A 121,896-nucleotide genomic window follows, 5' to 3' on the forward strand; every position below is an offset into this window, starting at 1 on the left:
AAATATTAAGAGAGTATTACCGAGATTAGTCCCACTACAGCCTATGATTTTAGAGGCATGAATTCATAGTCTGGAAGTTAAATCCATTACGGCATACACAAACTACACAGGTTTGACATCGGGTTGAGTTATGTGATGCTGAATGTTGAAATGAACATGTCTGCTAATGGAACATTTAATCAGTCATCACAATCAATTATGAACTATTACATGTGTGGCTGTGTGTGTGTCCGTCCAGATTTTTTGTACAACGACTTAGACCGTCCAGGTGAAAGCTATGATCCCTTATTGATGTCACCTGTTAAATCTACTTCAATCAGTGTAGATGAAGGGGAGGAGACGGGTTAAAGAATGATTTTTTTTAGGCTGTTCTGAGGGCAAAAGGGGGTGCAACTCAACATTAGGAAGGTGTTCCTAATGTTTTGTCCACTCAGTTTAGATCTGTGTTGTGTTGATTGTTTGATAATGTGTTGTTTATTCTGTATCTCTCCTGCACATCCTTGTGACAAGGCGTGTGTGTGCTTGTGTGTTCTTGCATGTGTGTGTTCTGGAATGGCTTCGACCTTGCTTTCCTCAGATAAAAGAGCCACTGAATGTCTCCCCAAGCCTCTTTGAACAAGGGAGGAGAGAGAGAAGGAGAGATTATAAATGACCCTCCCTATGATAAATGTGCTTTGTTAACAGCGCAATACAAATAAAATGTTGTTGATTAATTGATTGATACGATAAATCATTTATCAACTGTAGTAATACGATAGTATAAGGGAAGACTCTTGTCTCATCTCATCACTCCAACATTATTGGTCAAAGGTTTTATCAGTTCTGATGCACTAACTTATCCTTTTCATCTTTGCACCGTTAAAATGTCAAGAAAAAAATGAAGGCACAATGAAATAACATGTCTATTTATAAGCCTCAGGGGAAAAGAGGTGAACATTTCACACAGAAATCAACACAAACTTACACAGAAGATGTTCAGTCAAAAGATGATCAGTCCGTTTAAGTTTACAGTGAGGGAAAAAGGTATTTGATCCCCTGCTGATTTTGTACGTTTGCCCACTGACAAAGACATGATCAGTCTATAATTTTAATGGTAGGTTTATTTGAACAGTGAGAGACAGAATAAGAACAAAAAAATCCAGAAAAACGCATGTCAAAAATGTTATCAATTGATTTGCATTTTAATGAGGGAAATTTGTGGGATCTTGTTTCATTTACTGTTTGGCTTGTTGTATGTGTAGCCTCTTGAACTTCACGTTCTGTTGGATTTTGTTATTTTGTCGGTGTTTATATAATAAATGACTATGTACGCATACCACGCTGCACCTTGGTCCAATCCTTTACTCAACGAACGTGACAACTGCCACAGGAATGGAAGACCCAGAGTTACCTCTGCTGCAGAGGATAAGTTCATTAGAGTTACCAGCCTCAGAAATTGCAGCCCAAATAAATGCTTCACAGAGTTCAAGTCACAGACACATCTCAACATCAACTCTTCAGAGGGGACTGTGTGAATCAGGCCTTCATGGTCGAATTGCTGCAAAGAAACCACTACTAAAGGACACCAATAAGAAGAAGAGGCCTGCTTGGGCCAAGAAACATGAGCAATGGACATTAGACCGGTGGAAATGTGTCCTTTGGTCTGGAGTCCAAATTTGAGATTTTTGGTTCCAACCGCCTTGCCTTTGTGAGACATGGAGTGGGTGAACGGATGATCTCTGCATGTGTAGTTCCCACCGTAAAGCATGGAGGAGGAGGTGTTATGGTGATGGGGTGCTTTGCTGGTGACACTGTCTGTGATTTATTTAGAATTCAATGCACACTTAACCAGCATGGCTACCACAGCATTCTGCAGCGATACGCCATCCCATCTGGTTTGGGCTTAGTGGGACTATCATTTGTTTTTCAACAGGACAATGACACACCTCCAGGCTTTGTAAGGGTTATTTTAGCAAGAAGGAGAGTGATGGAGTGCTGCATCAGATGACCTGGCCTCCACAATCCCCCGACCTCAACCCAATTGAGATGGTTTAAGATGAGTCGGACGGCAGAGTGAAGGAAAAGCAGCCAACAAGTGCTCAGCATATGTGGGAACTCCTTCAAGACTGTTGGAAAAGCATTCCAGGTGAAGCTGGTTGAGAGAATGCCAAGAGTGGGCGGCTATTTGAAGAATCTCAAATATAAAATATATTCTGATTTGTTTAACACTTTTTTGGCTACTACATGATTCCATATGTGTTATTTCATAGTTTTGTCTTCACTATTATTCTACAATGTAGAAAATAGTAAAAATAAAGAAAAACCCTTGAATGAGTAGGTGTGTCCAAACATTTGACTGGTACTGTACATGTAGGCCAGAATGTATTTTATTTTTGACATCTGACCTGCCTAATTCTCACTTGAAACATTGTTTTTGTGTTTAATAAGCTAAATGACACATTCTGTTAACATCTGACTCCAGAGTGATATGTTGCAATTTTGTCGTTTATGACATTTCAGATTTAGATATGATAATTTTCCTAAGTATTTTGGATGTATTGAACTACTTTTTCAAAGTAACTTTAGTGAAGTAATCTATATTTTTCTTAAGGGTAGCTTTGGTGTAGCTTAACTTCGTTCAGTGTGAAGTAATTGGTAGCTTGGTAAACTATGTTTTCAGAGTAGTTTCCCCACCACTGCCAACAGGGGTCGGGTCCCACACATAGCCTACCTATGATCATGCTAGTAGAAGGGCCAGAACTCACCAAAGTCAATTGAACATTTAACAGTACACACAGTTATTGTAATGGAAACATCAACATTTTTATAAGTAGTTGATAACAGTGTGTGTCTTTCTCATGGGCCAATTGATCTAGAGCCACAGGATGTTAGTTTACGATTTTGTGCTAACTTCACTATAGCTTTATCTCTTGATTACACAATAAAGAGGGAGAGTATTACGGCTGGGTCATGTTGACCTTGTCGGCAATTGGTTTATCAGTGTGGCATTCATTATTGCAGGTTGACCCCACTCCACTCAACTGTGATCAAAGTCTGAGAGAATGCTGAGTGAGGCATGAGGCATACTCAGCCCTGGGGGAATGGTAACCCATTCCTTCCTTTACTTTTCTTTCCCTTTTTTCTTTCCATCCCTCCCTTCAAAATGGTGTATGTTCTGTGAAGCAGCCGAAGAGACCTGCCTTGAGTAAATTTTAATGATTTGCATTGAATGAACTGTATGTGTCTGTTACGAACAAGTATAGTTTGCACACATACCGTATTTCCAGGTGCACACAGAACATTACATGTTTTGTGGATAATCTAAGATCACCAGTGTGTTGGGGTTTATTCCGTTTTAATGTAACTACCCAAAACATTTTATCTCAAAGAGTGAGACAAAACATAAAACGTGAGTGACAGAATAGAATACATTTCAGCAGAGAGAGTTTTGAGCTAAGAGTGTCAACTTGGTGTTGTGTCTCAGTTGGCCACCATGTGAGCCTTCGTTCCTGGGTGAGCATCATCATCATCATCAGACATGTAACATTCCAACATTCCCTAATCTCCCAGGGATGGGACAGCTCTTTTCTCAGTACGAGTGTGTCCCAAATGGCACCGTATTCCCTATATAGTGCCTAGGGGCCCTGGTCAAAAGTAGTGCACTACATAGGGAATAGGGTGCCATTTGGGACAGAACCTACACAGTTGTCATGTGATTCGACTTCGAGGAAGGGGCTGTGGGAAGTGTTGTGGGGGGAGGGGAGGGGAGGGGCAGGGGCAGGGCATTATGGTATAATCCAGTTTAATGGGGCAGTTATTTTCTCTCTAATCCTTTGGTGTTGACCCTCCTATATGAAGTCGTTTCCCACAAGGCCTATATCCCTACATATCTTTCACTCTATATCCCCCTTGCCTTGATCATTCCCAATACAGACTATTCTTACTATCTTGACAATATCCCTGATATTCTCTAGGGCACTCTCAATGGTTCCTCCTCATTCCCCTTCAAACTGGCTGAATCATCACTCCAAGTCAGGCTGGCTGCAGACAATCATTTCTCCCAAATCCCGAACCACCCATTCACCCCGACGCAGGAGTGTCATACACCAAGCGTTCACACAGTGGACATTATTATTACAAATGTAGAGAGTCATTCATTACTAACAGTTAGACTTTGGTTTAATCTATTTACAGGAAATGAAGTCTTTATTTATTCATCTGTGTGATCTGATGGGCCTTGAAAAAACTTCTGATTCAGAACCATCTTTCAATGACCTCAACACAGTAGTTTCAGTTCCGTTCTTATTTTGTTTTTCTGTGGAGAAAACAGACATGAAACTGGCCAGTCAGCAGTGTACTATGTAACCACTTAACCATCTCTTCCCCTTAAAGCCTGAGTGTGCCAAGCCTATTGAACCAAACTGTAGAGGTCATCTGTACTCTGTGGGAGGGAGAGTTAGGGTTTAGGGGACAGCGATGACAGCTAGCTCTCTGGAACAACAATGGAGTCCCGCTGCACAGACTAACCACTGGGCTCTATCTCACAGGGCCTCACTGACTGACCACTGGGCTCTGCCTCACAGGGCCTCACTGACTGACCACTGGGCTCTATCTCACAGGGCCTCACTGACTGACCACTGGGCTCTGCCTCACAGGGCCTCACAGTGCCTCACTGACTGACCACTGGGCTCTGCCTTACAGGGCCTCACTGACTGACCACTGGGCTCTATCTCACAGGGCCTCACTGACTGACCACTGGGCTCTATCTCACAGGGCCTCACTGACTGACCACTGGGCTCTATCTCACAGGGCCTCACTGACTGACCACTGGGCTCTATCTCACAGGGCCTCGCTGGAGCAAATGGGTTGCTCCACCCAGCGGTCTATGGGGGCAGGATGTTAGGACTGGTCATTATGTCCATGGAGGACCAGACAATCTGTCTCACTGGATTACAGCCAGGTTGCGTGATGGGTGGGTGGAGTGAGGGTTGTTGGAAAAGGGGGTTTGTGGAGGGTTGGGGGGGGCACAGGAGGAGTCATCCAGGGCCTAATTGGATGCTCTCTAAAAAAGGCTAGAGCAGGTGGACCAAAGCTCACAGGGGTTAGAAAGGTCAAGCTGAAGCTAAAATGATTCCTCCTAGCCAGCACAACATTTGTAAGCACAGGCTACATCGTCAATGTACACAACAAAAGCTGAACAAATAGGTAGTCAATAGGTAACTATAGCTGTCTGGACAGGTTAAACCAGCAAGTCATCAGCACTAATGTTAGGTAAGCTTTCACCTATACTTGATGGTCAGAGTGAACATACAATCATAGAAATAGTATCTATAGAACAGGCATCCCCATTCAAGTTAATGTTCCAACAATGGGTTCTGTCAAATTGCCGCTTGAGCAGCTTTATTCTTTCTAGAGATTATATTTCAATGCATACAAAAGCCAGTTCTAAAAGGTGTAACAGAAAAAAATACTTTGAATAAACCCAGACAATAGAGACCTACCACATGCCAACCCCACCTCCCTGAACCATTTGGCTACATTTTCCATCTCTATGGGTAGTAGCCTGGGACTCAAATGTAAAATAAAGTGAAACAATGGTGAGCGCAGCGTTCAGTCTGGTTTAACCAGGCTACGTAAATGAGGGCAAAGAGGAGAGTGAGGCAGCAGGACGCTGAAATGCTGTATACACTACTAGAGCCGTGTGGCTTTGTGGACTGCTCCCCCAGGGCCGCTTACATAAGGCCATCTGGCTCAGGGCTCTTCACGGGGCTACAGAGCTAGGCCAGGGGCTACAGAGCTAGACCAGGGGATACAGAGCTAGGCCAGGGGCTACAGAGCTAGACCAGGGGATACAGAGCTAGGCCAGGGGCTACAGAGCTAGACCAGGGGCTACAGAGCTAGGCCAGGGGCTACAGAGCTAGACCAGGGGATACAGAGCTAGGCCAGGGGCTACAGAGCTAGACCAGGGGCTACAGAGCTAGGCCAGGGGCTACAGAGCTAGACCAGGGGATACATAGCTAGACCAGGGGCTACAGAGCTAGACCAGGGGATACAGAGCTAGGCCAGGGGCTACAGAGCTAGACCAGGGGCTACAGAGCTAGACCAGGGGATACAGAGCTAGGCCAGGGGCTACAGAGCTAGGCCAGGGGATACAGAGCTAGGCCAGGGGCTACAGAGCTAGACCAGGGGATACAGAGCTAGACCAGGGGATACAGAGCTAGGCCAGGGGCTAATATGGCATACTGCCCTGCCTGGATCTGTACGCTAACTGACGGCATTTGTTCCCTTTCAAAAGTAGATTCCCTTTCAAATGTACTGTAGATTCACTTTCAATGTAGATTTATTGTAGAAGATGGCATTTGAAATGGCTAAGAAGCAGTATGGTTAAATGTATTTTCTAAGGCCATCAAGTGGCTTTAATAGTCATAGTGAAATATTTCACATTGACATGTACTTCTAGACCAGTCTGATGGATCAGTATCATTGCAGATGTTCACTGAGTTTGTATGGATGAAGTGTAGACCTAATGTCCAAAGAAACTGTATGTAAAAAGACTAACACAGAACAGCTTAACAACTGTACCAAACAGGCATGTTTAATTTTCACAATGACACATTTCAACAGGTACTGTAATATATCAAATACACATCATATATCTAAAATCCAAAAAACAACAACTCAATTTGCACATAGAGCTCGAGGCTCAAAGACACAGAATAATAGTAACCAGACATTTTCAAAACAAAAGGAACGTGTCAAAATACATTTCCCAATACAATGCTTCTATACTGCATACACATTTACTTAGAGTGGAAATCTGAAATGCATCCTTGAATCATCATATAAATGATATCTTTGTGATGTTGATCATAATAAATGATGCTGGATGAGGAATGATCAGATTTCCTTGCATTAAAAAGGCCACTAAGATTACTGTAAATCGGCACATGAAGCCTAACAAACCCATTCACTACAAAGGAAGGAAAAGCTTAGGCCTAAGTGACATTTCAATAAAGTTATTCTCGCTATCTGAGAAAACAAGGAAGTAGGCTACTGTTTTGCAGCTCTGTGATTCAAATAACACACTTCATTTTGGTCATGCAAAGTTGCAGCAGGAGGACTCTGGAAACTAAAAACGTTCAGCATGGATTTTGACTAGGTCTCTTCCTCAACACTTTATGAGGAATAGTAGTATGAATTTCAACAACCCATCTGAATGCCCTCCAGCATAGATTTAAAACAATATTGTTGTCGACATTTTGTAGTACACATTTTATTTCAGTGATAGACCCCCTGGCTTGCAAGGCCGATTTGTTGTTGTTGAATGAATGTTTGTCGGAGTTTGCCAATACAAGATAGGCTAACCTACAGTACTTACTTGAACTGTACTCAGTGCCATTTCAAATCAGTTTGAAATAAAGGTGAGGTGTGAGGGTTTTTACACAGCATCTGCATTCAACTAACAACAGCCATTAAAACAGAGTCAGGCCAGAAAAAAGTCTGAGAAATAAATCATTAAAAGTAAAATGCACAATTTCAAAAACAAGTCTACAGCATAGATGGTTTGTCAAATATTCAAGTGACAGAACAATTGCAAAAAATGTAATCCATCATCCAAAGTAAATATTATAAAAGCATTTAAAGAGAGAAATAATAGATCATTACTAAACTTAAATATATAAATATTTTTGTTGTTGTAATTTAATCATTTTCCATTGGGTGCCCGAGGCTAAGAAAATAGAGATGTTCAAAGCCTATCCAAAAAAACGTAATAATACATCAATGAAAGGTCCAGAGATCGACAAAAAAACCTGCGGAGTAGAAAGGTGTGCTTGCCTTGCATATGTCGTATTTGCTCTTTGTCCTTGTTGGAGTCTCCCCTTGTCCCTTCTGTCCTGCATTGAAAAGCTTTGGCACAGAGACACCATGGAGGGAGGGGATGTCACACATCACAACATGGTGCTAACGAGGGGTAGGGCACATATGCAGCAGGCCAGACCAGGCCGAGCCCCCAGCCTGGGTGAGAGGTGAAGTCACGCATCATCACTGTGCTGCTCTCTCTGACGCTCAGAGAGTAGATCAGGGGTGAGGGGTCAGATGTGAGGAGGTAAAGGTAGCGAGGTGTAGACCGTAGAAGGGGGTAGGCAGTGGGAGGGTTAGGGGCTCAGAACAGAGGGTGTCTTCGAACCAGAGCGCAGCGGTGGAGCCATTTTTCAACCCGTCTCCAGAAACAGAGAGCACTGTAGAAACGATAACCCACCGTCAATTTTGGCCCACACTTTTAAAACACTTCTGTCCACATTATTGGTGATTCTATCCCTCCGCCTCTGACCGTCTCTAGTCTGGTCTCTCTCACAGAGAAGACTCCACCTCTCGGGTGATGACCTCGGGCTCTGGCTGAGGGACCACCTGGACAACTGCAGCGGCCGCCTGCTCCAGGACTACAGCTCCGTCTGCGCCCTCTGGGGTCTCGCTGATTACCTCCATGGCCGAGGCCGCCAGCGCGTTCCCCTCGCCGCTCAGGATCATCTCTGCGCCCACCGGACCAGCACCAGCCACGCCCGGCTTGTCAGCAGCGCCACAACACAGCTTGGGTGCGCACTGCGTCCGGCAGGAGAGCTCGCAGAGGGAGGCGCTTGACTCGGAGTTGATGGTAACGAACTCGGGCTGGATGGTGGTGGCGTGGATGCCCTCGTCATGGAAGAAGTCCTTGATGCGCTTGGCCACGTCCATGTAGGACGTGGGGTCGTGACACTTTATGTGCGCCGTGGCGATGATGCGCGAGCCCGCCAGCTGCCAGATGTGCAGTTCGTGGATGGCCAGCACGCCATCCAGCAAAAGCAGCCGCTCATTGAGGCGGTGCATGTCGATCTGCTTGGGCACCGTCTGCAGGAGGATCAGCGCAGACTCTTTGAGCAGCGGGTAGGTGGTGTAGAGCAGGATACCCACCATGATGACGCACAGCGTGGGGTCCAGGTAGAGCACCCAGCACGGCCCCACCATGGTCCGCTGAAAGCTAGAACTGTTGCCGTTATCGCTCAGGTCGGTGGAGTGGCTGTCGATGCAGGGGTTGAAGCAGGTCTCGCCAGGCGGGCACGGCCGCCATACGAAGGTGAAGATGAGGGCGTTGACCACCACGATGACTGAGCCCAGGGCGTCGCCCAGCACATGCAGGAAGACACCGCGCATGTTGAGCGAGGCCTCGTCGTGGCTGTAGTCCAGCTCCTCGTAGGGAGCGCTGCCGTTCATCTGCATCTCACTGTCGTTACAAATGATCTCTGAAGGAAGAAGACAGAGAGACGAGGGGTTAAAGAAGTTTCCTTGAGATAAGCATCGACCTATAAGTGATTAGATAGGTGAAAGTAAAGTGGCCACCATCCCCAGTGACAGCCAATTCAGATGGAAGGTAGGAAGGATGCATTTTTAAAGCATTTTAACAGAGCCCACATATTTGAGAGGACAGAAGGAGGAATGTCAGAGAAAGTGGTAGGGGTTGGGACTCTTCCAAGGGATGGAGGAAAGAAAATTGAGATTTTTACAGAGACGAGGAATGACTGGAATATATAATCGTGAATGACTCACGCGTCCAGCTGCAATTTATCAGCTGCCTTGTCCAACTACTGACCCAAACAAACCATAATGATTGATGACTGCGTCAGGGTTTTTGGAGGACATGGTTGATGTACCGTAAGTTACGGCTGCCCCAGGCGATAAACACCTTGATAGGAAGCTACGTCATGTTAGACATGAAACCCATTTACTTTGTCGTGGGAAAGAATGTAGGCGTAGTGCATCACCTGAGGCAGGCCTCCAGTTGCAGTTCTAGACATGAACTCCAACCGGTGTGGTGGTAGAAGCTAGTAAATTAACCAACCACAACCGACTCCCCTGCTTAACACCTTGAGGAAATTCAATTAGCGTCTGCAGACAAGTGTGGCGGCCTAGCACTACGCTACGGCTCATAGTTACATAATGGCCAGTGGCACCAGAACCAGTGCTAGGCTAATAGCCTCTGTCCCGGCACACAGTGACGTAGGGGTAATTTATCAGGGCCTAATGGTCTGGGTGTCAGTCACTGCCTTCGGTGATGTATGGCCGGGTGGCAGCGACCAGTGCATGGAGAAGGTTGAAATGGGCTGAATTTATTGAAACTGGCAGAGCCTGACAGGCCCAGGGTAGGGGCAGAAACGTACAGTCTCCTGGTTTTACTAGTTTCTGTCCCAATAGGAAGAAAGGCAAAGGGCAGCCCTTAGTATTAGCAAGGAGATGTTCAAAATATGTTTCACCTGAAACTGGAGGATCACCAGAAACAGAGAGCACTGTAGAAACGATAACCCACCGTCAATTTTGGCCCACACTTTTAAAACACTTCTGTCCACATTATTGGTGATTCTAATGATACCATGATATCCTGTTAATATGATAAAACAATAGGTGACATGAATCACTGAAGGCCTGTGACAGTGAATAAACAGAAAGAAAATGGCGTATAAAAATGTGGGTTTTGTGAAAGAAGCCAACTTCCTGTTATGGGTGTAGCAGCACCAGTAGTGACAATAGAGATCAAGTGTCTTCATAAAAGGTCACGATTTGAATGTGTAAGAGTTCAAACATTCCTTAATTTACCCAATTCAGTTGGAGTGACCAAATCAGGATGGCAGGACTCCCACCAGTTTGGTTTTGTAACAAGTCATGACTTGTCCGCCACCATGTAAAACACGTGTCAAACTCATTCCACAGAGGGCTGAGTGTCTGCGTGTTTTCGCTCCACCTCTTGTATTTGATTGATGAAATAAGGTCACTAATTAGTAAGGAAATCCCCTCACCTGGTTGTCTAGGTCTTAACTGAAAGGAAAAACTAAAACCTGCAGTCACTCTGTGGAATGAGTTTGACACCCTTGATGTAACACGTCTGCAGGCTGACCGGGGGCTAGATTCTTCAGATAAGAAAGATCACCTCGAAACAAACTTATGTTACAGTGAGCATGAAGGGCACACAGGTTTAGGAAGCATTAGTTATTTTACAGACAAGCTAAGAGGCATTTTTATCCAGTTATTGCCTATATGATGACATGACATCAAAAATAATTGTCTCCTAAAGTGGTACAAATAATGAATGAGTTACTTGAATTACAAGAATCTGTCTTGCACTCTCATTGCCTCTGCTAAAGGTACTTCAACATGGGGTGTGCAATATGGACGCAGTCATGGGCCACATTGTTCAGTATCAAGTCACTGCTGATACCAGTCGCTGAAGTTTATGAATATTACAATGAATATAATAGCCCTGTCCCGGTTCCTGTTCAAAACTGAAAGCGACTGGCTGGATTTCATCATGATGCTGCCCACACGACTCTTTGACTGGTCTTGTAAAAGGGCTCCTACAGCTTCCAAGGCAACAGATGATACCGATGATGCCCAAGCCAGGAGATACACACCAGCCCAGCCAAGACCATGTGAGACTGGTATCTTGATCAACAGGGCAGTTGTGTTGAATGTCTCTCCTCAAAGGCAAAAATATGAAAGGGTTAAGGTAATTTCCATGTGAAAGGACCCATGAGCACCAACATGTGAAGTCCATAGGAGCATGTCAAATTGGGTGTCAAATGAAAGCTAAGAGTCTATTTTTTTTTATTTTTTATTACGACACACACACATATATATACATATATATATATATATATATACATACACACTAAATTTTTTACAATTATTTTCCCATCCTAAAAAGTATGAATAGGCTTTGATATCTTGTCAAACAGATGGAAAGGGGGTTAGACAACATCTACCAGAAAAAGTCTTAAGGTATTAGAAACACAACAAAACAAAATAATGTTGAAGTACACACCCCTGCAAACTTTTCTGCCTTTTGTTAGTTTAAGAATTATTACCTTGTGCCTTAATTCCGTTACCTTAAACCTACATATCTTCAAGATGTCTTCTAATTTCTCTCCCTCATGAGGGAGGATAATGAAAGTTCAGAAGTAACAAGGTAGACCTATCAATTAGTTAGATATTAATTTTGTTTATGAATTATGAAGTGATTAAAACTTAATTGTTACCAAAATCAGTAACAGAATTTCTGAAATGTTATTGGCTACAATGGGAAATCATAGTAGTCACAAACCACACTTGGGTCAACAACTACTGTCCTCCCTTCCACTGGCATACTGTTAGGCTTATGTTCAGCTGAAATTTGGTCAGTCCGCCCTGGCCTTGATTTCAACACCCATAGATATCTGGACCGGCCTCCATTTGGCCCAAACATGGACATCCATGATTGGTACAGTACATTACATTACAGTAGAGCACCGTAGAGTACATTGAATACATCAAAGCGTATAGTACAATACAGTAAAGAGAAGTAGAGTAAAATTCAGTACAGTACACAGTAGAGTACACTCGAGTTGAGTACACTATAATTGACTGTACTGAACTATACTCTACTGTACTCGATTGTACTGCAGTGAACTCTACTGTACTGATCACTACTGTTCTGTGCTGTACTTTAATGTCAACTCTTGTGAAACAAACGTCTATGGTTGGTTCAGATTTGGTCCAGTCCAACCAAATTTGGTCTTGTTTAGTGACGGAGCTCATTAAAATAATAGCCAGTATGTAGAATAATACCCAAATATGCAAAGGAGGATATTGCATATTTATACCTTTGTGTACCTATTTAGGATACATCACCATGAAGAGAATGACATTCATATCCACAATTATGCATTTCTGTGTAGTACAGATCAGGGACCCATGATGAAATTCTGTTACCGGGTGTAAATCCTCTTCAATAACCTTAATAGATTATAATTTATTTTACTCAAGATGTCATGTCATAGCTGACACCCCATTCATTCTGCAAACAACGTTGAATCTTAATTTGGAGCCAATATTCAATATCATTACATTTTAATATTTTGATGACAGAATTTCCCAGAGACAGCCATGTACGCATTAATTTTAAAATCAAACAATACATTTGACTGTTTTTACCATTCTAACTACATAACTTAATAGTAATACTTTTTTAAAAATGGCAAATCTCTTGATAAACTGGGTAAATTAAGATGGCATAGGCCTACTCACAATACATGTGAATGCATATTCGAACCTCCATTTGGGACTTATATTAACCTACTGATCAACAACATTTACAAAGAAGCATCACTCCAGCATGTCAGGCCTGTATGGAAGGACATCATATAGGCACTGCCGTTAGTTTGATAATATAAAATAACATCTATTCAATGCAAATGGTTCCACCTAATTTCATGATTTGTGATCAGGGATGCTTATGAAACTATTATTTTTAGTCAATTTCCATGATCTGTATATTGTATTTATTTTTTTTGCTGTCAGGAAGCATCTCTAAACAACTCCACACGACCCTTATTATTGGTGAATTAACTAAACGAATATTTGCAACAGGAGTTCGATTTTGGACACTGTCAACTCATCTATTTCTCAATACTTCACCTTTCTGTTGGAGAATGAGCTTGCGCGCTGCTGCTCCCTGCTAGACATTCCTCGGCATTGTGCAGTGCTCCTGACTCAGGCGGTGAGTGGCAGTTGGCATAGCTGATTTTTTTGCCATGTAGCGAGACTATCAGAAAAACCAATAGCGATTATCCGTGGTTCTCAAAAAATCTTATGGTTTTTGTTTGGCATGCATTTAAGTGAGTCTCAGCGCAGTTCCGTTACAACGGAATTGCCCTTAACAAGAACACCACAGAGATGGCTTAGTTTGGACTAAAGATCGCTCCATCTTGAGTAGGCCCTATGGCCTACATAATTTTGTCAGCAAAGTCCCAGAGAAGTTTCAGTTATTTTCATAAATTCCCTGTCTGTGAGATTATGTGAGTGTGTGTTCGGTCTACCCCCTCTCCCCAATAAAATATATTATTTTAATTCGATGAAACCACATAAAACAAGAGACATACTTGCGGGGTTATATTTCATATCTGATATCATAATGAAGCGTTCGTTGTCTTCATAGTAGTACAATGAACCCGAGGTGAAAAACAACGCAGTATTATGGGGCGCCGGAGGGTCATATTCTCAGTTAAGGTGTGACGATTGTAGCTAGCCAAGTACAGTAGCTACAGTATGTTGACAGTATAGCTAATATAATAGACAAATGAATGACATAGCTTACCATGTCTACGTCTCTCGGTGTTCACGCCATTAGGGGGGCTGTTGTGGCTTCCTACCAGGTTGTTGGTCTCCTCCCCTGATGATCCATTCGGTCTTTCTGACTTGCATAGTTTACCCCTCTTGTTTTTCTTATTTCCATGAGAATGGCCTCCTCCTCCGTGGGAGTGCCCGTGTCCACCACCTGCGTGTCCACGGAACAAGCACAGCCCGAGGAGGTTGACCAGTAGCCCGGCAGCCCCCACACCGATGACTACATGGGGTTTCTCGATTTCATGTGGGTTGGTGAATCGCTCGACGGCCTCCAAGATGATGGTGAAACAGAGAGCTGTGAGGAACACTGCGTTGACCAGAGCCCCCATCACCTCAGCCCGGATCCATCCGAAGGTGTTTTTATTTGTCGATTGTGTTTTCTGAGCGAAGCGCACAGCCACCAAAGCCACAAACAGCGCTATGACATCCGATAGCATATGAAAGGAGTCCGAAAGCATTGCTAAAGATGCAGTGATCCGACTGACGACAACCTCCACGATAAAAAAGCCAAAAGTCAATGAAAGCATACATATTAGCCGCACACGATTAGGCTCACAAGCCATTTCTCTCCGCTGATCACTTGTTTATTTAGATAGCGTTAACTAGCTAGCTAGCTTACGATATGCACGTACGGTGATGGTATACTAGCTGTAACGTTAGCTACAACATGCGAGCCAATCGATAGGCATATGATGGGATTCCACCACGTCTTGTAAATATTTATACGCTCGCTAACAATTCGTCATTATCGTACGATTACAACCGAGTCCAATTCCAGATACAGCTAAGACCGATGATGGTCCCTAAAAAGCAGTCAATTGGGAAAATTAAAAGAGCATATTCCAGAAACGTTGACCGTAGACTTCGATTTGCAGACGGCTGAAACTTTGCACCCGAGCCGGTAAAGTTTCCACACGAAATAAGGCGAATGAGAGGCACGCCCTGGTCTTTTGCTATTGGTTGTTAGGGATAAAGTAGAATTTGGTTGGTCACTTTGTACATCCATTTCACGTGGACGGAGCTCATCGTTGCTATGTAGCCACGTTGCGTAATGCAAACATTTCTGACTCATCATTTTTTAGGATGGTGTGTAGCATCGGCACACGATCCGCTTGTCTTATTTCTGCGTGGTAACAAAATGGTATCCATCCGAAATACATTACGTTAGACTACTTGTCAATCACCAAACTGAAAAGAAGACTAGTCCAACTAGACTGTAGGTCTCAATAAAAATCGACGTATTCTTTCGCCATCTGTTCAAACATCTTTGAGAGGTAAAATGTCCTGGCAATACTTCAGTAGATTGAATAACTTTCAATGCATCTAGGGCTATTTTTATTTTTTTTATTTTTTATTTCACCTTTATTTAACCAGGTAAGCCAGTTGAGAACAGGTTCTCATTTACAACTGCGACCTGGCCAAGATAAAGCAAAGTAGTGCAATAAAAACAACACAGAGTTACATATGGGGTAAAAAAACATAAAGTCAGAAATACAACAGAAAATATATATACAGTGTGTGCAAATGTAGCAAGTTATGGAGGTAAGGCAATAAATAGGCTATAGTGCAGAATAATTACAATAGTATTAACACTGGAATGCTAGATGTGCAAGAGATTATGTGCAAATAGAGATACTGGGGTGCAAAAGAGCAAAATAAATAACAATATAGGGATGAGGTAGTTGGGTGGGCTAATTTCAGATGGGCTGTGTACAGGTGCAGTGATCGGTAAGGTGCTCTGACAACTGATGCTTAAAGTTATTGAGGGGAGATAAGAGTCTCCAGCTTCAGAGATTTTTGCAATTCGTTCCAGTCATTGGCAGCAGAGAACTGGAAGGAATGGCGGCCAAAGGAGGTGTTGGCTTTGGGAATGACCAGTGAGATATACCTGCTGGAGCGCAGACTACGGGTGGGTGCTGCTATGGTGACCAATGAGCTAAGATAAGGCGGGGATTTGCCTAGCAGTGATTTATAGATGGCCTGGAGCCAGTGGGTTTGACGACGAACATGTAGTGAGGACCAGCCAACAAGAGCGTACAGGTCACAGTGGTGGCTAGTGTATGGGGCTTTGGAGACAAAACGGATGGCACTGTGATAGACTACATCCAATTTGCTGAGTAGAGTGTTGGAGGCTATTTTGTAAATGACATCGCCGAAGTCAAGGATCGGTAGGATAGTCAGTTTTACGAGGGCATGTTTGGCAGCATGAGTGAAGGAGGCTTTGTTGCGAAATAGGAAGCCGATTCTAGATTTAACTTTGGATTGGAGATTCTTTATGTGAGTCTGGAAGTTGAGTTTACAGTCTAACCAGACACCTAGGTATTTGTAGTTGTCCACATACTCTAGGTCAGACCCGTCGAGAGTGGTGATTCTAGTCGGGTGGGCGGGTGCCAGCAGCGTTCGATTGAAAAGCATGCATTTAGTTTTACTAGTGTTTAAGAGCAGTTGAAGGCTACTGAAGGATTGTTGTATGGCATTGAAGCTCGTTTGGAGGTTTGTTAACACAGTGTCCAATGAAGGGCCAGATGTATACAAAATGGTGTCCCTCACACAAAATGGCTAGGCCCTCACACACTCACATGATTCAGTTTGGTGGAGGCTCTTGACCTGCAGATTTCTCCTAAGCCACTTTCGAACCAGCTTTCAACCTTTCCAACATGAAGGGAAAATATAAGGAGAAATGATGACCTCATGTGGGAGATACTGATAACTACAACCCTTTGGATCTACAGTAGCCGATCTACGTCATCGGGCTGTAAAAATGTTTCCCTTTCCATTTTTTTGTCATTTAGCAGACGCTCTTATCCAGAGCGATTTACAGTTAGTGAGTGCATACATTTTCATACTGGCACCGTGGGAAACGAACCCACAACCCTGGCGTTGCAGGCGCCATGTTCTACCAACTGAGCTACAGGGGACGCACTATATGGTATGTTCCCACATGCTTATGTGAAAATGTAATCAAAAATGTGAATTAAGTTTAGAAACTTCATCATGCAACCAAAATAAAGTACATGATGCCAATTTTAGATGAATAAGACAATTCAAGGGCAAAGGAACAATAAAGCAAGGACAAAGGTCAATCAGTTGTCAGTTCAACAGAAAGTAATGCCACGTTCCTATCATGTCGGAAACTCAGAAATGTTTGATTATACAGAGTTTACCATTTGGGAAGTATCACAGTCAACCAATAGGAAGCCCTACGCAAATAACGTATGTTCATTTTAACTCGGAGGTTCTGAATTTCAGACATGATGTGAACGCAGCATGGAACTTTGCACCCGAGCTGCTTCGACCGACTGTGCATACGTTTTGGTACAACAATGGAACGCGGCGTTTGCCTTGCAGCATTGCGTTGCAGAGGCAGTTGTAGTGCGTTCTGTGTGGTGCATACTTTGGATTTATCGAACGTATGCGTCAAACTGTATGCGTAAACGGGTTGACAGAAATGGTGGCAGAAGGTGAATGTTGAACTTTTGTTGCACACATATCTAGATGATGCTGCATACTATTTTGCGCAAAAACACAGTCGGTGTGTTCAACTTTCCACACATAACGAGAGGAACGAGAGGCACGCCCTGGTCTTTTGCTATTGGTTGTTAGAGACAAAGTAGAATTTGGTTGGTCAATTTTTACAACCGTTTCACGTGGGCGGAGCCCAGCGTTGCTATGTAGCCACGCTGCGTAATGCAAACGTTTCAACGTCATCGTTTGGAATGAACTGCGAACTCATCCAAAATTCTGACTCGTCATTTTTTAGGATAGTGTGTAGCATCTCCACACGGCCCCCTTGTCTTATTTCTGAGTGGTAACAAAATGGTATCAATCCAAAAATACATTAAGTTAGACTACTAGTCAAGCACCAAACTGAAAAGAAGACTAGTCCAACTAGACCATAGGTCTAAATAAAAATCGACGTATTCTTTCGCCATCTGTTCAAACATCTTTGATAGGTAAAATGTCCTGGCAATACTTCAGTAGATTGAATAACTTTCAATGCATCTAGAGCTAGGCCCTCACGTGGGAGATACTGATAACTACAACCCTTTGGATCTTCAGTAGCCGACCTACGTCACCGGGCTGTACATTTTGTTTCCCTTTCCATTGTTTCAAGTGAAACTAAGTCAGTCAATCACCAGATAAACTCTTTACGAGGTGTGAATGGAGATCAATGCATGTAACAGAAACCTTTCATTTAGAAAAATAGATAATGTAGATCTACATTCTGCGACAGTAATCACTCTGATTACATCTGCCTTTAATGTTTACAAGAGGACATTCACTACGTTATGTTCCCACATAATTTACATGGCCAAATGTATATGCAAACTGCTTATGTGAAAAATGTAATCAAAAATGTAAATGAAGTTTAGAAACATGCATACCAAGAGTTGAACTTCATCATGCAACCAAAATAAAGTACATGATGTCAATTTCAGATGAATAAGAGACAATTCAAGGGCAAAGGAACAATAAAGCAAGGACAAAGGTCAATCAGTTGTCAGAAAGTAATGCCACGTTCCTGTCATGTCGGAAACTCAGAAATGTTTGACTTGCTTGTTGTAGAAAAATTATTCAAAGTTTACCACTTGGCAAGTATCACAATCAACCAATAGGAAGCTCTACGCAAATAACTTGTTCATTTTAACTCGGAGGTTCTGAATTTCAGACATGATGTGAACGCAGCATAGAACTTTGCACCCGAGCTGCTTAAGTTTCCACTTTCTACGCATAACTAGAGGAACGCCCTGGTCTTTTGCTATTGGTTGTTAGAGATAAAGTCGAATTTGGTTGGTCAATTTTTACACCCGTTTCACGTGACCGGAGCCCAGCGTTGCTATGTAGCCACATTGCGTAATGCAAACGTATCAACGTCATCGTTTGGAATGAACTGGGAACTCATCCAATATTCTGACTCGTCATTCCTTAGGATAGCGTGTAGCATCTCCCTAATCTTATTTCTGTGTGGTAACAAAATGGTATCCATCCAAAATACATTAGGTTAGACTACTTGCTTGTCAAGCACTTACAAACTGAAAAGACTTGGCCAACTAGACTATCGGTATAAATGAAAATCGACGTATTATTTAACCATCTGTTCAAACATCTTTGAGAGGTAAAATGTCCTGGCAATTACTTCAATAGCTTGAACAACTTTTAATGCTAGGCCCTCACACATTCACAGGATTCACTATATATTTTTTTTGAGTCATTTAACAGACACTCTTATCCAGAGCGACTTACAGTTAGTGAGTGCATACATTATTATATATTTTTATACTGCCAAAACCAAAATAAAGTACATGATGCCAATTTTAGATGAATAGGAGACAATTCAAGGGCAAAGGAACAATAAAGCATTAAGGACAAAGGTCAATCAGTTGACAGTTAAACAGAAAGTGGACCTGCCCAAACAGACATTTGTTGAAGGTCACCAGTGCCTGTTTTTAACAGAAAACAACAGCCTCAAAGTTTGCCAACCCATCCCAATATCATATTTGCAAAACATTTACATATTTCCAGAAGAGAAGTGTATGTGGGAGTGTACATCTATTTATACATCTTCAGATAACGTACTAACATTGCCCTTTAAATATATTTAATGCCACCATACAGTATGTACATAGTGGTTATAAATCACATTCACAAATCATAACTTCAGTGCAATTCTGTGTATCAACAAGACATTTGAAATGTTAAGGTTGAAAAAACACAAACACCACTAAAAACAGATATCTGGCATCCAAAATTTGGCAATTTTACAACAGTACAAATCACTCACCATAATACAAATAAATTAAAGCTACATATTTTCTCTAAAGGGTATGGATCGCTAGCTTCAATAGCTCTGAAACTCTCTAATGTTAGTCAGGAACACTAAAGCAGAGCCTGCAACTTCTGGGACACACCTAAGACAACTATCTAGTCATCCATCCACATGACACTGATAGTCAGGCCCTATGCAGCAGACGCTTTGGGGGCTAGCGGATGCCTAGGATCTGCCAGCTCTTCAGCTGGTAGTGCCTCGCCACCTCCCCCAGGGTCTGGGCCCGCATGTTGGCTGCCTGCAGCCTCTTCTTCAGCCTCAGCTCCTGGCTCTTCACACTCTGCTTCTGATCGGGCCTCTGGTTCTCTTTGCTTTCTCCGGCAAAATGGACCTTCTTTCCAGGGGAGACGTTCTCCTCTCCCTCATCTAAGGGGCCAAGACGGCAAAGAGTTACAAATGTGGAATACGTTTTATTGAACTCTACAAAAAATATTTCAGATAAACCCTCCTTTGTAGGATGCCTCTGTGATTTGTCAGACTACCCAGAAATGTTCAAGTTTGTAATTTATCCAGAGGGGAAAAAAACACTGAAATTGGAGATAACTTGATGAGACACTTATCTAAATCAAATGTGTTTCCCCCTTTTATTTCATTTGAAAACACAGTTACCCCATGGCTACCGTATATTATATTGTTGAACTTCAATTAAGAAGCAAAACAAGTATCCCTCATTTACCTCCTGGTTCCCACCCCATGTTTGTTGCAGGTTTTATTGAAGTAAAAAAACAAACATTTACAAGGTTAAAATGTCTAAATAGACTAAAATACAGTAAAACGTTAAAAATCCCCCAATTACAGAAGTGAACACAATGCAATGCTCAGTTCTTCTCTATGTTCAGGGGGTCCAGAGGCCTTCGCTTGACTCCCATACCCATTTCATTGGAAGAGAGCGGTGGCAGGGCCTTCTGCTGTTTCACCAAGTTGTAGCTCTTCAACAAACTCTCCGCTCTGAAACAAAAAGAAAACATTGTTGGGAGTCAAAATGGATTATACCCGCTTGCAGTTTTATAGTAAGCAATGAGATTATAACACCAAAGCAGGAAGCAAAAGTAGCATTTAGCCCTAGGATTTAGTCTAATGTGACATTAAACAGCAGTTTGCTGCATTTCAAGTAAATTAAGTGATCCAAGGGAGCTCCGTTTTACCTGGCAAGCTTCTCATTTGATAGTCTCTCACGAACACAAAGCTCCTGCTCCCGCTCTGTAGGAGGAATGGAAACACATTCACCAGAGTTAAATTAATCATCCCTCAGGTTACAAACAATTCAGTCTGTGTACTCGGTAGCATAGCCAGTGACACATTGACTTCCTTTACAAGCAATCATTTCAGCAATCCACACCCAGCAACACTGACCCAAAAAACATGCTTGTTCCAACACTAGATGGTCTCGTCTGTGACTAGGACATTATAGGGACCAGGGTTGGGGTTGAATACATTTTCAATTCAGGACATTCATTGAAATGGACAGAATTGAGCCCAACCCTGATAAGGGCAAACAACACTCACGCTCGAGCCTCTCCTCGCGCTCCTTCAGGGCCTTCTCCCTGTGCCATAGCACCCGCTCCTTCAGCCTCAGTACTGCAATGGTAGGAGTGGTTGAAGACTCTGCAGGCTTTGGTTTCTCTGGATCGGCCGACCTCCTCCGGTGTCTTGCCTGCGCCCGCCTCTGCTCATCGGCGACCAGGTCCACCAACAGGCTGCTCTGGAGAATGGACTCAACTGAGGGCCTCAGGTAGTCCTGGCAACGAGGCACAACAGTCAAATCAACAAAGCAAACTGGCAGATTCAGTAGAACAGAGAGAAAGGGATTCAAATCTCTTGACGTTGAAATTGTATATTGAGCATAATTATGTGCTTGGAGATTCAGACAAACAATCAATCATCACCTCAACAGAAGTGCAGCAGTGAGGAGTTGCTCACAAGATGCCCTGAACTCTATATGGAGATTATCGGTGCTGTGAAACATATTCCAAACCTTTAAATGGAGCATTCTGGACAGGAGTGTATTCAGCTCCTCTGAATACCGGTAGGGGATTCTCCTAAACTTTCCCTCTCGGATCTTCTCTGCCAGCTCTTTTTGGTTATAAGCCGTGAAAGGAGGCCTACATGGAAGAAACGCATTCTTCAGACTCTAATCTAATGCATTGACTGGGGGATATTGAGTAAGAATATAATGACAGGCAAGGTAACTCACGATAAGGCACAGAGTTCGTACAACAAGCACCCCAGGGACCAAATATCCGATTTCTCATTGTAGGACATGCGATTCATTTGTTCCTGGAAAATATGAAAGTGTCCACACATGGACTGACTGATTAGACAACCTGAGCATTTCTCTCTAAAATCATTATGAAAAAAATAGTATCTACTTTTAAAACCATAATCATAGTTCGAGTCGGTATTGACTATTTCCCCATCGGGAAACACCATGGAGTACTCGTAGACCGCCAGCAAAATAAGCCTCTATTGACATGTTGCTTATGAGTGCATTTCACATAACTTTTGGATTATAAATTGGATTGTAAGGCTCGTATGAATGTCCTGCTTAATATAATGTTTGTCATTGTCGCCAATCAACTGCATTATACTTAAACACTTCAATCAGTAAAAATTCCCTTTGGCTAACTTTGCCACAACCTACATCAATGAGCATTAGCATTCTAGCTCAGTGGTTCCCAACCTTTTTCTGTTACTGTACCATCAAGTACATTTTGCTCTGCCCGGAGTAACCCTGAAGTACCCCCTCATGTGAATTTTATCAGTAAGCCTTTGGTCTCATGAGTCTTCTCTAGTACCCCTTGTGAATAGGCCAAGTACCCCCAGGGTCCTAGTACCCCGGGTTGGAAACCACTGTTCTAGCGAACTACTGCATCAAAAATAGATATTTTAAGATCACAAACAAATATAATCTCACCAACTGTTCAAGCAATAATCAAAACATTGTAAGCGTTTGAGAACCCCCCCCCCTCCCAAAAAACATAGTAAATCTAGGCTATGTTGAAAGGGCGCAGATGGCGAACTGCAGTTTTCCCCCACGGTGGCCATTCATGTGGCTACTTGTTTATGACATGAATAGCGACTCGGTGTATAGAAGGATTCACAATTGTATGATTGCCTTTGCTTTGGACTCACAGGAGACATGTAGTATGGGGTCCCGACGAAAGTCTTAGCGAAACTGGTATCATGGTTCAGGATTCGTGCAAGACCAAAGTCGCCAAGCTTGACATTCTGCTTGACATCCAGGAAGATATTGGCGGGCTTAAGATCTCTGTGCAGCACTGTGGCCCCACCATCGCTCCGGCGATGGCAGTCCTTCAGGGCAAGAGTGAGCTGTGCCATGACTCGCATGATGAATTCCTCCTCCAAGTAACGCCTGGACACCAGGAATACAACATACACGTTTTACTAGTCGCCTGTAAGAGATACGCATGATATGCACCATCCAACGAAATGCTTACTTGCAGGTTCCTTCTTGACAACGCAACAATAAGAAATAATAAAAAGATAATACAAACATAAAGTAAATGGCTCAGTAGAATAAACCTTTTAGCATCAGTATAATACAGGAAGGCACAATGTATAGTCCAATATTTAGACGTGTATTTGGGAAGGGGGGGATGGGGGGCAGTGTATAAACTGAGCAGTATAATAAGTGTCTGGTAGCAGCAGTTGTGATGTGTGTGTCTGTACAGTGCTACAGGAAAGTATTCAGACCCCTTGACTTCTTCCACATTTTGTTACGTTACAGCCTTATTCTAAAATGGATTCAATTGTTTTTTCCCCACTCATCAATCTACACACAATACCCCATAATGACAAAGCAAAAACAGGCTTTTAGAAATGTTACATTTACATAAGTATTCAGACCCTTTACACAGTACTTTAAAAAATAATATGTATTTATGTATTTTTATTTTTTAGGGGGTACTTCGTTGAACCACCTTTGGCAGCGATTACAGCCGAGTCTTCTTGGGTACGCCGCTACAAGCTTGGCACACCTGTATTTGGGGAGTTTCTCCCATTCTTCTCTGCAGATTCTCTCAAGCTCTGTCAGGTTGGATGGAGAGCGTTGCTGCACAGCTATTTTCAGGTCTCTCCAGAGATGTTCGATTGGGTTCATGTCCGGGCTCTGGCTGGGCCACTCAAGGACATTCAGAGACTTGTCCCGAAGCCACTACTGCGTTGTGTTGGCTGTGTGCTTAGGTCATTGTCCTGTTGGAGGGTAAACCTTTGCCCCAGTCTGAGGTCCTGAGTGCTCTGGATCTCTCTGTACATTGCTCCATTAATCTTTCCCTGAATCCTGACTAGTCTCCCAGTCCCTGCCACTGAAAAACATCCCCACAGCATGATGCTGCCACCACCATGCTTCACCGTAGGGATGGTGCCAGGTTTCCTCCAGACCTGACACTTGGCATTCAGGCCAAAGAGTTCAATCTTGGTTTCATCAGACCAGAGAATCTTGTTTCTCATGGTCAGAGTCCTTTAGGTGCCTTTTGGCAAACTCCAAGCAGGCTATCATTTGCCTTTTACTGAGGCGTGGCTTCTGTCTGGCCACTCTACCATAAAGGCCTGATTGGTGGAGTGCTGCAGAGATGGTTGTCCTTCTGGAATGTTCTCCCATCTCCACAGAGGAACTCTGGAGCTCTGTCAGAGTAACCATCGGGTTCTTGGGCACCTCCCTGACCAAGGCCCTTCTCCCTCGATTGCTCAGTTTAGCCGGGCAGGCCAGTTCTAGGAAGAGTCTTGGTGGTTACAAACTTCTTCCATTTAAGAATGATGGAGGCCACTGTGTTCTTGGGGACCTTCAATGCTGCAGGCATTTTTTGGTACCCTTCCCCAGATCTGTGCCTCGACACAATCCTGTCTCGGAGCTCTACGGACAATTCCTTCAACCTCATGGTTTATGCTCTGACATGCCCTGTCAACTGTGGGACCTTATCTAGATAGGTGTGTGCCTTTCCAAATCATGTCCAATCAATTGAATTTACCACAGGTGTACTCCAATCAAGTTGTATAAACATCTCAAGGATAATCAATGGAAACAGGATGTACCTGAGCTCAATTTCAAGTCTCATAGCAAATGTTCTGAATACTCATGTAAATAAGGTATGTTTTTGTGTTTGTAATACATTCTCAAAAATGTCTAATGCCTGTTTTCACTGTCATTATGGGGTATTGTGTGTAGATTGATGAAGGAAAAATGTAATCAATTTTAGAATAAGGCTATAACGTAACAAAATTCGGAAAAAGGGGTCTGAATACTTTCCGAATGCACTGTATGTCTGTGTGCATGAGTGAGTGCATGTGTGCTAAGGTGCCCCGTGTAGCTCAGTTGGTAGAGCATGGCGCTTGCAACGCCAGGGTTGTGGGTTCGTTTCCCACGGGGGGCCAGTATTAAAATGTATGCACTCACTAACTGTAAGTCGCTCTGGATAAGAGCATCTGCTAAATGACTAAAACGTAAATGTGCAGAGAAGCTCCTGCATGAACTGAAGCATCCAAACAATAAGTTATCAACCAATACTGCAACTTTGAACATGCCAAATGTACACCAAATGTACTTAATAAAAAGGAGAAGGTAACTACATTTGATGTATTATTATTTTCAGTCATGCCAACCCTCAAGAGTTTTCCTACAGGCTGGCAGACCCAGGTTCAAAACCCACAAAGGGTGTTGCACTGTCGCAGTTCTCTACCTAGGTGTCAGAGTGGAAGGCCATCAGATAGATGTATACATGATGGACGGACAAGGGAACCAAGGTAAATACGACAGCACAAAACACACACCTTTCTTTGATGCATCTGGTGATGAGGCTGGAGAGGTCGCCGCCTTCACAATGCTCCATAACGATGTACAGTGTGGTGTTGGTCCGGTCAATGATGCGGTCATAATATCTCACAATGTTTGGATGCTTCAGTTCACGCAGGAGATTGACCTCTGACACCAGCATCTGCTTCTCGCTCTCAGCCATTGTGCCGTAGTCCAACTCCTTCCAAACTAGAATCTATGACGAAACCCAGACACAACAGAACTAAACATGTATTGATTGGCCAATGCTTGTTGATTTTAGGAAACATTTAAAATATATACATAGTTAGTGTAGGCTATTTGCTAGCTACTTGTTTGTTTTACGTCAAATTCTGGCTTAGCTAAATGTTAGCAGTATGACACCTGCCATATCATGAAACTATACAGATCTTCACCGTTTTAGACAAACATGGCAAATGCTTTAGTTTTGCGGGTGTGGGGAGGTCTGGCTTTGTTCCCCGCTTTATGTCCAATGAGGTCATTTCTGAAAAAAATGTCTGTCCACTTAGGGGACACCGTTTGTCTCGTCTCAAGAGCACCCCCCAGTGGCAAACGTTACGCATGGGCTCTGGTTACCTTGCCAGGTGGCAATCAGAGCATGCAACGCAAACAGCTAGCTAACGTTGGTCGAACAACACCTTAAACAGCGAAACACTTACCTTCGCATCAGATTTCCTCCGTATTTTCTGACATTTGCCGTAAGATCCTGACCCTATGGTATACAACACCTCATAATCCTCAACACGAGATGGCATTTTGTCGTAGCGAACGTTACTTGTATCTAACTAGTTAGCTAAATCCAAAGGTTGCAATGCAAGGTAGCTAAAGCAGCTGGTTAGCGAAGGAGAGCAAAAACGTGTGCTCTCGCAATGACGACTATTCTGGACGTTTTCTTTGTTGAAATAACGTTAGTAGATGCTGGCTATATCTCTTCGATAACGTATTGATAAGCTAGCTAACTACTTGTCAAAACAACGTGTTCTGTTTTGATACCACAAGCAAGGATTGCTGACGCTGGTTTCAAATTGGTGGCTGAATTCTTCAATGTGATTGGTCCGCCTACTACATATAGGATATTCTGATTGGCTATAATGAAGACACAAGCTGCCGGTTGCTAAGCATCTGAAACCCGCGAGATTTGGCGCGGGTGTTTAAAGGGGAATAAATATTTTGCCGACGGGAACCGTTCTTTTTATACCTCAGTGACGGAAACGTTCTATCAAAGACAGTACGATTGCGTGGGAAATAGATTAGCATACTGCATTTGTCCAAATTAAAATGTAGTAATGTAATAAGTACACAGAACCTCACGTGTACATCTAAAATATGGAATCTTCACTTCCTGATTACCACAGAGTTTAAATAATCTAAACCATCTTTGACACCACATTTACATTTTTGTCATTTAGGAGACGCTCTTACCCAGAGCGATTTACTGGAGCAATTACGGGTTAAGTGCCTTGATCAAGGGCACATCGACAGATTTGTCACCAAGTCGGCTCGGGGATTCGGCTCGGGGATTCGAATCAGATACCTTTCAGTTACTGGCCCAACGCCCTTAAACGCTAGGCTACCTGCCACGACGCTGTGTGTATCTCACCACAAGGTGGCAGAAAAAGCAAACTCTACTTTTATCCTGCCCAATGAAACTGAAAACTGAAGGTGGCCACTGTCCATGCAAGTTAGAATAGAATAGCTTCGAGTGATTGTCTAGTACTGCCACACATCTATCTGATAACTATTCAAAGTACAACTAGGTCCATCTATGCCAGTTAGAATACAATATAATAAAATAAAACAGAATAGAATAGAAGAGAAGAGAATATTCAGTGTAAATAAAAAATACATTTTTTTTTGTGAACTGTACAATTCGTCTCAGAGTCTAGTGGACATCAAGATACAGACAGCCCTGAGCCCTCTCTGGTGTTTTTACATATGGCTAATTGACTTTATAATCATTTTCTGCTGCTTAGCGTGTCATTGTGAGAACACTGGGCAGCCAGGCAGAGTTCTCTGTCTGTCCCACAGTCCCAGAGCAATAATGAATATGATTGTCAGTCTGCATCATAAATCACTGCCAGGGTAGCAGTGTGTTAGATATTGATATAGCAGTTGACCTCACATAGCGAGTGCCACATTTTGTGACCAACTGTTGATTTAGTGTCTTCATTGACAGGGAGGTTGTTTTCCGTTTGTACTAAGGTTAAGTGTGCCAGCTAGGCTAGATGATAGGCAGCAATTAAATCTGCAGAGCGTGTTGATTACTGTGAGGTACGTTAAAACTCGATACAGAGACCTCACATTCCAATATCAATAGCCCTTTACCTGGGTCGTATTCATTAATGCACACCATCGCAAAACATTTTACAACAAAAAACGAGCGTTTCTCATTGGACACGTCCAGGTATTCCCTCCGTTTCAGTTCGCTTTCTTCTGTTTAGTGCCTAATGAACACGACCCTGAACTTGTCAGTGTGAAATAATCTCGTCGTTGTCATCAAATCACCAAGCATCTTCCCTGTTCTGATGCACACTGTGAAAGACGGGCCCACGTTGGCAGGCTAGTTGCGGCAACAATATCTAATTCCAATTATGCCTGTGCACGTTCTAGTCCCAAAAAGGTCATTGCCACTAGGGCTGTTTCCATGGCGCCCTCTCAAGCACACAGGGGAGGCTAATTCGGGAATCAAGATCCAGCAAACACGGTATCAATCCTCAGCAGCGGAGTCATGTAATTAACAAGGCCCCCTGCATAGTCCCCCTAGGAGCTAGGAGGGAGAGACACAGTGGACACCGTCTTGCATGGCACCATATCACAACAGGGGTGTCAGTCAGTTTCCTTGTCTCTATCCTTTGGTCTTTTTGTGTACCGTGTGTATCTGCATGTGTATGACTGTGTGTGTGTGTTTCAATGTTTATACAGTTGAAGTCGGAAGTTTACATACACCTTAGCCAAATACATTTAAACTCAGTTTTTCACAATTCCTGACATTTAATCCTAGTAAAAATTCCCTGTCTTAGGTCAGTTAGGATCACCACTTTATTTTAAGAATGTGAAATGTCAGAATAATAGTAGAGAGAAAGATTTATTTCAGCTTTTATTTATTTCATCACATTCCCAGTGGGTCAGAAGTTTACATACACTCAATTAGTATTTGGTTGCATTGCCTTTAAATTGTTTAACTTGGGTCAAACGTTTCAGGTAGCCTTCCACAAGCTTTCACAACAAGTTGGGTGAATATTGGCCCATTCCTCCTGACAGAGCTGGTGTAACTGAGTCAGATTTGTAGGCCTCCTTGCTCGCACATGCTTTTTCAGTTCTGCCCACAAATGTTCTATAGGATTGAGGTCAGGGCTTTGTGATGGCCACTCCAATACATTGACTTTGTTGTCCTTAAGCCATTTTGCCACAACTTTGGAAGTCTGCTTGGGGTCATTGTCCATTTGGAAGACCCATTTGCGACCAAGCTTTAACTTCCTGACTGATGTCTTGAGATGTTGCTGCAATATATCCACATAATTTTCCTTCCTCATGATGCCATCTATTTTGTGAAGTGCACCAGTCCCTCCTGCAGCAAAGCACCCCCACAGCATGATGCTGCCACCCCCGTGCTTCACGGTTGGGATGGTGTTCTTCGGCTTGCAAGCAACCCCCTTTTTCCTCCAAACATAATAATAATAATAATATGCCATTTAGCAGACGCTTTTATCCAAAGCGACTTACAGTCATGCGTGCATACATTTTTGTGTATGGGTGGTCCCGGGGATCGAACCCACTACCTTGGCGTTACAAGCGCCGTGCTCTACCAGCTGAGCTACAGAGGACCACACATAACAATGGTCATTATGGCCAAACAGTTCTATTTTTGTTTCATCAGACCAGAGGACATTTCTCCAAAATGTACGATCTTTGTCTCCATGTGCAGTTGCAAACCGTAGTCTGGCTTTTTTATGGCGGTTTTGGAGCAGTGGCTTCTTCCTTGCTGAGTGGCCTTTCAGGTTATGTCGATATATGACTCATTTTTACTGTGAAAATAGATACTTTTGTACCGGTTTCCTCCAGCATCTTCACAAGGTCCTTTGCTGTTGTTCTGTGATTGATTTGCACTTTTCGCACCAAAGTACGTTCATCTCTAGGAGACAGAACGCGTCTCCTTCCTGAGCGGTATGACGGCTGCGTGGTCCCATGGTGTTTATACTTGCGTACTATTGTTTGTACAGATGAACGTGGTACCTTCAGGCCTTTGGAAATTGCTACAAAGGATTAACCAGACTTGTGGAGGTCTACAATTGCTTTTCTGAGGTCTTGGCTGATTTCTTTTGATTTTCCCATGATGTCAAGCAAAGAGGCACTGAGTTTGAAGGTAGGCCTTGAAATACATCCACAGGTACACCTCCAATTGACTCAAATGATGTCAATTAGCCTATCAGAAGCTTCTAAAGCCATAACATCATTTTCTGGAATTTTCCAAGCTGTTTAAAGGCACAGTCAACTTAGTGTATGTAAACTTCTGACCCACTGGAATTGTGATACAGTGAATTATAAGTGAAATAATCTGTCTGTAAACAATTGTTGGAAAAATTACTGGTGTCATGCACAAAGTAGATGTCCTAACTGACTTGCCAAAACTATAGTTTGTTAACAAGAAATGTGTAGAGTGGTTGAAAAAACGAGTTTTAATGACTCCAACCTAAGTGTATGTAAACTTCCGACTTCAACTGTATGTTTGTGTACTGTGTATGTGTGTGTTTATGTATCTGCATGTGTGTGTGTGTGTGTGTACCGGACATTCCCCTATCCGAGGAGTTGGTGGGTCTCTGGTGTCACCGGGCGTGGAAGGTGGTGGACTAGCGGCGGTTGGCGGAGCTGGCGGCTGCAGCCATGTTGCTGTACTGTGACATTTATCCGCCTGCTCCCCCTCAGACATCTCATGGCTATTTCTGTCCCCCTCGCAGGTCACCCTGGCCTTCCCCCGCCACAGCGGCAAGTTTTAGTGTTTGCTGACTCAAAGGGAGCAGCCACGAACCACAACATTCATCAACCAGACCAGAGCAGCCGAGCATGAAGACATGGCGCCCTGTGGAGCTATGCTTGTGATAGATTTAGTGTAACTGTCACTGCAGGCATTCTGGGAGCGACACTCTAGCCTAGCTTACCTGCGGCTGGGCATGGTGCAGTCTGTGTGCAGTCAAGAACATACCGGTACATGTGTTTGTTTCTACACTGATGTGTTCACATTAGCTCCTGGGTGAAGTTTCCCTCAAGGTACAGATCTAGGATAAGCTTCCTCTCCCCTAATCCTAACCTTAACCATTAGTGGGGGAAATGCAAAACTGAACCAAGATCAGCATCTAGGGCAGGGTTGGGCAACTTTGATGGGGTGGGGGCCACAAAAAAACACATTATTCATCATGAGGGGCCACAGTGGCTCGTGGGTCTGCGTACCCACATCAAATATATACTGTGTGTGTATATATATATATATATATATATATATATATATTATTTATTTTTTTGGTTGGGGCCGGCTGCCAGTTGCCCATCCCTGGTCTAGGGGCAACTTCATCATACACCTTTCACATCACATGTGTAAAACAGAAAATAACTAGGCCTTCAGAGAAGAATATGTATGGGATTGTTGTAAATGTAGATTATTAGTATTAACTCTGCAGTCTCTGGCCTACACTGCAGCTCTGACACGTGAAGAAAGAAGATCCCTGGTCTGACTCTGGTCCTCCCTCTCAGCCGTTTGGTATGGAGATGGTGTGAATCCCAGATTAGTCGTTTTGCAGGTCAGCAGGGTCCTTATAGTCTCTCCTGTGCATCTTTAATCCCATTTTCCAGCTCACTTCCCAGTGCCTAGGCCCTGGCTCCCCATTGGCTGCCTGCAGCCATGTGGCTCTCGCAGAGACCCGGCCCCCCGCCTCCTCCCTTCCCCCAGCACTCCAGCTGCTATGGCGATGACATGCCAGGCTGCCCTTGCTCTAGTTCCCCGCTTATCATCCTATACATGATGTAACATTTTACTACATCTGCCAGTCAGAAGGCTTAGTTTAACAAGTGGCCACAAGGCCTCTCATTAATGACCTCGCCCCATAGTGCTTTATGCCTACCTGGCAACACATACATGCAACAATCTTAGTAATTCAGTCCTGTGCCAAATGATAGGCCAAGAAGGATAAAGAGAAGCCTGCAGTGACAGATACTCTGTGTAGATAGAGCAAGTGTCTGTTCAGAAGGGTACAAAAAGTGACATTTTCAGATATAAATGCATTTTGTAGAACAGGCATGATATTCTGTAATGCAGAATTGGACATAAAAATGTAATTAATAAAGCTGACTGACACTATCTGCAATGTTCTATAACGTGAATACACACCAGGAAGAAACATGGTGGCGGCATTCACTCACTTCCTCTAACATGGGCTGTGTTCCATATGGCACAGTGTAGCAAAACGTTTTGGAACGGGAAATGAAAATCTATGAACGAGTTTCGTTAGTGCCTCCCCGGTTTGAAGGCTTTTCTTCCTACTGAACACAACCCGTTTCACAGCTGAAAGAGGATCTGTAATGTAAACCGTTGGCTCTCTGTTGCCAAATGACAGACGCCACGGTTAAACAAAGAGCATAGACCAAAAGCGAGGACAGGCTTTAGTTACCTGGAGACCACCCTGCGGCAACGGCATCGCAATCAGTGCCTATGTCAATAGAAAATGAAGAAAGAAGCATGATGCAATCAGGGCACCATAAATCACTATTTCTTGTGCTGGTTTTAGGTGTGGTAGACAGGGATTTGCTTACCCATACCACTCCAAGACATGGATAAAAAAAAAATACATTGTGAAGGAGTTTGATTGACAAATGTTATGCTCCTGTTGTGTTATTTTTCATTCTTACCTCACCTTGAGACATGGCTGAGCTGCAATAGTTTTTCTTCAAATTAAGGAGTGGGCCACTCAGCAAGGAAGAAAAATGTTCAATCAGGTCTCAATAGCTCACAAGTATATCACACATTCTATGACAGTGACATAGTGCAATTCACCCCCTACATTCTCAGTATATTAGTGAGATAATGGCTCTTATTAAAATGTCTTTTTTATTTTTAAACATAAAGCTCTAACCGAAGTTAATGTGTCATCTGAAATGGAAGGGGTGCGTCTGACACCTCAATAACCAACATTTGTGTAGTACATCAAACACTGAGTACATGAGGCAGAGGAAAAATCAGACAAGCTTTCAGGATCTTTATGACCATCAGTTTTATTCCAGCACAAGTTCTTTGTGTTGTAAAATGGCTGTGTAGCTAGGAAGAAAGGGAGGAGTACAAAATGGAAAATTACAGTTTCTAGTATCGTTTGTTAAAATTCCTAATTTGTAATTTTTTTCTTTCCTAAAATCATATCTAGGAAATAAATATGATTTTTCCCTGCCTTTCTTTGGAGACAGTAAAAAAGAAAGAAAAGATGAAGCTTCAATTTCTGTCACTCTCTCACATTGAAAGGCAATCTCACTCACGGGACCGGCACAAAGATGGCCGCTAAAAATGTACGGCCCAAATGGACTCCTTATCTCCCGAAGCAGCCAGCCTTCTGCCTTTCATACACAGCCTGTTACTGAACAGTATTATCCACAGTTTAAGAGGTAAGTCATGACTAAAATGCATTCCGTTTGCATTCCTTAGACATCATGATTTTAGCTGTTCATCTAAAGTGTAAATACTTCTTAGGTGTGTTTTTTAAATTATTATTTTTTAGATAAAAAAACCATGGTCTTAATAAAACAACTTTTGGGAGAGAATTGCTGCATCATTGCTGGGCTGTGTCTGAATTCCCCTCCAATGTGAAGAGTGATTTCTTCCTGGATGGCCTAGTTTCAAATCAAAAACTTGATGCCCTACCACTAGACAGACACCTTCTTGGTACCCCAATAAGATCTAAAAGGTCTAGATAGAGATCAGTAAATTGGCAGTATCTCCACCAAGCCCTTTAATAAGCTAGGTGGGAGATTTGCCATACTGCATACATCAATAAAGTCCTTTGTACATCTTCAAGTGGGAATCAGCCTGTGCCTAGGGGGAGGGGCTACGGATTGGTTCGAACCAATGTCCCCGTCCCCTTGTTACTTCCACCAATCCTAGGCCCTGGCCCAACCACTTCAGAGCTGTGATTATGTCAAGAAAGGTAGAAAGGAAAGGATGCGTTTCTGAAGTATTCCAACAGGGCCATATGTGTATCAATGAGCAGTGTGACAGTGCAGGAGATGAGAGCCTGGCCGAGCTCTCTGGTTTCATGAAGCACACATGAATAACATCCAGGTCAGAGGTCAAACCAAAGGTCAAGGAACAGGGAAGTAACACAGAAGTGACTGGTCTTAAAAGCCTTGATTTTTCATCATCTTTTTTTCCCTTCTTTAAACATTTATGATATTTCAAAACTAAAAACAAATCAGAAATAGTACGGACCAAGAGAGAGATAACGTCAGTTGCAGTCCCTCACAACATTGAATTTCTTCCTCAGCTTCGTTATGTACAAGATTAAACATACCCATGACGTAAGGACAACAGTTCAAGTCATTTAAATATGAAATAAAATCTGATCACTAACAGTGATTTGCCGCTGAAACTCCGATATCGCAGAGCAGCGCGACATCAATTATTTATATATATATAAATAAGGGGGGGGCAACCGCACACACTCACTTAGGCAGGTTATGCTGTAAATTTACAGTAATGACACCTATGAGTGTGTAAGCCAAAATCTCAAATTTAGTATACCGAGCATTAGGGTAGCCCAGTCTATAAAAAGTATATTTTTCTTATGTCATTCCCCACCCCATGACACTAAGCATATGGCTTAAATATTTGTAAAACTACAGAATGGAGTCCAATGGGGGTAAATTCAGCTTTGTCCTCCTTTTTCAGTTTGGCTCGCTGAGACGTTCCTATATAGGCAGAGATCCACTCTGCTCTGTGTAGCTGCACCATCGCTCTGTGTGTGTGTGTACGAGTGAGGGAAGGAGGTGGAGAGAGGTGTCGAGGGAGTGTTAGGGGACTTCTTTTTCAGGGAGGATCGGATCAGAGTGCTGTCCCAATGTGCCATCAGTGTTCCGTCATCAGCATTTGGGCACTGTTCCTGGGTCATCATCCCCCCCGTTCCGGAACCAGCTACCTCCAACCACACGTTGTGGAAACAGTCCTAACCAGAGCCTGACATCGTCGCCAGAGTCCCTTTAGGCCCAGATGGAGGGCCGCTAGTGTAAACAAGAAGATTCCCCTTCAGTCAGCTCAGAATACTGTCTAAAACAGACAGAGTAAAGTCTCCAAGACTTCAACGTAGATAGACAGCAACAACAACAACAACAACAAATGCAATGGCCGTTGTTAAGGAGAGGGGCAAATAAAAAGAAACAAACAACAGCTACCATTCAGGAATATTTCCTGGAGTAGGAGAGGGGGGGGGGGTAGTAGGGATCCTTTTAGTGCAATGAAGGCCAGAGGAGAGGGGTCGACGTGGCAGTCTCTGATGGGGTACATACAACAGCCCCCCTCTCTCTGTAGGGTGGGCCAACCGCAGAATCAGCAGGCCTGGAGAGAGGTCCAACGGGGGGTAGGGGAGGGGGTTGGTTCACCCAAGGGTGGGGGTGGGTACGAGGGCAGACACGACGCACACTACCACACACTCGCACACTGTAAAACTACACCTAAAGACCAGGAAGAGAGTCCACTTGAAAACACCCTCAGTTTTAGTCCTGAGCCTCATTCTTGATTTGAGAGTAAAACTGGCCATGTGACTTTAATAATTGAAGTGTGTGAGGACGTGTGTAAACATAAAAAATGTGTGCGGGAGTGTGTGTGAGAAATGAGAGACCAACTAGATTGGGGCGTTTATATCCAAGAAGTAAGTGTGTGTAAATGATTAATGTTCAGAAGTATGGGCTTCAGTCAATCGTGTATGTCCGTCCTTGTCTGTGTGTGTAGGTATTCATGTATCCAAGGGGGAAAATAGCCTCCAACATAGTCATTTTTTATCAGTCCCTCACGCTTTTTGCAAAATGTACATTCATCCATCATAGGAGGAGGGATGGTGCCGGGGAGGGCGAGCCATCCACTGATCCAGAAGCAGTGCCAATAGGGTCTGGTCCACTTTTAAACTCCATCCACTTCAGCGCACTCAGAACAAACAGCAGTAGAAGTACTGGAGGACGGTGTACCACAGGTAGCCCGAGGCGAAGGCCAGGGATTGGATGACGCAGAGCTGCACGGGGTCGAGGGTCATCGCCCGGGATACGGCCTCCTTCTGGCCTTTCGGTGGAGGGAAGGCTCCTGTTGGGGGGGGGACACAGGAAGGAATACGGTCAGCGACATTGTGATCACACCTCAACGTGGACAGTCACTCCTCTATGAAGAGAGAATAGTGCTAGAGAGAGAGAGGGCAGAAATAGAGAGGGAGAAACAGAGAGAAAGGACGAGAGGCCAGAGAGAGAGAGAGGGCAGAAATATATAGAGAGAGGGCAGAAATATATAGAGAGAGGGCAGAAATATATAGAGAGAGAAGAAATAGAGAGAGAGAGAGAGAGAGAGAGAGAGAGAGAGAGAAAGAAAGCAGTGAATACTGACCTGTTTCGTAGAAGTGAGCCAGTAGATCCTCCTTCTCCACAAACCTCTGGTACAGCCAATCTGTCAGGGGCTTGGTCTCCACCGGAACCTCCTTTATGGGGTATACCCTGGGAGAGGAGGAGGGAATTATTACATTTAATTACATTGATTTAATATGTTCCTATATGTTTGCTTTGGCAATGTATGGGGTTACCCTTTCCATGCCCGTCTTTTGAATTGGAGAAATAGAGTGAAAAGGAGAGAGAGAGAGGAGAGAGAGAGAGAGAGAGAGAGAGAGAGAGAGAGAGAGAGAGAGAGAGAACAGCATTATTGAAGTTTCTTCTCAACGAAGGCTGGCTGCATTGATCTGTCTCAGAGGCAGCGGTCTGAGGGTGTCTTCCCACTCCCTGAGCTGAGTCTATCCCAGAGAAGTGTATCACAGCAGTGTGTGTCTGTGTGCACGTGTGTAAGCAGTACAAGCCTCAGCTCTTTCAGGAGACTTCATTAACAGACAGGCTAATCATGGTGACAGGAAATCCATCCCTGCCCTGCCTTGCCCCCGACTCTACAGAGATACAGACACAAACAGCAGTCCCAGCAAACAGAGAAATACTGCAAGGCAATAGGCTACCTCGCCTAGCTGGTTCCAGATCTTGTTTGTGCAGTCTTGCCAACTTGGCAAGTCAGCACAAACGTATCTGCGACCAGGCTAAACCTCACCTGCCCATATGAGAGAAACCACAAACTCGGTCACTTTATCAGGGCTAAAAACTGCTGGCTGCTGGTCAGTGCCGTGCCGTTTTTTTGCATTAGTCAGCTCCATTGTCACAGGCCCTGTGCAGAAACAGCCTGTACCACCAAGGCACTTCTGAGAGGATTGGATAGGTAGAAACAACATGGTAGTAGCTCCACCCAGCTTTCTGATAGGCTAGTTGTAATTCTGCCATAGTGCTTATACCATTCCAATCCTTTGAGATCCAAGGCTACAGTCTTGCTGAACAAGAGATGGCAGAAAGTAAACCAACTGCCTTCCAGGCTTCCCTTAACTACATCATGCTTTCAGATAAAAAAAAGTAAGATTCTCCCACTCATCTCCCACGACATGAATCCTTGAATATAACAGCTACACAACCCATCTACCACAATAGTACCAATAGTACGGCGGCAGGTAGCCTAGTGGTTAGAGCATTGGGCCAGTAACCGAAAGGTTGCTAGTTCGAATACCCAAGCCAACAAGGTGAAAAATCTATTGATGTGTCCTTTAGCAAGGCACTTAACCCTATTTTGCTCCAGCGGCGCTGTCCTGCTATGGCTGACCCTGTAAAACAACACATTTCACTGCACCTATCCGGTATATGTGTATTTTTTGTAACATTGACTGTACAGAATAGGACTATGACATTGTGAATCAGTAATAGGGAGGCTTGAAAGGGTCAATGTAGCTCTGGTCAAGGTCATTAGTGCATATTCCACCACTACTCCACTAATGGAGGAATGCGCACTAACACCCTGGACCACAGCTAGGGTCAATGATACTATGTGGGGTTCCCGTCTTGGCCAGCAGGTGGCCCCCACCCCCACCCCCAGCAGGTGGCCCCCACCCCCAGCAGGTGGCCCCCACCCCCACCCCCAGCAGGTGGACCCCAACCCCCCCCACCCCCAGCAGGTGGACCCCACCCCCACCCCCCAGCAGGTGGACCCCACCCCCACCCCCCCAGCAGGTGGACCCCACCCCCCACCCCCAGCAGGTGGACCCCAACCCCCACCCCCAGCAGGTGGACCCCACCCCCACCCCCAGCAGGTGGACCCCGCCCCACCCCCAGCAGGTGGACCCCAACCCCACCCCCAGCAGGTGGACCCCAACCCCCACCCCCAGCAGGTGGCCCCCAACCCCACCCCCAGCAGGTGGACCCCACCCCCCAGCAGGTGGACCCCAACCCCACCCCCCAGCAGGTGGACCCCACCCCCCACCCCCAGCAGGTGGACCCCACCCCCCAGCAGGTGGACCCCACCCCCCACCCCCAGCAGGTGGACCCCCAACCCCCACCCCCAGCAGGTGGACCCCACCCCCACCCCCCAGCAGGTGGACCCCAACCCCACCCCCAGCAGGTGGACCCCACCCCCAGCAGGTGGACCCCAACCCCACCCCCAGCAGGTGGACCCCAACCCCACCCCCAGCAGGTGGCCCCCAACCCCACCCCCAGCAGGTGGACCCCACCCCCAGCAGGTGGCCCCCACCCCCACCCCCAGCAGGTGGCCCCCAACCCCACCCCCAGCAGGTGGACCCCACCCCCCACCCCCCAGCAGGTGGACCCCAACCCCACCCCCAGCAGGTGGCCCCCAACCCCACCCCCCAGCAGGTGGACCCCACCCCCAGCAGGTGGCCCCCACCCCCCACCCCCCAGCAGGTGGCCCCCCACCCCCACCCCCCAGCAGGTGGACCCCACCCCCAGCAGGTGGACCCCAACCCCACCCCCCAGCAGGTGGACCCCAACCCCACCCCCCAGCAGGTGGACCCCACCCCCCAGCAGGTGGACCCCACCCCCACCCCCCAGCAGGTGGCCCCCAACCCCCACCCCCAGCAGGTGGACCCCACCCCCAGCAGGTGGACCCCAACCCCACCCCCAGCAGGTGGACCCCAACCCCACCCCCAGCAGGTGGCCCCCAACCCCACCCCCCAGCAGGTGGACCCCACCCCCAGCAGGTGGCCCCCACCCCCACCCCCCAGCAGGTGGCTCCCAACCCCACCCCCAGCAGGTGGACCCCACCCCCCACCCCCAGCAGGTGGACCCCAACCCCACCCCCAGCAGGTGGCCCCCAACCCCACCCCCCAGCAGGTGGACCCCACCCCCAGCAGGTGGCCCCCACCCCCACCCCCAGCAGGTGGCCCCCACCCCCACCCCCAGCAGGTGGCCCCCAACCCCCACCCCCAGCCGGTTTTTTGAGTTTTTCATTGCAAAATGTTTGCGACAGCGTGCCCTACTGAACACGCACCAGCTACAGAACACTGAAGAGTTGACTAGAAAACACACTGACAATGAAACATGGTTTCTTAAAATCATTCCTCTGCTTTTGAATTGATCCACATCTAGTCAACAGTGGATCATGAATCAGAAACCGTCTAATCCTAACTACAGTGTGCGTCCCAAATGGCACACAGAGCTGACCAAAGGTAGTGCATTATATAGGGCAGGGGTGTCAAACTCATTCCATGGAGGGCCTAGTGTCTGCAGGTTTTAGTTTATTAAGACCTAGAAAACCAGGTGTGAGGAGTTCCTTACTAATTAGTGACCTTAATTCATCAATCAAGTACAAGGGAGGATCAAAGACCCACAGACACTCGGCCCTCCGTGGAATGAGTTTGACCCCTGTGATATAGGGAACAAGGTGCCATTTGGGATGCAACCATACTTGAGAACCAAGCCCACCCAGCCATGGTTCCACACACATACCTGTTTTAGTGTGGCGTGCCTACTGCCTATTTATTACTACGGTTCTCTCCGGTCCCAGTGTAAGAAGATCGCCCAGTAATCCTACAGCCTAGTGAGAGGAAAGGGAAGCTAGCTGGCTTAGGCCACTTAATGGGCGGTTTGGGCTTCAGTAAATAGGGGTCACTGCCCTGAGCTTTCCTCTGGCTAAAATATCCATCCAGGTTAATCAGGGGACAGGGGGCCAGAGTGGAGGAGGATCCAGGTTAATCAGGGGGCAGGGGCCAGAGTGGAGGAGGATCCAGGTTAATCAGGGGACCAGAGTGGAGGAGGATCCAGGTTAATCAGGGGACAGGGGGCCAGAGTGGAGGAGGATCCAGGTTAATCAGGAGACAGGGGGCCAGAGTGGAGGAGGATCCAGGTTAATCAGGAGACAGGGGGCCCAGAGTGGAGGAGGATCCAGGTTAATCAGGGGACAGGGGGCCAGAGTGGAGGAGGATCCAGGTTAATCAGGGGACAGGGGGCCAGAGTGGAGGAGGATCCAGGTTAATCAGGAGACAGGGGGCCCAGAGTGGAGGAGGATCCAGGTTAATCAGGGAGACAGGGGGCCAGAGTGGAGGAGGATCCAGGTTAATCAGGAGACAGGGGGCCAGAGTGGAAGGAGGATCCAGGTTAATCAGGGCCAGGGGGGCCAGAGTGGAGGAGGATCCAGGTTAATCAGGGACAGGGGGCCGAGGGAGGAGGATCCAGGTTAATCAGGGGACAGGGGGCCAGAGTGGAGGAGGATCCAGGTTAATCAGGGACAGGGGGCCCGAGTGGAGGAGGATCCAGGTTAATCAGGAGACAGGGGGCCAGAGTGGAGGAGGATCCAGGTTAATCAGGAGACAGGGGGCCAGAGTGGAGGAGGATCCAGGTTAATCAGGGGCCAGGGGCCAGAGTGGAGGAGGATCCAGGTTAATCAGGGGACAGGGGGCCAGAGTGGAGGAGGATCCAGGTTAATCAGGAGACAGGGGCCAGAGTGGAGGAGGATCCAGGTTAATCAGGAGACAGGGGGCCAGGTGGAGGAGGATCCAGGTTAATCAGGGGACAGAAATGGAGGAGGATCCAGGTTAATCAGGAGACAGGGGCGCCAGAGTGGAGGAGGATCCAGGTTATTCAGGAGACAGGGGCCAGAGTGGAGGAGGATCCAGGTTAATCAGGAGACAGGGGGCCAGAGTGGAGGAGGATCCAGGTTAATCAGGGGCCAGGGGGCCAGAGTGGAGGAGGATCCAGGTTAATCAGGGGACAGGGGGCCAGAGTGGAGGAGGATCCAGGTTAATCAGAGACAGGGGGCCAGGGGAGTGGAGGAGGATCCAGGTTAATCAGGAGACAGGGGGCCAGGGAGTGGAGGAGGATCCAGGTTAATCAGGGCGCCAGGGGCCCAGAGTGGAGGAGGATCCAGGTTAATCAGGGGACAGGGGGCCAGAGTGGAGGGAGGATCCAGGTTAATCAGGGAGACAGGGGCCCGGAGTGGAGGAGGATCCAGGTTAATCAGGGGACAGGGGCCCAGAGTGGAGGAAGATCCAGGTTAATCAGGGACAGGGGCCCAGAGTGGAGGAGGATCCAGGTTAATCAGGGGCAGGGGGGCCAGAGTGGAGGAGGATCCAGGTTAATCAGGAGACAGGGGCCAGAGTGGAGGAGGATCCAGGTTAATCAGGAGACAGGGGGCCAGAGTGGAGGAGGATCCAGGTTAATCAGGAGACAGGGGGCCAGAGTGGAGGAGGATCCAGGTTAATCAGGAGACAGGGGGCCAGAGTGGAGGAGGATCCAGGTTAATCAGGAGACAGGGGGCCAGAGTGGAGGAGGATCCAGGTTAATCAGGAGACAGGGGGCCAGAGTGGAGGAGGATCCAGGTTAATCAGGGGACAGGGGGCCAGAGTGGAGGAGGATCCTAGGTTAATCAAATGGTAGACTGGCATGAGATCACCCCTCTCTTATCCATTATAGGCAGGGAAGTGGTCTATGCGTGGGCAATAAAACAACTATACTGAACAAAAATATAAACGCATCATGCAACAATTTCAACAATTTTACTGAGTTACAGTTCAGTCAACTTAAATAAATTTATTAGGCCCTAATCTATGGATTTCACATGACTGGGGAGCCTGGTCCAGCCAATCAGAATACGTTTTTCCCCACAAAATTGCTTTATTACAGACAGAAATACTCCTCCGTTTCATCAGCTGTCCGGGTGGCTGGTCTCAGACGATCCTGCAGGTGAAGAAGCAGGATGTGGAGGTCCTGGCCTGGCGTGGAGAAATGCTCACTAACAGGGATGTATATAAATCTGTGTGCAACATTTGAGAGAAAGAAGCTTTTTGTGTGTATGGAACATTTCTGGGATATTTTATTTCAGCTCATGAAAAATGGAACCAACACTTTACATGTTGCGTTTATATTTTTGTTCAGAATAGTTAGACAGCCTGACCTGAGAGAGAAACACAATATTTATCTCTGTGTGTGTGTGCGCGCCACTGTGGATTCCTTTTTAAGGGAGTGGAATCCTAATCGCCATTCCATATTTTTTGTTTATTGGGATAGGCGGACAAGAAAGAGAGAAGGAAAAATAGAAGTAGACATAAACAGGGGATTAGATCCCATGCTAACACGTATGGAATACGCACTTCAGGCTGTGATTTTAACTGCTAGACCCGCCCCAGGCACAAAAGGATGAAGTTAGCACTCCAATAACACCTTTAGCCATAGAGGCTGTATAGTCTTCATACAGAGTCAAATGGGGTAGCCTGCAGCCATACTTAACCTTGCACATAAACCTTTGACCGCTAACTGTGGAGCGATACATTGGTTACATGCACACAATAATACGATTATTGTGGATAGTCCAATTAATATAATAGTTTGTTTAAAACGTTAACATGCTTTGCAAGAATAACTTTTTCTCTAATAATCCTGGACACATCTGAAATCAGGCTACCAAATGTGACTTTTGATAAATACAGAAAATAAACCGTTCTACCACAGGGACCATATTATATTTCGGACATATACAGTTTGTAAGTGAAAAATATTCATAAGATGCATACATTCAGTTTTTCTGAACTCACTTCACTTGCGCTATCAGTGCTGGCACATGCACAGATCAATCAATAAAAAAAAGATTCCTCAGAAAACCAGGCGTTTTAATTGACATATAGTGGGAAACAAGTGCCCAGAACTACCTGAACCTGGTCATCAGACTCTGAAGAGAGCTGGGACCACAGTCTCAAAGAAAACCATTAGTAACACACTACACCGTCATGGATTAAAATCCTGCAGCGCACGCAAGTCCCCTGCTCAAGCCAGCGCATGTCCAGGCCCGTCTGAAGTTTGCCAATGTCCATCTGGATGATCCAGAGGAGGAATGGGAGAAGGTCATGTGGTCTGATGAGACAAAAATATAGCTTTTTGGTCTAAACTCCACTCGCCGTGTTTGGAGGAAGAAGAAGGATGAGTACAACCCCAAGAACACCATCCCAACCGTGAAGCATGGAGGTGGAAACATCATTCTTTGGGGATGCTTTTCTGCAAAGGGGACAGGACTGACTGCACCGTATTGAGGAGGATGGATGGGGCCATGTATCGCGAGATCTTGGCCAACAACCTCCTTCCTCAGTAAGAGCATTGAAGATGGGTCGTGGCTGGGTCTTCCAGCATGACAACGACCTGAAACACAGCCAGGGCAACTAAGAGTGGCTCTGTAAGAAGCATCTCAAGGTCCTGGAGTGGCCTAGCCAGTCTCAGACCTGAACCCAATAGAAAATCTTTGGAGGGAGCTGAAAGTCCGTTATTGCCCAGCGACAGCCCCAAAACCTGTAGGATCTGGAGAAGGTCTGTATGGAGGAGTGGGCCAAAATCCCTGCTGCAGTGTGTGCAAACCTGGTCAAGACCTACAGAAACGTTATGATCTCTGTAATTGCAAACAAAGGTTTCTTACCAAATATTAAGTTCTGCTTTTCTGATGTATCAAATACTTATGTCATGCAATAAAATGCAAATTATTTACTTAAAAAAATCATACAATGTGATTTTCTGGATTTTTGTTTTAGATTCCATCTCTCTACAGTTGAAGTGTACCTATGATAAAAATTACAGACCTCTACAATGCTTTAAGTAGGAAAACCTGCAAAATTGGCAGTGTATCAAATACTTGTTCTCCTCACTGTATGCTTACTTTGATTAGGAACTTATTCCGATTAAGACAAGCGGAGTAAGGTGTTTACATGACTAATGCCATACTCTGCGTACTGCCATAATCAGTTTAATATCTAATTATTAGTGTACATATAAACATATGGATTGCCTCCAATAGGGGTTGGGTGTCTGATGCACCTGGGTCATACACTGGAATTACTCAGGAGTGTTCAGTCAGCTTCACCTGTGTCTGTTTACTACTGTGTCGCCATGGCGATGCTAGTCCTCCAAGGAAACCAGTCCATAAGATGGTCATTTTCATTTTCATACTCCCAATAGAATAATAATCCCCACAGCCCTCATAATACACATCACCTGATTATACAGAAAGGTGGAGAGAAAGAGGAAACTGGGGAGAGAGAAATAGAGATGTAAAGGTGAGCTGGAGAGAGAAACAGATGACAGGGGGTTTTTCAATACAAAAAGGCACTTTAAAAAAGTGCAGAGAACAGGAACGATGCAACTTCCCCCCCAAAAATAGGGCTGCAAACTTCCTTACACACACACACACACACACACACACACACACACACACACACACACACACACACACACACACACACACACACACACACACACACACACACACACACACACACACACACACACACACACACCAGCAGTTGGACATGCACAGAGCAGCAGGAAAGAGAAAGGAAAGCACAGGAAAAAGCTGAAGGTAAATCCTTAGAGGAAGAAATCAACCTATTTAACAGCAATCCCCTTCCTCCACCTCTACACACCTACCGAGCTCCCACATCTGCCATTCAGATGTCACAATCTGGGAGATTGAGATTACAGAGAGTGAGAGAGAGCGAGAGATTAAGAAAAAATGCATAGTACCTAGTATCATCTAAAATTCCTTTCACTTTTTGTATTCTGAATCAGCGTGTAAAATGGAGGGACAAAACAATGTTTTTACCACACACACCCGATCAGATGACCTAAATAAATACAGCAGCCAATAGGTGTGTACAATTCCGAATACAGAGGAACTCCCCTATTGCCCAAACTAGGCCAGAAGATCTACCCCTATTTTCTAGTAGGCAGTTAGCAGCAACATATATTTAAAGATACTCCAACATTCCCAGATTACTTTTCAACGCACCCACCCAAATGCAGCCTCAGTCTCCTCAGAATCGGAAGGTTAATCCTCATCTTGACTTCGGTGCACCACAAGGCCTCCCTCTGCTAAACTCAGCAACATTCCCAACAGCCAGTGTCTCTCAGCCTCTCACAACAACCTGGGTTCGTGGAGCGGAGCTCCAGAGCCGCTTACCCTGCTGGGGAGGCTGATTGTGGCCACGGCCCAGCGGAAAGTCCTCTAGGTGGGGTAGGAGAGAGCGGCTTGTCTCCTGCCTCTCTCATTACTGGGCCTAATGAGTCTTTAGCCTGGCCCAGCAGTAGTGGAGAAAGGGGCCTCTGGGAGCCAGAGTGTAGGCTGGAGTGGCCATGGTTCACACAGATCACCCCGATGTCAGCCTCATAGCCCTCAGAGACCGGAGGAAGGTCTGTACTGGACTGGCTGGAGCACTGGGTCATGTTAATTCGAACCGAACGGACTGTGTGCTTGAACAAACACAACCTTGGATGCAGTGAACAGGGGAGAGAGAGAGAGAGAGAGAGAGAGAGAGAGAGAGAGAGAGAGAGAGAGAGAGAGAGAGAGAGAGAGAGAGAGAGAGAGAGAGAGAGAGAGAGAGAGAGAGAGAGAGACTCTAGAATGACAGGGCTGTAAAAAAAAGTCAACCCTTGATATAAATCATATAGAGATTATCGTGATGCCGTTGGAAAAGCAGACTAATCAAAGAGAAAGTCATACAAATATTATACGGTAAGCCATCCACCTTATGAGAGGCTGTCGGCGTGAGGAGGCTGGGGTCACCTCCACAGCTGAGCCTAGATAGGAGAGAGCTGAAGAGAAGTACATGCCAATTGTGCACTCCTGCCTTATTAATGTGTGTGTGTGTATGCACGCGCATACACACACACACACACACACACACACACACACACACACGTTTGTTTGGACTCTCATCAGTTCAGTAACATCAAAGGAGAAGCAGCTATGGCAACCTGAGGGGATCAACGCTGCAGAGGAATGGACTGAACTGAACTTGGCTGGGAGTGTGTGACAGAGTGGGAGTGAGTGTAGGTGTGAGTGTGAGAGTGAATGAGTGTGAGAGAGTGTGAGAGTGTGTGTGAGAGATCTCCTTTAATGAATAGCTGTAGAGTGGCAACAGAGACTGACAGAAACAGCTTTTTTAACAGACGGTGCCAGCCTTGGCCTTAGGGTTCACCCTACCCAAATGACAACCAGTGAGTAATCACTTCCTATGCAGTCCTAGCTTCTTATCTTAAAGAAACTAACAGTCTCCTGTTCAGCACTATACCTTTCATTGCAGGTGTGTCATGACGCAAGTTGACACACAAGGCTAGCGCAACTTTAATGGGTGTGGTTCCCAAATGGCACCCTATTCCCTATATAGTGCACTACTTTGGACCCTGGGCTCTGGCCAAAAATATTACACTATTTAGGGAATAGGGTGCCATTTGGGACACAGTTCATGTTTGGGTGGGGGATGGGAGTGGGGGAATTCCTAACAGCGCCACACCAACTGTAGGCTTCCGACTGAGGCCATTTCCCTACCTTTTAAGTAGCTGCTTTATGTTGCGTACAGCACTATCTGTGTAATTGCCATAAAGTAGGCTCAAAGTCCTCTCTGTCTGTACAGAAGTTAGGGTGTGTCCTCCATATTGCAGTCAGGGTGTGTCCTCCATATTGCAGTCAGGGGGGCTCCGTATTGAAGTTAGGGTGGGTCCATACCTCCGACTGGACAGTGTGTCACATGAATAGGGGTTACTATGGAGTCACAACATCTCAATGTCCCTACTTTGCTAATTAGCAGTAATCCATTAGTGGCACTCCAGGCCCCTTTTCACCTTATTTATCACGTGATTTACTTGACAAAAGCACATTTTAGTAGGTGGTGCAGGTATCCTCATTACATGGCATAAATGGGGCGGGGGGTCCTCAATTGCTTCTCTATTGTTCCAGCAAGCATGCAGGGGGAGTGGTTTTCACTATTTTGCTCAAACATGCATTTAACTCAGGAAATTGTTTTTCAACAGGGAAAGTTAAAAAATAGCTGGATGGATCCTTTTTAAAGGCCTTTAGAGTCTTCTGGAGTCGTCGTCTTTAATCAGAATGGCTAGAGAATGATAGGAATAGAAACTAGGGGTGTGAACATTTACAAAAAACTTTAGCTAAAACGAAATTGGGACATTAACGTTAAGAAAAAATCCATTAAAATCATTGTGCAGTTATCACAAAAATAACAGGTCCCGGTCATCGTCATCATACCTAACGCAACAATGCTGTAACGTTAGGAGAAATGCTTCTTTAAAATGATTTGCCACGGATATAAAGCGTTCCGAATGTCATCGTTGTTAAGTAGAAAACATGTCAGAGAAAGGCAAGCGACAGCAGCGAACAGCCTGCCCTGCCCCTATCGAGTCTGCTGCTACGCTGTGCTTTGAGCTGACCCAACGTTACAACATAGCGATTGGTGCTTTGGAAACATGCGGAAGTACAGACTGACTGCTGGGAACATGTCTACAACTTCATCAGCAAGTTGTCAAACTATTGTAATTAAGTGCCAAGTTACACACTGTTTATCAGTGCAGGGCCCAACATCCTTAGCTAGCTAGCTAAAATTCCATCCCTGTGTTTGTCAGTGAAGGTAGCTAGCAGCATGCAGGCTACAACAAGCTAAATCAGCTGATGAAGTCACTGGCGACCGATATATTTGCACATATTTTGTGCAGGAGTAGAGAGATGTTGTTTTTGTTTTTACAACTTTCTTACTGTCTATCAGAGTATGCGTCCGTGTCTGCCCCAGTGCCCGTGTTTCATAGCGAGTGAGTCATGCACAAGACAGGTCGCGGGAGAAAATGCTCGCAAATGGATTTTAGAATTTTGGAATATTGATACGTGTCAGTTGAGACGACGAGTGTACATCGTCTCAATGCTCATTTTGGCCAAAACACTTGCAAACTTGAGTGATCACTATCTATTGAACACACCAGCAAGTGGCCACGTGATAAAGGGCTTAGGGGCCAAGTGTTGGGTTTGAGATTCAGCCTATGACTGAGGTAAATAGAACTTCATTTCCCTCTAGCAGACATACCCAATAGGACCACCAATGCGAAATAGGACCATATTTTGAATTGTGCACATTTTAATGGTAGTTTAAACATTAAGAAAATTCAATTTTTGTCACATCCCTAATAGAAACTGCTGAGGGAAAGGACATACGGAACTTACTGTACACAGCAGAGGCAGAGACAGTGTGTGGGGGGAAAGTTACAGCAACCAGCCTCTGTCTAATTAATCAAATCAAATGTTTTTAATCATGCTTGGTAAACAACAGGTGTGGACACAGTGAAATGCTTACTTATGGGCCCTTCCCAACAATGCAGAGAAAGAAAAGAGAAATAATAGAAAAGTTAAAACACTTAATAATAAAAGTAATAATAGATACACCATGAGTAACGATAACTTGGCTATATACAAGGGGTACCAGTACTGAGACGATGTGCAGGGGTACGAGGTAATTGAGGTAGATATGTACATATAAAACTTGGAATAAAGTGACAGACAGTAAACAGTAGCATTACTGCAAAAAGGGTCAATGCAGATAAATAGTTAGTCTGGGTAGCTATGTTGTTAACTAACTATTTAGCAGTCTTATGACTTGAAGCTGTTCAGGGTCCTGTTGGTTCCAGACTTGGTGAATCGGTACCCCTTGCCATGCGGTAGCAGAGAGAACAGTCTATGACTTGGGTGGCTGGAGTCTGACAATTTTTAGGGCCTTCCTCTGACACCGCCTGGTATAAAGGTCGTGGATGGCAGGGAGCTCGGCCCCAGTGATGTCCTAGGCCGTCCACACTACCCTCTGCAGTGCCTTGCAGTCGGATGCCAAGCAGTTGTCATACCAAGCGGTGATGCAGCCAGTCAAGATGCTCTCAATGGTGCAGCTGTATAACTTCTTGAGGATATGAGGGCCCATGCCAAATATTTTCAGCCTTCTGAGGGAAAACAGGCGTTGTCGTGCTCTCTTCACGACTGTGTTGGTGTGTTTGGACCATGACAGATCCTTAGTGATGTGGACACAGAGGAAATTGAAGCTCTCGACCCGCTCCACTACAGACCCGTCAACGTGAATGGGGGCGTGCTCTGCCCTCCGTTTCCTGTAGTCAACAATCAGCTCCTTTGTCTTGCTGATGTTGAGGGAGAGGTTGTTGTCCTGGCACCACACTGCCAGGTCTCTGACCTCCTCCCTATAGGCCGTCTCATTGTCGTCAGTGATCAGGCCTACCACCGTCGTGTCATCGGCAAACTTAATGATAGTGTTGAAGTTGTGTGCAGCCACACAGTCGTGGGTGAACAGAGAGTACAGGAGAGGACTAAGCACGCACCCCTGAGAGTCCCCCATGTTGAGGGTCACCGTGGCAGATGTGTTGTTGCCGACCCTCACTACTTGGAGGCGTCCCATCAGGATGTCCAGGATCCAGTTGCAGAGGGAGATGTTCAGTCCCAGGGTCCTTAGCTTAGTGATGAGCTTGGAGGGCAATATGGTGTTGAACGCTGAGCTGTAGTCAATGAACAGCATTCTCACATAGGTGTTCCGTTTGTCCAGGTGGGAAAGGGCAGTGTGGAGTGCAATAGAGATTGCGTCATCTGTGGATTTGTTGGGGCGGTATGCGAATTGGAGTGGGTCCAGGGTGTTTGGAATGATGGTGTTAATGTGAGCTATGACCAGCCTTTCAAAGAATTTCATGGGTACAGATATGAGTGCTATGGGGCGATAGTCATTTAGACAGGTTAACATGACGTTCTTGGGCACAGGGACTATGGTGGTCTGCTTGAAACATGTAGGTATTACAGACTGGATCAGGGAGAGATTGAAAATGTCAGTGAAGACACTTGCCAGCTGGTCAGTGAATGCTCTGAGTACACGTCCTGGTAACCCGTCTGGCCCTGCTGCCTAGTGAATGTTAACCTGTTTAAAGGTCTTACTCACATCGGCAACAGAGAGCGTGATCACAGTCGTCCGGACCAGCTGGTGCTCTCACGCATAGTTCAGTGTTGCTTACCTCGAAGCGAGCATAGAAGGCATTTAGCTTGTCTGGTAGGCTTGCGTCACTGGGCAGCCCGCAGCTGGGTTTCCCTTTGTAATCTGTGATAGTTTGCAAGCCCTGCCACATCCAAAGAGCATCAGAGCCGGTGTAGTAGGATTCGATCTTAGTCCTGTATTGACGCTTTGCCTGTTTGATGGTTCGTCTGAGGGCGTAGCGGGATTTCTTATAAGCGTCCGGGTTAGTGTCCCGCTCCTTGAAAGCGGCAGCTTTAGCATTTAGCTCAGTGCGGATGTTGCCTGTAATCCATGGCTTCTGGTTGGGATGTGTACGTAAGGTCACTGTGGGGACGATGTCATCGATGCACTTATTAATGAAGCTGGTGACTGATGTGGTAAACTCCTCAATGCCATCGGATGAGTGCCGGAACATATTCCAGTCTGTGCTAGCGAAACAGTCCTGTAACTTAGCATCTGCCTCATTGTACCACTTCCGTATTGTGCGAGTCACTGGTACTTCCTGCTTTAGTTTTTGCTTGTAAGCAGGAATCAGGAGGATAGAGTTATGGCCAGATTTGCCAAATGGAGGGCGAGGGAGAGCATTGTATGAGTCTCTGTGTGCGGAGTAAAGGTGATCTAGAGTTTTTTAGCCTCGAGTTGCACAGGTGACATGCTGGTAGAAATGAGGTGAAACGGATTTCAGTTTTCCTGCATTAAAATCACTGGCCACTTGGAGCACCGCCAGTGGATGAGCGTTTTCCTGTTTACTTATGGCCCTGTACAGCTTGTTGAGTGTGGTCTTAGTGCCACCATTGGTCTGTGGTGGTAAATAGACAGCTACGGAAAATATAGATGAAAACTGTCTTGGTAAATAGCTTATCATGAGGTATTCTAACTCAGGCGAGCAGAACCTTGATACTTCCTTAATATTAGAGATAAAACCAGCTAGAATATTATCAATGTCCTTGTTCAGCTAAGTTTCCAAAAAACATAGGATATTACAGTTCTTCAGGTCCAGGTGATAGGATAGTCTCGAACGGAGCTCATCCAGTTTGTTCTCCAGTGATTGTACATTTGCTAATAGAACAGAGGTAGAGGTGGATTATTTACTTTCCGCCGTAGTTTCATCAGGGCACGTCGGCCTCTATATCGCCGTCTCATTTTCTTCTGAGTGTCGGGGATTAGGGTCTGGGGTGCCACCGATTCATTGAAGTAGAAATATTCATCCAAATCGAGGTTAGTGATCGCTGTTCTGAAGCTGTTTTCGGCCATAGGAAACGATGGCGGAAACATTATGTACAAACAAAACGTCCGCTATACATTCTTCCTCAGAATTAAAAGATCTGAATAACAACAAGAGCCTTGAGATATTCTTATTCCATTTTCTATGATGAAGAGGGCCAGACCAAGATATGGACCACAACCTGGCCGAGTTGGGTGAGCCCTAAAGCGAACACAACACAACCCAGCTTTGGATAGAGACTAAGAGAATGAGAAACAGAGAGAGGTACAGAGGGAGAGATAAAGAGAGGTGTCAATGTAGTTGGGGTCGGTCATTACCTGTAGTGTACATGTGTGACCGTGGGGGGTCTGTAGCCAAAGATCCACGTCTGGATGTCCATGGGCCTGGCTTTGGGGTACGCTATGGTCACGTCCACCACCCACTGTAGGCCTTTGGGTTTACTACCTGCACAGATGGAGAGAGAGTTAGGACATGAATGAGCATCATGGGCAGACAGTGAGGAAGATATAGACAGGGGAGAGAGGAGGGAGATGGGGAGAGAGGAGGGAGATGGGGAGACCGGGGCAGAGGGGAAGAGAGAGAAAGAGGGATGCCAGATGGAGGGATGCCAGATGGAGGGAGAGAGAGTAAGTGTCTCTCGGTCTCCCAACACTAAGGGGTGTGTGTGTGTATGTCTGTGCGTCCTCAGGCTGTGACAGAGAGGATGAGTGAGGCTGAGGGGGGTTGAAGCCATCAGGAGAGGAACGTCTGGCCCAGACACACAGGCCGTGTATGAAAATCTTACTAGCCGTCACGTCCTTGCTTCCTCCATCCTTGTTTCCTCAGTTCCTTTTCAAAGCCCATTGGAGGGGAGGATCCATGGTCCCTCCCTCAGATCTACTCCTCCAATGAGCTTAGAGAAATTGAGGAAACGAGGAGGCAAGGAGTTGAGGGTTAGTAAGCTTTTCAGACACAGAGCCATGGCGTCACAGAGAAAGGAATGTCCATGGCTCGCTTGAGTGGGTGGTTGGGTAGAGAGTGTGAGTGTGTGTGTGTGTGTGTGCGCAGGTGTGTGTGTGTGTGTTACAAAGACCAGATGGAGGAAGCAGGAAAACAACCTGAGGAGGAAAAAATGAAAAAGATTGTCAGCTTACTATAAATCACTCAGCACTTGGACAACTCTGCTGTTTCAAAACTTTAATTAACACAGACAGAATGAAAGGAGAGTGCTGATGCTGGCCAACAGAACACCTATCCCTGGATGGTTATTGTTGATGCTGGCCAACAGAACACCTATCCCTTTGTGGTTACTGTTGATGCCGGCCAACAGAACACCTATCCCTGGATGGTTATTGTTGATGCTGGCCAACAGAACACCTATCCCTGGGTGGTTATTGTTGATGCTTGCCAATAAAACACCTATCCCTGGGTGGTTATTGTTGATGCTGGCCAACAGAACACCTATCCATGGGTGGTTATTGTTGATGCTGGCCAACAGAACACCTATCCCTGGGTTATTGTTGATGCTGGCCAACAGAACACCTATTTCTGGGTGGTTATTGTTGATGCTGGCCAACAGACCACCTACAGTGAGGGAAAAAAGTATTTGATCCCCTGCTGATTTTGTAAGTTTGCCCACTGACAAAGACATTATCAGTCTATAATTTTAATGGTAGGTTTATTTGAACAGTGAGAGACAGAATATCAACAAAAAAATCCAGAAAAACGAATGTCAAAAATGTTATAAATTGATTTGCATTTTAATGAGGGAAATAAGTATTTGACCCCTCTGCAAAACATGACTTAGTACTTGGAGGCAAAACCCTTGATGCGGTGAAGTTGTCCTGTCCCCTTAGCAGAAAAACACACCCAAAGCATAATGTTTCCACCTCCATGTTTGACGGTGGGGATGGTGTTCTTGGGGTCATAGGCAGCATTCCTCCTCCTCCAAACACGGCGAGTTGAGTTGATGCCAAAGATCATTCAGATGTTCATTGGCAAACTTCAGACGGGCCTTTATATGTGCTTTCTTGAGCAGGGGGATCTTGTGGGCGCTGCAGGATTTCAGTCCTTCACGGCGTAGTGTGTTACCAATTGTTTTCTTGGTGACTATGGTCCCAGCTGCCTTGAGATCATTGACAAGATCCTCCTGTGTAGTTCTGGGCTGATTCCTCACCGTTCTCATGATCATTGCAACTCCACGAGGTGAGATCTTGCATGAAGCCCCAGGCCGAGGGAGATTGACAGTCTTTTGTGTTTCTTCCATTTGCGAATAATCGCACCAACTGTTGTCACCTTCTCACCAAGCTGCTTGGCGATGGTCTTGTAGCCCATTCCAGCCTTGTGTAGGTCTACAATCTTGTCCCTGACATCCTTGGAGAGTTCTTTGGTCTTGGCCATGGTGGAGAGTTTGGAATCTGATTGATTGATTGCTTCTGTGGACAGGTGTCTTTTATACAGGTAACAAGCTGAGATTAGGAGCACTCCCTTTAAGTGTGTGCTCCTAATCTCAGCTCGTTACCTGTATAAAAGACACATGGGAGCCAGAAATCTGTCTGATTGAGAGGGGGTCAAATACTTATTTCCCTCATTAAAATGAAAATCAATTTATAACATTTTTGACATGCGTTTCTCTGGATTTTTTTGTTGTTATTCTGTCTCTCACTGTTCAAATAAACCTACCATTAAAATTATAGACTGATCATTTCTTTGCCAGTGGGCAAACATACAAAATCAGCAGGGGAACAAATACTTTTTTCCCTCACTGTATCTCTGGGTGGGTCATGTTGATGCTGGCCAACAGATCACCTATCCATGGGTGGGTCATGTTGAAAATGGCCAACAGAACACCTATCCCTGGGTGGGTCATGTTGAAAATGGCCAACAGAACACCTATCCCTGCGTGGGCAATGTTGAACATTTTGAATCTGGCCAACAGTGTTCCCATCTCCAAGAGGGTAACAGGGATCTTGTTCTCGGCACAGTGAAAGCTGAGCAGGCGAGCTTGCAGCCAGATCCGAAACAGGAGTGGTGCCAAGCTATCACTACCTCTCTGTAATGCAGTGACAAACAATCCTGTAATGACAGCACAGCCACTCATTTGATACCACATTGGAGTAGCATGGCTGCTGTAAACAGTTACAGAGGGAGCATATACAGGGGGTACATCCCAAATGGCACCCTATTCCCTATATAGTGCACTACTTTAGACCAGGGCCCATAGGGAGTAGTGCACTAATAGGGGAAGTGGGATGCACACAGGGACAAAGGTCTCCCTGACAGTGAGGCTAGTCAGGCTATGCTCCTAACCAATCATTAGGTTCCTGGGTTTATGGACACCGGTGATTGGTCACTGGGCACGGGAAAATCCCATCCAAAGCTTACCAAAAACCAAACGCATAGCACCAAGCGAGTCATCAAATAACTGCCGAATTGCGTCGTCACCCTTGTTGCCATGTACCTTGTACAAGCGGCCATTAAGACGACAACGTTTCCCCTGCATTTCCATATCAGCCCGTTTAACGGCAGTTATCAGATTGGCGACCATGCTTCGGTTGAGTGGCTTGATTAGGCTGAACAGGCCAAGCCACCAGCGAGAAGCTTGGCAGTCATTGGCTCTGGGTTTACAGTCTCTGTCGTGTGACTGTCTTTCTTTACCCGGGTGACATCGAGGGGCCGATACACAGCGATGGTGGTGGTGGAGGAGGAGGCAGCGAGTTGTTTGGCCGATACACAGCGGTGGAGGAGGAGGCAGCGAGCTGTGTGGCCGATACACAGCGGTGGAGGAGGAGGAGGCAGCGAGCTGTATGGCTGATACAAAGCGGTGGAGGAGGAGGCAGCGAGCTGTGTGGCCGATACAAAGCGGTGGAGGAGGAGGAGAAGGCAGCGAGCTGTGTGGCCGATACACAGCGGTGGAGGAGGTGGAGGCAGCGAGCTGTGTGGCCGATACACTGTGGTGGTGGAGGAGGAGGAGGAGGCAGCGAGCTGTGTGGCCGATACACAGCAGTGGTGGAGGAGGCAGCGAGCTGTGTGGCCGATACACAGCGGTGGAGGAGGAGGCAGCGAGCTGTGTGGCCAATACACAGCGGTGGAGGAGGAGGCAGCGAGCTGTGTGGCCGATACACAGCGGTGGAGGAGGAGGAGGCAGCGAGCTGTGTGGCCGAAGAAACAGCGGTGGTGGAGGCAGCGAGCTGTGTGGCCGATACACAATGGTGGTGGAGGAGGCAGCGAGCTGTGTGGCCGATACACAGCGATGGAGGAGGAGGAGTAGGCAGCGAGCTGTGTGGCCGATACACAGCGGTGGTGGAGGCAGCGAGCTGTGTGGCCGATACACAATGGTGGTGGAGGAGGCAGCGAGCTGTGTGGCCGATACACAGCGGTGGTGGAGGCAGCGAGCTGTGTGGCCGCTACACAGCGGTGGTGGAGGAGGCAGCGAGCTGCACTCACATTAACATCAAATCCCATTTCCTCTGAGTGGCCCAATGTCTGCCTGTGTGAGTCAGCAGAGTGAGAAAGGGAGAGAGAGAGAGAGAGAGAGAGCTGTGCCTTTCATCAGCCAGAGATACAGACGCTAATACAAACTCTTACACACGCTTATACAAACACACGCACACGCTATTCCAAACACTCTCACACACTACGTAATAATAAAACGTGTTTTATACAGTGGCTTGCGAAAGTATTCACCCCCATTGGCATTTTTCCTATTTTGTTGCCTTACAACCTGGAATTAAAATAGATTTTTGGGGGGTTTGTATCATTTCATTTACACAACATGCCTACCACTTTGAAGATGCTAAATATTTTTTATTGTGAAACAAACTAGAAATAAGACAAAAGAACAGAAAACTTGAGCGTGCATAACTATTCACCCCCCCCAAAGTCAATACTTTGTAGAGCCACCTTTTGCAGCAATTACAGCTGCAAGTCTCTTGGGGTATGTCTCTATAAGCTTGGCACATCTAGCCACTGGGATTTTTGCCCATTCTTCAAGGAAAAACTGCTCCAGCTCCTTCAAGTTGGATGGGTTCCGCTGGTGTACAGCAATCTTTAAGTCGTACCACAGATTTCCAATTGGATTGAGGTCTGGCCTTTGACTAGGCCATTCCAAGACATTTAAATGTTTCCTCTTAAACCACTCAAGTGTTGCTTTAGCAGTATGCTTAGGGTCATTGTCCTGCTGGAAGGTGAACCTCCGTCCCAGTCTCAAATCTCTGGAAGACAAACAGGTTTCCCTCAAGAATTTCCCTGTATTTAGCGCCATCCATCATTCCTTCAATTCTGACCAGTTTCCCAGTCCCTGCCGATGAAAAACATCCCCACAGCATGATGCTGCCACCACCATGCTTCACTGTGGGGATGGTGTTCTCGGGGTGATGAGAGGTGTTGGGTTTGCGCCAGGCATAGCGTTTTCCTTGATGGCCAAAAAGCTCAATTTTAGTCTCATCTGACCAGAGTACCTTCTTCCATTTGTTTGGCGAGTCTCCCACATGGCTTTTGGCGAACACCAAACGTGTTTGCTTGTTATTTTCTTTAAGCAATGGCTTTTTTTCTGGCCACTCTTCCGTAAAGCCCAGCTCTATGGAGTGTACGGCTTAAAGTGGTCCTATGGACAGATACTCCAATCTCCGCTCAGGAGCTTTGCAGCTCCTTCAGGGTTATATTTGGTCTCTTTGTTGCCTCTGATTAATGCCCTCCTTGCTTGTTCTGTGAGTATTGGTGGGCGGCCCTCTCTTGGCGGGTTTGTTGTGGTGCCATATTCTTTCAATTTTTTAATAATGGATTTAAATGGTGCTCCATAATAATAATAATAATAATATTAATAACCCAACCCTGACCTGTACTTATCCACAACTTTGTCCCTGACCTGTTTGGAGAGCTCCTTGGTCTTCATGGTGCCGCTTGCTTGGTGGTGCCCCTTGCTTAGTGGTGTTGCAGACTCTGGGGCCTTTCAGAACAGGTGTATATATACACTGAGATCATGTGACAGATCATGTGACACTTAAATAAAGTCCACCTGTGTGCAATCTAACTAATTATGTGACTTCTGAAGGTAATTAGTTGCACCAGATCTTATTTAGGGGCTTCATAGCAAAGGGGGTGAATACATATGCACGCACCACTTTTCCGTTATTTATTGTTTAGAATTTTGAAACAAGTTTTTGTTTTCATTTCACCTCACCAATTTGGACTATTTTGTGTATGTCCATTACATAAAATCTAAATAAAACTCCATTTAAATTACAGGTTGTAATGCAACAAAATTGGAAAAACTCAAAGGGGGATGAATATTTTTGCAAGGCACTGTGCAGTTTAAGAGCCCAAAGACGCTTTTACACTAAGGTGAATATACAAACACTCACATGCACTATAAGTGTGCATGCAAACAATGCACCATACACACCCACAAAGCTGAGGACAAGGGGATGTGAGGCCTGGGTAGGGTAGGGAAAGGGACAAGGCATTTTGATTCCCTCCCTGGATTTTAATGCTATTAACCAGGAAGTACAAGGCCTAATGCCTCAACATCCATTCATTTACATTTACATTTTAGTCATTTAGCAGACACTCTTATCCAGAGCGACTTACACTTAGTGCATACATTACATATATATTTTTTATATATATATATATATTTTTTTATATATATATATATATATATATATATATATATATATATATATATATACAGTGAGGGAAAAAAATATTTGATCCCCTGCTGATTTTGTACGTTTGCCCACTGACAAAGAAATGATCAGTCTATAATTTTAATGGTAGGTTTATTTGAACAGTGAGAGACAGAATAATAACAAAGAAATCCAGAAAAACACATGTCAAAAATGTTATGAATTGATTTGCATTTTAATGAGGGAAATAAGTATTTGACCCCCTCTCAATCAGAAACATTTCTGGCTCCCTGGTGTCTTTTATACAGGTAATAAACTGAGATTAGGAGCACACTCTTAAAGGGAGTGCTCCTAATCTCAGCTTGTTACCTGTATAAAAGACACATGTCCACAGAAGCAATCAATCAATCAGATTCCAAACTCTCCACCATGGCCAAGATGTCATGGACAAGGATGTCATGGACAAGATTGTAGACCGACACAAGGCTGGAATGGGCTACAAGACCATTGCCAAGCAGCTTGGTGAGAAGGTGACAACAGTTATTGCGATTATTCGCAAATGGAAGAAACACAATATAACTGTTCTCGGCCTGGGTCTCCATGCAAGATCTCACCTCGTGGAGTTGCAATGATCATGAGAACGGTGAGGAATCAGCCCAGAACTACACGGGAGGATCTTGTCAATGATCTCAAGGCAGCTGGGACCATAGTCACCAAGAAAACAATTGGTAACATACTACGCCGTGAAGGACTGAAATCCTGCAGCACCCGCAAGGTCCCCTTGCTCAAGAAAGCACATATACAGGCCCGTCTGAAGTTTGCCAATGAACATCTGAATGATTCAGAGGAGAACTGGGTGAAAGTGTTGTGGTCAGATGAGACCAAAATGGAGCTCTTTGGCATTAACTCAACTCGCCGTGTTTGGAGGAGGAGGAATGCTGCCTATAACCCCAAGAACACCATCTCCACCGTCAAACATGGAGGTGGAAACATTATGCTTTGGGGGTGTTTTTCTGCTAAGGGGACAGGACAACTTCACCGCTTCAAAGGGACGATAGACGGGGCCATGTACCGTCAAATCTTGGGTGAGAACCTCCTTCCCTCAGCCAGGGCATTGAAAATGGATCGTGGATGGGTATTCCAGCATGATAATGACCCAAAACACACGGCCAATACAACAAAGGAGTGGCTCAAGAAGAAGCATGTTAAGGTCCTGGAGTGGCCTAGCAGTCTCCAGACCTTAATCCCATAGAAAATCTGTGGAGGGAGCTGAAGGCTCGAGTTGCCAAACGTCAGCCTCGAAACCTTAATGACTTGGAGAAGATCTGCAAAGAGGAGTGGGACAAAATCCCTCCTGAGATGTGTGCAAACTACAAGAAACGTCTGACCTCTTTGATTGCCAACAAGGGTTTTGCCACCAAGTACTAAGTCATGTTTTTCAGAGGGGTCAAATACTTATTTCCCTCATTAAAATGCAAATCAATGTATAATAATTTTGACATGCGTTTTTCTGGATTTTTTTGTTGTTATTCTGTCTCTCACTGTTCAAATAAACCTACCATTAAAATTATAGACTGATCATGTCTTTGTCAGTGGGCAAACTTACAAAATCAGCAGGGGATCAAATACTTTTTTCCCTCACTGTATATATATATTTTTTAACCCCCCGTGGGAAACGAACCCACAACCCTGGCGTTGCAAACGCCATGCTCTATGAACTGAGCTACATCCCCTGCCGGCCATTCCCTCCCCTACCCTAGACGACGCTGGGCCAATTGTGCGCCGCCCCATGGGTGTCCCGGTCGCGGCCGGCTACGACAGAGCCTGGATTCACTATCACCTCCTTCAGAGTCATTCTAATATAGAGGAGAGGACGGGGGGAGAGGACACGCCCTTTAGTATGAGGGAAACTCAGAGGAGCTGAAATGGTCAAACCACACGGACACAGTGGTGAAGAAGGCACGACAGCGACTCGAAATTAGGCCTGTCCCTGAGGGCCCTCACAGTGTTTTCTACAGGAGCACCACCGAGAGCATACTGTCGGGCTGCATCACAGCCTGGTACGGCAACTCCACCGCTGCTGACCGCAAGGCTCTAAAGAGGGCGGTACTCTCAACCTAACGCACCATTGGGTGCAGACTGCCTGCCCTCCAGGACACCTACAATACCAGGTGTCGCAGGAAGGCCAAGAAGATCATCAAGGACCTCAGCCACCCGAGCCACGGCCTGTTCTCCCCGCTTCCATCACTCAGACGCGGGCAGTATAGGAGCATCATGGCAAAAACTGTCAGACTAGCCAATAGCTTCTGCCCCCAGACCATCAGCCTGCTGAATAGCCACCACTAGGCAGCTACCTGCTCCCCACCCCCCCACCCCCAACAGACATTCACCCTGCCCCCACCCCCCAATGGACATTTATCATTGTTACAGTTGAAAATATGTATATATTATTAGTTGTATTATTGTTAATTCACAGCTCACTTCCCCCCCTGCTGCTCTCCCTATGGACATTCCAGTGGTGGTTGGTGCCATTTAAGATGAGGGAGGATGATTCTTTTTTTGATGGGCCTTATTTCTATTACAACATATTGGATGACTGTCATTCATATTCCATTCACCCAGCTCAATGTAACATCGATAGGTTGAGGCTACTACATGATGCTCTAATTTTCCCTGTACCCATCATGAGGTTGCTACAACCTAGCGTATTAATGAAAGTTTACAACGTAGTCAAAACATGTCGAGACAATTTTTAGTAATCAAGGTGACAATGACACATTCAATACCGTCTTGCACACTCTTGTAATCATTAGTCCAACAGTTGCAAATGAGAGTTTCAATTGGATAAATTCAGGTATATACAGTGCATTTGGAAAGTATTCAGACCCCTTTACTTTTTCCACATTTTGTTAGGTTACAGCCTTATTCTAACATTTATTAAATTGTTTTTTCCCCCTCATCAAGCTACACATAATACCCCATAATGACATAGCAAAAACTGGTTTTTCAATTTGTTTTGCAAATTTATAATAAAATAAAAAACCTGAAATATCAAATGTACATAATTATTCAGACCCTTTACTCAGTACCCTTGTTGAAGCACCTTTGGCAGCAATTACAGCCTCAAGTCTTCTTGGGTATGACGCTATAAGCTTCTCTGCAGATCCTCTCAAGCTCTGTCAGGTTGGATGGGGAGTGTTGCTGCAGAGCTATTTTCAGGTCTCTCCAGAGATGTTCGATCGGGTTCAAGTCCGGGCTCTGGCTGGGCCACTCAAGGACATTCAGAGACTTGTCCCGAAGCCACTCCTGCATTGTCTTGGCTGTGTGCTTAGGGTTGTTGTCCTGTTGGAAGGTGAACCTTCGACTCAGTCTGAGGTCCTGAGCGCTCTGGAGCGGGTTTTCATCAAGGATCTCTCTGTACTTTGCTCCGTTCCTCTTTCCCTTGATCCTGACTAGTCTCCCAGTCCCTGCCACTGAAAAACATCCCCACAGCATGATGCTGCCACCACCATGCTTCACCGTAGGGATGGTGGCAAGTTTCCTCCAGACGTGACGCTTGGCATTCAGGCCAAAGAGTTCAATCTTGGTTTCATCAGACCAGAGAATCTTGTTTCTCATGGCCTGATAGTCTTTAGGTGCCTTTTGGCAAACTCCAAGCAAGCTGTCATGTGCCTTTTACTGAGGAGAGGCTTCCGTCTGGCCACTCTACCATAAAGGCCTGATTGGTGGAGTGCTGCAGAGACTGTTGTTCTTCTGTAAGGTTCTCCCATCTCCACAGAGGAACTCTAGAGCTCTGTCAGAGTGACCATCGGGTTCTTCGTCACCTCCCTGACCAAGGCCCTTCTCCCCCGATTGCTCAAGCTCTAGGAAGAGTCTTGGTGGTTCCAAACTACTTCCATTTAAGAATGATGGAGGCCATTGTGTTCTTGGGGCCCTTCAATGCTGCAGAAATGTTTTGGTACCCTTCTCCAGATCTGTGCCTCGACACAATCCTGTCTCGCAGCTCTACGGACAATTCCTTCGACCTCATGGCATGGTTTTTGCTCTGACATGCACTGTCAACTGTGGGACCTTATATATAGACAGGTGTGTGCCTTTTGCAAGGCACTGTATGAATCATGGAGGCCAGTGTTCTTGGGGACCTTCAATGCTGCAGACATTTTTTGGTACCCTTCCTCAGATCTGTGCCTCGACACAATCCTGTCTCGGAGCTCTACGGACAATTTCTTCAACCTCATGCACTGCCAACTGTGGGACCTTATATAGAGAGGTGTGTGCCTTTCCAAATCATGTCCAATCACTTGAATTTACCACAGGTGGACTCCAATCAAGTTGTAGAAACATCTCAAGGATGATCAATGTAAACAGGATGCACCGGAGCTCAATTTCGAGTCTCATAGCAAACGGTCTGAATACTTATGCAAACATTTCTAAAAACCTGTTTTTGCTTCATCATTATGGGGTATTGTGTGTAGATTGCTGAGGATTTTTATTTATTTAATAAATTTTAGAATAAGGCTGTAACCTACAAAATGTGGAAAAAGTCAAGGGGTCTGAATACTTTCCGAAGGCACTGTATGTATATACAGTGGGGGAAAAAAGTATTTAGTCAGCCACCAATTGTGCAAGTTCTTCCACTTAAAAAGATGAGAGAGGCCTGTAATTTTCATCATAGGTACACGTCAACTATGACAGACAAATTTAGAATTTGTTTTCCAGAAAATCACATTGTAGGATTTTTAATGAATTTATTTGCAAATTATGGTGGAAAATAAGTATTTGGTCACCTACACACAAGCAAGATTTCTGGCTCTCACAGACCTGTAACTTCTTCTTTAAGAGGCTCCTCTGTCCTCCACTCGTTACCTGTATTAATGGCACCTGTTTGAACTTGTTATCAGTATAAAAGACACCTGTCCACAACCTCAAACAGTCACACTCCAAACTCCACTATGGCCAAGACCAAAGAGCTGTCAAAGGACACCAGAAACAAAATTGTAGACCTGCACCAGGCTGGGAAGACAATCTGCAATAGGTAAGCAGCTTGGTTTGAAGAAATCAACTGTGGGAGCAATTATTAGGAAATGGAAGACATACAAGACCACTGATAATCTCCCTCGATCTGGGGCTCCACGCAAGATCTCACCCCGTGGGGTCAAAATGATCACAAGAACGGTGAGCAAAAATCCCAGAACCACACGGGGGGACCTAGTGAATGACCTGCAGAGAGCTGGGACCAAAGTAACAAAGCCTACCATCAGTAACACACTACGCCGCCAGGGACTCAAATCCTGCAGTGCCAGACGTGTCCCCCTGCTTAAGCCAGTACATGTCCAGGCCCGTCTGAAGTTTGCTAGAGTGCATTTGGATGATCCAGAAGAGGATTGGGAGAATGTCATATGGTCAGATGAAACCAAAATATAACTTTTTGGTAAAAACTCAACTCGTCGTGTTTGGAGGACAAAGAATGCTGAGTTGCATCCAAAGAACACCATACCTACTGTGAAGCATGGGGGTGGAAACATCATGCTTTGGGGCTGTTTTTCTGCAAAGGGACCAGGACGACTGATCCGTGTAAAGGAAAGAATGAATGGGGCCATGTATCGTGAGATCAGCAAGGGCATTGAAGATGAAACGTGGCTGGGTCTTTCAGCATGACAATGATCCCAAACACACCGCCCGGGCAACGAAGGAGTGGCTTCGTAAGAAGCATTTCAAGGTCCTGGAGTGGCCTAGCCAGTCTCCAGATCTCAACCCCATAGAAAATCTTTGGAGGGAGTTGAAAGTCCGTGTTGCCCAGCGACAGCCCCAAAACATCACTGCTCAAGAGGAGATCTGCATGGAGGAATGGGCAAAAATACCAGCAACAGTGTGAGAAAACCTTGTGAAGACTTACAGAAAACGTTTGACCTGTGTCATTGCCAACAAAGGGTATATAACAAAGTATTGAGAAACTTTTGTTATTGACCAAATACTTATTTTCCACCATAATTTGCAAATAAATTCATAAAAAATCCTACAATGTGATTTTCTGGATTTTGTTTTCTCATGTCTGTCATAGTTGACGTGTACATATGATGAAAATTACAGGCCTCTCTCATCTTTTTAAGTGGGAGAACTTGCACAATTGGTGGATGACTAAATACTTTTTTCCCCCACTGTATATATGGTCACAGAAAGCTGATGTGTTGTACACTGAAATCCACAAGCGACGGGAAAAGGTGAGACTATCTACGCGCTCTCCTCCTCTCACCTTTTCCCGTCGCTTGTGGATTTCAGTGCACAACACATCAGCTTTCTGTGACCAGGCGAAAAGACCTCATGCAGTACAATGTACAGTCAGAAAACAGTTTAGCAGTTACACCAGCAGTCCCCGTGGCAATACATTAATAAAACCAGAAGCTTACCTTGACTTGGAAGAGTTCCAGGGTTGGATAGCCATAGCCAGCTAGCTAACATAGCATCCCTCTCTGTTTGAGCCGCTTTTCTAATGTTTCACTATTTAGATTTGTATGAAATTCACTGAGGAGAATGGTCCCCCACTTCCTCCTCTGAGGAGCCTCCACTGACAGTTTACAAAACATAAGGAACATCTTCCTAATATTGAGTTGCACCCCCTTTTTCCCTCAGATCAGCCTCAATTCGTCGGGTCATGGACTCTACAAGGTGTCGAAAGTGTTCCACGGGGATGCTGGCCCATGTTGATGTCCTTTGGGTGGTGGACCATTCTTGATACACACAGGAAAATGTTGAGCGTGAAAAACCCAGAGCATTGCAGTTCTTGCCACATTCAAGCCGGTGCGCTTGGCACCTAGTACCATACCCCGTTCAAAGGCACTTACATCTTTGTCTTTCCCATTCACCCTCTGAATGGCACACATACACAATCCATGTCTCAATTATCTCAAGGCTTAAAAATCCTTCTTTAACCCCCCCCCCCCACACTGATTGAAGTGGATTTAACAAGTGACATCAATAAGGGACCATAGCTTTCACCTGATCAGTCTATATCATGGAAAGAGCAGGTGTTCCTAATGTTTTGTACACTCAGTGTAGGCCCGTAAATAGAAGCCTCAAGTGCACAGCAAAGTTGATACTGTGAGATTTCAAAACTTTTAAAAACCATGACTAGAGAAAGACTCTATGAATACAACAAAGAGCTGCTGTTTACCTGAGTAAGTTCATGTTGAAGTTGTTATTCAGCACCAGGGCCATACACAGACCTCCACTGGGACATTCCCTCAGGGACATTCTACCCACCCCACATGGACATGTATCATTGTTACATTTGTAAATATGTACATATTATTTGTATTACTGTTCATTCACTTCTCACTCCCCCCCTGCTGCTCCCCTATGGACATTCCATCAGGGACATGTACTTCCATGGAAAGTATTGCTACATTCATTAACCTTTTTCAATAGACCTGGATGTATTTGATAGCTCAATTGTAAGTGCTGAGGACACTTAGCTGCATTAGCAACACCCATGGTGGCCAGACCCCTTAGCCACGCACTCAATACTGCTGGCCCCAATATTACTTTACAATTACTAGAAATGCACCAGGACTAGTTTAAAATGGATTTTGAGCTAAAGCCAGGGAATTCCAATGTGAGTGCGTATGTCTGTTTGTTTGTGTGACTGGGGTTTTCTTGTGTGCGTGTGTGTGGGCAGTGCACGTGAGTGAAGGTGTTTGTTAGGCATGGGTGACATACCGTATATACCGCATACCGGGGTACTTGCATGGTTTTAATACTATTTAGTATTTACATTTGAATATTTGTAGCTACTGTACTTTTTCTCATCATTTGATTGGCCACATGCGCCAATAAAACAGTGCAGCATTACAGTGAAATGCTTTTTAATAAAAAAAGTAAAATAAAACAACAACAAAAAAGTGTTGAGAAAAAAGAGCAGAAGTAAAATAAAATAACAGTAGGGAGGCTCTATATACAGGGGGTACCGGTGCAGAGTCAATGTGCGGGGCACCGGCTAGTTGAGGTAGTTGAAGTAATATGTACATGTGGGTAGAGTTAAAGTGACTATGCATAAATAATTAACAGAGTAGCAGCAGCGTAAAAAGGATGGGGTGGGGGGGCAGTGCAAATAGTCCGGGTAGCCATGATTAGCTGTTCAGGAGTCTTATGGCTTGGGGGTAGAAACTGTTGAGAAGTCTTTTGGACCTAGACTTGGCACTCCGGTACCGCTTGCCGTGCGGTAGCAGAGAGAACAGGGGTGGCTGGAGTCTTTGACAATTTTGAGGGCCTTCCTCTGACACCGCCTGGTATAGAGGTCCTGGATGGCAGGAAGCTTGGCCCCAGTGATGTACTGGGCCGTACGCACTACCCTCTGTAGTGCCTTGCGGTCAGAGGCCAAGCAGTTGCCATACCAGGCGGTGATGCAACCAGTCAGGATGCTCTCGATGGTGCAGCTGTAGAATTTTTTGAGGATCTGAGGACCCATGCCGAATCTTTTCAGTCTCCTGAGGGGGAATAGGCTTTGTCGTGCCCTCTTCACGACTGTCTTGGTGTGTTTGGACCATGATAGTTCGTTGGTGATGTGGACACAAAGTAAATACCTGCAGTCAGCTTTTTAAGTAAATACCTGCAGTAAACTTGTGCAATACGTTAGGAGATAAAGAACATTGCGTTCTTAATTTCACCTATCACATTATTCTGAAGTTTATGGTAGTCCCCAGTCACGTGTCACGTGGTGTTTGTTTACGAGCACACAAAGACGAGAGACCGGAGCCTTGTGAGTCACTCACTATAGTGCAGCATACGCCAGGTGATCTAATTACAGTATGGAATTCACAACTAAATGTTTGCCAGCTAGATATCTTACAACTATTAAGTTAACTGTCTAAAATGTGCTAAATGCTCTGCAGTTGTGCATTCGGTTTGCTAATTTAGTAGCTAGTTAGCTATCTAGCTAAGTGGTTAGCTTCTTCCAAAATCAAGCATTCGCTTAGTAACAGCAGAGAACTCACTCCTGGATCAAGAGCCTTGCTGGCTAATATTTGTTTTGTGCGTGCAGCAAACTGTGAGTAGCATTTTTGAGTTACTTGTACAAAATATTCGCAATGCGCTCATTAGTATTTAGTTATCATTCTCTATGGGATTGTACATGTACTTGTTAGCATTGCTAACCTTCGGATTACAGAGTATCAGTGGGGTTTAAAAACAGCCCCCCTCGTGCTCATTACCGGTATTACCGAATATCCCGTTATGGCACAAGGTCAGTATGAAGGTATGACAATCTGGATACCGCCCAAGCCTAGTGTTTCTGTGCGCCTGTCGGTGTATACGTGTGTATGTGTGTTTGGGTGTGCATATGTGTGTATGTGTGTTTGTGTGTGTGTATGTGTGTTTGTATGTGTGTTTGTGTGTGTGTTTGTGTGTGTATATGTGTGTATGTGTGCGTGCTCACGCCTGTGTGTGTGTGTGCAGCCTGGGGGGGTGGGGGGGGGGTAAGATAAACATGTAATTTTCAGAGCATTTTCTTAATTGCCGAGACATCCTCCCACTCAGTCAATGTATTTAGGCCTGGTCCCCAGACAGAGAAATGACTACCGCAAATCGTCGCTGGAGGTCCAGGGGACCTCGGTTGTAATTTCTAGCTCCTTCATTTGTGACACTGTCTGCGTGTGTCGCCCCCGATCCCTCCAGCCCACGCCCTCCCATTTAAAACAGTATTCTCAGAGGGCACTACAACAGAGAAGTGATGATTTTGAATGCTTCAAGGTTTTGATATGAGTGTTCCATCTCAACAGGCAGCCAGCTCAATACAAAACTCCCATTTGATCAAGATCTGCACTACACATTCTATGTATAAGAAGAGTGACAATATTTACAGGAACAGTATGGTAGTTTGAAAGAAGAACTGTCAGTGGTCTGTCAGACTTACCCTGAATACTGCACTGAATATTTATCAAAGAGGCTACCAGTGAAAAAACTGACAGTGAGTTTACTGACAGTGTGACAAGATTTGCCTTGGGGAGGTATATTGAAAGGGGTATTTTACTTGAAAACTAGGCCTACTCAAAAACTTTATTCATTAATCCACTTTTTTGATGGAGTCAAAAGCTTAAGACAAATTGTTTAGTCTCATGTTCCAAAATCGCCTGTCTGATTACTACTTCAATACCCACAATCTCCTTCTCTCCCCCATTTGGAAAGTATAGAGCTAGGGCGTTCTACTCTGGGAACCACAGGCATGGTTGAGTAGAGTGATGGTGATGCGTCATGACAAAAAAAATTCCAGGAATTGGTGACTACCTGGAATCAGATAAAATACCCTTTAAACCAGGGTAGGGTCGATTTCGAATGAAGTCAGTCAATTCAGGATGTCAACTGAACTTCCAATTCAATCATTGAAAAAAAGGGCACTTATTTTCAATGACTTCCCAATAAACTGAAAATGAGAAGCAATTGACCCCAACCCAGCTTCAAACACAGGAGACCTTTGCTTGGTGAGCCCTGGAGGCTGACCTGATCCTAGATGACTATAATAAAATTAGGTGAACAGATGGTTCTGTCTGTACCTGACCGGCAGTCTGACGGGATTAGAGGAGAGGAGGAGGGGAGGGTGGAGCGGTTCACAGCCCTCTCAGACCTCAGGTGACTAGAGATTTGGAAGCAGTGTAAGGTGAAACGGAAAAGCGTGTGTGTGTATAGTGTGTGCATGTGTTGGGGGCTTCTGTCTTGACAGTGTGTTTACATGTGTGTCTGAATGTGTGTGTGTGAGAGAAGTGACAATCATAAAATAGATAGTTTATGTATGTACGTGGTGTGTGTGTGTGATCCATGACCTCCCCCTCCCTGCCCTGTGGGTATGTGTTTGTTACCCACCTGACTGGCTGGGGTGCACTGTGCTGGCCTCCTTCGCCAGGCTGCCGTTCTCCTGCTGTGGCCCTAGGGTCTTCAGGATCACCTGGGTGGCGCCTAGCCGTGGCAGCGTCACATGCGTCAGGGGCGGCAGTGAGTTCTTCTTGGCGAACGCCTGGCTGGTTTCCCGCCGCTTGCGCAGGAAGCCGCCTTCCGGGAAGAGCACGATCCACTTCCTTTCACGACTGTGGTAGTACCGGTCCAGGTGGTCCTTCAGGTAGATCAGCTGCTTGTCCCGGTACGCTTTACCCTGCGGGGTAAACAGGAACACAGAACAGGGGTGGCATGAGGGCGCTATCAGGGCTGTCTGCACAAGGGACAATGTTTAGATATGCAGAAAATGTAAACGGTCCATACACTAAAATATTTAGCAAAAAGCTTAAGTTGAATTCTTTATAATTAAATTGGGGTAACGTACACAGACGGAAAACATTTTAAGACGTATTACAGCAGAAAACGAAAATCTTATTGGACAAGTCCAGGTAGTCTCTAAACTGGGTGTTTCAAATCTTTTATTCCATTTGGCGCCTAATGAACAAGTCATAACCCAGTTTAGAGGGTACACTACACTACAGTATCGGTGTAGCACTCAGCCAAGCTACAGTGAAATAAATGGACAGCAAGGTTCATATTAGCTATGGTAACATTAGCACTAGGAGCATTAGCAGTTGAGATAACACTATCAGGGTTTTTGGATTGATTTCCAGTTAGGCCAGGTTCAGAGGCACTTTAACAGACATCAACAAACTGAGGCTGGATTCATGTGCCAGTATTGGGTTTCTGTATTTCTGTGATTAGTACCTGTGGTATGTTATACAATAGAGTTGTACATGTTGGTCAAGTTATGTATGTTATGTCATTGGTAGTGTCGGTATGTGTCTTCATGTTTGCCTCAATTTCTCAACCCGTAGCAATCTAAACATCCAAACTTCTTACACTACCTTAAAAAATAATTCTGGACAGCTGAAGCAAGCAGACCGTTTTTCTTCAGGACAATTACCTTTTCTAGTTTGCATGTGTCGGCATGTGTCTTCATGTTTGTATGAGAGAACGCAAGTGAGTCCAAGTAGAGCTCCTGGTACTTGGTACAATATGCAGTAACATCATTCTAGAACACTGGCTATCATGTTATGTGTGTTATGTCATTTGTATGTGTCAGCATTCATGCTAATGTGAGTGCCATGTGGAGCAGTCCAAGTAAAGAGAATAGTATGCGGAAATACATCATACCAGAGACATATATATCGATAAGATCTAATTATATGTCTCTGCATCATACTGTCTAGTGTCGTGTTATGTATGTTATGCAATTTGTCTGTGTCAGCATGTCTTTTCATACTTGTGTGCGTGCGATGCATGCCAGTCCGGTCAGTCCAGCCTAAGTAAAGAAAGAGTGTGGTGCCAACAGTGCAGATGTTCAGTGTGTGAGGTATTCGGGGGAACACACGATGGGAGGAATGCGAGCCAGGGAACAGGAAGGCCAGAAGAGATTGGAGCTGCTGGGCCAGCAGGCAACTGGCACTGTAACTGAATCAGCGCTCTCTACAGCACCAGTCCTGTCTGTCCGTCTCAGTCTGTGTCCATCTCTCCCTGTCCGTCTGTCTGTCTCTCCCTCCCAGTCTGTTAAGGCTGGGAACTGCCAGGGACCTCATGATACGATATCACAATACTTGATTCTCACGTTTCTATTGCGATTTGATGTTCCAAACATATTGCTCACTATATGTCTGCTGCAGAGAGACAACAGAGAGCATGATAAAATTAGTTTTGATCAGTCATGGAAATAAAAGTGTTGAAAACATGTTGAAAAAAAGATGAAAAATACCAGAGTTTTGGCGCATTTCATGTATTGTTATTTTTTACAAATCAATACTTGGAGGTCAAAGTATCGATATAATATCGTCCAAAATAATATTGCGAATATGCAACTATCCATTTCTTCCCCCATCACTACTGTCCGTCTGTCTGTCTGCCTGCCTAGCCGTCTTCTCTCTCAGTCTGTTGGTCCGTCACCCAGGCAGAACACTGTTCTCTGTTCTGTTGTCTTCCAGCTGCTCCCACACTGCAGGCCAGGGGGCTAGACTACTGTACCATAACACTGCTCTACTGTCCGCTGGGCATGCCTGGCTGTTCCCTGTTAGAAGGGGAGGCTGTAGCCGTTTCCTGCCTGGCTGTTCCCTGTTAGAGGTGGAGGCTGTAGCCGTTTCCTGCCTGGCTGTTCCCTGTTAGAGGTGGAGGCTGTAGCCGTTTCCTGCCTGGCTGTGTCCCTGTTAGAGGTGGAGGCTGTAGCCGTTTCCTGCCTGGCTGTGTCCCTGTTAGAAGAGGAGGCTGTAACAGTTTCCTGCCTTCTGCGCTGATATACTGCTCAGTTGGAGTGCATGGGTAATGAGTGTGTGTGTGTGTGTGTGTGTAGGTAGGTAATAAAGTGAATGTGTGTGTGGTAGGTAATAAAATGCTAACCTATGGGACAAATATAAAAATTGGTGAAAATATAAAATAAATGTTAAGGCATTTTCTGATTTTATTGAACAGATCGAGACAACGACAGTGTGGAACGGTGGATAGAGGTTGGCTTAAAGGGCAGTAGGCCAGATTCAAACCGATGCCGACACTGTAGATGTGTGTGCTGGATGCTGCGGCATTAGCCTTCCTCTAGACCAGCCAGACCACATAAAACTATATCTTATCACAAGAGCAGTTAGGTAGTTATCAGCCATCTGGTGATGGCAGAGCAAAAGCCAGATAAATGGATAGAGGTCTCTGAGAGTCTGTCTGTCTCACCTGTCTGATGAAGAAGTCGCCGTGGATTAGAGACACCAGGCCAAAGTTGGTGTACTTGAACACATGGTCCATCAACCACATCATCTTCCTCACCACCTAAAGGACAGAACGGAACAGACTATGGTCACACTCTATGGGTCTGCACACACACACAAAAACACAATCTATATAGCCATAGGTATGAAGGCAGGCAAGCACACAAAATCAGTCCACGTAACCCTAGTTCCCGCTGATAAGCTTTCGCCCATTCTGGCATTTTGGCCACTTCCTTCTTTCGGCACTAAGAGGATAACTGAGGATGCACGTGATGAGGCGGATCATGTCATCATGTTTGTGCACCACAGCTTTAAACAGGCCCCGCTCTCCTACTCCTCCTCCTGCCAGCCCCAGTATAAAAAACCCTAACCCTCAAAACCTCCATAATCCACCCCCTTATTCATGCCCCAAATTGAGGGCTCATTCATAGGATGGCAGTGGGCTGCGTGTGTGGTTGGCAGTCGTCCTCCACCAAGGACTGTACTATCCTGGAGGGAGGACAGGAGCAGCAGCCCCCTCCCCAGTCCCCACTGGCTCTACCCACCACAAAGGGGGTGGATGGGTAAGGCAGCTCTGTGATGTTATGCAGTATGACTTCCGCCTGGCCTGCAGAAACCACAGCCATTTCTAGGCAGCTCTATCACATTGTTCTTTAAGTTGTACTGGTAGAGATGTAATTGATTAGATGTAGGCTAGTTTATTAGCCTAGGTCACAATCTGAACAGGAAGAAGTCAACTCTTCTATTAGTGTCATGTTGGGCTCAGCAATGAATGAACACCGAGAGGAGTTGGCTAAAAGCACAAGCCAACTGAACCACCAGGCTGGAAGTTCATAGAAACAAGGGGAGAAAGGACTTATTCAAATCACATTTTATTCGTCACAAGCTTCGTAAACAACAGGTGTAGACTAACAGTGAAATGCTTACTTACGGGCCCTTCCCAACAATGCAGAGAGAAAGAAAATAAAGAAATAATAGAAAAGTAAAACATGTAATAATAAAAGTAATAATACATTCACAATGAGTAACGATAATTTGGCTATACATGATCATGTGACAGATCATGTGACACTTAAATAAAGTCCACCTGTGTGCAATCTAACTAATGATGTGACTTCTGAAGGTAATTGGTTGCCCCAGATCTTATTTAGGGGCTTCATAGCAAAGTGGGCGAATACATATGCAGCACCACTTTTCCGTTACTTATTTTGTATAATTTTTTGAAACAAGTCATTCTTTTCATTCCACTTCACCAATTTGGACTATTTTGTGTATGTCCATTACATGAAATCCAAATAAAAATCCATTTAAATTACAGGTTGTAATGCAACAAAATTGGAAAAAACGCCAAGGGGGATGAATACTTTTGCAAGGCACTGTATGAATGATGGAGGCCAGTGTTCTTGGGGACCTTCAATGCTGCAGACATTTTTTGGTACCCTTCCTCAGATCTGTGTCTCGACACAATCCTGTCTCGGAGCTCTACGGACAATTTCTTCAACCTCATGCACTGCCAACTGTGGGACCTTATATAGAGAGGTGTGTGCCTTTCCAAATCATGTCCAATCAATAGAATTTACCACAGGTGGACTCCAATCAAGTTGTAGAAACATCAAGGAGGATCAATGGAAACAGGATGCACCGGAGCGCAATTTCGAGTCTCATAGCAAAGGGTCTGAATACTTATGTAAATAAGGTATTTATTTTTCTTTCTTTTTTTAGATTTGCTAATATTTCTATAAACCTGTTTTCGCTTTGTCATTATGGGGTATTGTGTGTAGATTGCTGAGGATTTTTATTTCTTTAATCCATTTTAGAATAAGGCTGTAACCTAACAAAATGTGGAAAAAGTCAAGGGGTCTGAATAATTTCCGAAGGCACTGTATACAGTGGGGGAAAAAAGTATTTAGTCAGCCACCAATTGTGCATGTTCTCCCACTTAAAAAGATGAGAGAGGCCTGTACTTTTCATCATAGGTACACGTCAACTATGACAGACAAAATGAGAAAAAAAAATCCAGAAAATCACATTGTAGGATTTTTAATGAATTTATTTGCAAATTATGGTGGAAAATAAGTATTTGGTCAATAACAAAAGTTTCTCAATACTTTGTTATATACCCTTTGTTGGCAATGACACATGTCAAACGTTTTCTGTAAGTCTTCACAAGGTTTTCACACGCTGTTGCTGGTATTTTGGCCCATTCCTCCATGCAGATCTCCTCTAGAGCAGTGATGTTTTGGGGCTGTCGCTGGGCAACACAGACTTTCAACTCCCCTCCAAAGATTTTCTATGGGGTTGAGATCTGGAGACTGGCTAGGCCACTCCAGGACCTTGAAATGCTTCTTACGAAGCCACTCCTTCGTTGCCCGGGCGGTGTCTTTGGGATCATTGTCATGCTGAAAGACCCAGCCAAGTTTCATCTTCAATGCCCTTGCTGATGGAAGGAGGTTTTCACTCAAAATCTCACGATACATGGCCCCATTCATTCTTTCCTTTACACGGATCAGTCGTCCTGGTCCCTTTGCAGAGAAACAGCCCCAAAGCATGATGTTTCCACCCCCATGCTTCACAGTAGGTATGGTGTTCTTTGGATGCAACTCAGCATTCTTTGTCCTCCAAACACGACGAGTTGAGTTTTTACCAAAAAGTTCTATTTTGGTTTCATCTGACCATATGACATTCTCCCAATCCTCTTCTGGATCATCCAAATGCACTCTAGCAAACTTCAGACGGGCCTGGACATGTACTGGCTTAAGCAGGGGGACACTCAGGATTTGAGTCCCTGGCGGCGTAGTGTGTTACTGATGGTAGGCTTTGTTACTTTGGTCCCAGCTCTCTGCAGGTCATTCACTAGGTCCCCCTGTGTGGTTCTGGGATTTTTGCTCACCGTTCTTGTGATCATTTTGACCCCACGGGGTGAGATCTTGCGTGGAGCCCCAGATCGAGGGAGATTATCAGTGGTCTTGTATGTCTTCCATTTCCTAATAATTGCTCCCACAGTTGATTTCTTCAAACCAAGCTGCTTACCTATTGCAGATTCAGTCTTCCCAGCCTGGTGCAGGTCTACAATTTTGTTTCTGGTGTCCTTTGACAGCTCTTTGGTCTTGGCCATAGTGGAGTTTGGAGTGTGACTGTTTGAGGTTGTGGACAGGTGTCTTTTATACTGATAACAAGTTCAAACAGGTGCCATTAATACATGTAATGAGTGGAGGACAGAGGAGCCTCTTAAATAAGAAGTTACAGGTCTGTGAGAGCCAGAAATCTTGCTTGTTTGTAGGTGACCAAATACTTATTTTCCACCATAATTTGTAAATAAATTCATAAAAAATCCTACAATGTGATTTTCTGGATTTCTTTTTCTCAATTTGTCTGTCATAGTTGACGTGTACCTATGATGAAAATTACAGGCCTCTCTCATCTTTTTAAGTGGGAGAACTTGCACAATTGGTGGCTGACTAAATACTTTTTTTCCCCACTGTATATAAATTGACAGTAGTGATAGAAGCCTGGAGGTTTTTATTCTAGGCGTGAAGATACAGTATTTCAACATGTCCAGGTGATAGGGCCACACTGATAACTCCAGCTTGGTTCCCAAGTTTCTAAACCATACCAAACCATCTTTGGTATAGTGTCGCCATAATATTGGAAGTGAGGAAGTGTGATCATAATCATTAGGATATTTTAGCAATCCGCAGTACATCAAAAATGCCCCCCAGCCTTCAGATGTGAGCTAAACAGTGCAATTGCACTTGAGATGCGTTTTAAGGGTATGGATGAGAAAGTTAACTTATAATTTCCAAACGTTTAGGTCAGTTGTGTGCTGCGTTGCGATCTATTAATAGCAAGGGTTGCCTTAATTAGGCTCAATATTTTTTACTGATGCATTTGGAAATATTCAATGAATACGTACAAAACATATAAACAAAAGCATTCACTGTGAAAGTTGATAGGCTACATGAAGGCCATTCATATATGGCTTATGCGCAGCACAATTTATCGATTCAGTTGTTTTCATGCGCAAACCGCAAGCAACACCTGTCAAACTCATACATTTCTCTCAAAACACAGGGATGTCGTTTCGCACAGGACTAATATTATCAGAGGACCTTGGAGTAGGATATTCTGGCTGGAATTGTTACTCTCCTGCCATGTAAAAATTACTGCCATGGCAGATTCAGACGGGACAAAAATTACAGATTTGTTTTGTGCTCGTGCACATAATTACATTACCCGACCTCCCCCAGTAAAACTAATCCTGTCCGAATAGGGCACAATAGGGCTTGACCTATAGCATATCTTAATCACATCAATAAATTGGTTATAACAAACTCTGAACATCGTAACACGTTCCAGCAAAATGGATGCAGAGGACGTGACAAATAAACTCGAAACGGGGGAATGTTTACTGGTTGCTCAGGAGGTAAAGGGAAAGTCAGATGTGTGGAATAAGTTTGACTAGTTGTGGAAAATACTGGAGATCAATACAAATAAGTTAAGGAGCAAGCGCTGCATGCCTATTATGTGCCAAACAGGTGCTGTACAGATTACAATATCATTTTTCTGACCGTTTGGAACAATGTGAACAATGAATCAATTATAAGCGTACCAGAGAGTCTGTTGTAACGTTTCTTGTTAAGCCTTTATTACAGCAAAGACTAAAAACAATGCAATTTCCAAAATGGAATGGTTTAGTTATTGTTTAAGCTAATTATTCAAGGCTCACTATATTATTATAAAACTAAAATGCTTGATAGCATACGAGTCATTCATGATTTGAAATGCAGTGTGATGACATGAACAAATTAATTATTGATTGCTACAGTAGCCTATATAAGTATTTGAAATAAAGGCCTAAGTAAGTTACGGTACTAAGGCTAAACAGGATGTGCTTGGTGCTCATGGAATCAGTAGGCTATTAAACAAACACTCAAACAGGCAACAGAAGCAGAATCTGTCTTATTTCTGTAGATATATTGATGATTTATAAAGCCAGGCACATTTAACAGTTAGGCTATTGATTATAGAGCTAATTAAGTTGGGGTTTCCTCACTTTTCTTAGACAATAAGGCGAGGGCTGTTTTCTCATCTCCTCATTCTGCTGCTGCCTCCGGCATTGTTCTCAACACCAATATGCTGGTTAACAATGCTATTATGCACATAGCAACATGGTCTAGGAAAAGGCGCCAATTCAACAGCACACCGATGTGTTTCTGAACCGCGGACAGTGACCACTATCCAACACGGGAGAAAGCACGTTATAAAATATAATTTTTAGTAGTGTTGCACCATTGTTCGAATGTCGACTAAATGGGGTCAGCCCTAGAACGTTAAGCTTAAAATGTTGATAAGCTATTCATTCTTCACATTATAAGTGCAGCAAGGCAGTATGCTACACGCAAATGTTCGTTCCATAATGCAATTAGCTGGAAACTGCTGTTGCCAAAAGTGCACTGCACATAAGAGTGGTTTTATGTGCCAGAGGCTACTGGTAAGGTAAGACATGACTCACAATATGAAGTAAAAAGTCCAGGAAGCATAGGTTTTCAAAATGCATACTGCCTCCAGCTCTTTGCAAAGTGGTGTGTGATGTGCTGAATCCTGCCCACCATTGCCTATGCACTTGAATGGCGAATGGGAAACGTGCTTCAATTACCAGTTAAAATAGCTATTTTTAAATCTTGGCCATCAAAACTGTTCTTAAAACACGATTGTATTTAGAATTGTTGCGCAATGATTGTGCTTATAAAAGCAAATGGTTCACTGTAATGAGCTGTAGCAGCGGCTCTCACGCGGTCTGACAGATCTTTCCGGTCAAATATAGGCTCTGTATCTGTATGCTGTGCTCGTGTGATAAGACACACTAACGAACATGCACGTGCCATTTTTATTCCACTAAATTATGCAAATTAACCTATAGACCAGGAGTATTAAACTCAAAAGTCGATTTATGGTCAATCCGATGTCTGCAGTGGCCGTACAGCATTTACAGAGATGCGGCCTCAGCTGAAGTCAGAGCATTCATACTTCTTGCACGTAGGGGAGCTGTCATATGCATCCAATAATTTGGTCTGCACCGCACCACTCGTAGTGATTCAGGGCTGATCTCTATAGCCATCCAATAATTTGGTCTGCACCGCACCTCTCATAGTGATTCAGGGCTGATCTCTATAGCCATCCAATAATATGGTCTGCACCGCACCACTCGTAGTGATTCAGGGCTGATCTCTATAGCCATCCAATAATATGGTCTGCACCGCACCACTCGTAGTGATTCAGGGCTGATCTCTATAGCCATCCAATAATTTGGTCTGCACCGCACCACTCGTAGTGATTCAGGGCTGATCTCTATAGCCATCCAATAATTTGGTCTGCACCGCACCACTCGTAGTGATTCAGGCCTGATCTCTATAGCCATCCAATAATTTGGTCTGCACCGCACTCACTCGTAGTGATTCAGGGCTGATCTCTATAGCCATCCAATAATTTGGTCTGCACCGCACCACTCGTAGTGATTCAGGGCTGATCTCTATAGCCATCCAATAATTTGGTCTGCACCGCACCACTCGTAGTGATTCAGGGCTGATCTCTATAGCCATCCAGCTAATAACGAGCAACTGGCTAAACAAAAAGAAAAGACCTTACCTCTGAGACTATGGAGTCCGTTTCCCGGTGCTTGACATAGCAGCTCAGCCAAGATAACATGAAGTAAAAAGGCTGAGCTATTTTTCCCACCTGCATTAGTAACCACGTTGTGGGCCTGTTACAATACATCAATCATGACAGAGTTGACAAATATCCACTTTGTTAGATCAGATTTGTTGAATGTGCGCCAATCCAGTGTCCTTCTATCCCCCACAGTCTATATTCTATTGACCTTATACCCATTAACTCTTTCCAGGAGTTCAAACTCATTTTCACATCTTTGAAATCCCTACACAGGGTATCATAAAGATGCATTTTATTTGTGAACTTGCTCTGATGGACAACTTTGATGAAAGGCTATGTTTGTTGTCAAGGAAGTGAGTTTGTGTTTATACAGGATGTACTGCCCTCACCTACCGTCAGTGGTGGAAAAAGTACCCAATTGTCATACTTGAGTAAAAGTAAAGATATCTTATTAGAAAATGACTCAAGTAAAAGTCACCCAGTAAAATACTACTTGAGTAAAAGTCTAAAAGAATTTGGTTTTAAATATACTTAAGTATCAGAAATAAAAGTATAAATCATTTCAAATTCCTTATATTAGGCAAACCAGACGGCATAATATTCTTGTTTTTTATTTTATTTACGGATAGCCAGGTGCACACTCCAACACTCTGACATTATTTACAAACGAAGCATGTGTGTTTAGCGAGTCTGCCAGATCACAGGCAGTAGGGATGACCAGAGATGTTCACTTCCTGTGAAGCATTCAAAATGTAATGAGTACTTTTGGGTGTCAGGGAAAATGTATGGAGTTGTCACGAATTCAGCCGAGGCTGCCCCTCCTCCTTGCTTGGGCAGGTTTCGGCGTTCGTCGTCACCGGCTAACTAGCCACTACCGCTCCATTTATCATTACTCCATTTGTCTTGTCTTGTCAATCACACACACCTGGTACTCATTCCCTCATTAGTCTGTGTATAAGTGTTCCCTCTGCCCCCTTGTCCTTTGTGAGTGATTGTTCATTGTGAGAGTGAGTAGCTCGGTTGAGCTACTCTTTCCTTGTATGTAGCCAAGGTGTATTTTTCCCTTGTGCTAGTTTCGTTTTGACGCTTGCTGCGCTTTATTCATGTACACTGAATAAACTCTGGATTTCTGTGTTTTACCTCCTGCGCCTGACTCCGTCATTCACACCTCATCACAGAATCACTCACCTCTATGGAGTCAGCAGGAGAGGAGCGCATGCCTGGAATAGTGGCAAGGGTCCAGGAACATTCCACTATGCTGGCCAGCTTGGGGGAAGAGATGGATCGGATTCTTCAGGTCGTCCAACTCCTGGAGAGAAGAGGAACCGATCCGTCGAGACCAGCTGGTCAACCGGATCCAGCCACCTACATCACAGCACCCGGAGGGATCCAGATATCTCGACCACAGGCGTTCGATGGGACGCCGGCTCTATGTCAGGGATTCCTTCTCCAACTGGAGCTGTACTGCTCCAGGGTCAGGCCGGCACCATCAGATCGAGAGCAGGTGTCCGTCCTCATTTCCTGCCTCTCGGGGAAAGCCCTGGAGTGGGCCAACACGGTTTGGAGAGGAGGAGGACCCGCATTGGAGGACTACAGGGAGTTCGGCCACTTATTTCAGGCAGTTTTCGATCACCGGCCCGAGGGTCGAGAGGCGGGTGAGCAGCTGGTCCACTTGAGACAGTGGACGAGGACAGTACAGGAGTTCGCGCTGGAGTTCCGGGTTCTGGCAGCAGGATCCGGGTGGAACGAGCGGGCCCTGATCAACCAGTTCCGGTGCCATCTACGGGAGGACGTCCGACCGGAGCTAGCCTGCCGTGACACCAGTTTGTCTTTTACCGAACTGGTGGACATGGCCATTCATCTGGATAACCTGCTGGCAACCAGAGGACGTCCTGGAGGAGGTCTGCCCGTTCCCGCCCCGACCAACGCGGATCCAGAGCTCATGGAGCTGGGTGGTACCGCGCACCGAGAGAGCGGAAGACGACAGCGCCAGTGCCAATTGGATGGCACGAAGGGACATTCCACCACACGTTGTCGTCAGCGCACTTTTGGGTCAGGAGACGGCCGGCAGGGCACTCTCGCATCACCCCAGGTATTGAGCACCCACACTTGATCAGAGCCCTCTGCTGCGCACTGTACCATACCCATATACTTCCCTGATTACATGAGAGTTCACAAGTGTAAGGCGCTAGTAGATTCAGGCGCAGCTGGGAATTTTATGGATAAAACTTTCGCATGCCGCCAGGGCATTTCATTAGTTCCCCTATCCATTCCACGCCCCATCAGAGCACTTGATAGTCGACCATTAAGGTCCGGGTTGATAAAGGAAGTCACGGTACCAGTCACCATGATCACACAGGAGACGCATTGTGAGCAGGTCACTTTTTCCATCATTGAGTCTCCTGCTTTCCCTGTGGTGTTAGGTATTCCGTGGCTAGCACGCCACAACCCCACTTTCTCATGCCCGCAGAGGGTTCTCACGGGGTGGTCGCGAGAGTGTCAGGGTAGGTGTCTGGGTGTTTCCGTTGGTGCAACCACGGTGGAAAGTCCAGACGGTGCCTCCACTGTGCGCATTCCCCCCGAAAAGGGATTGCGCAATAAACCTTTGGGTAGACTCTGTACCTCCCAGGAGTCATGTGTATCCCCTGTCGCAGGCGGAGACGGAGGCTATGGAGACATACGTCACTGAGTCCCTGCGCCAGGGGTACATACGTCCCTCCACTTCACCCGCCTCCTCAAGTATCTTTTTTGTGAAGAAGAAAGACGGCGGTCTGCGCCCGTGCATTGACTATCGACCACTAAACAAGGAGACTATTAGATTTAGTTGTCCTCTCCCCCTCATTCCGTCAGTGGTTGAGTCATTGCATGGAGCGCGCTTCTTCACTAAATTAGATCTCAGGAGTGCGTACAACCTGGTGCGTATCCGAGAGGGAGATGAGTGGAAGACAGCATTCAGCACAACCACAGGGTATTATGAATACCTGGTGATGCCCTATGGTTTGATGAATGCTCCCTCAGTCTTCCAGTCCTTTGTGAATGAGGTGTTTCGGGACATGCTTGGTCTCGGTGTAGTGGTCTACATCGATTACATCTTGGTCTATTCCGCTACGTGTGCCGAGCATGTGTCCCTGGTTCGCAAAGTACTGGCCCGACTGTTGGAAAATGACCTTTATGCTAAGGCAGAAAAGTGTATGTTGTTCCAGCAGTCCGTCTCCTTCCTCGGATACTGCATTTCTACCACAGGTGTGGAGATGGAGGGTGACCGCATTGCAGCCGTGCGTAATTGGTCGACTCCAACCACGGTAAAGGAGGTGCAGCGCTTCCTTGGCTTCGCCAACTATTATCTGAGGTTTATCCGGGGCTTTGGCAAGGTCGCAGCTCCCATTACATCGCTGTTGAAGGGTGGGCCGTCCCGGCTCCGCTGGTCTGCTGAGGCTGACAGGGCCTTCAGTAACCTGAGGGAACTGTTTACCTCGGCTTCGGTACTGGCCCACCCCGATCCATCACTACCGTTCGTAGTGGAGGTGGATGCGTCCGAGGTTGGGATGGGAGCAGTCCTGTCTCAACGCTCGGGCACGCCACCCAAGCTCCGCCCCTGTGCGTTCTTCTCAAAGAAGCTCAGCCCGGCGGAGCAGAACTACAGCGTTGGTGATCGGGAGCTGTTGGCTGTTGTCCGAGCTCTGACCGTGTGGAGACATTGGCTCGAGGGGGCGAAACACCCATTCCTCGTCTGGATGGACCACCGTAACCTGGAGTACATCCGGGCAGCGAGGAGGCTGAACCCTCGCCAGGCCAGGTGGGCCCTATTCTTCACCCGTTTTGATTTCACACTGTCATACATTCCGGGTACGAAGAACGTGAAGGCAGACGCACTGTCCCAGCTGTATGATACAGAGGAGAGGCCCAGAGACAATACCCCCATACTGCCAGACTCATGCATTGTGGTGCCGGTAGTATGGGCGATGGACGCGGATATAGCGCAGGCATTACGCACAGATCCATCTCCACCGCAGTGTCCAGCTGGGCTGCAGTACGTGCCTGCACTTATCTGTGATCGTCTGATCTACTGGGCACACACGTCACCCTCCTCTGGTCACCCAGGTATCAGTCGTACAGTGCGCTGCCTGACCGAAAAGTACTGGTGGCCTACCTTGGCTAAGGACGAGAGGGTGTATGTTTCCTGCTCAGTGTGCGCCCAGAGTAAGGCACCTAGGCACCTCCCAGCGGGTAAGTTAAAACCTTTACCAGTTCCACAACGACCATGGTCTCATTTGAGTGTTGATTTTTTAATTGATCTGCCTCTCTCTCAAGGGAACACCACCATCCTGGTCGTTGTGGACCGCTTTTCGAAGGCATGCCGCCTCCTTCCTCTGCCCGGTCTCCCCATGGCTCTGCAAACTGTGGAGGCCCTGTTTACACACGTCTTCCGGCACTACGGGGTACCAGAGGATATAGTGTCTGACCGAGGTCCCCAGTTCACGTCAAAAGTCTGGAAGGCGTTCATGGAACGTCTGGGAGTCTCGGTCAGCCTGACCTCTGGGTTCCACCCTGAGAGTAATGGGCAGGTGGAAAGGGTAAATCAGGATGTGGGTAGGTTCCTGAGGTCCTATTGCCAGGACTGGCCGGGGGAGTGGTCGGTGTTCCTGCCATGGGCAGAATATGCCCAGAACTCCTCTACGAACCTAACGCCATTTCAGTGTGTTTTAGGTTATCAACCGGTTCTGGCACCGTGGCACCAGAGCCAGACCAAAGCTCCTGCAGTGGATGACTGGTTTCGGCGCGCGGAGGAGACGTGGAACGCTGCGCATGTTCACCTCCAAAGTGCCGTGCGTCGTCAGAAGGCCAATGCTGACCGTCACCGCAATGAGGCCCCCGTCTTTGTACCAGGGGATCGGGTCTGGCTCTCGACCCGGAATCTGCCCCTTCGCCTGCCCTGCCGGAAGCTGAGCCCGCGGTTAGTAGGGCATTTCAAAGTCCTGAGGAGAATCAACGAGGTCACATATAGGTTATTACTCTCCCCGATTACCGTATTAACCCCTCATTTCATGTGTCTCTCCTCAGGCCGGTGGTGGCTGGTCCGCTCCAGGAGTCTGAGGTGCGGGAGGTCCCTCCACCTCCTTTGGACATCGAGGGGGCGCCGGCGTACTCTGTCCGTTCCATACTGGATTCGAGGCGCCGGGTGGGGGGGCCTTCAGCACCTTGTGGAGTGGGAAGGGTACGGTCCGGAGGAACGGTGCTGGGTCCCGGTGAGGGATATCCTCGATCCCTCTCTGTTGAGGGACTTCCATCGTCGCCATCCGACTCGCCCTGCTCCGCGTCCTCCTGGCCGTCCCCGAGGCCGGTGTCAGCGCTGCTGGAGCTGCGCCTCAAGGGGGGGTACTGTCACGAATTCAGCCGAGGCTGCCCCTCCTCCTTGCTCGGGCAGGTTTCGGCGTTCGTCGTCACCGGCTTACTAGCCACTACCGCTCCATTTATCATCACTCCATTTGTCTTGTCTTGTCAATCACACACACCTGGTACTCATTCCCTCATTAGTCTGTGTATAAGTGTTCCCTCTGCCCCCTTGTCCTTTGTGAGTGATTGTTCATTGTGAGAGTGAGTAGCTCGGTTGAGCTACTCTTTCCATGTATGTAGCCAAGGTGGATTTTTCCCTTGCGCTTTATTCATGTACACTGAATAAACTCTGGATTTCGGTGTTTTACCTCCTGCGCCTGACTCCGTCATTCACACCTCATCACAGGAGTAAAAAGTACATTATTTTCTTTAGGAATGTAGTGAAGTAAAAACATAAAAAAATATAAATAGTAAAGTACAGACACTCCAACAAACTACTTAAGTCGTACTTTAAAGTATTTTTACTTATGTATTTTACACCACTGCCTACCGTTAACCAATCATGTCAATGCGCAGCTATACGGAGCCTTCCGCATTGGTACAAAATTTGGGAGGCGCATGGCGTCGCCGTATGGAGATCGATTATGCCTCTGCAAGCCTTTGGATTCTCCGCAATTGCTTCACACCCTCCGTATGGAGCCTCTGGACCGTATTTCCGGATCAAGCATAAATTAGCTTTTACCCTACGAGTTCCTGAGCCTGCTGGTTTTGTGTTCTACCTGATAATGAATTGCCCACACCTGGTGTCCCAGGTCTAAATCAGTTCCTGATTAGAGGGGAACAATACAAAAAAGCAGTGGAACTGGCTTCGAGGTCCAGAGTCGAGTTTGAGAGCTATAGACCGATAAGACCGGTCAAATACATTTACAGCGACTGGTATTTCCATAAATGAATGGGCTAAAAGGCAATATTTTGCTATGGGATTTATGTTTATCCTGGACAATTAGCCAGTGCCAATTTTATTGCCAAATTCCGTTTTTGTTACAAATTAAACCAGAACTATGCATAATGCACATTCACTAATAAACTATTTTTTTCTAGCAGGCATTATAGAACATTAACACAGGTCTCATAAACAAATCTCTTAAGCACAAGCCCACATGCTAGTGAGTAGCCAGCTAATATCTATATTTCAAGTTTTGTCAACTTGGATCTATTTGCTAGCTAACAAGGTAGAACAGTTGAATTGTTATGAACACAACCTTATTTCTCAGAATGAGAACGAGTTGCCAATTCCTTATACACTGCTCCAAAACATAAAGGGAACACTAAAATAACACATCCTAAATCTGAATGAATGAAATAATCTTATTAAATACTTTTTTCTTTACATAGTTGAATGTGCTGACAACAAAATCACACACAAATTATCAATGGAAATCAAATTTATCAACCCATGGAGGTCTGGATTTGGAGTCACACTCAAAATTAAAGTGGAAAACCACACTACAGGCTGATCCAACTTTGATGTAATGTCCTTAAAACAAGTCAAAATGAGGCTCAGTAGTGTGTGTGGCCTCCACGTGCCTGTATGACCTCCCTACAACGCCTGGGCATGCTCCTGATGAGGTGGCGGATGGTCTCCTGAGGGATCTCCTCCCAGACCTGGACTAAAGCATCCGCCAACTCCTGGACATCTGTGGTGCAACGTGGCGTTGGTGGATGGAGCGAGACATGATGTCCCAGATGTGCTCAATTGGATTCAGGTCTGGGGAACGGGCGGGCCAGTCCATAGCATCAATGCCTTCCTCTTGCAGGAACTGCTGACACACTCCAGCCACATGAGGTCTAGCATTGTCTTCCATTAGGAGGAACCCAGGGCCAACCGCACCAGCATATGGTCTCACAAGGGGTCTGAGGATCTCATCTCGGTACCTAATGGCAGTCAGGCTACCTCTGGCGAGCACATGGAGGGCTGTGCGGCCCCCAAAGAAATGCCACCCCACACCATGACTGACCCACCGCCAAACCGGTCATGCTGGAGGATGTTGCAGGCAGCAGAACGTTCTCCACGGCGTCTCCAGACTCTGTCACGTCTGTCACGTGCTCAGTGTGAACCTGCTTTCATCTGTGAAGAGCACAGGGCGCCAGTGGCGAATTTGCCAATCTTGGTGTTCTCTGGCAAATGCCAAACGTCCTGCACAGTGTTGGGCTGTAAGCACAACCCCCACCTGTGGACGTCGGGCCCTCATACCACCCTCATGGAGTCTGTTTCTGACCGTTTGAGTAGACACATGCACATTTGTGGCCTGCTGGAGGTCATTTTGCAGGGCTCTGGCAGTGCTCCTCCTGCTCCTCCTTGCACAAAGGCGGAGTTAGCGGTCCTGCTGCTGGGTTGTTGCCCTCCTACGGCCTCCTCCACGTCTCCTGATGTACTGGCCTGTCTCCTGGTAGCGCCTCCATGCTCTGGACACTACGCTGACAGACACAGCAAACCTTCTTGCCACAGCTCGCATTGATGTGCCATCCTGGATGAGCTGCACTACCTGAGCCACTTGTGTGGGTTGTAGACTCCGTCTCATGCTACCACTAGAGTGAAAGCACCGCCAGCATTCAAAAGTGACCAAAACATCAGCCAGGAAGCATAGGAACTGAGAAGTGGTCTGTGGTCACCACCTGCAGAACCACTCCTTTATTGGGGGGTGTCTTGCTAATTGCCTATAATTTCCACCTGTTGTCTATTCCATTTGCACAACAGCATGTGAAATGTATTGTCAATCAGTGTTGCTTCCTAAGTGGACAGTTTGATTTCACAGAAGTGTGATTGACTTGGAGTTACATTGTGTTGTTTAAGTGTTCCCTTTACTTTTTTGAGCAGTGTATAATTGTGTTGTATGCTTATTGCACATTTATAAAACACAGACTAGACAGCTAGTATAACAGTCTTTGGCTGTGAATCGATACTCCCATTTTAGTAGTGTCTGCGCTGCGCGCAATGTGAGAAGTTGAGACATAAATAGGGTATCATTAGAAATGTTAACTTCTCCTCTATTACAGTAAAATAATGTCTCAAGGTGTCCATATGACCGATTCTGTTGGACCAAACCTGAAATACAAATAGTGAGCTGAAACTGCTTGTCAGGAAGAAATAATCTCTCATCCTTATTGTTGTGAGTAGCGGGGGAGGGGCTTGGTGTATGTGTAAACAGGAAGGTGCACACAGTCTACAGTCATCACAGAAGGAGGGAAGGAGACAAGACCAAAAACACAACATGAGAAGAAGCGGACATAAAACGCTAATAAAAAAGAAAAAAAAACTTGATTAGTGCAATACAGGCATTCTGAATATCGCGCAAAAACATAAATTCATCGAATTAATTAAATATATCGCACAGGCCCAGCCCTACTTTGAGTCATAAAAGTGCATTGAAATTGCTAAGGAACTGTGCACACTTTGGAGAGGTGTGTGGCCCCTTGGAGACACCAGTTAGTCCTCTCAAACTCTTGTCATTTTTGTTGTCTTATGTTGAACCTACCCCACATTTCCAGGATATCACTGAATGTATCCAGGGTATTTTTAGATTTTATCCTCAACAAATGCAGCGAAAAGTACAGTAAATGTAAACTACACGTAAAATCAACAGTAATGTTTGGATTCAGTCTTGTGTCAGGTCAACTGTTGTGTCCTCACCTTTGGTCTAATCATTTCCCCATCTCCAAACTGTTCCCCTTTCAATTGCTACCATGGTTATGCATATGCTTTTCATATTTCTTCTGTAAGAAACATTTCAATTTAGCCCTATCCATACAGGCCAATTCCCATGAATGTAAAAGGTTTAAACACCTTTAACTAGCAAATTTGACATTCCCAAGGGAAACAAAGAAATTCCACTGGATTTGAAATCCAGGCTCAGGTCTTTGGTCATCATCGCTTCTGTCCTTTTACCTTACCAATCATTTACTTTGACACTGTAGAACTGTCATTTTGGGCAAATATGCAAGACAAAAATGACGATATCTTATCTTTGGCAAACACATTCCAGGTAGTGTGTGTCACTGTAGACACTGGATAGTCAGTTAGTCCTGCTGCTACAATGGCTAATTAGTCATATCATTAATCTGATACTCAAGTAATATTATGCAATAATGTTGTGGCTCAGCATAGCTATCTCCATTGGAGAACAGAACTGCTTCAGTGACTATTCCAACCCACACACAACCATCAGCCCACCTCGAGCAGTATATCAAGCAGGATATCACACCCAGACCATAGCCCCGAGACTACCATGCAGCTCCCCCTTGATCAGCCCACAGAGAGCAGTATATCAAGCAGGATATCACACCCAGACCATAGCCCCGAGACTACCATGCAGCTCCCCCTTGATCAGCCCACAGAGAGCAGTATATCAAGCAGGATATCACACCCAGACCATAGCCCCGAGACTACCATGCAGCTCCCCCTTGATCAGCCCACAGAGAGCAGTATATCAAGCAGGATATCACACCCAGACCATAGCCCCGAGACTACCATGCAGCTCCCCCTTGATCAGCCCACAGAGAGCAGTATATCAAGCAGGATATCACACCCAGACCATAGCCCCGAGACTACCATGCAGCTCCCTCTTGATCAGCCCACAGAGAGCAGTATATCAAGCAGGATATCACACCCAGACCATAGCCCCGAGACTACCATGCAGCTCCCCCTTGATCAGCCCACAGAGAGCAGTATATCAAGCAGGATATCACACCCAGACCATAGCCCCGAGACTACCATGCAGCTCCCCTTGATTAGCCCACAGAGAGCAGTATATCAAGCAGGATATCACACCCAGACCATAGCCCCGAGACTACCATGCAGCTCCCCCTTGATCAGCCCACAGAGAGCAGTATATCAAGCAGGATATCACACCCAGACCATAGCCCCGAGACTACCATGCAGCTCCCCCTTGATCAGCCCACAGAGAGAAGCACGAGATTTGAACTCAGTCAACTTTATAGAGCAGTGGTCACCAACCGGTCGATTGCTCGGGCTGTTGGCGGTAGGTGCACCCGATTCAGCTGCCCTGCGCGCCGGGTAGGCGAATGGTTGCCAGTTTGAACCATTTCATGTGTCTGAAGGTACAAACTCTGCCTTCCCGGCGGGCCCAGAGAGCAAATCAAGTGCACTATAGGCTTACCACTGGCCAATCGGATGGCTCAGATGACCGTGTCTGCAGTAACGTAGCAGGCATAAAAGAAAGCTACAGCAAAGTTGATACTGTGAGATTTCAAAACGTTTAAAACCATGACTATCAACAGTTCCCTTTACTGTGGCACTTGTGATTGAATCAACACAATATTAGCCACTTTCAATGCAACATACCAAAACAAAACGAACTATGCAAGAGATTTTGTTGTAGGCAGAACACATCGGAGTAGGATTCTACTGCATTGACACACACTACTCAGCCCCTACTCTACACAGACCGGTGCAGCATAACCAATCAGAGCTACAGTAGGCCTATATGCAAATAGACTATTGCCATATATGGATCTGTGCCATTTACTTTCAACTGGACTGTGTTTACAGCATGAGCAGTTGTGACTAGATGCGCTTGCTTTGAGATCAAAGCGAGAGCTGCATGTAGCCACGAGTGCACATTTTGTTCATATCTTTTGCTAGTTAGTGAGTTATTAGCTCAGTTATAGATCCTTTGTAGTCAGCAACAGAGGAGTGATTGCTTCCTACAAGAGCACAAAACGTGTACATTTCTAGGCATCTTTGAAAAGCGAGTCAGGTAAAGAGCTTTTTTTGTCTTAAAGGGGCAGTGTTGTATTTTGAGACAGGCTTGAATAAGCGAAGTAGCCAATAGGCAGAGGGTAGCATAATTTGTCTGATTTTCTGTAATAATGGTATGGGAATAATAATGCATTTTATTTTGTAAAGTGGTTTCTTGTATCAAACAACAACATCTTCAGTCACCTTGTCTGAAGGACAAGTGGATAAACAGGTTAATATCAAGCCCTGCATGTTTTTTTTCCAAAAGCCCTATGGAATGTAGGCCTACATTGACCACCACACACTGGCTGCTACTGTAGGCTGAATGATAGAATAGCTATTTCCATGTTAAAATGTTATGGGATGCATTTTCTCCATTGATTGTTGTCACTATGGTATGCCTACATTATGATCAAATAGCAACAGTAAAAATTGCAAATTAACTCGGTTACAGCCTCAGTGTTCACAGTAAACACACACTCAGCAGACCTGAAATTTGCTCAGTGCCAGAATGTTTTTCGAGGGAACATTGGTCCCCAGACACCCAATCATCCAACCACATTCCAGACATCCAAGTCAAGTGCCCCTAAGTGGGTTGAAAGAGTTCAATTCAGTACCAGTCAATTCAAGTCATTCAAGACATTTTGTATAGAGAAATAGTCCTACCTCTTACATTTAAGGACATTTTCAACCTGTCACTTCTACATCCGTTAGTTTCATCCCTGAATTCACTTGAAGTGATTCGTAGTCTAGGACAGGGTTTTCCAAACTCAGTCCTGGGGCCCTGTTTTGTTTTTGCCATAGCACTACACAGCTGACTTAAATAACCAACTCATCATCAAGCTTTGATTATTTGAATCAGCTTTGTAGTGCTAGGGCAAAACCCAAAATGTGCACCCAGGGGGGGGGGGGCCCGAGGACAGAGTTTGGGAAACCCTGTTCTAGGAGGCTACATTTCAATGCCAACTATGGAGGTGTCTATTACCGTGCCCTTGTCCTGCAGGCACATCATGAGGGTGCACACGTCCCCTGTGGCTTGGTGGTTGACGATGACCATGGCTTCCTCTTCAGAAAGGGGCCTTACGTCGTCGCCCCATTCCATCACTGGAGAAGACGCAACACAAATGAAGTTAGTGGACACATCACAGTGACTGCACTTCACATTACTTCAGAGGATTCATAGCTAGGCCTACATCATATCAAACATCTAATGGCAAATTACAACTAGTAGGCCTACATTTTGGTACAAAAAATGGAATCAGAGTTGTCTTCTCAAGGTGGGAAAAGACCGGTTCAAATTAGACTCTGTGTAATCACATTAGCCAAAAATAGCTTTTCCTTGTGAAAGCCACAGTGTGTCTGAGAGAGTGATAAGCCCTCTATGTTGTGCTGTCATGAGAGAACACACAACCATAACACGACAAAGGAAAGCAACTGAACACTAAAGAGGTACTCTTGAAATTTAGCAAATTCTATACTAGTCTTGGAAAGAATGTTTCGCCATTAAGTCAATGCCTAAAAACACCACGCCACTTTGGTTTCAAAATGGACATGGGCCAGTCTTTAGCATTGATGATCATTAAAGTAGATCTCTCTTGGGCTCCATTCTATCCTGGCTGATTTACATTGGCACACTCTATTCAAGAGACGGCCAAACAGACTCCTTCATTAAGCTCGCTAACATGGTGGGTGACAACAATAGGCCTCCCACATAACAAATGGACGAGCTTCTTTTGTTTTTTAACTCAATTGGACAAGGGTGCGTATTAATAACAGTAGAGCTACCGCTCTGGAAACCTGTAGAGACTTTTGGGGTATCGCTAAAGCCACAGAGTTGGACAAATCAATGGAAGTTTGTGAGTGGAATCCCCCATGGTTCTGGGAGGGTCTTGCTGACTGAGGGCCTGTGTGATGCTAATGCTAGCAGGCCCAGGGGTGCCTAGCTAGAATGTCCTGTTCTGTGGGAAGGCTAGGTTGGTGGAGCGTGCCAAGTTACATTTTCAAGGGATTACTGGCCAAATTAGTCCCAAGAAGTGGACTACGGTACTGGGAATCGGCGATGAAACAGAATATGGCTTAGCTATGGCATGCAAGACCAAAAAACGTAGAAAAAAGATTTAACAACCCACTGGTAGCTGGGTTACCATTGTAGTGCAAATGTGAATAGAAAAGAAAAATATACACATTTGATTGTCCACACAATGTGGTAATTTTCCTTCATGGCTTCATTGGCATCAAACAGTATAAAACACTGTGATGGCATGATAAACATGAAGTGTGTAAGAGTATTTGAGATCTCATCCCTTTCAGTCTTTACGATGACAAGACAGAAAATGTTTGGCCAACGGTAAGATCTCTTCAGACCGTTGCTATGAGATATGACATCTGATCTATATCCAGCAGCCCTGAGGAAACCTTTCATTGATTGTTCTATTCTCTCATCATAATAATGAATATCCACTGGAAAAAAATTAACGCTCAAGTTAGCACAGTCCTCCAATTACATGCTCAAGTTACTCCGTTGAAAAAGGGCACAAGTGATCACTCACTCCTGAAACGAATCGTAGGAAACGGTGTAAGTGTTTATCAAGTGTCAAATCAATCGATTCTGGGAAGATTTCCAATTGCGATATTAGCTACACACAGACATATGAAATCCAACCCTACTACTGTTTAAATAACATTAAGTACAGCTTAGGCTAACCATAACAGTATCACCACAAAGACGAAGAAAGGATGAGAGTTGTGAGTCACGTCCTGTACATCTGGCAGCACACTCAACAAATTGTGTACAGGACCTGGTCGCAGGCTGATTTCATGGTAAGAATAGTGACAAGCAAAATAGAAGCAACTCATTTGTCACCGCTTTGTAGTCTTTACACAGAAAACTATGCTAGCCCATCGATCAAAATTCATGACAACTTCAGGCGAACATGCTTCGTCCATGGCTCATCCCATTCAGATACCATGTTGACTTGGATTACAAAAAACTATTACAGTAATCTAAAATGAACTGATTGACTGAGAAATGATCTGACAAATTGACAAGCAAAGTTGAAAGTGTGGGAGTGCTTGGACGCCCATACAAAGTCTCCTGAGTGGCGCAGTGGTCTAAGGCACTGCATCGCAGTGCTAACTGTGCCACTAGAGATCCTGGTTCGAATCCAGGCTCTGTCGCAGCCGGCCGCGACCGGGAGACTCATGGGCGGCGCACAATTGGCCCAGCGTCGTCCAGGGTAGGGGAGGCAATGGCCGGCAGGGATGTAGCTCAGTTGATAGAGCATGGCGTTTGCAACGCCAGGGTTGTGGGTTCGATTCCCACGGGGGGCCAGTATAAAAAATATATACAGTGGGGAGAACAAGTATTTGATACACTGCTGATTTTGCAGGTTTTCCTACTTACAAAGCATGTAGAGGTCTGTAATTTGTATCATAGGTACACTTCAACTGTGAGAGACGGAATCTAAAACAAAAATCCAGAAAAATCACATTGTATGATTTTTAAGTAATTCATTTGCATTTTATTGCATGACATAAGTATTTGATACATCAGAAAAGCAGAACTTAATATTTGATACAGAAACCTTTGTTTGCAATTACAGAGATCATACGTTTCCTGTAGGTCTTGACCAGGTTTGCACACACTGCAGCAGGGATTTTGGCCCACTCCTCCATACAGACCTTCTCCAGATCCTTCAGGTTTCGGGGCTGTCGCTGGGCAATACAGACTTTCAGCTCCCTCCAAAGATTTTCTATTGGGTTCAGGTCTGGCGACTGGCTAGGCCACTCCAGGACCTTGAGATGCTTCTTACGGAGCCACTCCTTAGTTGCCCTGGCTGTGTGTTTCGGGTCATTGTCATACTGGAAGACCCAGCCACGACCCATCTTCAATGCTCTTACTGAGGGAAGGAGGTTGTTGGCCAAGATTTCGCGATACATGGCCCCATCCATCCTCCCCTCAATACGGTGCAGTCGTCCTGTCCCCTTTGCAGAAAAGCATCCCCAAAGAATGATGTTTCTACCTCCATGCTTCACGGTTGGGATCGTGTTCTTGGGGTTGTACTCATCCTTCTTCTTCCTCCAAACACGGCGAGTGGAGTTTAGACCAGAAAGCTCTATTTTTGTCTCATCAGACCACATGACCTTCTCCCATTCCTCCTCTGGATCATCCAGATGGTCATTGGCAAACTTCAGACGGGCCTGGACATGCGCTGGCTTGAGCAGGGGGACCTTGCGTGCGCTGCAGGATTTTAATCCATGACGGCGTAGTGTGTTACTAATGGTTTTCTTTGAGACTGTGGTCCCAGCTCTCTTCAGGTCATTGACCAGGTCCTGCCGTGTAGTTCTGGGCTGATCCCTCACCTTCCTCATGATCATTGATGCCCCACGAGGTGAGATCTTGCATGGAGCCCCAGACCGAGGGTGATTGACCGTCATCTTGAACTTCTTCCATTTTCTAATAATTGCGCCAACAGTTGTTGCCTTCTCACCAAGCTGCTTGCCTATTGTCCTGTAGCCCATCCCAGCCTTGTGCAGGTCTACAATTTTATCCCTGATGTCCTTACACAGCTCTCTGTTCTTGGCCATTGTGGAGAGGTTGGAGTCTGTTTGATTGAGTGTGTGGACATGTGTATTTTATACAGGTAACGATGTTCAAACAGGTGCAGTTAATACAGGCAATGAGTGGAGAACAGGAGGGCTTCTTAAAGAAAAACTAACAGGTCTGTGAGAACCAGAATTCTTACTGGTTGGTAGGTGATCAAATACTTATGTCATGCAATAAAATGCAAATGAATTACTTAAAAATCATACAATGTGATTTTCTGGATTTTTTTTAGATTCCGTATCTCACAGTTGAAGTGTACCTATGATAAAAATTACAGACCTCTACATGCTTTGTAAGTAGGAAAACCTGCAAAATCGGCAGTGTATCAAATACTTGTTCTCCCCACTGTATGTATTCACTAACTGTAAGTCGCTCTGGATAAGAGCGTCTGCTAAATGACTAAAATGTAAATGTAAAACATTTTTGGCTTGCTACTTCATAAACCCTGGTGAATTTCGATGATTCAAAGTGCTCGGCCGAGACAAAGGCCTCCGTTCAACACGGCTTCTGTGGAGACGTTTCACTCCTCATTGTCGTTGAGCACTGTTGGACATTGTGAATCACCACCACTTGAGAGCCTCAAATCCCTGGTGAATAACAATGGCTTCTAATCAGGCCTTTCTCTTTCCAAGAGGTTCCTTTTCTGATGCATCTTAGCCCCTCTTCAGGGAATGGGTCCTGACCTTGCTGTGTCATGGGCCCTCAAAGGGCTTATTCCCCCCAACAAAACCCTCTTGATTGAGACAATCAATGAGGGTTGGCCAAGTTTTCCAAATGATGGCGATAAGACAGTGTCTCACATGACTTTAGGGCTATCCACACAAAAATAAACTATGTAAATTTAGGGAGCGGCACATCTCAGAAATGAAATGAAAAAACCGTAAAAGCGTCACTGTGGCTTCTGTGCTGGCAGTTAGGCTTATTTACACGTCAGGCTACTGCTTGCCTTTCTGTTGGTGCATTTTCATATTCAAATACACATACAACTGTTCCATTGTACATATAACTGAGCATGTGACATCAGGGTGGGAAATGAACGTTTTGGTCCACCAGCCAGTGTGGCAGGTAGATGAAGAAATCTTTATACCATCCACTCACATATTTTTATTTTCTCCATTTTATTACACTAGAAATTACAAATAACGGATGAGCATGGTTTGTAATGTTTCTAAAACAAGAAATCTATTACTAGTAAGAAGAAGTAATGTGGTATATTTCTCAATTCAATTACATTTCTGTGACCAGTCTTTTAACCAATGTATCTTAAAATAAATAATTTAGATACAATAGATATAAAGCAGATGAACAGTTCTAAAAATGAACATCAACAATCAACAGTGCTAAAGTTGGTTGCCAACCACCATATAAAGTCCAAAGAAGAAGAAGAAGCCTGGAGGAGAGAACTAGAAACTCATTCAGTTTACCCTGTTATCTGTGGATGAATTGTCAGAGTAGAGGACCTTGTGCATTTCAGGTAAATTAACAACCCAATGTTTAGATCCCAGGACAAATTAGCTAGCAACAGCAAGCTAGCTAGCTAACTTGCCATTCATGTTTAATGGTTTTCGACCTGTCCCGAAGTTAATATAGTTAGTTCAGAGTTCGTTTTGATATTTCAACCTGCGTGTCCTGATCGCGTCTGGTGTGGGTGGACAAAATCAACATGCGCGCGATGGTGGACGCACGCGCGGTCAAGTCAGCATGTTAAGCTAGCTATTTTTTAAGTTCAGGGCTCTATGCTGAAACGTTTTACAAGGATACATAAGTTGAAATGTAGGAGCACACAAATAAATGTAGGCCCACAATGAAAGTAGTTGAGCGTTAAATGATCAGAAATTACTAAAAGTTAATGAATAAAAGGTTTTGGATTGTTCCACGCTCAATCAAGCACAATGCACCCCCAAATATTTTTGTAATTAGTAGAGACAAAATGTTCAGCTGCCCCTTTAAGGGGTGGGCCGTTAACGTGGTAACGGGGCACTCCATGTCTGTCAGAGATGAGAATCTCCATGTCTCGATGTAACGATGTAACTAGCCAAGAAACACGAGGACAAAGTCACACTTTAATAGCCTTTCAGGTTAATTAGACTAACTTCTACATTTGGGCTTTATATAAAAAATAAAAATAACTGTTCCCAAATGCTCTGTGTGACCACCCGCCAATGTGGCTGGTGAAATAGACATTCTTACCTGCCAATGTCAAAATCTACCCTCATTTGGGTAGATTTCGGCTTGGGCGGCAGGTAGCTTAGTGGTTAAGAGCGTTGTGCCAGTAACCAAAAGGTCGCTGGTTCTAATCCCCAAGCCGACTAAGTTAAAAATCTGTCGATGTGCCCTTGAGCAAGGCACTTAACCCTAATTGCTCCTGTAAGTCGCTCTGGATAAGAGCGTCTGCTAAATGACTAAAATGTAAAAATGTAAATGTAAATTTGGCGGGTGGCAGGTGTTAATTACCCATCCTGTGTGACATCTTCAACATCTTATGCCAATATCAACTTCAGCCCAATAGCAGACAGGTTTATCTAGTCTACCTATCATGCAAACATCAACTTTTTTTTGTTGTTGAAATGTCTGAATGAGTATAGTGGAAAAAAGCAACAACTCGTTTGCCAGCCCTCGATTCATTCCCACCTCAGGAAAGTCATTCTAATCCCCATTAGAATAGGAGTCGAGAGCAAGCAGTATGACAAAATGACAGATCTCCTTCACTCTTGTGGGCCCCCAAGTCCCCTAGAAGGGTTGATGAATGTCACGCAGCCATACCTCCATCATTGAGTACTGATGTCCATTGTGTGGAGTAAGAGGAATACGTGATATTAGAGAGAGAGAGACAGGTCATCTACAACAGGGATGTCATGGATCATTCATTAGGGAAGTTGTCTGAGAAATGGCACAGCAAACCCAGCAGAATGATAGTGGAGTCCAAGGAAAGTTTTTAATCCGGTAACGGGGGTTGGATAAACGGTGTTCCGCTGACCTTGTCACCCCCCCCTTTCTTCTGGCTCTCTTTCTCTCTCGCTCTCTCAGGGAGAGTGGTGATTTCGCAAGACACTCGACCCTCTTCTCCAGTATATTAACATGGACGCATTCTCGTCCTCTCTCAGTGAGGTTACAGAAGAGGCATCATTATGCCATTTCCTGTGACTCACTTCCTGTGTCAGGGTATTTAGAAGTATGCAGTCAGTAACACTTAAAAATAGAAATTGGAAAGAATATTGGAAAATCAATGACTGCTTTGACTTCAATACAAATGCCATTTCACTCATACATTAAAAACAAATTACTGTAATTGCTTGATGCCTTTACCCATAAAGCGATAATTTTTCAATCAGTACATTTGTATGAATTAACATGGGGGCTATCACAGAAATAATGTGTGCAAAGTAGACTGGGGTCAATGTTCATAGTTGCAGGACAGGACAATGCAGCCAACTCTCGGGATGAATAAATAGGACTAGAGACCAAAATCAGGTCAGGATCACCACGTCCTGCTACAGATTAAATACTGCCAATTGTCACCAGCCCAGGCATACCCAGGCAGAATTTATGTCAATTCCACATTTCTAAACAAATGGGTTTCAATTTCAATCTAATATAGGCAACTAGAGCCTGCTTGTTGACAACATTACAATGAATATATTTGGGTAAAAATACAAGGTCAACATTTCTAATCATGAGTCAGTTTAGAGGCACACAGGATATGATCTTCCAGCATTCTATTCTAGCGAAAAATAAGAAATGAAAAAAAAAAAAGCAATAAGATCACTGCATGCCACTGTTCTGTGAGGCTGAAATCTGATCATACATCCTCAGCTAAGATAATAGTTGCTCTAAAGACTTAAAAGTTACCATCTTGAATCTTTTCCACTGGACCAGCCAGTCATTGGCTGCCCTGTTAGTGGCAACCCAATCCCACCCTCCCGCCCTACACGGGCACCCGTCTCGGCCTACTAGGGCTAGGGCTGGGCGATATATCCAACGTTTTTGAAAGCCAAGTTAACAAAACAGATCACCGACCATTTCAAATTTACATTTACGTCAAATCCCACCGTACCTTCTCCGCTATGCAATCCGGTTTCCGAGCTGGTCATGGGTGCACCTCAGCCACGCTCAAGGTCCTAAACGATATTATAACCGCGATCGACAATAGACAGTACTGTGCAGCAGTCTTCATCGACCTGGCCAAGGCTTTCGACTCTGTCAACCACCGCATTCTTATTGGCAGACTAAATAGCCTTGGTTTCTCTAATGACTGCCTCGCCTGGTTCACCAACTACTTCTCAGTGTGTCAAATCGGAGGGCCTGTTGTCTGGACCTATGGAAGTCTCTATGGGGGTGCCACAGGGTTCAATTCTTGGGCCGACTCTTTTCTCCGTGTATATCAATGATGTCGCTCTTGCTGCTGGTGACTCTCAGATCCACCTCTACGCAGACGACACCATTTTGTATAAATCTGGCCCTTCATTGGACACTGTGTTAACAAACCTCCAAACGAGCTTCAATGCCATACAACACTCCTTCAGTAGCCTCCAACTGCTCTTAAACACTAGCATGCTCTTCAAATCGAACGCTGCTGGCACCCGCCCACCTGACTTGAATCACTACTCTCGACGGGTCTGACCTAGAGTATGTGGACAACTACAAATACCTAGGTGTCTGGTTAGACTGTAAACTCTCCTTCCAGATTCACAATAAGCATCTCCAATCCAAAGTTAAATCTAGAATCGGCTTCCTATTTCGCAACAAAGCCTCCTTCACTCATGCTGCCAAACATGCCCTCGTAAAACTGACTATCCTACTGATCCTTGACTTCGGCGATGTCATTTACAAAATAGCCTCCAACACTCTACTAAATTGGATGTAGTCTATCACAGTGGCATCCGTTTTGTCACCAAAGCCCCATATACTACCCACCACTGTGACCTGTACGCTCTTGTTGGCTGGTCCTCACTACATATCCGTCGCCAAACCCACTGGCTCCAGGCCATCTATAAATCACTGCTAGGCAAATCTCCGCCTTATCTTAGCTCATTGGTCACCATAGCAACACCCACCCATAGTATGCGCTCCAGCAGGTACAGTGGGGAGAACAAGTATTTGATACACTGCCGATTTTGCAGGTTTTCCTACTTACAAAGCATGTAGATGTCTGTAATTTTTATCATAGGTACACTTCAACTGTGAGAGACAGAATCTAAAACAAAAATCCAGAAAATCACATTGTATGATTTTTAAGTAATTAATTTGCATTTTATTGCATAACATAAGTATTTGATCACCTACCAACCAGTAAGAATTCCGGCTCTCACAGACCTGTTAGTTTTTCTTTAAGAAGCCCTCCTGTTCTCCACTCATTACCTGTATTAACTGCACCTGTTTGAACTCGTTACCTGTATAAAAGACACCTGTCCACACACTCAATCAAACAGACTCCAACCTCTCCACAATGGCCAAGACCAGAGAGCTGTGTAAGGACAGCAGGGATACAATTGTAGACCTGCACAAGGCTGGGATGGGCTACAGGACAATAGGCAAGCAGCTTGGTGAGAAGGCAACAACTGTTGGCGCATTTATTAGAAAATGGAAGAAGTTCAAGATGACGGTCAATCACCCTCGGTCTGGGGCTCCATGCAATCTCCCTAGACCTGGTCAATGACCTGAAGAGAGTAGACAGTCTGAAAACCATTAGTAACACACTACGCCGTCATGGATTAAAATCCTGCAGGGCACGCAAGGTCCCCCTGCTCAAGCCAGCGCATGTCCAGGCCCGTCTGAAGTTTGCCAATAACCATCTGGATGATCCAGAGGAGGAATGGGAGAAGGTCATGTGGTCTGATGAGACAAAAATATAGCTTTTTGGTCTAAACTCCACTCGCCGTGTTTGGAGGAAGAAGAAGGATGAGTACATCCCCAAGAACGCCATCCCAACCGTGAAGCATGGAGGTGGAAACATCATTCTTTGGGGATGCTTTTCTGCAAAGGCGACAGGACAACTGCACCGTATTGAGGGGAGGATGGATGGGGCCATGTATCGCGAGATCTTGGCCAACAACCTCCTTCCCTCAGTAAGAGGGAAGGAAACCTGAAGGATCTGGAGAAGGTCTGTATGGAGGAGTGGGCCAAAATCCCTGCTGCAGTGTGTGCAAACCTGGTCAAGACCTACAGGAAACGTATGATCTCTGTAATTGCAAACAATGGTTTCTGTACCAAATATTAAGTTCTGCTTTTCTGATGTATCAAATACTTATGTCATGCAATAAAATGCAAAATAATTACTTAAAAATCATACAATGTGATTTTCTGGATTTTTGTTTTAGATTCCGTCTCTCACAGTTGAAGTGTACCTATGATAAAAATGACAGACCTCTATATGCTTTGTAAGTAGGAAAACCTGCAAAATCGGCAGTGTATCAAATACTTGTTCTCCCCACTGTATATCTCACTGGTCATCCCCAAAGCCAACACCTCCTTTGGCCGCCATTCCTTCCAGTTCTCTGCTGCCAATGACTGGAACTAACTGCAAAAATCTCTGAAGCTGGAGACTCTTATCTCCCTCACTAACTTTAAGCATCAGTTGTCAGAGCACCTTACCGATCACTGCACCTGTACACAGCCCTTCTGAAATTAGCCCACTCAACTACCTCATCCCCATATTGTTATTTATTTTGCTCATTTGCACCCCAGTATCTCTATTTGCACATCATCTCTTGCACATCTATCATTCCAGTGTTAATACTAATTGTAATTATTTTGCACTATGGCCTATTTATTGCCTTACCTCCATAACTTGCTACATTTGCACACACTGTATATAGATTTTCTGTTGTATTTTTGACTTTATGTTTTGTTTTACCCCATATGTAACTCTGTGTTGTTGTTTTTATTGCACTGCTTTGCTTTATCTTGGCCATGTCGCAGTTGTAAATGAGAACTTGTTCTCAACTGGCTTACCTGGTTAAATAAAGGTTAAATTAAAAAATACAATAAATATCGAATTATGTAGATTAATTCACATGTATGTTTTTGCGCGATATGCCTGTATTGCAGAAACTAGTTTTTTTTTGTATTTTTTGTTTTTATGAGCGTTTATGTCCGCTTGTTCTCATGTTGTCTTTTTGGTCTCATCTCGTTCGCTCCTTCTGTAATGTGTAGACCCCCCCCATTTATACCAGAGATCTGTATATAATGATGAGATGCTCATGTCTCTGCCCTAACAATGGGAGTCGTTGTCCCAAAGGCAGCAAGGCAGGCAAAAAAGCTTAGGTTAAAAATAAGTGCATAAAAACACATTGGGCTTATTTTGGCGAGAGTGAAACCTCTCGCTTCACCTCTTTCTCCCAAGCCCCTCTCACAACTAGGGCTGTGGCAGTCACGAAATTTGGTCAGCTGGTGATTGTCAAGCAAATAACTGTCGGTCTCACGGTAACTGACCGTTAATTAACAAACACATTTAGCATCTCCTGGCTTCCACACATTGCCTACAAGCCACTGATGCAGACCTTTGGAACATCTACATTTTAAAAAGTCTAATAAATCCATGTAATATAGCCTACACATTCACAATAAATCCATTATTTATTTTAGACAGGTCTAAAGAAACATGATATGAAGAAAATGTGGTCTATTTCAGAAGAACAGAATAGCATACTCTGAGTTGTCCTTATGTTAGGTCCTGATCTGGCTATGACATTATGGCTGTGGGCTACACTCATTTAGCAGACAAGATTTGCTTATAATTCTGTGGCATTATTTTGTAGTATTTTATAGCATGAAGAATACAATTGAACAAAGCTGAATAAAATAGAAAGGAGATTTTCTCCAAAGTATTCGAGGGACTGCACACAATCCGTGTTGAGCGGTTAACAGTATCCACTTTGTGTGGCTGTAATGCCCACTAAAGAAATCTATGCCTTTTGCGGCTAGTGGCCGTTGTGCCCTTGGGCTGAATATAATCATTTTAATTCCCTTCTCACTGCGTGCTCCGAAGCAACTCTCAAACACATGGTTCTCCGTCACATGATCTAGTCTTTCTCACAGACTACAAGTGAAGACAGTCACATCGTGGACCCAACTGCGCGCGTAATTCCGAGGCGCATATTGAAGATATTGGAAGAACGGTCCACATTTACTTTGTCAGCCAACAAGATGAGTAGGCCTAACGAACACCAAAAGCACTAGCCTATGTCAATCTACTATCCCCCATAGTACAAAAGTTGACCTATTCTAGTCTGTGCGATAGAGAAATATTCCAAACATAGTCTGGGACAGTTGTGGGATGCGATAGATCCCAAATGAATACAACCACTAGCATCCCAAAACATTGCAATGTGGCTGACGCAACAGATCAGAACGTTTAGCTTAAAATGTTGATAAACTATTAGGCTATTTCTTCATATTACAAGCACCGCAATGTGCACACGGCAGTAGGCTATAAGTGCAAATGTTCCATTAGCAGGAAAACACCATTATCAAAAGTGACCGCAAATGCAATTATGCATGTAATACTTTTATTATAAAAAGGTGTATTTTTATGGTGAAAATTATCTTCACCAAACTTGTAACTCACGCGCTGCTTATGTATGCCAGTTAGGATCTACACCAGTTGTAAAGCGGATTAATGTGCTTAATTTTAAGAAGTTATTTGGCCACTTTAGTTGTGATACAAATCTTATTAAAACATATAGGCCTATGGGCTAGGCTACATGAGGTGTGCGACTACGCGCAAAAAAAGGCATTGTTTCTTATGCTGGGCATCATACACAAGTCATAATATATCATTCACAAGTGATAGGCTAATATTGTCACCCATCAGACTTTTCTTGATTTAATCTCGTCTTTACATATACTAGATAATATATGTGTGATATTTGTTTTGAATTAAAATGGACCATTATCATGCACCTGTATCGTAACAGGGGCAGCGGGAAAAAATACATGTCACCTATGCACTTAAATAGCGAATGGAGGACCCTTCTCCCCGTGGTTCATTTTCATGCCAGCCAGGTAGGCTATACTCCTGTTGTAAATATAAGCAATGTGCTTAATATTAGGAAAGTTGAGAAATAAATATAGTAGGCCTAGCCTACAGAAAGCTGATGGGATCCTCCTCTTTTTAATAGAGGCCATCACTCTGTTTTCTCACGCAATTCCATAGCCTATAGAAATGTTGCGCAACATGAGCTCTCATGAAGTGTTTGATTAGATGTTCGAAAACATTTGCATTGATGTCAGAGTGATTATAGGGACAATAGAGTGCTGAGTACCAGGCAGTTAGCAAGTTTGGTAGGCTACTAATGACCATCAGCATCAGAGCTTGGAGAAGCCTAATTACGTGACTAAACGGTCATGTGGAATTTGACTGCCTTCATGACTCGTGACCGCCGATGTGGCAGTAATATGGTCACCGCAACAGCCCTAGGTGTTACCTTAGATTGTAAACTGTCATGGTCAAAACATATAGATTCAATGGTTGTAAAGATGGGGAGAGGTCTGTCCGTAATAAAGAGATGCTCTGCTTTTATAATAATAATGACACCACACTCCAAAAAGCATGTCCTGCAGGCTCTAGTTTAGTCTAATCTTGATTATTGTCCAGTCGTGTGGTCCAGTGCTGCAAGGAAAGACCTAGTTAAGCTGCAGCTGGCCCAAAACAGAGCGGCACGTCTTGCTCTTCATTGTAATCAGAGGGCTAATATAAATACTATGCATGCCAGTCTCTCTTGGCTAAGAGTTGAGGAGAGACTGACTGCATCACTTCTTTTTATAAGAAACATTAATGTGTTCAAAATTCCAAATTGTTTGCAGTCAACTTACACACAGCTCTGACACACACACTTACCCCACAGACATGTCACCAGGGGTCTTTTCACAGTCCCCAAATCCACAACAAATGCAAGAAAGCGTACAGCATTATATAGAGCCATTACTGCATGGAACTCCCTTCCATCTCATATTGCTCAAATGAACAGCAAACCTGATTTCAAAAAACAGATAAAGCAACACCTCACGACACAACACCTCTCCCCTATTTGACCTAGATAGTTTGTGTGTATGTATTGATATGTAGGATACGTGTGACATTTTGAAATTGATGTAGTTCTGTCCTTGAGCTGTTCTTGTCTATTTATGTTCTGTATTATGTCATGTTTCATGTTTTGTGTGGACCCCAGGAAGATCCTAATAAAATACCAAATCCTACCCTGTGAGGTCACAGAGAAGCATTTTTTAGGACCTTATCTTTTTAACCAGAGATGATAGAAATGCACCATTTTCACACATGTAGACACTGGTATTGTGCTGGATATTTTGAATGAGGATGTTACGGATACAGGTATCCTGTGTCTTTTTCCTCTCCTTCTGCCCTATTCACAGGTGTCCTGTATGTTCCTGATTGGTGGTCGTTGGGGTGTCTGCTGATTGCTGAGATAGACCAATCGGTGGACATTCCTCTGCATTGCACCACCTGTTTCTGGTTTTTCAATCACACATCCCATTGTTTAAAAGTCGGTCAGTTGTGTTTGTTGTGAGAGACTATTTCCGTATGTGAGTATGGATACTGTGGTGTCCTGTGTACTCACTCATTTGCTGGTTACTCTGTTTGGTAACTTTGTTAGACTATTTTCCGTATGTGAGTATGGATACTGTGGTGTCCTGTGTTTTGTGTACTCACTCATTTGCTGGTTACTCTGTTTGGTAACTTTGTGTGTTTCTGGGAAAAGGGGAATTTAAGCAAGTTGCCCTTGGGCGTACATTACCCGTAGGAAGAAAACTGTCTAAAAACACTAGTTAGACCTGAGCGGACCACCCACTGTAATTTTTGTATGATTAGCAGTAGTTTAGGCTACATCAGGGTTCTTCAATTCCGGTCCTGGAGGGCCGAAACACCTCTGTTTTTCATCCTCTCCTTCTAATCAGGGGCTAATTCAGACCTGGGAAACCAGGTGAGTGCAATTAACCACCAGGTAGAAATAAAAAACAGAAGTGTTTCGGCCCTCCAGGACCGGAATTGAAGAACCCTGGGCTACATCATTGATCATGTTACATCCTACGCAAAAGTCACCAAGTTGTGAAACGGAAACTTTCCACATTCCACAGGCCACAATCAACTCTATGCGAAGGACATGACGTAGAGGCAAATGGTGGTCACACCAGATACTGACTGGTTTTCTGATCCACAACCTAATATATATATATTAGGGCTGTCAAATGATTAAAATTTTTAATCAAATTAATCAGAATTTTCAGTGGATTAATCATGATTAATCACTATTTGCAATTACACCTGAATCCTAACCATTTTTTTTCTGAAATGCATACCAAAAGATAAATAACAGGACACAGATACATAATTTTCATATTATGTCTGTTTATTAACACAGCCAAATAATGGTGTTTTAAATCAAGCTGAAACATACTACACACCATAATATTTGTCTTTGTAATGTTCCATCACTTCCTCTTTGGCATTCCTCTTAACCAGGATGTACAATTTACAGTATTCAATTGAACAGAAAGCAATAAATGTAGTCAAATCATAACAGTGACCTACCACATTTTTGCACAATTTGAGTCATCTGTGGAAAAAAATATTTTCAATAAAACTTTTAAATCAAACCAAAGAACAATCTTTTACCTTTTCCTCCATTCTTTAATCCAGTTGCTCAAAAATCCAGTTGCTAACTACTATAACATGTTGCACTGAAACTGGTCTTTTTGTTTGAACATCACCTTTCAAATCTACTGAGCTTCATCATCTTTCAGCCAGTTGCTGAGGCAAACTAACTTGTTCACATTTTCTGAAAGTAAAGCTGACCTTTTCTTGTTCACAATGTGACCTGCAACTGAGAAAAGTCGTTCACAGGGAACAGTGGTTGCAGGAGTGGCTAGATATTTGTGAGCTAGTGAGGCCAGCTTCTCATGGGCTCCTGAATGAGATGCCCACCACCTCAAGGGGCAGTCCTCCAATTTAATGGTGGGCTCTGCTCTGTACCTCTGTATGGCAGGTTGGACCTCTTCATCTTCTGATTCTGAATCTGAGCCCATTTGCAGAAGGCTGATTTTCTTCCTGGGTGGCCCATCATCATGTGTCTGTGAAGACCTTCTGGGTGATTCTTGTTGCAGCATCCCTTCAAGTGTGGTCCACACCTCTTCCCTGTCTGTCTTGGGCAGGCATTTCAAGTCTTTGAAACGAGGATCCAAAACTGTAGCAATCTGGAGCCATGCATTGTTGAGCTGTTCTTGACGGGATGCTAGGTCCTCCTTGAACTTGGTCTTGAATCTCACCACATATGCAGGGTCCTCATCACAGGCTTCCATCTTGAGACGCAAGTGGCAGAGAGAAGGTAGTACCACAGAACAGGAGACATAGGCCTCTCCACCCAGGAGCTCAGTTACATACCTACGCACACAAACACACACATGCACACAGAGACAGTGTATTATTAGAACAGTGGTTATCAACATATTATTATTATTATTATTATTATTATTATTATTATTATTATTATCATCATCATTATTTTTTACATAGATACATGTTATTGATATTTGACTTGGTTTAATTCATTCCAGAAAATAATCAAAGCGATGTTATTTGATAAGTTACAGACTGATTTACCTGCATGGCTCTAGAAGTGTCTCCAGCCTCTGCAGTTTATCCCACTCTGCTGCGGTCGGCAAAACGAGTTTGTGCTCCTGATTGTCCAGGGCTGCGATGACAGAATCTGACGGCCCAGCAAACGCATGTTTGGCGTTGACATGGTACTTCAAGCTTGAACAGCTCCGGTGAAATTGAAACTCCTTCTTACAAATCTTGCAAATAACCTTGTACTTGTTAACTGTACCATCATCATTCTTTTTATATTTGAATCCGTCAATAGGCCCACTTTGCTCACCTTGCTCCATCTCGCCTTGCTCCAAATTGACTAATTTCCTTATACGAACTGTAACTCAGTAAAATCTAAGAAATGTTTGCATGTTGCATTTATATTTTAGTTCAGTATAATTGTTTTGTTATTTGTTCACTCAGGTTCACTTGATCTAATATTAGGTTTTGGTTGAAGATCGGAACATTAAGTATAAAAAAAAAATATGCAAAAGTAGGGAATTAGACAGTGGGCAAATAATTTTTCACAGTTTAGCCAACTTGGATCTACAGTGCATTCGGAAAGTATTCAGACCACTTGACTCTTTCCACATTTTGTTACGTCACAGCCTTATTTTAAAATTGATTACATCGTTTCCCCCCCCTCAATCTACACACAATACCACATAATGACAAAGCAAAAACAGGTTTAGAAATGTTTGCAAATGTTTTACAAATAAAAACGGAAATTTCACATTTACATAAGTATTCAGACAATTTACTCAGTACTTTGTTGAAGCATCTTTGGCAGCGATTACAGCCTCAAATCTTCTTGGGTATGACGCTACAAGCTTGGCACACCTGTATTTGGGGAGTTTCTCCCATTCTTCTCTGCAGATCCGCTCAAGCTCTGTCAGGTTTGATGGGGAGCGTCGCTGCACAGCTATTTTCAAGTCTCTCCAGAGATGTTCGATCGGGTTCAAGTCCGGGCCACTCAAGGACATTCAGAGACTTGTCCCTAAGCCACTCCTGCGTTGTCTTGGCTGTGTGCTTAGGGACAGTTGTCCTGTTGGAAGGTGAACCTTCGCCCCAGTCGGAGGTCCTGAGCACTCTGGAGCAGGTTTTCATCAAGGATCTCTCTGTACTTTGCTCTATTAATCTTTTGCTCGATCTTGACTAGTCTCCCAGTCCCTGAAAAACATCCCCACAGCATGATGCTGCCACCACCATGCTTCACCGTAGGGATGGTGCCAGGTTTCCTCCAGACGTGATGCTTGGCATTCAGGCCAAAGAGTTCAATCTTGGTTACATCAGACCAGAGAATCTTGTTTCTCATGGTCTGAGTCCTTTAGGTGCCTTTTGGCAAACTCCAAGCGGGCAGTCATGTGCCTTTTAGTGAAGAGTGGCTTCCGTCTGGTCACTACCATAAAGGCCTGATTGGTGGAGTGCTGCAGAGATGGTTGTCCTTCTGGAAGGTTCTCCCATCTCCACAGAGGAACTCTGGAGCTCTGTTTGAGTGACCATTGGGTTCTTGGTCACCTCCCTGACCAAGGCCCTTTTCCCCAGATTGCTCAGTTTGGCCGGGCGGCCAGCTCTAGGAAGAGTCTTTGTGGTTCCAAACCTCTTCCATTTAAGAATGATGGAGGCCACTGTGTTATTGGGGATCTTCAATGCTGCATACATTTTTTGGTACCCTTCCCCAGATCTGTGCCTCGACACAACCCTGTCTCGGAGCTCTACGGACAATTCCTTCGACCTCATGGCTTGGTTTTTGCTTTGACATGCACTGTCAACTGTGGGACCTTATATAGACAGGTGTGTGCCTTTCCAAATCATGTCCAATCAATTGAATTTACCACAGGTGGACTCCAATCAAGTTGTAGAAACATCTCAAGGATGATCAAAGGAAATTGGATGCACCGGAGCACAATTTCTAATCTCATAACCAAGGGTCTGAATACTTATGTAAATAAGGTATCTATTTTTTATCTTTAATACATTTGCAAAAATGTCTAAACCTGTTTTCGCTTTGTTATTATGGGGTATTTTGTATAGATTGATGAGGAACATTTTTTATTTAATCAATTTTAGAATAAGGCTGCAACGTAACAAAATCTGGAAAAGGGTAAGGGGTCTGAATACTTTCGAATGCACTGTATTTGCTAGCTAACGAAGTAGAACAGTTGAATTGCTATGAATAAACCCTTCTGTCTGTCTCCAACTGTTTGAACAGCATGCTAGCCTGTCCACTTTGTTCAGATGTTGAAATCAAGTGGCCTACCTTATTTCTCAGAATAAGAACTAGTTGCCAATTCCTTATATTAAAAATTGTGTTTTAGGCTTACTGCACATTTATAAAAACAGACTAGACACCTAGTATAACGGTCTTTGGTCAAAATGCTGCTAGTGGTACATGGATTGCAATACTTTGCACGACAAATTGAGTATACATTTTTTTCATCAATGTTTATTTATACTCCCATTTTAGTTGAGACATAAAAAGGTCAACCTCAACTATTACAGTCAAATAAATATCTCAATGTGTTTCGGTGTCCATATGACCGATTCTGTTGGATCAAACCTCAAAATGAAAACAGCGAGTTGAAACCTATTTTCAGAGAGAGGAAGAAGTGATCTCCTCTTTGACAGGGAAAACCTGCCCTAGAGAGTTATCATACATAGCTACTGGATCTCCGCCCCGTCAGTGCTGAGCAAATAAACTCTTCCAAACCCTCCTCTTGCCTCATCTCTCCCATTAATGGATTTTCTGTTTTTAACAGGGTTAGCTGATTGAGTGTGGGAGGAGGAGGATAAACTGTGGTTTTGGAGTTTATTTGGTTTCCTAGGAACGCAGTCACCCATGAGAATAAACACACCCTAGTCCACTGCCAGTCAGGAAGTCTTTACTCCCAAAATGCAACTCCCACTCTGCTCCGAACTCTTGTAGATCCAATGCTTGAAACCTACCCATTTAGACTTTTATAGGAGAAAATGGAAGATCAGCCTTCACTGATAAGGCAGATGAACGTAGCCTCATAATTAAGCCCAACATTTGAGTAAAGACCTAGGGACAATGGCTGTTGAGGCTAAATGATTTTATACCAAATGTGGCATAATTGATCTTTAACTGTTGGGCCTCAAAAAGATGACACAATCTGAAAGATTTCCTGCCGTTCAAATGGTTTCTGAAGCTATGTCTCCATCCATATAAAAAAATATGCATAAAGAAAATATGCACATTTTCCCACCAGTGTTGTTTCCACCAAACGGACTTGCTGCAGATAAAAACTGTTGCGTTCAATAGCAAATGTGCCTACTCTGGTCTTGGCATGTGCGCTCTAGCCAATGCTCGCAGCTACAGTATGGGTAGGCAAGTCTACATGATGAGATTATGGATAAGAGTGAGAATATTTTTATTTGTCAAAAGGCAGTCAATCATCGATCACCAGAACAAGACCCTCAATATTTATTGGAAAGGAGCATAAAGATCACCGTGCACTTTCACCACAACTTATTTCATCTGTAGCACAAAAAATGGCATGGTTTCCCGAGTCGTAGGACCACACAGCATATCATCGCGTGACTCCAAGTTTACTTCGATATGGTTATTATATCAATATATGCGCATAAAAAGTCATTTCCACCGCCATTTCTCACAATTTTACATACACAAAAAAGATCTCACCATGTCGAACGAAAGAAAATTGTCAGCATTTATAAAATTTTAACAAAACTTCCTGTTTCCAAATCAGATGTGATTTTGAAAAAATATGGTATGACTTTCTTCGCATAAAAAGTGTGGATGGAAAAGTGGTTTAAGATGGTGATAGTTGCCTCTAGTTCCTCTGATGGTTTTCAATTCATTACAGAAATCCCTCAAGCTTAGTACAACGTTCTTAACCTATTATAAACCAAAATATAAAGGTTGTATTACTCCATTTTTAATGTACTCATTTGAGTCTTGTAAACAAAGGATTAAGGTTCAAAATATGCATAAAACTCATGTCATTCTCGGCATCCACAGCTCAGTCTATGAATTTGAGAGTTTGGTTAATAAAATAAAATAGGCAACCTGCCGCATTTCCGCAGCCCTCAGCTTTAGGCCTATACCAAACTGAGTGGTGGAGCTGCAGTTGGGCTGAAATACAAACTCAGTATTGTGGTTTTAAGTGTCAGCATTGCAGCTTTCTCAACAATCTAAGAATGACGACCATAATGGAGAGAAGCGGGAGGAGGAGGAGTTGGATGGCTGATAGATGGTAATACTACCCGTGTGATATATAAAGTGCCGTTAGAAAGTACACTGCTCAAAAAAATAAAGGGAACACTTAAACAACACAATGTAACTCCAAGTCAATCACACTTCTGTGAAATCAAACTGTCCACTTAGGAAGCAACACTGATTGACAATACATTTCACATGCTGTTGTGCAAATGGAATAGACAACAGGTGGAAATTATAGGCAATTAGCAAGACACCCCCAATAAAGAAGTGGTTCTGCAGGTGGTGACCACAGACCACTTCTCAGTTCCTATGCTTCCTGGCTGATGTTTTGGTCACTTTTGAATGCTGGCGGTGCTTTCACTCTAGTGGTAGCATGAAATGGAGTCTACAACCCACACAAGTGGCTAAGGTAGTGCAGCTCATCCAGGATGGCACATCAATGCGAGCTGTGGCAAGAAGGTTTGCTGTGTCTGTCAGCGTAGTGTCCAGAGCATGGAGGCGCTACCAGGAGACAGGCCAGTACGTCAGGAGACGTGGAGGAGGCCGTAGGAGGGCAACAACCCAGCAGCAGGACCGCTACCTCCGCCTTTGTGCAAGGAGGAGCACTGCCAGAGCCCTGCAAAATGACCTCCAGCAGGCCACAAATGTGCATGTGTCTGCAGAAACAGACTCCATGAGGGTGGTATGAGGGCCCGACATCCACAGGTGGGGGTTGTGCTTACAGCCCAACACCGTGCAGGACGTTTGGCATTTGCCAGAGAACACCAAGATTGGCAAATTCGCCACTGGCGCCCTGTGCTCTTCACAGATGAAAGCAGGTTCACACTGAGCACGTGACAGACGTGACAGAGTCTGGAGACGCCGTGGAGAACGTTCTGCTGCCTGCAACATCCTCCAGCATGACCGGTTTGGGTCAGTCATGGTGTGGGGTGACATTTCTTTGGGGGGCCGCACAGCCCTCCATGTGCTCGCCAGAGGTAGCCTGACTGCCATTAGGTACCGAGATGAGATCCTCAGACCCCTTGTGAGACCATATGCTGGTGCGGTTGGCCCTGGGTTCCTCCTAATGCAAGACAATGCTAGACCTCATGTGGCTGGAGTGTGTGAGCAGTTCCTGCAAGAGGAAGGCATTGATGCTATGGACTGACCCGCCCGTTCCCCAGACCTGAATCCAATTGAGCACATCTGGGACATCATGTCTCGCTCCATCCACCAACGCCACGTTGCAACACAGACTGTCCAGGAGTTGGCGGATGCTTTAGTCCAGGTCTGGGAGGAGATCCCTCAAGAGACCATCCTCCACCTCATCAGGAGCATGCCCAGGCGTTGTAGGGAGGTCATACAGGCACGTGGAGGCCACACACACTACTGAGCCTCATTTTGACTTGTTTTAAGGACATTACATCAAAGTTGGATCAGCCTGTAGTGTGGTTTTCCACTTTAATTTTTAGGGTGACTCCAAATCCAGACCTCCATGGGTTGATAAATTTGATTTCCATTGATAATTTTTTTGTGATTTTGTTGTCAGCACATTCAACTATGTAAAGAAAAAAGTATTTAAGATTATTTCATTCATTCAGATCTAGGATGTGTTGTTTAAGTGTTCCCTTTATTTTTTTGAGCAGTGTATTTATACCTCTTGACTTACTTAACATTTTGTTGTGTTACAGACTGAATTCAAAATGTATTAAATTGTTGCCCACCCCCCCAACAATACCCCATAATGACAACGGTAAAATATGTTTCACATAAGTATTCACACCTCTGAGCCAATACATTGTAGAAGCACCTTTGGCAGCGATTACAGCTGTGAGTCTTACTGGGTAAGTCTCTAAAATCTTTCCCCACCTGGATTGCTAGATAACCATTTTCAGGTCTTGCCATAGATTCTCAAGTAGATTTAAGTCAAAACTGTAGCTCGGCCACTCAGGAACATCCCCCGTCTTCTTGGTAAGCAACTCCATTGTAGATTTGGCCTTGTGTTTTAGGTTATTGTCCTGCTGAAAGGTGAATTCATCTCCGAGTGTCTGGTGGAAAGACTGATTCCAGGTTTTCCTCTAGGATTTTGCCTGTGCTTAGCTCCATTCTGTTTCTGTTTTTATTCTGAAACTCCCGGTCCTTAACGATTACAAGCATACCCATAACATGATGCAGCCACCACTATGCTTGAAAATATGGAGAGTGGTACTCAGTAATGTTTTGTATTGATTTGCCCCAAACATAACACTTTATATTCAGGACAAAAAGTTAATTGCTTGCCACGTTTTTTGCAGTATTACTTTAGTGCCTTGTTGCAAACAGAATGCATGTTTTGGAAAAAAATTTATTCTGTACAGGCTTCCTTCTTTTCACTGTTAATTGGGTTAGTATTGTGGAGTAAATACAATGTTGTTGATCCATCCTCATTCTCCTATTACAGCCATTAACCTCTGTAACTTTTTTAAAGTCACCATTAGCCTCATGGTGAAATCCCTGAGTGGTTTCCTTCCTCTCCGGCAACGGAGTTAGGAAGGACGCCTGTATATTTGTAGTGACTGGGTGTATTGATACACCATCCAAAGTGTAATTAATAACTTCACCATGTTCAAAGGGATATTCAATGTCAGCTTCTTCTTCTTTTTTTACCCATTTACCAATAGGTGCCCTTCTTTGCAAGGCATTGGAAAACCTCCCTGGTCTTTGTGGTTGAATCTGTGTTTGAAATTCACTGCTCGACTGAGGGACCTTACAGATAATTGCATGTGTGGGTACAGAGAGGAGGTAGTCATTCAAAAATCATGTTAAACACCATTATTGCACACAAAGAGTCCATGCAACTTAAGCAAATGTTTACTCCTGACCTTCTATAGGCTTGCTATAACAATGGGGTTGAGTACTTATTCACTCAAGACATTTCAGCGTTTCATTTAATTAATTTATCAGATAAAAACAAATTTAAAAATCCACTTTGACATTACAGGGTATTGTCTGTAGGCCAGTGCCAAAAACTCAATTTAATCCATTTTAAATTCAGCCTGTAAGACAATTTTTTTTAAGTCAAGGGGTGTGAATACTTTGAAGGCACTGTAGGCTATTCAAATTCTCCATCGACACAATGCACCACTGTAGCACAACGTATCATTTCAAAATATTGCTACTGCCCTCACTCTTCTCCCAAACACGGTACTTTCCTGAAATTCTCTTTTAACCAGGCGTAGATGATAAGTGACAGTAATTATGTTGACAGGGACTTGAGTGGCTGTAGCAATGAGTCATGCAAGATGTTCCGAATCATGGCAGCTTTAGCTGTCATTTACCTGTTTCTTAAAGTAACAGACCTGTAAGTAACTACTGATCTAATGTGTAAAAAAGGTTACTCATATGTGGAGGACGGGGCGGGAAGAAATCAGGAAAACCACCGTTGTGCATAGGCAGTCCTGTCACAGACTCCAACAAGGACAAGGTACTATCCCAGAAGCTCTTAGCTTGCCTGTCTTGGCACAGGGTTAACCTCGTATGCAACATGCTCATCAAGATCCCATTACACATAAGTTGCAAAAACAAGCCCAGGTATTCTATAGGCAGATGCCTATGCATTATTTATCAGCAGGCCTTGTTCATTACTTTGTAAGGATTTTGCTCTCAGAGGGCAACGTAGCTCCCAGACACCCAATCAGCCAGTTGAAAGCGGGAACAAACTTGTAAAGAGTGCGGAGGGGCAAAATACACCTATATCAAGTGATTACACACGATGTACTATACAGACTTCCACACTATTTGAGCATGTGATAAAACAGGAAGTAGCAGTGTACGGTCTGCAACAAAAATTGTGTATAATAATTAGTGCCTTCATAAAGTATGCATAGCTCTTGACTTATTCCACATTGTTACATTACAGTCCGAACTCAACGGATTAAATTTTGATTTTATTTTTTCTACACACAATACCCCATAATGACAATGTTTAGAAATGTTTGCAATTTTATTGAAACCGAAATCTCTACAACACAAGTATTCACACCCTTTGCTAAGACACTCCAACTTGAGCACCGGTGCATCCAATTTCCTTTGATCATCCTTGAGATGTCACTGCAACTTGATTGAAGTCCACCTGTGGCCAATTCAATTGTTTGGAAATGATTTAGAAAAAAACACCTGTCTATATAAAGGTCCCACAGTTGACAGTGCATGTCAGAGCGGAAACTATAGCATGAAGTCCAAGGAACTGTCAGTAGTTCTGAGATCTAATTGTGAAGAGGCATATAGCTGGGGGAAGGATATGAAACTATTTCTAGAGTGTTGAAAGTTTAAGACCACAGTGGTCTCCATCATTGGGAAATTGAAAAAAAGATGGACCAAACTGAGCAACCGGGCAAGAAGGACCTTGGTCAGAGAGGTGACCAAGAACCCAATGACCACTGACAGAACTACAGAGTTCCTTGGCTGAGGTGGGAGAACCTGCCAGAAGGACAACGGTCTCTACAGCACTTCACCAATCTGGGCTTTATGGGAGAGTGGCCAAATGGAAGCCACTCCTGAGAAAAAGGCACATGACAGCACGCCTGGAGTTTGCAAAAAGGCACGTGAAAGACAGAGCATAAGGCAAAAGATTCGGTGGTCTGAGACAAATTGAACTATTTGGCCTGAATGCAAAAGCACCATGTCTGGAGAAAAACAGGCACAGCTCATCACCCATCTAACACCATCCCTACCATGAAGCATGGTGGTGGCAGCATCATCATGCTATGGGGATGCTTTTCAGCGGCAGGGACTGGAAGGCTGTTAAGGATAGAGAAAACAATGAATGGAGCCAAATCCTTGATGAGAACCTGCTTCAGAGTGCAAACGACGACAGACTGGAGCGAAGATCTATGTTCCAACAAGACAATGACCCCTAGCATACAGCCAAAGCAATGCTGGAATGGGTTTAGAACAAGAATGTGAAAGTCCTTGAGTGGCCCAGCCAAAGCCCAGACTTGAATCCCATTTAAAATCTGTGGAAAGACTTGAAGATTGCTGTTCACCACTGCTCCGCGTTTAATTTAAGCGCTTAAGAAAATCCCCAAATCCAGCTGTGCAAAGCCGATACAGACATACCCAAGACGACTCAAAGCTGTCATTGCCTCCAAAAGTGGTTCTACAAAGAATTGACTCAGGGAATACTTATGTAAATTAGACATATCTGTATTTCATTTTCAATACATTTGCAAAAATGTCAAAAAACATGTTTTCACTTCGTCACTATGGGGTATTGGGTGTAGATGGCTGAAAAAAAATATTTAACCAATTTTGATTTGTCTGTAACAACAAAATGTGGAATAAGTCAAAGGGTATGAATACTTTCTGAAGGCACTGTAGGTCTAACATTTACAAGTAGGTGTACATCACATATACAAGGGGGATGACCTGTTCAGCATGAACTTCCTAGATCCTACAAACCGTAGCTATTAGTCTTGCATTTGAGGTACAAGCCATCCTGAAAGGGGATCAGGTTATCATTAAAAAGGTTGTTGTAATCAATACTTTGATTGCAATGATCCCACCACACCAGTCTGAACCATGCTAATGAGCAATAGTGCTTGTGTCCACCATAAACCTTGCATTCATAGCTATCCCCAGTTTCAACCACAACTCTGAGACAAAGAAAAGCACTTTGTGTGGCATCTTACCTGTATAGCCTGCAACCCAGCCCCACAGTGACACCATTGCCAACATCCATTTGAACATTATTCCTTCAATGAGCCAGAAAGAGCGACTGTCCATTATTCTCAGAGGTTGAAGAAGAATGCAGTAGAGGCAATACGAAGGGATTGCTACACAGTTATTGATGAACACAAAGATGAAACGAAGGAAAGCGTTCAAGAGTACCCAGCCCAGTTTGCGGGCGCCTTCTAGAAGCTGTGCCATACCGATACACACTCCTGTAGAAAGAGGGAGAGAACCAGTTAGCTAGCTAGCAAACACATTTCAGATTGGTGCATTTCTAATGTGTAAAAACTTGACAAACATGACATTGACAAGTAAACATGGCTAGCTAAGACAATCATCACACTGTAAGGGCAAGGTACAGATGGAAGTGGTGCGGCTGGAGGAACAGAGACTGTTCTTCCTTATTCATCTGGTGATCTACATCAGCACAGTCAAAGTCAACCAGCACTTTGGGAGAGCCTACTAAGGCTGCTGACTGTTGAGTGGACGCTGTAAGTTTGTCCTATATGATCTCTGTATAGTTTTTTTAAAGTAAATTTCCCTATGCCCCAAAATATCTTTAAAATACTTAATCTGTTGTGTTTATTGTGTGTTTCTAGCCCTTTATGGGGGGCACAATGTGCCAATTTTCAAATGCAGATATTTGTCATGGTGACAGCAGAAAATATCATAGTCCTGCTGGAATGCTTGCTGAATATTTAATGCTAAATTATATTATATTTCAATACAAGTGCCAGACTCCTAAGTTACCATGGTTCAGACATGGTGGGCTCTTTTTTAACAAACCTAATGCAATGGTAAATCTAACATGCTGACTAGAGCGGCCACGTTGCATGCCCAAACGTTATTTAATTATTTCATCCAAACTGCTACAAAGATCCAGCAAAAATGAAAAAAATGAAAAAAATAACGTTCTCAGGTAAAATAACAACCCAATGTTTATCTCCCAGGACAAATTAGCTATCAACAGCAAGCTAGCTAAATGTCCAATCTGTCCCCAAATGAATATAGTTGGTTCTCAGTTGGTTTTTATATTTTAATCTGCCTGTCATGAACGTGTCTGGTGGGGATAGACAAAATCAACATGTGCACAATGGGGCAAGCACTATAGGTTCAGGGGTGTGTCAGAAATATTTTTGCTATTTTCACAACCAGAATTATGGGCGCAGTAGCTGGTGGTGGCTACTGCGCCAACACCGCCTTCAACTTGAATAAACAAGTTAAAGGTGAAAGCAAGTTCAAAGGTGTGTCGAGGCTTGACCCCTCACTGGCCAATCAGAACGTGCTCCATGGCTAAATACAGTTGAAGTCGGAAGTTTACATACACCTTAGCCAAATACATTTAAACTCAGTTTTTCACAATTCCTGACATTCAATCCTAGTAAAAATTCCCTGGCTTAGGTCAGTTAGGATCACCACTTTATTTTAAGAATGTGAAATGTCCAGTATGAAAATGTATGCACTCACTAACTGTAAGTCGCTCTGGATAAGAGCGTCTGCTAAATGACTAAAATGTCAATGTAAAATGTACTCTTGTAGTTCCCTGTAGCTCAGTTGGTAGAGCATGGCGCTTGCAACGCAAGGGTTGTGGGTTCGTTTCCCACGGGGGGCCAGTTTGAAACAAAAAAAAATGTATGCACTCACTAACTAAGTCACTCTGGATAAGAGCGTCTGCTAAATGACTAAAATGAAAAATGTAAGCAAGCTAGTAAATGTAGTTGGCTACAAATATTGTTCGGTCGTTCTAAATAGGAGAGCATACATTACAAGCTAGCTAACAGTAACGTTTAGCTATCTGAAAATGGAGGCAGTCTTTCCATGTACCATCAATGGGTTTTATATCTACACAAGACGCTACATAGTTAATGTTAATATCATTGAGCAGGACTCAGGCCGAATACCGCCGGGTTCAAATCACATCACTCTTCCCAACGTGGAGGTCATTGCATTGAATGAATGAACGGACCCACAACACCGTTGTCTGCGTCCAGTGGTTCCCATAACTAGTTATTCAGAGATAAATAATAATAATAAAACCATTAGTAATTACATTAACGTTAGCTAGCTTTGTGTTGGAATCTTGACCCAGTAAATAAAGTAAACCAGTTAGTTAGCAAATGTTGGCCCAGGCAAACGATGCTCTGACTGAAGTAAGCGGCAAACTTATCCACACAAACTAGTTAGACCAGTAGCTTTCTGTAGCTAACTAGCTAGTTATCGGTACAACGGTTTTTGCAAAGCTACATGGATAACCGCGGTTCTTGGCTAATGTTAGCTGGCTAGCTAACTAATAAGCCACCAACGCCGCCACTCACAACATAGCTATGCCATTTCAATCGGTTTTATAAGAAAATGTAAATACAAAGTCCGAGTTTTAATTCCGTGCCAATCATGTCTTACTAGTTTGCTAGTAAATCAAATCACGGTCAGAGGTTTTTCAGCTAGCTAGCTAAACATCAATGTTCTGATCATCCTACTCACCCAATCTTACTATCACCCTGTCCAAATGCCGGACGATAAAACCAGCCAGCTAACGTTAAAGATAGCTGGCTTAAAATGGATGAATACCAAGTCACACGTATTTAGTTAACATGTTAGATCCTTCAACGTTGAGTAATACATCATCATGTCTGTGTGCCGTTCACACTCCCGTCACGGCTAGCTAGCCGCTATCCATGTACTGTAACGTCTTCTTTAGCGTTGCTGGGTTGTTCTCAATCAATGGCACTCGAATAATTCCATCGATGCAACATCAGTTAACTAGCTAGTAGATAGCAATCAGGATAGCCAGGCATCAGCTCCAGCTACATCCCTTGCGTCTCCTTTAATCCAAATGCAACAATCCCTTGATGAAAGAGCCATATAACACGCCTTTATTGTTTTATTGCAAAGGCGGCCGCGTTTCAGTTTGTACATCGGGTGATGTTGAATAGATTCTGCTGTCTGCTCCTCTAGCTTGTAAGATCCGTTCGATTATATCTAGCTACTTCTGCACTGCAGCGGCCACCAGAGGAGAATCTCTGTTCTTGTTCTTCTTCTTGTTCTTCTTGTTCTTCTTCGGGATTGTGTTGGCGGATCGCATCCAATTTAAGGTGCATACACCGCCACCTACTGTACTGGAGAGTGAGGCCATTAACAGCCTACATTAATGTATTTGTGATACGGTATAATACAATTGGGGAAAAGGACAAATTAACCTGCCAACTATTAGCCCTATAAAATAAAAAATTAACAAAGAAACACCCCATTCCACTATTTACCCCATCTAATCCTACTCCAGACCAGAGGTCTGGGAGGACTGAACACCACCAGCAAACCTCGCAATTCCAATTTCTGCAGTGCAATTGAAAACCATAGCTATGAATGCCAAGAAACCTACCGTATAGCTATGAATGCCAAGAAACCTACCTTACTGAAGCACATATTCTTCCCATCAATCTCTATTAGTCTTTGCCTACACACAGGAATCCTCTCAGGATCCCTCACCTTGTCCCCATCTTCCTCTACCACCCTCTTCACTGCTTCAGCATACGACACTTTCTGTGCTACTCTGACCCTAGCAACATCAACCTGCCTTTCTCTCACCGGACACCTCCAATCTCCAGCCCCATGGGCACCCCCACAAATAACACACACAATTAACACACACAACTTTCTCCACCGAAACGACACATTCCTTCGTCTAATGCCCTCCTGCACACTTCTCACATCTAGGACTCTCCCTCCTACATACTACTGCGAGAATCTCTGTTATGTGAAGATCTCAATTGTATACTCTTCGCGTCCTCGTTTTCTTCTCAAAACTCATTGGATAAGAATTCCAGAGGTCCCGCCCCTCTGACCTTGTCCTCCAATGGATTTTGAGAAGAAGACGAGGAGCGAGGACGCGAGGAGGATACAATGGAGATATTCCCTATGACGACGACGCTGACCAAAAACTTGGATCTGAGCAAGCGCTGACTGTCCCCACTGACGCCACCGACCACCAAATTCTTTAAATGTTTTAGCCATTTAGCAGACGCTCTTATCCAGAGCGACTTACAGTTAGTGAGTGCATACATTTTTCATACTGCCTTTGAGCCAGAGATGATGAACAGTTACATTTTTGTCAAATAAATAGCATCGGTGCATAGACCTACATCAGCCCATCACTGAAGCTATTGTGGAATAAAATATACTGTACCTAACTCAAAACACATAATTTTGTGAAGGACATAGCAAATAACACAAACAGAAGGGGCAGAGAGCTGCACACAAAGTGCACTAAGACGGTTATAGCAATTCATTATCAAATTGATCAAGAGACTGTAGTCCATCCATACTTGTGGTAAGATTGCATTACTTCTACAAAGTACTGTTCCAAATATCATTATTACCATTCAATGATTTTGTTTTGCCACTGTAGAACGTTATTCTACTATGGTCACCGACCGCCCCCTGCTGGTCTTGTTTAGAGCGGCGCCGAGTAAAGGGATGGAAGGTGGAAATGGCTCAGAATAGATTCACTGGCAGTCAAGGGCACCTGTAAAATGTATGTATCATATACGCAATAACATTTTAGAAGTGGTATTTTGCAATGAAATTATTTATTAAATTGATCCAGACTTATTGTACATTTTTGCTTTTCCAGCTTGCTCTCTCCCCATCACCTCGGACCCCGACCTAGCCAATCCCAGTGCAGAACAACCAACAACGTGGTGGACGAGAGCGCATTGAGTGGAAGACCATGCCCAAAACCACTGTGTCGGTCAAGTCCTTGGAGGACCTTTACTCCCAGCAGCTCTGCCACCACCAACAGCAGCAGCAGGCACAGCAGGCTAGGCTCGAGCCGGCCCCGGCCCCCCAGAGGAGTAGTGTATACGCCCACTTCCAGTGATACCCCAGTAAACCCCCTCTAACCCATTGCCTTGTCCCAAAAGTCTTGGTTTGTTTCCTTCCCTTCGTCAACGTTTCTCTGAAATGACTGGAGTGAAGCAATAGAGGCAACGGCTTGGTGAGCTTTCACCTACTCATCATTGCTTTCACCTATCCATTTATTTTAGGTTAGTGGTCACGGAATGGAGGAAGGGAGACAAAGCTATGGAACGTTATAGTTAAGGCCCCCCAGGAGGTTGCTTGTCTGGCAGAATTTCAGGTGACTGTTTACTAAAATTCCATACATTTTCCAATTATTAAAGACCACATTTTATTGAAGCTCCGCAATGTGAGTCTGTGCGAGTGTGGTTTAATTGTTGTCACGTAGGGGCAGTAGGACAAATGGCCATTATATTATACGGATTGGCTGCGGATCC

General features: G+C 44.7%; 3 protein-coding genes across 3 annotated transcripts; all 3 read right to left on the bottom strand.

The window, feature by feature from the left end:
* Window positions 1-6,553: 6,553 nt before the first annotated feature.
* On the bottom strand, window positions 6,554-15,064 carry slc30a1a (solute carrier family 30 member 1a). The gene is made up of 2 exons (XM_041864903.2): window positions 14,138-15,064; window positions 6,554-9,257 (listed from the first exon to the last, which is right to left on the bottom strand). Exons 1-2 carry the CDS (start codon window positions 14,727-14,729, stop codon window positions 8,332-8,334), a joined length of 1,518 nt encoding a protein of 505 aa, XP_041720837.2. The 5' UTR covers window positions 14,730-15,064; the 3' UTR covers window positions 6,554-8,331.
* A 3,321-nt stretch (window positions 15,065-18,385) lies between these two features.
* On the bottom strand, window positions 18,386-26,824 carry nek2 (NIMA-related kinase 2). Its single transcript, XM_041865809.2, has 9 exons — window positions 26,462-26,824; window positions 25,781-25,998; window positions 23,126-23,366; window positions 22,188-22,270; window positions 21,969-22,095; window positions 21,500-21,731; window positions 21,139-21,193; window positions 20,865-20,941; window positions 18,386-20,359 (listed from the first exon to the last, which is right to left on the bottom strand). Exons 1-9 carry the CDS (start codon window positions 26,555-26,557, stop codon window positions 20,148-20,150), a joined length of 1,341 nt encoding a protein of 446 aa, XP_041721743.1. The 5' UTR covers window positions 26,558-26,824; the 3' UTR covers window positions 18,386-20,147.
* An 8,523-nt stretch (window positions 26,825-35,347) lies between these two features.
* lpgat1 (lysophosphatidylglycerol acyltransferase 1) lies at window positions 35,348-119,700 on the bottom strand. The gene is made up of 8 exons (XM_041864734.2): window positions 119,087-119,700; window positions 116,566-116,817; window positions 90,489-90,607; window positions 71,708-71,803; window positions 68,891-69,176; window positions 51,752-51,878; window positions 36,418-36,524; window positions 35,348-36,123 (listed from the first exon to the last, which is right to left on the bottom strand). The coding sequence occupies exons 2-8, from the start codon at window positions 116,801-116,803 to the stop codon at window positions 35,972-35,974; spliced, it is 1,125 nt and encodes a 374-aa protein (XP_041720668.1). The 5' UTR covers window positions 116,804-116,817; window positions 119,087-119,700; the 3' UTR covers window positions 35,348-35,971.
* Between the last annotated feature and the right edge of the window lie 2,196 nt (window positions 119,701-121,896).

The sequence above is a fragment of the Coregonus clupeaformis genome, chromosome 36 (assembly GCF_020615455.1).
Source record: "Coregonus clupeaformis isolate EN_2021a chromosome 36, ASM2061545v1, whole genome shotgun sequence".
Classification (NCBI taxonomy): domain Eukaryota; kingdom Metazoa; phylum Chordata; class Actinopteri; order Salmoniformes; family Salmonidae; genus Coregonus; species Coregonus clupeaformis.

Coding starts and splice junctions, on each gene's coding strand:
- slc30a1a (XM_041864903.2), bottom strand. CDS start 14,729: ATGGCTTGTGAGCCTAATCGTGTGCGGCTAATATGTATGCTTTCATTG. Junction 9,258..14,137: donor CACCGAGAGACGTAGACATG/GTAAGCTATGTC, acceptor TTCTTCCTTCAG/AGATCATTTGTAACGACAGT.
- nek2 (XM_041865809.2), bottom strand. CDS start 26,557: ATGCCATCTCGTGTTGAGGATTATGAGGTGTTGTATACCATAGGGTCA. Junction 20,942..21,138: donor TCAAATGAGAAGCTTGCCAG/GTAAAACGGAGC, acceptor TTTTTGTTTCAG/AGCGGAGAGTTTGTTGAAGA. Junction 20,360..20,864: donor GCTCTCTTCCAATGAAATGG/GTATGGGAGTCA, acceptor TTGGCCCCTTAG/ATGAGGGAGAGGAGAACGTC.
- lpgat1 (XM_041864734.2), bottom strand. CDS start 116,803: ATGGCACAGCTTCTAGAAGGCGCCCGCAAACTGGGCTGGGTACTCTTG. Junction 90,608..116,565: donor CTGGGTTGCAGGCTATACAG/GTAAGATGCCAC, acceptor CGTCTTCTCCAG/TGATGGAATGGGGCGACGAC. Junction 51,879..68,890: donor AGTGCACCCCAGCCAGTCAG/GTGGGTAACAAA, acceptor CCATCTGTGCAG/GTAGTAAACCCAAAGGCCTA.